Source organism: Theropithecus gelada, chromosome 11, assembly GCF_003255815.1.
Source record: "Theropithecus gelada isolate Dixy chromosome 11, Tgel_1.0, whole genome shotgun sequence".
In the NCBI taxonomy this organism is placed as follows: Eukaryota; Metazoa; Chordata; class Mammalia; order Primates; family Cercopithecidae; genus Theropithecus; species Theropithecus gelada.
This window is the reverse complement of record NC_037679.1, coordinates 47,780,251-47,924,429: the sequence shown is the minus strand read 5'-3', so window position 1 is coordinate 47,924,429 and position 144,179 is coordinate 47,780,251.

Below are 144,179 nucleotides of genomic sequence, written 5' to 3'. Positions count from 1 at the left end.
TCTTCTCTTTAGGGTGATGAAGCTCTGGGGGTTCTGGGGTGAGGGGTTTACACAGACTCTGGGTGTAGGCAGGGGGGGACCTGGTTCATGACTGCTTCTTTGCTAGTGCACATGCCTCAGGATACTTCACTCTTCCATTGGCTCAGGCAAGGCAGGAAATGACCTGCAACAGTTGAGTAGAATAGGTGTCAGGATAGGACAAATGAACACCCCTAAATTCCCCTGAGTTCCACATGAAGGGCAGGATATCTCTGTCCTCTGCAGTTTTACTAGCTTTTGACTTTCAGAAGGGCTAATGAGTAATTTTCAGAAACCCGGTGCATTGAACACTAATACCTGCATGTTGAAATTTTCTTTCTCTAACCCTCTGAACAGGTCCTGGTTTCCGCAGTAGCCTAGAACAAATCATGATGCCTGAGACGGAGTTAGGATGACCCTAAGACCCCCAGAGAATTCTTAGATCAAGAATGAGTCCTCAACAGCCCTTTAGTGTTTAGGATACAATAGAGAAATCTCATGGGATTCCAAGTCTGTATCCTGCATTCTACAAACATATCCACAATTTAGAAAGACGGACTCATATTTTTAATGCCAGATTATGTAACCATCATCTCAGAACTTGGAAAGAAAAGATTAAATAAGGAAAAAAATGTATCAATTTGTTGGTAGCTTCCAAAAATTCTTTTGATCAATTTAATCTAAAAAATCTTCTTTCAACCTTCACAGTATAACATTATGATGCTGGATCACTGCAGTGAGGAGAAGTTTTGGTAGCGAAAGATATATAAAAGATACTCAGGAATTTGCAATTTTTTAAATAAAAATTTTAGTGGGAAGAATTAAGGAATCATCCCTTGGCTAATTCACTTAGTTCAGTAATTAGAATAATTTATTTGGCATCTCAGCTACTCTACTACCATAGTAAATACAATTCAGATAATAATAACTGCACAGTTAATCTATTCACTTCAAATTTTTATGACACATAGGCTAGTAGGCAGTGTATGTAGCTGATTTAGTTATATCACATACACATGCACTTTACACAAAATCAAGAAACCATAAAAAGTTTCCAGAAACTTGGAAGTCATCCTAAAGTCCTCTTTTCCACTCAGCTCCTTCAGCTTATCATTTACCAAATATTGTCAGTTCTACTACCTTCATATCTTTGATTCTGGCAAATGTCTTTTATTCTGGCAATCAATGATTTAGTTTGACATTATGTTGTGATATTTACCACAATGACTTTATAAGTTATTCCCCTTCCTGCCTTCTACCTCCAATTTGATTTTCATATTTACCAATCTTTCTGATCTTATGTTTTAAGGATCCTTTTATAACTTCCTATTGCCTTCAGAATAAAAAAAGTCCAAACAACTTAAGATGCATCCTAGAAGCTCCATGGCCTCCTGCCTTCTTATTCCTTCTGCCTCACCTCTACCTACTATCTCCTCATTATTCTGCTGGCTACACTGGTGACTCCTAGAAATTGTCAAGCTTTCATCTCCAGACTTTGCACATGCTTTTTGTCCCTCTTTCTAGAATATTCTTTCTCTTTCTCCCTCCCTTCACCTAGCTAATTCTTCTTTATCCTTCAAGTTGCAGTTCAAGCAGCATTTCTTCTCAGAAGCCATCTTTCTCCAAGCCATCCCATGCCCTATCTGAATTAGGATACTCCTCTCTAATGGCTTCTCATAGGCCACTGTGGGTATCTCCTCTATTAAGCACCATACTGAATGGTTTCTCTTTAGGCAGTAAATCCCTATAGGATGGTGAATATATATGTGTTATCTTTGTAAACTCAGAATCTAGTACCATTTTCAATGACATAATAGCCATTCAAAAAGTGTTTTGTTTACTGAGTCATCCAATAAATACAGAGTGAGTTACTTGATGGGTATGCAATTGGGAGTGTGTTAGTTCATTTTGCATTGCTGTAAAGGAATACCTGAATCTGGGTAATTTATAAAGAAAAGAGGCTTATTTGGCTCACAGTTCTGTGGGTTGTACAAGAACCCTGAACCAGCATCTGCTTCTGGTGAGGGCTTCAGGTTGCTTCCTTGATGGCAGAAGGGGAAGGGGAGTCAGCACATCACATGACAAGATAGGGAGCAAGAGGGAGAGGAGGTAGTGCCAGGCTCTTTTTAACAACCAGATTTCCTATGAACTAATAGAGTGAGAACTCACTCCTTACCATGGGAGGGGCACCAGCCAGTCATGGGAGATCTGCTCCATGACTCAAATACCTCTCACTAGGTTCCACCTCCAACATTGGGAATACATTTCAACATGAGATTTTGAGGGAACAAATATCCAAACTACATTAGTGAGCAAATACACTTAACTGTCATTGTTTCTTCATCTATAACATTGGCATAATGTTATACTTAGCTCCTAAGGTTTGTAAAAGAATTAAATGACATCATCCAACACAGTTCTTTGCTCAAAAACGGTTGGATGATAGACTTGTGTTTATATCCCTATTCCTCCACTTTTATTGGCAGTGCCACCTACTTTCATTGTTGCCTAGAGCAAGTTTAATAATCTCCCAAGCTTCATATTTCTCATCTATTAAGAATTTAATGTTAGTATCTGCCAACAATTAAATGAGATAATGCATATAAAGGATGTAGCAGCAATTAGCACATAGTAAATAATAGTTTGTTGTGGTTATTATTAATAATTTTTGGTGCGAATAATACTTATTATTAATGATATAGGTTATAAGCAAACCTATGATTATGACCCTAGAAAGCAGTATTACAAAGAAGGTTCCAGATCTTCATTACACATGTAAAGGAATAACTTCTCCAAAACAAAAATTTACACTTTTGAGAACAATAAAATACATAAAAAAAATGAATTTATTGTTATTAACATGTGGAGTATATTTGAAGCTAATATCAATAAATTATTCTCAAGATTTATATCACTTCTTCCTAGAATTAAAAAAACTTTGATTCCAAGGCAATAATAGTTAGCAATGTACATATCTAGGACAATATAGTTTGACATTCCTCAACTACTTTGGAACATTAAGCATCAAGGGAAGCAGAAATAGCTCAGACAAAAAGGAAAAGAAATTAAGAATGACTTTAGAGAAAGCAAAGGAAACATGATTTTCATTTGACCTACATTTATAAAGGAAAGTACTGTAAGATAGAAGTAATGAAAAAAGGTTGGGAAAACGGAATACCCAATACTTAAATCAAAATTTTGCTACAGTTTGGGGAGATTTTCAGCTTATTTTTAAAATTAGTAATTTGTTAGCTATATTTAAAGAACAAGAATGTGTATTATAAAACAGAAATTTTACAGATTTGGTTATTAAAAAAGAAATTTTGCCTTTAATTATTGCTTATAATCAGTCTTGACAGGGAACATGTCTTCTGGCTGCCACAGATAACCTAAGGATTCATTATTTTCTATATATTTAACATGACTGATAAAGTTAGTACTGCATCAAACAGAGACAGCTTGGTGCCTGCCCTAAGGGTAGAAAAAAAGAAACTTCAAAATGGGAGGAGAACACAGCCTTAATAAGTACATTATATTTATCTTTCGACTTTGGCTATATTTGGCAGCTTCTCAGCACGAATGACTTTTTCTCTGTAGTATCAACTAATATACTGCAGAAAGGCTAACACTGTTACTTTCAAAAGAAATTAAACACTCTGTGCTGATAAAGCTGCTTTCATTGTTCTCCATTTACCTAAGTAGCTTAAAACCTTTTTTGGAAGAAGCCAGGGAATGAAGTATAAACATTTTCCTTAAGCAAAGCACATTCCTTTCAGAGCGAGTACTGGTTATATTGGGATATCCAACTTATCTAGGTACAATTTTGAGGTGCTTAGATTATGGTGAGAGGGGCAAGGCAGATATATTTTAAATATTTTTTTTGTGACAAAATTAGAAAACCAAAAAAGGCAAATCATTGAAAGAAAACTTGTTTGAATCAGAGCACACCTATTTAGTGAATGAGCCTCTAGTTCTATGATCAGAACTACAGAAGGACTGGATCACTCCATTAAACAAAATCAGAAGAAGTGTGTGTGTGTGTGTGTGTGTGTGTGTGTGTGTGTGTCTGTGTGTATATAGGGGAGGAGGGAAAATGGGGAAAAAAGGACCAAAAAAAAAAAAAAAAAAAGCAGCAGAACAAGGAATTCAGTACACATAGACATCCTAAACAGGAGAAATGTAAGAGCATTGAAGAAAATATTGTGAACAAAATGGCCAGTCCCCTGCTCCCAAATTGGTCTTCCCAGTTATATCACATAAATTCTCAGGAGCTAGGAATACAACATTTCTCTCTTACATTTGCATCTCACAATGACTTTCTCAGTTGCTTTTTACAAAAGCATGTCATTTAGTGACCTCTTGTAAGTTTCATCATTACTTTATATATTTTCATTTATATATTATATATTTATTATATATTTAAATGCATTTCTTTCTATTTTGAAAAATATATTACCATCTGCAAACTTTTGATTCTATAATATCTAAGTGTGAGACTCAGAAAGCAAGTTACTTTGATCATTAAGTATTTTTGCCTCGTGATAGTTCATCAAACTTTTGGTTTAAAATGATACTTACTTATATCACTTGTTAGCATCTAACTTTTTATCTGCTAGTCTTCTATCACCTTATATAGATACATATAGATGTAATGTAGTTATATCCCTAACTACATTGCAAAGCCTTGTGTCTGATGTTCCTTGTGTCCTCCCTAGGGCCAAGCCAGTGCCTTGGATATAGATTATAATTGGTGTTAATTTGATTTAATTAGAAACAATCTTAGGATAGAAATCAGTAATAAATAATGGCTTCACTTTAAAGTTAACATGAACCACCTGGGAAGAAAATAAGAAATTATAACAGGAATAGATAAGAAATTAATACTTCACCCACTCATTTATTTATTCAAAAATATTAGAATGACTTTCATGTACCAGGTAGTGTCGTAAATCTTTGGGGAAACATTGGTGAACAAGACAGACAAACATGCTTGCCCTTGATAATTAATATCTATGTCAGAGGGTAGTAAGTACTATGGACAAAGCGGAAAAGAGGTAAAGTGAGTGTTGGGAGAGAACTGCTCTGAGAATGGATTGAATTTTTAGTAGGGTGGTCAGGGAAGGCCTCACTCAGAAAGTGGTATTGGAGTAAGATCTGCTGGAGGTAGGCAGTGAGCCAGAAAAGTATCTGGGAGAAGATTTCCAGCAGGGGGAACAAGTATGAAGACCGTGAGGTAGAAACATGTTATGTGTGCTCACAAAACAGCAAGGTGGCCCCTGTGGGCCAAGCACTGCGGGAGAGACAGTGTTGTAGGAGATGAACTCAGAGAACCAATAGGTTTGGAGAGAGGTAAAAGTAGAGCCTTGGAGGCCACTAGAAGGACTATTTATTTTTATTGTGTAGGAGCAAGAGAGTGTCATGTAAACTTATTTGATCTTAACAAGAGAAGGGTCATGATGTGACTTATTCTTTAATTCTGCTTTTTCTGAAACTAGATATAAGGCCAATAAGGAGGAATGTCAACAATTTAGGCAAGAAATTATAGTTGTTTGGACCAGGGTAATAGCAGTAAAGGTAGTGAGAGTGATAAGATTCAGATTATATATTGAAGTGAGAGTCAGCAAGATTTGATAATGTAAAGTATGAAAATAAGACAGAATTCATGGATGACTAAAGGTGTTAGGAAATATCCACAGCTTGGAAATAAGACAAAATGATGACAGTGTGTCTTTTTGTATCAGATCATTGTCTCACAGGCACTGGCAAGGATGATTTAATTCTCTAAGACATGCACCCATGTTGACTTACTGTTTACTGTTGTGAAATAACTTCATTACTGTGAAGTTTTATGTGGAGTTGTATGTTTACTTGGAAACTTTTGCCCAGTAGAGATGAAAATATTTTTCATCCAGTAGAGAAGATAATCTATCTCAACAGTGTTATTTTCCTGAAGTTCATCAACCGCTTTGTTCTCTAACTTAGCAAACTTACTTTGCTTGCGTTCCTGGCTGATTCCATAAGGTCTGCTTCTCCTTTGAATCGGCTTTACCTCTTTTGAGTCCTTTGCTTTTTCAAATCAACTTTTCCACTCTGCTGGTTCCCCTACATGCGAACTGACCCATTTTTGACACATGCTCACTTTACATTTGTATAAGAGTCATAATCCTTTGTTTTTTAAAAATTATATTATGACAAAAGTTGTGGGTGTGAACAATTGGAATAATGAAGTTACCATTTACTAAACTGGGGAAAACTGTTAGAAGATCAAAGTTTAGGGGAGGGGTCAATAGCTCAGCTTTGGACAGGGTGATTTTGAGGTATCTACTAGGTATTAAGTGCCTATATCAAGTGGGAAGTTGGGATAAGGGATGGGGGCTGACTTCAAGAAGATGTAAAGTTGGGAGACATCAGTGTTACAGATGGTTTTAAAAGTCATGTGATGTTTAAGGAAAATCACCATAGAAATCTGGCTACAAATTTTTTCTCATTTTGGGAGGCCAAGGCGGGCAGATCATGAGGTCAGGAGACTGAGACCATCCTGGCTAACACGGTGAAACCCTGCCTCTACTAAAAAAATACAAAACATTAGTTGGGCCTGGTGGCGGGCACCTGTAGTCCCAGCTAGTTGGGAGGCTGAGGCAGGAGAATGGCGTGAATCCGGGAGATGGAGCTTGCAGTGAGAGGAGATCCCGCCACTGCACTCAAGCTGGGCGACCCAGCGAGACTCCGTCTCAAAAACAAACAAACAAACAAATAAAAAAAAAAAACCTTTTTTTCAACACTGAGCCCTGATGCATTCCAACATTTAAAGTTAAGGAATTGGAAGGAACAAGAAAAAGAGTGATTTGGAAAACCAGCGGCCTATATTATCCTGGAAACTAATTAAAGAAAGGTGTTTTGAGCAGGAGGTAGGAATCCACTCTGTCAAATGCGGTGGAGTACTCAGGTAAGATGAAGGTTGAGAATTGATCACTCAATTTAGAAACATACATGTCCTTGGTATCTTTAGCCAAAGCAGTTTTCGTGGAGTTATGGAGTGAGACCCCTAATTGGAAAGAGCTCAAAGAGAATGAGAATAAAACAACTGAAGAGAAAGAATATAGATAATTCATTGCAGGAGTTTTGCTACAGAGAAAAGGAAACTGACCTTGACAGGAATGAGAAGAACTTGGGGGATATTTTTTAAGATAGAGAAACTGTTATTCATTTGTATGATAACATGAATGATCAAGTTGATAGGAGTTCTTTGGTGACAAGGCAGAGGGCCTGATGCACTAGTTAGAGGTGACCTTATCTCTTAGTAGGAATTGTTTATCCACGGTAAGAAGAGAAAAGGCAGAGTATGTAGGCACAGGTTCAGACTCAGATTCATGGTCGTGTATTTAAATAAGAAGGTGGGCCTGATTGTATGCTTTTCTTCAGTCAAGCTCTGTCGTGAGGGTGCAGATACAGGGTATACCAAAAGTTTGATTGAACAGCAGTTGGTCTTTTTCAAGGTGATCTTGATTCAGGAAGAGAGTCTCAAAAGACTTGAGGGTATAGAAAGAAGTGATTATAATGATGGTCCAGAAAATTAAATGTAGAAGGAGAGCAGAAAGGATATGAGGGCCTGATGATAGTGAAAACGTGGATTGTGGATGGCAGCATCTAGTGAAATGAAAGAAATGCTGGAGTCAGGGACACAGAGTATGTCCAGGCAGGGAAGGAGTCTCTAGAGTTGGTTTTTCTACTATCCTCTATCTGCAAGATGGGGTTACAGATTTAAAATGTAAATGTTTGGTTACATAACCACTCTTCTCTTGTTATAAAGCAAAGTGTTCATTCAAGATCTTGACTCAATTTTTTTCTCAATAGAGCATTAAAAAGATAGTGATCTCAACTAGATTACTATCACTAAATTTTCTCACTGTGATAGCATAAGTGGAAGAAAAATCTAAGAAAAACAAATAAAACAGGAATGGCTTTGATTTATATTGCATCTGCCCATGAGATGTCAAGTGATTTCTTAACAACTTATTCACACCCTCATTATATAAAAGTGATCCTGTCACGTTTTCATTTTTTTAAAGAAAAAAATATACTGAGAACAAATGTTAATTACATAATATCAATTTTATAATAAAGACAAAAAGACTTGGGACTCAAATAGTGTTATTTAAACAATTCAATTAAGAAATTGTCTCAAGCTGTCCTTAGTACAGCAAACATGACTGAACATGTACACATTAGTTCTGTTCGTTTAACTGGCAAGAAACACTGTTCCTTAATTCCAGTTCATGCATTCCTTGTAATTTTTATAACAGCCCTGAGAAAAAACTAAACAGTACATTTCTAGGGGATTATGGTACTTCTCAGAGAGTCCTAATCATTTAAAGAGCAATATTAGCTGCAAGACTTAAGGTCAAAGTATGCTTATTATGCACAAAAGCACTATCTTTAAGGAGGACATCTGAACAAGGTGAAACAGTATCTCTGCATAGGCCCTATCCCATATGGATTTTAAGGATTTGTGGTTATCAAATAACTTGAAATTTTAGAAAGTGTTTTTGGTTGCTTGTAGAAGCAATGGTCAAATTACACTTTCATGACGATGGTACTAGATATCTTCAGAGTTCACACTACACTTTTACCTTGAAAAATATAGTCCCAATGTTTATTTTGATATATAAAACTGTTCATTTTAGATAGTGTAAGAAACTTAAGACTTAAGTTTCTAGTTTCTTAATTTCCTGCACCCTTACATACTTATACATTCCATTACCCATTGTCACACCTTACATAATATGTTCATGTCAGAGTTTGTCTGGATTACACCCTATCTCTAAATCTCTTGAATTTTGGTGAACAAGTGAGGATTTCTTTCTCATAGAGACAGTAGTCTCTGCAAGCTTATTCCAGGGGCACCCTGGAATGCTGCAGAAAAACTTTTCCCATTTTTCTCCCTGTTCCCTGCTTCAAACTTTTTTAAAAATAAAGAAACCACCTATTATTAGCCCTGAAGCCTACAATATCAAAGCTACAAATAGTACTCGTTGATAAAACAGTGTTCTCATAGTATCCTTCAAGTAATATATTTGCTTGGATAGTACTCAAAACTTAAGCTAAATTTCATCTTATGTTTTAGTAAGAAAGCAGGTCATATAATGATATAACATCTGTTAAGCACCATATATAGCATTTTCATCACCAAAGGGAATGGGCAATACAAGATTGAAGCATTTTATAGATCCCTGTATCCAAGAGTAGCTGATTACTTTTAATCCAAATTATAGGCAAGAACTGAAAAGTAACAAATACATAATTTCAGATTTTTGGTTGTTTGGCCTTTTCCTTCCAATAAGTAGCACTGATACTTCTTTCCTAGGAACTCAGACTCTTTTTAATTCAAAAGATGCAGGAAAAAATACTTCAAGTCTGGCCATTTAGGGTTAGAAAGAGAATCAGTAGAAGATCCTCTAGAATACAGCATGCTACTGTGTACTCCCTTAGCGGGACAAAGAGTGGAGCACCAAAGGAAACTGAGTGACAGGCAGCAGAATCAGGGATGGCTGCAGAATTTAAGACCTATTTAACATTTAGCTGTTTCATATTGAGTTCTACTCTGTAAAGTAGACATTAAGGTATGTTTGCATTTATTATCATTCTGAAAGTAGAAATTAATTCAGTAGCTAAAGAGCCAGAGCAGCAAGAACAACAAAATAATTAAAGATAAAGTATACAGGACAACATAAGAATATATGGGACCCTACACAAGTCCAACAATGGGAGAAGAGTAAGAGTGAGAAACAGACTCTATAAGGATTTGCAGAGAGGGCAGCAAAGCCCAAACAGAAATAATAGAAAACTGAGCACTTAGCAACTCCTAAGGGAGTAGAATTTAGGTCCCTAATAACACACATAGAAAGATGATTATTAGGCTGGAAGGAAAGAGAACTAATATAATTAAGCATGTATTACTGTCAAGCACAAAACTAGACATGATTTCATTTAGACCCCACTACAATTTGAAGAAGTAGATATTATTGTTTCTGTGTTACAGATGAAAAAACCTGAGCGAAGAGTAACTGAATAATTTCCTTAAGGAGACACAGTGGAAAACTGAGGAAAGCAGTATTATCTACCAGGCAGTCATAAATTCAACAAATATTTACTGAATACCTCCTTTGTGTCAGATATTTACACTTATTTAATTAGACAAGGTAATTACACTTAGACAAAGTCTTTGATAAACTATTAAATAAGAATTTTAAATATATTAAAGATATAAAGGAAGGAATTAGGCTGGGTGTAGTGGCTCATACCTATAATCCCAGCACTTTGGGAAGCCCTTGGCAGTAGGATTGCTTGAGCCCAGGAGTTTGAGAACAGCCTGGGCAACACAGGGAGACCACATCTCTACAGAAAACTTTAAAAAATAGAGACCAAGGTGAGTGGATTGCTTGAGCCCAGGAGTTTCAGACCAGCCTGGGCAACATGGCAAAATCCTGTCACTACAAAAAAATGCAAACATTAGCCAGGCATGGTGGTGTTTGCCTGTAGTCTCAGCTACTCAGAAAGCTGAGGTGGGAGGATTGCTTGAACCTGGGAAGTGGAAGTTGCAGTAAACCATGATTACACCACTGGACTCCAGCCTGGGCAACAGACTGAGACCCTGTTTCCAAAAATAAATAAATAAATAAATAAATAAATAAATAAAACAAAAAATAAATAAATAAAAACTGAGCAGGGTATGGTGATATACACTCATAGCTACTCCAGAGGCTAAGGCAGGAGGATTGCTTGAGCAGGAGGTGGAGGCTGCAGTGGGCAATGATCATGGAACTGCACTGCAGCCTGGGTGACAGAGCAAGACCCTACCGCTAAAAAAATAAAAATTTAAACATTTTAAAAATAAATTTAAAAACATTTAAAATAAGAAATTAAAATGTAAGAAAGGCAATGTGAGTAACAAGCTGATTTGGAAAATAAAAAAAAAAGAACTTCTAGAAATGACAAATGTGGTCATTGAGATTTTAAAAATGTACTCAATATGCTCATAAAATAACTGACACTTCCTGGGTATTTCTATATACTGCATACCAGCAAACCAGATAATGTTCTAAGCACAAACTAATTTGTTCTTACAACCCAACTTTGACGTTGGCTCTATCCTCATCCACATCATGCAGATGCTTGAAGGTGTGGAGGAGCTTGCCCACGGTCACATGGACATGAGTGGAGATGCTAGGATTTGAAGCTGGGGATTCTAACTCAAGAGTCTTCAGTCTTTTTAAAAAACAGATTAATAAAGATATAAAGACAGAGAGATAATTCACATGTCATACAATTCACCCATTTAAAGTATGTAATTCAACAGTTTTTAGTAAATTCACAGAGTTGTACAATTATCACCACAGTCTCATTTTAGAAAACTTTCAACATTCACACACAAAAAAATTCCATGCCCAACCTCTCCCTCCTCCCAGCCCTAGGCAACTACTAAACTACTTTCTGTAGTTTTGCCTATTCTGGACATTTCATATAAACAAGATCTTATAATAATACAGTATGTAGTCTTTTGAGACTAGCTGCTTTCACATAGCATATTATTTTCAAGATTCATTCAGGTTGTAGCATATATATCCATATTTCATTCTTTTGTCATCAAATAACATTCCACATGAATATAGCATATTTATTTGTCCATTAGTTAGCCAATAAATATTTAGATTGTTTCCACTTTTTCTCAAAACTGAATAATTCTGTATGAATAATGCCTCTAGAAACAGTCATGTACAAGGTTTTGTGTGGACATATGGTTTCATTTCTCTTAGGTATATACTTAGGAGGAGATCATTTGGCAACTTTACGTTAAACATCTTGAAGAACTGCTAAACAACTTTCCAAAGTGGCAACACCAGTTTACATTTGTTTTATATCCTAGCTAGTGTAAAATGCTATCCCATTGTGGTATTGATATGTTTCTCTAATGATTAATGATGTACAAACATCTTTTCATTAGCTTGTTGGTCATTGTATATTTTCTTTGGAGAAATGTTTATTTAGATCGTTTTCCAATGGACACATGTCATTTTCATTGCCTTCATCTTAGTTCTTGACAAGAAGTCTGTGTATGAGTGGCAAAATAAAACAGGAAGCAAAGCAGTTGTCATTTGATGGGAAATCATAAAGACTGATTTGAAGGTCTTTGCTGTAAGACTCACCAAACTAAAACTAAAAAGAAAAGGAAAAAAAAAAAAAAAAGAACTAATGGAAACGCCATCCCAGAGCAGACAAAACAGATAATTTTGCGAAAATATTTGTTTAAGATAAGCAAACGAAATTGAAGCTTCGCATTATGTGTACACACTCCCCTCCCCTTCCACAAATAAATATTCACCAAATAACTGGCCTCATTCAAGCATGAGTAGTAGTAAGAAAGGAATCCAGTAAAACCATATTTAGGCAGATAGTGCTTGAAAAAGAGAACAGGAACTAAGTAAAAGGAAGATACAGAAAATATATTACAGAATCCCCTACCCACACAATGAATTTGGTGAAGTGGCAGTCCCTCCACTCCACACCTGGACATAACTCCAGGTATTTGGCACACCTGCTTCCACAGATTAAGCTTTAGCTGCTCCTCCCTGAAGCTTTGCAACTTTAACTACAAAGACCTTATCATGGCAGCTGTTTCTGTGCTCCTTCCCCAGGCATATCACCTGGCTTGAGGCATACCTGTTCCCTCAGATTAGGAGCTTGAGCCACCCCTCCTGTCCCCTGCAAAGACCTTGTTGGAGCATTGGTTTCTGTACTCCTTGCTGGGGCATATTTCCAGGCATTGGGTACACCCACTTGCCCAGATCAGGAGCCTGATTCACCTCTCCCTTCAGGTGAAGAGATCCTGGTGCAGTGCCACTCTTTCTGCTTGATGCCCAGACAAATCTCCAGGCATTTGGAGCACCCACTCTTCTAGATTAGTAGTTTAAGCTCTCTCTGGTTTCCATGCAGAGAATGTAGGGCGACAGTTTTCCAACCTCATACCTAGGAAAACCTCTGAGTGCATGGCAACCACCCACTAGAAGCCCCTCAGAGTTGGTGCTTATGCCTACCATTGGGGGACTTGTAGGTCGGCCTGTCTAGTCTGGCCCCACCCATTTTGGTCCACCCACTTGGGCTGAGCAGGGACCTCATACCACTGTGCATTCCACAGATCAGTACATTGCCTGAGGGAACAGAGAGCTTCTTCCAGCAAACAAGGATTAAATGTATGCACATCTGCATTGTCCACAGCCGGCTCTTACCCATAAGTGCCACTTACTGGCCTGGAGATTAACTGGCACACCCAAAAGGAAATATCTAACACAAGTGCATAGCACCAGGAAATGAGATAAGCTTCCTGGCATCTCCATCACCCCAGCCCCACAGGAGGCAGTGAATCTGTTCAAATGCCAATACATCACTACTGTGACCAGGATTTAGAAAAGCCAGCATACAAAGACTATCTATAACCAAGGAACTTATACACACTATTTGCCACTGAAAGCACAAAAAACCAAAACCAAATAAACCAAATGACCCTACACAACATATATATCGACACCTCCTCAAGGAAGAAAAGTTCTGTCTAAATGAAAGCAAATTCAAAAAATAAGAAAGAGAAATAGCTTGCACAGATGAGAAAGAACCAGAGAAACAACTCTGAAATATATATATATATATAAAATTAAAAAAAAAAAAACAGTGTCACTCTCTAGCAATAGATCCTAACAGAAATGAAATCTTTGAAATGCCAGATAAAGAATTCAAAATATTGATTTTTAAAGAAGCTCAATGAGATCCAGGAGAACGCTAAAAACCAACACAAAGAAATCAGAAAAATAATTCAGGATATTAAAAAAGAGATAGATATCATTTAGAATAAAACATGAACTTCTGAAAATAAAATATTCATTAAAAGAATTAAAAATACAGTTGAAAGCTTTAACAATACGCTACACCAAGTGGAAGATGAAATTTCAGAGCTGGAATACAGGTCTTTCAAATTATCCCAGGCAGACAAAAATAAAGGGGAAAGAAAATTTTATGAAATAAACAAAGCCTTTGAGAACTATGGGATTATTTGAAATTTCAGCCCCTACAAGTTATAGGTATTTCAAAGGGAAAAGAAGAAAAAGTTAAAGGTATGGAAAACATATTTGGGAAATAACTCAGGAAAACTTCCTTGGATATGGGAGGATTTAGGCATCCAGATACAAGAAGCTCAGACAATCCTTGTAAGATATATTTCAAAAAGAATCTCACCAAGGCATATAGATTATGCAAAGTCAACATGAAAGAAAAAATCCTAAAAGCAGCAAGATAGAAGTGTTTAAGGATATTTTATCCTTAAAAAAAGTGTTTAAGGATATTTTCCTATAAAGGATATTTTATCAGACTAACAGTGAACTTCTCAGCAAAAACTATACAAGCCAGAAGAGATTGAAGGCCTATTCTTAGCTTACATAAAGAAAAAATTTTGAGCCAAGAATTCTATATTCTCCCAAACTAAATTTAATAAACAAAGGAGAAATCAAGTATTTCCCAAACAACACTAATGGAATTTGCCACCACTAGACTGGTTCTACAAGAAATGCATAAAGGAGTTCCAAACATGGAAAGAAAAGGACAAGACTCACTTTCATAAAAGGACACATAAGTACAAAGCTCACAGATCCTATAAAGCAATTACATAACTGAAAACTCAAGGCAACTAGGCAACAAAATTATGATAGAAACAAAACCTCACATATCAATATTAATATTGAATGTAAATAGCCTAAATGCTCCACTTAAAAGATACAGACAGACAAATTGGATTTAAAAACAAGACTCAATTATTTGCTGCATACAAGGGACCCACCTAATGGCTAAAGACAGCTGCAGACTCAAAGAGGTGGAAAAAAATATATGACACTAATGGAAAATGAAAGCAAGCAGGAGTACTCATCGTTCTATCAGATTTCAACAGATTTTAAACAAACACTAGAGAAAGAGGAGGAAGGGAATTATATAATGATAAAGATTCAATAGAAAAAGATTGAACTGTCTTAAATACATGTGCACCCAACATTGGAGCATAGAGATTCTTAAAACAAATCCTATTAGACCTAAGGACACACATCAGTAGCAATAAAATAATAGTGGAGGAATTCAACACCCTATTGACAACACTAGACAGATCATCAATGCAGAAAATCAACAAAGAATTTCTACTTAAAATGGACTATAGATCAAATAAATCTAACAGACATTTACAGAACACTCTTTCCAACAACAACAGAATACACATTATTCTCATCTGTGCATGGAGCATTCTCCAAAATCAAACATATGCTTGTCCATAAAGCAGGTCTCAACAAATGTGAAAAAAAATCAAAATCATATGAAGTGTCTTCTTGGACCACACTGGAATAAAACTTAGAAATCAATACCAAGCTCTCCAAACTACACAGGTACATAGAAACCAAACAACTTGTCCCTGGATGTTTTTGGGTAAACAATGATATTGAACACAGAAAAAAAAATCCAAAACATATGAAAATACACATGCAACATACTCAAAACTCTGGAATACAGCAAAAGCAGTGCTAAAAGAAAAGTTTATAACATTATAACATTAAATGCCTACATAAAAAAGATAGATCTCAAGTTAACAACCGAATGTCACACCTCAAGGAACAAACCAAATCCAAAGATAGCAGAAGAAAAGATATAACAGCAATCAGAGCAGAACTAAATAATATTGAAATAAAGAATAAAGATAACAAAGGATGAATGAAACAAAAAGTTTGTTCTTTGAAAGGAGAAACAAAATTGACAGACTGTTAGTTAGATTATTACCAAGGAAAAAAGAAAAGATTCAAATAAGTACAATCAGAAATGATAAGGGTGGCATTAAAACTAATACCACAGAAATGTAAAAGATAATGAGAGGCCATTATGAACACCTCTGTGTGCACAAACTATAAAACCTAGGGGAAATGGACAAATTATTGGAAACATACAACCTCCCAAGATTGAATCAGAAAGAAATAGAAATCCTGAATGGGGCAATAATGAGTAATGGTATTGAGTCAGCAATAACAAACCTTCCAACAACGATGACAAAAGGCCCAGGACCCGATGGATTCACAGCCACATTTTACCAGATGTACAAAGAAAAGCTGGAGCCAATCTTGTTGAAACTATTCCAAAAAAAAAAAAAAAAAAAAAATTGAGGAAGAGGCATTCTTAACTCATTCTATGAAACCAGTATCTCCCTGACACCAAAATCAGGCAAGGACACCTGCAAAAAGCAAACTACAGGTTAATGGTTCTGAAGAACATAGATGTAAAATTCCTCTAGAAAATATGAGCAAACCAAATCCAAAACACATCAAAAAGTTAATTTATCATGATCAAGTGGGTTATATTCCAGGGATGCAAGGATAGTTCAGCATCCACAAATCAATAAATGTGATACATCACATAAACAGAACTAAAAGCAAAAACATGATCATCTCAATAGATGCAGAAAAAGCATTCAATAAAAGTTAACATCCCTTTATAATAAAATCTCTCAACAAACTTCAACAAATTAAGTGTTAAAGTAACACACCTCATAAAAATAAGAGCCATCTATAACAAACTTACAGCCAGCATTATACTTAATGGGGAAAAGTTGAAAACATTCCCTATACAAACTGGAATAAGACAAAGCCTAGACTTGATAAGTTACTTCAAAAAATTTCAAGATACAAAATCAATGTACAAAAATCAGTAGCATTTCTATATACCAATAATGTTCAAGCTGACAACCAAATCAATAACTCAATCCCATTTACAATAGCCACAAAAAATGGAAATACCTAGGAATATATTTAACCAAGGAGGTGAAAGATCTCTACAAGGAGATCTGTAAAATATTGCTGAAAGAAATTATATTATATAAAATGGCTTAGTAGGAAAAAAAAATTAGCAAATAAAAAGAAATTGTAGATAACACAAATAAATGGAAAAACATTTCAAATTTCATGCTCATGAATTGGAAAAATCAATGTCAATAAAATGACCATACTGCACAGAGCAATCTATAGTTTTAATGCAATTCTTATCAAATTGCCAGTGTCATTTTTCACCGAACTAGATCCAAACCATGGGAAAATGACACCCCATTCCATAAATAGTGCTGCGAATATTGGCTAGCCATATGCAGAAGAATGAAATTAGACCCCTATCTCTTACCATATACAAAAATTAACTCAAGGTGAATTAAAGTCTTTATTATTATTATTATTATTATTTAGACAGAGTCTTATTCTGTCACCCAGGCTAGAGTGAAGTGGCATGATCTCTGGTTACCATAAACACTGCCTCCTGGATTCAAGTAATTCTCCTGCCTCAGCCTCCTGAGTGGCTGGGATTACAGGTGTCCATCACCATGCCTGGCTAATTTTTGTATTTTAGCGTACTAAAATAGGATTTCACCATGTTGGCCAGGTTGGTCTTAAACTCCTGACCTCAAGTACCCTGCACACCTCAGCCTCCAAAAGTGCTGGGATTACAGGCATGAGCCACTGTGCCTGGCCTGGAGTAAAGCCTTACACATAAGACCTGAAACTGTAAAAATCCTAGAAGAAAACCTAGGAAAAATATTTCTTACCAATGGGCCTTGGCAAAGAATGTATGATGAAGACCCAAAGCAAATGCAACAAAAACAAATATATACAAATGAGACTTAATTAAAGTAAAAAGCTTATGCCCAGCAAAAGAAATAATCGACAGAGAAACAGTCAACATACAGAATTGGAGAAAATATTTGCAAATTATGCCTTATACAAAAGACTAATATCCAGAAACTGTAAGAAACTCAAACAACTCAACAAGAAAAAAACAAACACTTCATTTAAAAGTGGACAAAAGACATGAACAGATATTTTAAAAGACGAAATACAAGTGGCCAACAAACATGAAAAAATCTTGAACATCAATAATCCTCAGAGAGATGCAAATTAAAACCACCCTAAAATATCATATTACACGAATCACAATGGCTATCATTAAAAATAAAAAATATCGGATATTGAAATGGATGCAGAGAAAAGGAAATTCTTATACATTGTTGACGGGAATGTAAATTAGTTCAATCTCTATGGAAAACAGTATGGGGATTTCTCAAAGAACTAAAAATAGAACCACTATTTGATCCTGCAATCCCACTCTTGGGTATCCACCCAAAGGAAAAGAAAATATTACATAAAAAAAGACACCTTCACTTGTATGTTCACTGTAGCAATATTCACCACAGTAAGGTTGTGGAAAAAAGTTAAGTGCCCATCAACTGTTTACTGGATTAAAAAAATATGGTATATATACATCATGAAATACTATGCAGCCATAAAAAGATAGAATCATGTCCTTTGCAGCAACATGGGCAAAGCTGAAGGCCATTATCCTAAGCCATCTAACTCAGAAATGGAAAGCCAAATACCAAATGTTCTCACTTATAAATGGGAGCTAAACAATGGGTACACATGGACATAAAGATGGAAATAGATCCTGGGGACTCCAAGAAAAGGGGTGGGTAGGAAGGGAGTGAGTGTTGAAAAATAACCATCAGGGACAATGTTTATTGTTTGGATAATGGGTACACTAGGAGCCCAGTTCTCACCAGTACACAATATATCCATGTAGCAAACATGCACATGTACCCTTCTGAATCAAAAACAAAATAAAACAGTTTAATAATTTTATATATATATATATATACACACACACACATACACACACATATATACACATTGTGGAATATTATATATATACATATATACACACACACACATTTATTTATTTATTGAGACAAGGTCTCACTTTGTTGCCTAGGCTGGAGTGCAGTTACATGATTTCAGCTCACTGCAACCTCTTCCTCTTGGGTTCAAGGGATGCGCCCAGCTCAACTTTTCAAGTAGCTGAGACTACAGGCATAAGCCACCATGCCCAGCTAATTTTGTTTATTTTTTAAAAAGATGAGGAATCACTATGTTGCCCACACTGGACTCAAACTCCTAGGTTCAAGCAACCTCCCGCCTCAGCCTCCCAAAGTGCTGGGATTACAGGCATGAGTCATTGTGCCCAGCTATGCTATATATTCTATGCACGCTCCTCCCATGCATTCCCTCACAAAAGTTAATACTTCAGCTACGTTCAAAGAAATCTCAAATAACATGTTATATCTTGAAAATTATTTAAGAAAAAGGATACAAATATTTTTAGAAAGTTATTAGATAGAAGGAAGTGAAAAGCAACCTGGAAATGAGGAGAGAAATTTATGAGAAATCCAAAATGTTATAAAGATAAAATTTACAGTAGAGTCAAGTGAAAAAGAGAATGAACATGGCTAAAATTAGAGGAAGAGACATTATGGGTAGGCTAAAAGTAATCACCAACATGAAACAAAATATATATATGAAATATTAGTTTATTAAAAAGATAAGATTGATGAAAAATATATAATTGACATTTCTATAAAAGAACAGAATTTATAGAGTACAAAATCATTTAACACTTAGAAGAAAAATGTATTTAATAAACAAAACATGCTTCTGACCCAGGAAATATTGACATAAGTAAATACGAATACAAAAGACACATCTTAGTAAAATTACTAAATGTAATGATAAAAGAGAAAAAGATAACCCTACAAAAAGGAAAAGATAATGTACAATGAGAAATGCTATATAAGGGATTTCCAGAGGAAAAAAATAGAAAAAAAATATATATATATTCCCAGTTATATGCACACTGTTAAAAAAACAATGACAAAAACATTAAGACATTAAGAACTATAAAATGCAGGCTGGGCACATCTATCTAGATAGACAGGCAGATAGATAGATTAGATAGATAGATAGATAGATAGATAGATAGATAGATAGATGTGCCCAGCCAGATAGATAGATAGACAGATGTGCCTCTTTCTCTCTCTCTCTCTCTCTCTATATATATATATCTATATATATGAGAAAGGTGATGTCCAGGTGTATGAATAGATAGATATCCCAGCTCAGGGACAGAAAGAGGTAATTCACCCTTTCACTGCAGAGAGAGAGACAGAGAGAGAGAGAGAGAAATGATTATGGGAATTAACTTGTGATTATGGAGTCAGGAAATCAAAGTCCTACCATCTGCTTTCTGCAAGCTAGAGAACCAAGAACCAGGAAAGGTGGTGGTGTAATTCAGTCCAATTTCAAAAAACAAGGAAGGCAGGTGCAGAATTCTGGTGTAAATCCAGGAGTCTGAAGGCTTGAGAACCAGGAGCTCTGATGTCCAGGTACATGAGTAGATAGATATCCCAGCTCGGGGACAGAAAGAGGTAATTCACCCTTTCTCTGCCTTTTTGTTCTATTCAGACCCTCAACAAATTGGATGGTGCCCATCCACACTAGTAAGGCAAGTATTGTTTAATAAGTCAACTAATTCAAATGCTAATCTTTTCTGAAAATACCCTTATAGACACATTCAAAAATAATGTTTTACCCCCAATCTAGACATTTTTTAGCTTAGTCAAGTGAATACATAAAACAAAAATCACAAATACTCAGACTGCCTTCAGACTTTCCTATAGTAACACTCCATGTCTGAAGACAGTGAAAAGCTGCCTATAAAGTGCTGAAGGAAAGTAAGCGATGCTACAATTTTATGCCCAGCAAAATGGCCTATTGTGTATAACATCCAGAGAGCACAGCACTCATAAGCCCTTCTTGTAAAATTGCTGGTAATGAAAACCAGCCAACTGATGGATGGTTCAAAATAATGTCCTCAGGGGAGAAGTCATAGTCACAGAACTGATCTAGAACACTGAATCTATTGCACTGTAGAACTCAACATAATAATTATGGTTTCAGGCAGAATTCAAATGTTATAAACTTAAACAATGTAGAATTAATAAAATAATACTTCAACAATTGGTGGACAGGAGAAGGGAAGGTGGTAATTTCCTTGTTTTCATAACAGGAAAAATCAATTAATTATAGCTGTAAGAGCAGTTGCATCTTAGAGTTTAAATAAGGAGACAGAATCTCTAAGTGCATTTTATATAGTTTTCCCTTAACCAGCAAATTTTAAGAGAAATTCATATTTATTAGAAAGAAATAGTCATCTGAATTTTAACAATTCATTCAGTTTGCTTCCATTTCAATTTCTTCTGTTAAATTCAAGGAGACTGATCATAATATTTTTGTTTATACTCTCATTATAGTATAATTTTATTTTTTAACCATACAATATATCTTTTGTCATCTATATATGAATAAAGATATGTCTAGAACTATGTGCATAAAATATTGATGAGGATGATTAATGGGATTTGGGGATTTTGGTTATTCCTTTTTCTTTTGCACTATATATATACACACGCACACATATATACACATATATACATATATACACATATATATACATATATATATATATATATTTTTTTTGAGATGCAGTCATGTTTTGTCTCCCAGGCTGGAGTGCAGTGGTGCGAGCTCGGCTCACTGCAACCTCTGCCTTCCAAGTTCCAGCAATTCTCCTGCCTCAGCCTCTGCAGTAGCTGGGATTACAGGCACCCGCCACCACACCTGGTTAATTTTTGTATTTTTAGCAGAGATGGGGTTTCACCATGTTAGCCAGGCTGGTCTCAAACTCCTGACCTCAGGCAATCTTCCCGCCTCGGCCTTCCAAAGTGCTGGGATTACAGGTGTGAGCCACCGTGCCTGGCCTGCATTTTATTTTTCTACATTTTTTTTGTCATTGTTTTTCAACAATGAACACATACCCAAGACGAAAAGGGAAAGAGAGAGATACTTCATTTTAATGGAAGTGTTAATAGAGTTTTATTTGGTGTGATGTGTTTTATTGGCTTTGAGTAAATATTATATTTCACTAGATTGTTTGCATTACCATATAATTGATTTTTAAAAATTAGAAATGATATCTCAAATTAGCATATGTGTTTTAAGCATGCAATGATGTAATAAATTATTTTCTATTTAATTTGTTAATATAATTAATTGTCTTAATAGATTTCTTGATATTGAGCTGTCTTCTCATTTGTTAAATAAATCCAACTTGGATCATAATGTATTCATTTTGATAGACTGTTCAATTCTATTGGTTAATAATTATTTAGAATTTTTATATTTATATTTTTAAATACATATGGTTTTTGTGGTATTATACTATCTTGTGAAGCAAATACCAGCCTCATAAACTTAACTAGAAATCTTTCTTTTCCCTAACATTAAAAATGGTTTGAATAACAGTGTAATTGTTTATTTTTTCAACAGTAGCCTTTTTATGGTATTAGTTATCTTCCAACTCCAAATATAATTACTGTCTGCTATGGCTTTCCATTTTTACTTAAGTTAGTTTGGATATTTTCCTAGAAAATCACCCAGTTCCTTTTAGCTAGAAACTCACATGGGTCCTTTTGAATTTCAAATTTATTGCTGCAGAATTGCAAGAAATATTATCTTACAGCTCTCCTAGTATCTTCAAAAACTTTTGTTATATTCCCTTTCCTCCATTCCATTCCGACACATCAAGATGAAATCTTTAGAATTTTTTTACTGCACCACTTCATAGCCAAGTGCAAGTTCTCTAAAATGCTTTTATGCCTAAATTCTTGGTTTTGCCAAACTATAGTTGATATGGTTTGGCTGTGTCCCCACCCAAATCTCATCTTGAATTGCAGTTCCCATAATTCCCATGTGTCATGGGATCGATCATGTGGAGATAATTGAATCATGAGGGCTGTTTCCATCATCTTGTTCTCATGATAGTGAGTTAGTTCTCACAAGTTCTAATGGTTTTATAGTGGGCTGCCCCCTTTGCTGGGCACTCAATTTCTCCACTACAGCCCTGTGAAGAGGTACCTTCTGCCATGATTTTGAGTTCCCTGAGGCCTCCCCAGTCATGCAGAACTGTGAGTCAATTAAACTTCTTTCCTATATAAAATACCCAGTCTCAGATACTTCTTCATAACAGAATGAGAAAGGACTAAATACAGTAAATTGGTACCACAGAGAGTGGGGTCCTGCTACAAAGATACTCAAAAATGTGGAAGTGACTTTGGAACTGGGTAACAGGCAGAGGTTGGAACAGTTTGGAGGGCTCAGAAGAAGACAGGAAAATGTGGGAAAGTTTGGAACTTCCTAGTGACTTGTTGAATGGCTTTTACAAAAATGTTGATGGTGATATGGACAATGAAGTCTAGGCTGAGATAGTCTCAGATGGAGATGAAGAGCTTGTTGAGAATTGGAGAAAAGGTCACTCTTGCCATGCAAAAATACTGGTGGCATTTTGCCCCTGCTTCAGGGATCTGTGGAGCTTTGAACTTGAGAGAAATAATTTAGTTTTCTTGCAAAAGAAATTTCTAAGCGACAAAGCATTCAGGAGGAAGCAGAGCATAAAAGTATAGAAAATCTATAGCCTGACCATGCAATAGAAAAGAAAACCCCATTTTCTGGGGAGAAATTCAAGCCTGCTTCAGAAATTTACGTAAGTAAAGAGGAGCTGAATGTTAATCACCAAGACAATGGGGAAAATGTCTCTAGGGCATGTCAGAGACCTTCAAGGCAATGTCTTCCATCATAGGCCCAGAAGCCTAGGAGAAAAAAAATGGTTTCCTGGGCCGGGTCCAGGGAACTCTGCTGTATGCAACCAGTCATGTCTAAAAAAGGTCAATGTATAGTTCAGGCTGTTGCTTCGGGGAATATGTGCCCCAAGCCTTGCTGCAGGGGATGAGACCCCATGGCAAACCTCCGCTAGAGCTGTGTGGAAGGGAAATGTGCGGTTGGAGCCCCCACACAGAGTTCCCACTCAGGCACTGCCTAGTGGAGCTGTGAGAAGAGGGCCACTGTCCTCCAGTCCCTAGAATGGTAGATCCATGGACAGCTTGCCCTGTGCTTATGGAAAAGTCACATACATTCAACACCAGCCCTGAAAGGAGCTGCTCAAGGCCATGGGAGCCCACCCCTTACATCAGCGTGCCCTGGATGTGAGGTCATTTGGAAACTTTAAGGTTTAGTGACTGCGCTATTGGATTTTGGACTTGCACAGGGCCTGTAGCCCCTTTGTTTTGGCCAATTTCTCTATTCTTTCCTTCCTTTTTTTTTTTTTTTTTTTTTTGACAGAGTCTTGCTCTGTTGCCCAGGCTGGAGTGCAGTGGTGCAATCTTTGCTCACTGCAACCTTTGCCTCCCAGGTTCAAGCAATTCTCATGTCTCAGCCTCCCAAGTTGCTGGGATTACAAGCGTGCACCAACATGCCTAGCTAATTTTTGTATTTTTAGTAGAGACGGGGTTTCACTGTGTTGGCCAGGCTGTTCTTGAACTCCTGGCCTCAAGTGATCCACCTGCCTCAGTCTCCCAAATTGCTGGTATTATAGGTGTGAGCCACCATGCCTGACCTAAGATTTCCTTTTTATTCTTGAAATTCTGAAAAGTCATCGAGATAGGCCTTGGTGTATGGCTTTAAAAATTAATTCTTCCTAGAACTCAGTAAGGTTTTCCAGTTGGCAGACTCAAGTCAATTTTCAGCCCAGATAATTATTCTTGAATTACTTACGTTATTACCACTCTGTTTCTTCATTTTTCTTCCCATGGAACTCCCATTATTTCTGCATGTTTTTAGAATATACTCCCTATGACTCATCTTTTGTTTAGCAATATTAAACACGTTGTATTTTTGCTCTGTTTTGTTAAATTTTCTACCACTTGATCTTCAGAAAAGAAACTAGTTTCTCTTCACTGATTCTCCACTTAAATGGTTCTGGAAATGTATTTTTGGTATGTGATCTTATGGTATCTACCAATTTGTCAAAATGACTTCTGACTCCTCCATTTAATTCAATCAGAGTGAAATTTGCTTATTCTTCCTCTCTCGGGTAATGGGATCTCCTTAACTAGGTTATTCTTTGTCTGCTTATGAATTTATGTCCCCATAGCACTTGTACAGTTTAAGCAGTCATAATATCTTTATCATCACTCTTTACCAGACTAGAGCACTGTCCTGAAAGTGTCAGGAAGCACAACATTTTCTATTTGATGGCTGTTTTTGAATGTATTGATAACTATTAACACTTTGATGAGGTGTAAAGGAGCTATTTGGCTTCTCATTTCCTCCCAGTGTAGGCAACAGTCCTGTCTGCATCCCAGAGTCAGAAGCAATTCAGCTTATGGTGCAGTTAACCTCCAAGGTCATCAGGATCCCCAGGTTTTTGTGGGTCCTTCCCAGAAAACACGCAGAAAGTGGAAGTTACCTGAGGAGGGGTAAGGGTCCTTTTAGTGACACTGTCAGAATCCAGGAAAGCCAGGCCTCATGTTTCTCCACTGTCTCAAGCTTTTCCACTGCTATTAATTCTCCAACGGGAGAAGTAATCCCTATATCTGCATAGGCATATTTGTTAAATGAGTTACTTAATATCACACAAGTTGATCTGAGAACTGGACAAATGACCTTGGTCTCCCTGCTCTTGGTCCAGTGGCCTTCCTACTACATGCTGTTTCTTCTTGATGCCCTGCTGTTGTCCTCATTGTCAAGGTGGTTAAATGAACAATAATTTCTGTGTATATGTGTTCATATAAGATTCATTTGTGACTGTTTAATTGATTTGGATAATCACTTCTAGAAATGGGCATCACCCCTATCGTGGGAAGTCAGGGACCCTGAATGCAGGGACCAGCTGAAGCCACAGCAGAGGAACATAAATTGTGAAGATTTCATGGACATTTATCAGTTCCCAAATAATACTTTTATAATTTCTTATGCCTGTCTTTACTTTAATCTCTTAATTCCATTATCTTTGTAAGCTGAGTATATACGTCACCTCAGGACCACTGTGATAATTGTGTTAACTGTACAAATTGATTGTAAAACATGTGTGTTTGAACAATATGAAATCAGTGCATCTTGAAAAAGGACAGAGTAACAGCGATTTTTAGGGAACAAGGGAAGACAACCATAAGGTCTGACTGCCTGTGGGGTCAGGCAAAAATAGCCATATTTTTCTTCTTGCAGACAGCCTATAAATGGACGTGCAAGTAGGGAAGATACCACTAAATTCTTTCCCTAGCAAAGAATATTAATATTAATACCCTGGGGAAGGAATGCATTCCTGGGAGGCGGTCTATAAATGGCTGCTCTGGGAATGTCTGCCCTATGCGGTTGAGATAAGGACTGAGATACTCCCTGGTCTCCTGCAGTACCCTCAGGTTTACTAGGGTGGGGAAAAACCTGGCCCTAGTAAATTTGTGGTGAGACCAGTTCTCTGCTCTTGAACCTGTTTTCTGTTGTTTAAGATGTTTATCAAGACAATACATGCACTGCTGAACATAGACCCTTATCAGGAGTTCTGCCTTTGCCCTTGTCCTGTTTTCTCAGAAGTATGTGATCTTTGTTCTGCTTTTTGCCTTTTTAAGCATGTGAGCTTTGTACCTACTCCCTGTTCATACACCCCTCCCCTTTTGAAATCCTTAATAAAAACTTGCTAGTTTTGAGACTTGGGAGGGCATCACGGTCCTACCGATATGTGATGTCACCCCCGGCGGCCCAGCTGTAAAATTCCTCTCTTTGTACTCTTTCTCGTTATTTCTCAGCTGGGTGACACTTATGGAAAATAGAAAGAACCTACCTTGAAATATTGGGGGCGAGTGCCTCCAATAACCCCCATTTCAGTTTCTGTATCAAACAACAACAAAATAAAACAAAAGAGTATAAAATGGTATTTTTGTATAAAAGCTTTTGATCTTATAATAGTGTAAAATGCCATTACTTTAATGTTAGGTTTTCCAATTGTGAAAAATATAATAACACTCTGTGATCATTTTGTGCCTTTCATCTGAGAATGTCAAAATTTTTCAAAAGCCTTTATTAACTGCTCAAGCCTCCCAGCACCATCATAATATAGGAACAGTATTATTGGCTCTATTTAATGGATTGAAAAACAAGAGGTCACGGGGTTATAGACTGAGGGACAGACTTCAGTCAGGGCAATGGCAGAGCAAATGCAAAAGCAGTCTTATCTAGGCTTTATCCTAAACGACACCTTACCCACTCAACGGGCCTCCCTTGAATGCCCAGTAGTAATGTACCATAAAAAACGTATGTTGTCCTCAGAAAGGACAGAAGAAAATATTGTGATTCCCACTCATTCTCTCCTTCTTCTGGGTACAAAGGGAGAGAAGTGGAGGAGCCTCCTCATCTCTTTGCATCTTAGAAATGCAGATCTTCTAGAGTCAGCTGGAAAAATAAAAGAGATGTCCATAGATTTTGAGCAGTGTTTTAGACATAGTTTACATGAAAGCTCTTTGTAAAGTAACATGTTATCTTAGTAATATGTTATTTTGTAATAATGAAAATGCTTTCTTGTGTTTATTAACTCAATACATATTTATTAAGCATCTACCATGTCAAGGCAATGAAGCTACATCAATGAATAAGATAAGGTCATTACTCTCATAAAGCTCATGTTTCAAAGGAAGTGAAAGTGGGAAGAGACAATAAACAAAGAACCACATATGTGGTAGGGAAAGCTTAGAAGAAAAATAAAACAGGGTAGGGAGACAGAGAGGGATAGAGAGGCCCTGCTATTTTATATAGATGCTAACAAAGGCTTAGAAGAAGGCAGCAGGCAGTCAATGGATATATAATGGGAGATTACTGCAGCAAAGAGAGAAGAAAGAACAAAGACTTTGAGGAAACAGTGTGTTTAGCATATTCCAAGATTAGCAATAAGGCTAGCATGGTTGAAGAAAAGCAAGCCAGGTGAAAAAAGAATTAAGATCAAAGAGGTGGGGACACAGGATGGAGTAACACCCAAATTACACAGAACCTCAATGGCTATGATTTGTATTTTAAATGGTCACTCTGGCTGCCATGTGGGAATAGACACAAGAGTAGAAGTAGAAAGCTATTGTAATATCCTAGACTTGATCTGAAGTGTAGCAATGAGACCCCAGAGGAAACATTAGGTAGGTAGTTGATTATATGAGTCTTGACTGCAAGTAGGGAGCCAGGCTAGGCACTGGAATGAGATTGCTAATCAAATAAGTGAAGAGGAGAAGAAAAGGGATGCAAGGCTGAGCACTGGGAACTTCAACGTATATAGGTGGGAAGTTGAGAAAGACCCAGCAAATGAAACTGTGGAGGAATGACCAGGGTGGTGGGAAATAAACCAAGAGAGCAGTGTCCTAGAGACCAAGTGGAAAAAGCATTTCCAAAAAGAGGACAGTGCCTTTCATCTGAGAATGTCAAAGTTTTTCAGAAGCCTTTACTAATTTCTATATCTGTGAAATAATACTGATTAGTATGATGCCTGATCGTGAATTAAATAATGTAACATGGGCCCCACTAAAAACCTTCAAAGGAATAGTTTCAAGAGAATGTTGAGAACAAAAGTCTGATTATACTATGATACTTTGCAGAAATCTGTTTCTCCATTACATAATTCTTTTTCTTTTTCATACTCAACATACTTTTTAAATTTAATTTTTGAACCACGAAGCTTGTACACATTTAATGTATACAATCTGATGAGTTCAGAGATAGTATACCTCTGTGAAACCATCACCACAATGTATGCCATAAACCTATCGATTATCTCCAAAAGTTTCCTCCTTCTTTGTTGTTTATTATTGTTGTCATTTGAGATAAGAACTTTTAACATAAGATGTACATCCTTAGCAAAGTTTTAAGTATACAATACAGAATTATTAACTATAGACACTATGCTGTACAGTAGATCTCTGACTTGTTTATCTTGTATAACTAAAACTATATACTTTTGACTAATACTTCTCTGTTTCCCTCTCTGCAACCTCTGCAAATCACCCTTCTACCCTCTGCTTCTCTAAGCTTGATTAGTTTAAATTTAACATATAAGTAATATCATGTATTTAATATCATATTGTATTTGTTTTTCTGTCTAATGTATTTTACTTAATGTCTTCAAGGTTCTTCTGAGGTGTAGCATATACCAGAATTTCCTTCCTTTTTAGGGCTAGATAATATTACATTGTATGACTATACCACATTTCCTTTGTCCATTCATGTGTCAGTGAACATTTAGGTTACTTCCATGTCTTGGCTATTATCAATAATGGTGCAATGAACATCAGATTGCAGATTTCTCCTTGAGATTCTGACTTTTTCCCAGATTCTTTTGGATATATACCCAGAAATTGAATTGCTAGATTATATGGCAGTACTATTTTTAGTTTTTCAAGACTTCCATGCTGTTTTGTATACTAGCGGTACCAATTTACATTCTCACCATAACGGTAGTAGAGTTCCCTTTTCTCCACAGCCTTGTTGGCTTTGTTATCTTTTGTTTTGCTCTCTTAAAATATATGTTTTCTTTGTTTTTAAAATAAAATTCATCTTAAAAAGTGTGAGGCTATATCACATTGGGGTTTTATTTGCATTTCCCTGGTGATTAATGATGTTGAACATTTTCTTTTCTATATCTGTTGGCTATTTGTATATCTTCTTTGGGGAAAGGTCTATTCAGTTCATTTTCCAATTATTAAATTGGTTTGTTTGTATTATTGCTATTGAGTTGTAATGGTCCCTTAATAAATTGGATATTTGCCCTTTATCTGATACATGGTTTGCAAATATTTTCTCTTATTCCATAGGTTGCCTTTTTATTTTATCAATTGTTTCCTTTGCTGTGCAGAAGGTTTTTAGTTTGATGCAATCTAACTTGTTTATTTTGGCTTTTCTTGTCTGTGCTTTTGGTATTATATCCAAAAAATAACTGCCAAGGTCAATATCCAGAAACTTTTCCTCCATGTTTTCTTCTAGAATTTTTACAGTTTCAAGTCTAATATTTAGGTCTTCCATCCATTTTGAGTTGATTTTTGTGTGTGATGTGAGATAAGGGTCTAATTTTACTCATTTCCAATACCATTTATCTCAATAAATTGGCTATAGAAGGAACTTACCTCAAACAATAAAACCCATGTATAAAAAGCTTACAGTCAACATCATACTTAACAGTAAAAACTGAGAGCTTTTCTGTAAAGATCTGGAAGAAGGTGAGAATGCCCACTCTCACTGTTTCTTTTCAATATAATACTGGAAGTTCAGGCCAGAGCAAGTAGGCAATAAGAAGAAATAAAAGGCATCTAAACTGGAAAGGAAGAAGTAAAATTATCTCTGCTTGCAGTTAATATAATCTTATATCAAGAAAACACTGAAGATTTCATTAATAATATTAGAACTAATAAATTTGACAAAGTTGCAAGACAAAAAATCAATGTACAAAAATCAGTTATATTTCTATACGCTAACTGAATTTTCCAAAACAGAAAATAAGAAAACACTTTCATTTACACTAGCATGAAAAATAATAAAATACTTAGCAACAAACTTAAACAAGGAGATAAAAACCATGTGCATTGAAAAGTATAAAACAATGATGAAAGTAATTAAAGCAAACAAATGGAAATACATACCATGTTTATGGATGAAAAGAATTAATATTGTTAAAATGTATATACTACACAAAGTGATATATAGATTTGATGCAATCTCTATAAAAATCTAAACTGAATTTTTTTCAGAAATAGAAAACAACAATCATAAAATTTATATGAAACCACAAAAGATATGAATAGCCAAAATAATTTTTAACAATAATAAAGCTGAAGGCATCATTGTTCCTGATTTCAAATTACATTACAAAGCTACAGTAATCAAACCAGTGTGGTACTGGCATAAAAACCAACAGATAAAATCAGATGACTGTACATGCATAGTTTATTTCTGAGCTGTCTGTTGTATTAAGTAAACTATGCATGTGTGTTCATCTGATTTGTGACAAGAGTGCCAAGAATACACGATGAGGAGAAGACAGTCTTTTCTCCATTACTGAATTCTATAATACTTGGGTCTCTTTCTTTCTTATAAGAGGAACTTTCTCCAACGTATTTGTGTAGCTCTGACTTTCCTTAAACTCCTTGTTTTTGTTTATTTATTTATTTGTTTTTTTGTCCATTGACCAATAAAATGTGATTTTACATTTTATTAATCATTCATTTAACAAATACTTATTCAATGCCTGAAAAATGTTTTCTTAAAAAATTTCAATACATTTTACAGATAACATTTGAAAAGTACTGGCAGATAGTAGTTTTTCAAGAAAAACTTATTCATAGTAATATAATACAAAATGGTACAAAAAATAACACAAATGTTTACCTTCAGTTATTATTATTTTGGTGGTATTATTGTCCTGATGCAGTATTTCCTCCTATTGCAGATCTAAACTGCTAAAAAATGTATTGCCACACAGTAGTTGCAGAAAACCCTTGGGTTAGGCACAATTTGGATAGCAAAAAATCCAGATAGTTCACAGAACTGTCTCCCTCTATATACAACTCAATGTAGACCTGCATATTATAAAATATGTGTTGGGTGACAGGAAACCATTTTCTAAACCCTTCTATAGTCACAAAACTGCCATGTAAAACAATCATGGAAGAATTTAGCTAGGGATCTCCTACTTAGAGGCAGTAGAGTTTCGTGAATCTGGAAGCCCCACTGCTGAGCGGCATCCTGGGTTAACCACTTACTAGCTTGACCACTCACTAGCTACATGACCCAGGGCTAGTTGTTTAAACTCTCTGTGTCCTAATGTCTTTATCTGTAAAACAACATATCTAGTAAGTGCTTGATAAAGATTATAACTGAGAAAATGATCTGGATAAAACAGCAGCAGAGATAAAGTGACCCATTTTCCACGTGGAAACTATAGAACTATAATAGATACCCAAACTAACCCTTCTGCTGAATAAAATATTTTTAAATCTTTCAAAAGTATTTTGTCAGCTGGCAAGAAATTAAAGAATCTCTAGAGGCCAAAAATGAAGCAAAAGCAAAAACTCAAAAGAGATAAGTGGAGCACAGAAGCTGATTTTCACCCTGTCTTACCTCAGGTTTCCTAGAAGCAGAACCTGAGATAGGAATTCATATGCATGGATATAGGCTCAGTTATTATAAATTCTATTCTTAGGCAGATGCAGGGAGCAGAAAGAAAAGGGAGCTAAAACATAAATTTCACTGCAGTGTTGTTTCCTCTTGAAACAAAAGTATCAGATTTTTGAACCCTATGTAAGTCAGTTATTGTCTATGGGCCAGTGGAGGCTACTTTCTGAGTCAACTCCCATCGGCCCTCCAAACTAGGGCAATTCTTTGGAAAAGAGAGGCAGCCAAACACATCAGCTGAGGGTGAAAGCACCAGCCAAGTAAAGTAGTCTGACAGGGTGACTCCCTGAGTCACCCTAGAGACTGTTATGATCCACCCCTTTCACCACTGAAATTCACCTGTTTTTCGCATTAAGTTCATTCCAACTAATTACAGCATCTCCAGGGGAACATGATTGCAATTCCTGGCAAAACCTATAAGGGGAATATTATTGGGATTAATAAGTGTCTCCATGACTGCAGTTGATTTAATGACATAATTAATACTCATCTTCTATCTTTCCATCACCCTAAAACAGCAATTCTATATTCTAATGGTTTGCTTAGTGAGGTGACCCAGATCCTCATCCCTGAGGGGGCTGAACCTCTGGTAATCATGGTCTCATCAAACCATGATTGCTTTACATGCCCTTATAGAACTAAAATAGTGCACAAAGGCATCAAAAAATGCCCCACGGGATCACCTTTGAATTAGGCACATTCTACCCAGCCTCCACACACAGCAGCAGTCATGCTACCTCATGAAGATAAGGATCAATTTCACCTGCCAGTTTGTGTCCTTTCTGTGCCTGCTCTTTTACAGGAACAAGGAACACAAAGTGACCAGATGGCAGGTGTGACTTTGAATTTATACCGACTTTTATTTTATCCCTTGGTGGAAGCACCTCACTCCCACTCCTAATCAAGATGTCAAGACACACAGAGCCTAAACTTCCGGGGACAGGAAACACAGCTTCCCCACGTAGTTCACTGGGAGAGAGGATAAAAGGGGGGCACAGTCCTATTTTCACCCCTTTATTTCTGAACTTACATTTTCTACCTACTTGGGACACATCAATAAACAGTGAGTGAATTTAAAGGTATGTAATACACCTAAAGGAAAGCCCTATAGTGCATGTCTTGGTGCCCCAGTCAGATCCTGACTGATAACAAACCACATCTACCTTTCACTAGAGAATAGCCTTCAGCTAACAGGAACCACTTAGCCCAGGAGGCTATGCACACCTGTGTTTCAGGGGCAGGGCAGTTGTCTTTAACCAATGATTGATCCATGCAATGCACAAAAGATAAGCACCCTTGCTCAACGTAGAACTATGTGATACAATTTGTGCTGCAGATGTTCCCTCTGAGATCAGATTGAAAATTAGTCTCCAGCTCAAACCAGAGTCTCACTTAGCTTCTTCCCACCCTACCCTGTCCCGCTTCAATCACTTCCCTTCTCCTGAGAACACTTCCCTAACAAATTGTTTGAGCTGGAGTCTTTGTTTCAGGTTTTACCTCTGGGGAACTGCATAGCATTTTAGTATTGCAGAGCATCATTTCTATGTATACCTCTATATGTCTTTAAAAGGTCAGACCACTACCTGAAGTGCACCACTCCAAGAAGAGCAAAGGAAATAGTAAATATGTTGGTAAATAGAAAACATTGTTTTATCTTTTTAAGAAATATGTGAAAGTCAGTTAATTATTTAAAGAAAAATTTAACATCAATGTATTATGGGGTTTATAACATACATAGAAATAAACATATGACATCGTTACAAAGGACAGCAGAAAAATAATTGGAATTATATTGTCGTGAGGTTCTTATATATGGTGGTGTAATGTTAATTCAAATAGACTTTGATAATTTAAATACATATATCATAATCTTTACAGCAACCACTAAAAGTGATATCAATAGGTATAGCAAAAAAACCTATCAGAAGAGCTAGAATAAAATCCTAGAAGGTAGTTGAGTGATTGTCAAAATATTTAAGGCTAGGCATGGTGGCTCACACCTGTAATCCCTGCACTTTAGGAGGCTGAGGCAAGCAGATTACATGAGGTCAGGAATCTGAGACCAGTCTGGCCAACATGGCGAAAGCCTGTCTCTACTAAAAATACAAAAATGAGCCAGGTGTGGTGGTGAACATCTGTAGTCCCGGCTATTCGGGAGGCTGAGGCACAAGAGTCACTTGAACCTGGGAGGTGGAGGTTGCAGTGAGCCGAGATTATGCCACTGCACTCCAGCCTGGGCAATAGAGCAAGAATCTGTCTAAAATAAACAAACAAACAAACAAAAAAACACACATAGACTCAATCAGATGCTATCTGAAAGAGATTTACTCTAAATATAAAGACAGAAACAAGTCAGATAAAAGGATAAAAACATAAACACATCATCCAATCACTAAGACTGAAAAACTTAATACAACTAGAATATTTCAATACAATAAGCATTATCAGAGATAGAAGGTTATTTTATAATGACAAAAGAATTGACTAGTCAGAAAGACATAATTCTAAATGTGTACTTATCTAATTACAGAGCTTAAAAATGTATGAGGCAAAATGAAAAGAACTAACGGGAGAAACAGGAAACTCCACAATCGTAGGTGGAGATTTTTAACCTGCCACTTCACAGTAATTGATAGAATAGCCAAAACAATTGCTCCCTCTTTTCAACGCATAATATAAGGCTACGTTTGTCAAGAGACTGTGGTAGCAAAGAGAAAAGTGGATAAATAGAGGAAGAGCAAGTTTAAAAACAGACACACACTTACATGGTCAACTGATCTTTCCTATAAAGTAGCAATGTAATTCAAAAGCAGAATAATTTCTTCAGCAAATTATGTTGGGGAAACTGACTGTACATAGAAAAATAAAACAAAACTCAATTTCTACTACAGCTAAAAATGTATTCAAGATATAACATTACATTAGTCAGTTCTCATGCTGCCAGTAAGAAATATCTGAGGCTGGTATAAAGAAAAGAGGTTTAATTGGCTCATGGTTTGGTTATGCAGGCTATACAGAAAGGATGACAGCTTCTGGGGAGGTCTCAGGAAACATTCAATCATGGTGGAAAGTGAAGGGGAAGCAGGCACAGCTTACATTGCCAGAGCAGGAAGAAGGGAGGGGTGCTGCAAACTACTCTTTCACGAGAACAGCATCAAAGGGGAAAATCTGCCCCATGATCCTATCACCCCGCACCAGGCCTCACCTTCAACATTGGTTATTAAAATTTAACATGAGATTTGGGTGGGGACACATATCTAAACTATATTATTCTGCTCTTGGCCCCTCCCTAATCTCATGTCCGTCTCATATTGCAAAATATAATCATGTCTTCCTAACAGTCCCTCAAAATTTTAACTCATTCCAGAATTAACTCAAAAGTCCACAGTCCAAAGTCTCATCTGAGACAAAGCTAGTCCCTTCTGTCTATGAGCCTGTAAAATCAAAAACAAGTTAGTTACTTTCAAGTTACAATGGAGGTACAAGCATTGGGTAAATACTCCTGTTGCAAAAGGGATAAATCAGCCAAAAGAAAGGGCCTATAGGCCCCATGCAAGTCTGAAACCCAGTAGGGCAGTCATTAAACCCTAAAGCTCCAGAATAATCTATTTTAACTGCATGTTTCACAGGCAGGGCACACTGATGTAACAAGTGGGCTCCCAAGGCCTTGGGCAGCACTGCCCTTATGGTTCTGCAGGGCTCAGACCCTGAGGCTACTCTCAAGTGCTGACATTGAGTGCCTGTAGCTTTTCCAGGCACATGGTGCAAGCTGCCGGTGGATCTATCATTCTGGAGTCTGGAGGACAGTGGCCCTCTACTCACAGCTCCGCTAGGCAGTGGCCCAGTAGTGACTCTGTGTGTGGGGCTCCCCAATCCCACATTTTCCTACCACAGTGCTCTAATAGATGTTCTCTGTGAAGGCTCCAGCCCTGTAGCAGGCTTCTGTCTGGACATCCAGGCTTTTCCATACATCCTCTGAAATCTAGGCAGAAGCTCCCAAACCTCAAGTCTTGCACTCTGCACACCCGCAGGCTTAGCCCAGGCTTATAGCTTGTACCCTCTGGGGCAGTGGCCCGAGCCGTACCTGGGTTGTCTCTTTGAGCCATGGCTGAAGCTGGTTGCGGGGACAAGTTTCCCAAGGCTGTGCAGTGTGGCAAGGCCCTGAGGCTGGCCCATGAAACCATTCTTCCTTCCTAGGTCACCAGGCCTCTGATGGGAGAGGCTGCCATGAAGATCTCTGAAATGCCTTCAAGGCATTTTCCCTATTGTCTTGGCTATCAGCATTTGCCTTCCTTTCAGCTATGTATATTTCTGCAGCCTTTTCAGATTCCTCCCCTAAAAACAGACTTTTCTACCACGTGGCTGGGCTGCTAATTCTTCAAATGTTTATGCTCTGCTCCCTTTTTAAATATAAGTTCCAGTCCTACATCCTTTATTTGCTCATGCATATAGGCATAGGATATTAGAAGCATCGAGGCCGTACCTTGAACACTTTGCTGCTTAGAAGTTTCTTCTGCCAGAAATCCTAAATCAGACCAGCCTGTCCAACATGGCAAAACCCCATCTCTATTAAAATCCTTTTTAAAAATTAGCTGGGCATGGTAGTGCACACCTGTTATCCCAGCTATTCAGGTGGCTGAAGCATGAGAATCACTTGAACCTGGGAGGCAGAGGTTGTAGTGAGTTGAGATCATGCCACTGCACTCTAGCCTGAGCAATAGAGTAAGATTCTGTCTCGAAAAAAAAAAAAAGAAAAAAAAAAAGAAGTCTTAAATCATCACTCACAAGTTCAAAGTTTCACAGATCCCTAGGGCAGGGGCACAATGCCTCCAAGTTCTTTGCTAAAGCATAACAAAAGTGACATTTGATTCAGTTCCCAATAAGTTCCTCATTTCCATCTGAGACCTCCTCAGCCTAGACTTTACTGTCCATATCACCACTTGCACTTTGGTCACAACCATTTAACAAATCTCTAGGCAGTTCCAAACTCTTCCTCATCTTCCTGTCTTCTTCTGAGCCCTTCACACTTCCAACCTCTGCTCATTACCCAGTTCCAAAGTGCTTCCACATTTTCAGGTATCTTTACAGCAACACCCCACTCCCAGTACCAATTTTCTGTATTAGTCAGTTCTACTGATATAAAGAAATACTTGAGACTAGGTTATTTATAAAGAAAAGAGGTTTAATTGGCTCATGGTTCTGCAGGCTGTACAGGAAGCAAGATGGCTTCTGGGGAGGCCTCAAGAAACTTTCAATTATGGCAAAAGGCAAAAGAGAAGTATGCACATCTTACACGGCCAGAACAAGGTGGGGTTGGGAGTTACTGTACACTTTTAAACAACCAGATCTCATGAGAACTGTATCATGAACAGTGCCAAAGGGGAAAGTCCACCCTCATGGTCCAACCACCTCTAACATTGGGGATTACAATACAACATGAGATTTGGATGGGGTCACAAATTCAAATTGTATCAATCATAGACCTAAATATAAAGCTAACACTAAAGTTTCTATAAGAAACAGAGGAGAATATCTTTACAATGTGGCAATAGGTAAAATTTCCTAGGACATAAAAAGCTCTAACCATAAAACAAAAAAACATATAAATTATATTCTATCAAAATTAAACTCTAAGGAGACATCATTGAGACAATGAAGACACCGTGTTAATAATTCACTTTATATATTCAGAGTACATTAATATCCCATGCAACTCTGTAATTGAAGTACAGAGTTGTGCAAGAGATTTGTAAAGAAATCTAAAAAATAAAATATAGGAGTTTCTAAAATATACATAACAAGGTACTCAACATTATTAGTTTTTAGGAAAATATAAATTAAAACCATATTAGATATCACATTGTTCTATTACAAGACTAAAATTAAAATAACAACACCAATTATTGAGGGTCTGGATTAAAGGTCTCTCATACATTACTGGTGGGAGTGTAAAATGGGGCTTTTTGGAAAATACTTTGCAGTTACTTATAAACTTAAACATACATATAACCTATATCCTAGCAATTCCCTTTCTAGGCATTTATACCAAATAAATGAAAACATATATTCACAAAAAGAGATATACAAGAGTGTTTCAGCAGTTTGATTCATAGTAAAAAAACACCTGAATAATCTATATAAAACCTCCATGTTCATCAGCATGTTATTGGATAAACTGTTGTATATTTAAAAAATAGAATATTTAGCAATATTCTGTTACAAAGGAACTACGATTTACACAATATCTTTACAGCAATGCCCCACTCCCAGTGCCAACAGAGTTAGTCTATTAATTTAGGCATTCTTAAGGCAGAGCCTGTTTTCTTATTTACCTGACTATTGAAGATGAATTTCAAAATTATCGTGGTGACTAAAAAAAGCCAGACACAAAAGAGTGTATCCTATATGATTCCATTTATATAAGGTTCTAAAATAGGCAAAAGTAAAGCTATGGTTTTAGAAATCAGACTGTTTCCTCGGGTGTGGGTGGGGTGTGTGAAAAATTGCAAAGTACATTAGGGAATTTTCTGGGATAATGGAATATATATTATATGGATATATATCTTACTTTAGAGATAAGATCTTGCTCTCTTCTCTCACCCAGGCTGTAGTGCAGCAGCACCATCATAGCTTACTGCAGGCTTCAACTCCTGGGCTCAAACAATCCTCCTACCTCAGCCTCCTGAGTAGCTGAACTCCTACATCATGTGAATCACCTTGCCTGGCTAATTTTTTTTTTTTTTTTTTTTTGTAAAGACAAGGTCTTGCTATGTTGCCCAGGCTGGTCTTGAACTCCTGGCCTGAAGCAATCCTCATCTTGGCCTCCCAAATCGCTAGGATTACAGGCATCATAAGCCATGTCTGGTGGAAATTATGTATTGATTGGAATGCTGGTTGTACAGCTGTACACATTCATCAATGAATTATACACTTAAAACTTGTACATTTTGTTATATACAAAGTATCCCTCAATATAGTTGATATTCAAAACATTTCCAAGTTAAGAATGATACATTTTCCACCTATTTCCTCTAACAATAGCAACAACAACAACAATTTTTTTAAAAGCTCACATTTATGGAGCCACTTGTTCTATGCCAGGCTACGACTATGGTAAGTGCTTTATACATGTTAACTAATTTGATCCTCTTAAGAATTTTATGATACTTCATACCATACGGACAATATCTCTTCTCTCCATTTTATACATAAGGAAGTTGAAACACACAATATTGCATTAAGGTGCTCAGTGGTTCACAGGTAGAAATGAGTAGAGCTAGTCTACTAATTTAGGCATTCTAAACCCAGAGCCTGTTTTCTTATTTACCTCACTATACTTCCTCTAATTTATTCACTACTGTTATAATTGATTGACTCAAAGATAGTTCATTTACCTTAGCAATATTAGATTTCATAGAGTTGAAAACTTCTGAAGACTTTGACACTAAAACCAGCTAACCAAGCATGTGTATATCCAAATTAACTTCTTTAGGGGTCTGTTTGTGTAACATGGAACTACAACAGGTATACTTTGTCATTTCTCAAGGTGTTGTAGATAGCCTGCCAATTCTTCAGCGCTGGCAACATTACCAGCAGCTGACCAATCAGGTTTGAGCAGCATCACTGTGCGGTCCACCGGAATACTTGAGATGTTTTCTATTCTCTTTCCCATTCTTGGGTTTCACTGAAGGGTCTCCAGGTGTGCCTGGTCTCCAGGCGCTGCCAGCAGGGGCCTACTATCATTTTTCCCTTCAACAGGCCATGAAGTGAACTCAAGTAGGGAAGGATGTAGGTCTGTGTTAGGTTTCTGAGTGGGGAGAGCATGCCAACATTTATAATAGAATGGTAGGCATTTTGCCATCTCTGCATGTAGTATAATGCTGACTTGACAGCCAACAAGTTGGAACACACAAAAGAATCTTATTAATCTACACTATAATCTGTAGGTTTATCTTTACCAAGACTCTTTGCAAGAATTGAATTTCATGACATATAATTAGGTTTCATGAAATCTCTGTAGTGCCTTGTAATCAATAAGTAAACTAATTTGCTTTTTTCATTTCATGTTTGTGCATAATATTCATAATACTCATTCGCAAGCCAAGTAGTGGCACATTCTCTTAAATCGTTTTTTTTCCTTTAAAAAATAATTTACTGCTTTATTTATGACTATTTGGAGTAAAAGAGGTTTCAATAGTCACACTTAGAAAATATCTTGCAAAGAAAACTGCTTAATACTTTCATGTTCACGTTTTTCTAGAACTAGTTTTGGCCAGTGTTTCTATAAATGATACCCCTGCATCAAACTCATCTGAGTGCTCACTTAAAACGTAAGTCCCTGGGGCCAGGCGCGGTGGCTCATGTCTGTAATCCCAGCACTTTGGGAGGCCAAGGCAGGCGGGTCACCTGAGGTTAGGAGTTCAAGACCAGCCTAGCCAACGTGGCGAAACCCTGTCTCTACTAAAAGTACAAAAATTAGCCGGGCATGGTGACAGGCGCCTGTAATTCCAGCTATTCGGAAGGCTGAGGAAGGATAATTGCTTGAACCTGGGAGGTGGAGGTTGAAGTGAGCCGAGATCGTGCCACTGAACTCCAGCCCGGGCGACAAGAGTGAGACTCCATCTCTCTCTCTCTCACACACACACACAGTCGGTTCCTGGGCCCCACTCCCCAGGATACTGGGTCAGTGTATTAGCTGAGGGACCCAGAAATAAACACTTTAGTAAATACGCCAGGTGATTCTTAGTTACCCCTACATTTGGCAACTCCTGCTTTAGGCCTGACAGAGAGGAAAAAAATGGCCATTAAACAGTATATTTGTAGAAAGCAATTCCTAAAATGAACGGAGAATTAAACCATAGCCAGAAAAAGAAACTTTTCACGTTGGCACGGCAGCTTCTCTCTGTAAAGGGCTGCTTGCTGGCTTAAAAAACAGGATCTTTTAAAACCTATAGCACACTAAGCCATTATCTTCAACTTCACAAAGGGGTTTTTAGATCTGCTACATGAAAGATGTTGTAATAAACCACACAAATGCTACATTGAACTAAAGAAAATGCAAAGGGAGAATGTAATACCTACAGATATAAAACCTCAGTTTGTTTTTTAAAGATCTTTTTCATCCCGAGAAGAAAGAGAGATTTAATCAGTCCTTTTGGAGAAGTTATTCCATGTCAGAGTCATGCTGCCTTACTTTAGTTCAAAGAGGGCAAAGGTAGTTTCTTCTTCTAAACCAAGTTGGGAAGGGGCAGGAACTGAAATAAATGAGTAGCTACCTTTATTTCCATGGATCAAATGATTTGTAATATAAGAAGCATTTCTATTTTAAGGAACACTAAGAACTTGGATCCTGTATAAGCCTAAATGTAGTTTTTTGTTATTTTTTTTTTTTACTTTTCCATGAAAATTAATGAATGAATGAAAAAATACTTTAAAATAATTTGATTGAGCACATTTTACATATTTTCTGTCTTTTGTCTGATTTTTCACCTGTGACCAGAGATTGCCTGAGCATTATAAATGGGCTTTCCCTGCCTCCTGAACCTTGGCTGGCCTCAGTGAACCTGACAGGCTAAAAAGCAAGGAAAAGATCTTTATAAACAGATGGCTTCAAGCAAGACTTTGTCCTTTCAGAGTAATTCAACTACTAATTATATTAAAAAGCTGGATATCAGTCTACCACTTTCTCATCCAGGCTGTTGTCATCATTGCTAGTGGACTTTATACCATCTTCTTGTCTTCCTCTTTGTTTTCCTGAACTCAGCTAAGAAAAGTAATACTCAAATCAGCTCTGCAGAACTATGATGCAAGACCAAAAGGAGGCAAATTAATTTCTATTTGATACAAAATAAAGTGCATTCACTGCAAAACTATTTTATAAAATGTCCTGATTTGGTACAGACTGCAAGTGCTATAAGTGAAGGAAAAGAGGTGTTGAGGCTTGAATTCCCAATGGGAGGGCCATATAATACAGTACTGAATGCTGTTAATGTTTTTCTTACAGAGTCTAAATAAAATTACTACCTAATTTATAGGTTGAGCACTTAATTAGATATCAGGCATTCAAGCATTGGTGGTTAAAATTAGTGTTGTAGGAAATAAATAAGCTTTTTGAAGGGATGCCAATAGGGATTGGCAAAGATTTTCAAACCTGCTTTGGTTGATATTATTTATTACCTCCTCTGTTAAACTGTGCACCATTTCTGGACTCTATCATCCTGAATTTTCTTATTTATTATATTGAACACACAGCAATCACCTGCATTTTCTATTATCTTAAAATAATTGGCCATCAAGTTCCCCTAAACTTGACATACAGGGTTTACATAGATAGGTACTTATCTAATCTAATTGCACTGGTTATAGGGAAAAATGGAAACAAATCCTTTGGTGCTAAGATGTTAAACAAAGCTCCAGGCTACCTGAAACCCTAGCATTGCTCAATAAAAGATATTTTATATCATAAGAATTAGAGAATTACAGAAAAATGTGAGTGCTCCAAGGCCAAGTTGAAGGTAAAGGTAACATTGGTGACCTGCTCCTCCCATCTTTCCTGTTAATGTCTGTTATGCTGCTGAAGGTGGAGACTTACTGAAACCTACTAGAGTCTATGGAATGTTACGATTAGAGAAAAAGTATGTAGTTTATAAAGTTCCATCAGATATCTTTCCCTGAGCTGATTTTAGAGATCCCCAAAGCCACAGTCCCACAATTCCAAAAGATATGGTGTTATTTACAAAACTTAAAATTCTGACACATGAAAATATTTATTCTCATTATCATCACTTAAAATGACATGAAGGGACTGAAATAGTAAAAGGACGGGGTAGGCAGTAGCTTAAAACAGTTAAAATTGCTAGTATCACATTAATGTCAATAATGGAAGAGCACAGAGCAAATGACCAGGTGTAAAATAAATTTAAGAGTACCTTCCAAGTTGATAAAGCAGAATATTTTTTCTGATCACTCATTCAATGAGTATTCAATAAGCACCTAATGCAATCAGTGCTGTGTTAAATGTTGTGGAGATGGTTACATAAGAAGCATAAAATATGATGCCTGCCTTCAAGGAATTTTGATCTAAGGAAGAAATTGTGATAATGTGTTATTTCTTATATCATTCCATGGATAATTATCTTTCTTCCTGGTGAGAACTTAACTTCAATGAATTGTTTAGGCACTCTGTAAGAATTTAGTCTCACGAATGCACTCAGAGACCTCATCTGAGCCCCTGTGGCTTGTCTGTTCTGAATTCACTTCACAAATAATCAAAAATCTATGCACTAGTAAAAATGCTAGGAAATAGAACAACTGAATTTTGGCTTATTCCAACACCTTTTTTTAGGAAATATAAAATTATAGTTAAAGATAGTCTCTGAAAAGCATATCACCAGATGTAGATTTGAGATTTAATTTATTATATCAGGAAAACTGGATAAACCATGCTGAATATTTTCTGGCCTCAGTTCATGTAATGTTCTGATAAAATTTGCCAGAGAAGTTTCACTAACTTTGCTATGTACACGCAAATTCAATAAAATCTTCCTGTTGCTGATCAACATTTTATTTTATTGTATAAATATGCAAGTCGCTTTTCATAAAACTCATAATTGACTAAATTTGTGTCACCTTTTAAAAACTGATAGCCAAGGTTTACTTTTATTAATCACTTTTATGGATTCAGTTTTATTTAAAAATTATACAAATATGAAATAATTATAATACCCAAAGTTCTATTACAATATTCTTTCTCTTCCAGTAGTACGAGGGTGTTTTGTGAATGACGGCTGCTCACTATGCTGTCCATTTAAAAGGTTAAAAATTTTCCTGCTGCTATACAAAGCTTCCCTCTATAATCTGTGAAATTAACTTTCATTAACTTATCTAAATTCTTCTTAAATAGATTTGTGTTTTTAATCTATGTAATTTCCTAAGAAAATAGCCTCTTTAATTTTCACCACACCAAATAATTTGCATTTTTTTTTTATTATTATACTTTAAGTTCTGGGATACATGTGCAGAATGTGCAGGTTTGTTACGTAGGTATATACGTGCCATGGGGGTTTGCTCCACCCATCAACTTTCCATTTACATTAGGTATTTCTCCTAATGCTATCCCTCCCCTAGTCCCCAGCACCCGACAGGCCCTGGTGCATGATGTTCCCCTCCCTGTGTCCATGTGATCTCATTGTTCAACTCCCACTTATGAGTGAGAACATATAGTGTTTGGTTTTCTGTTCCTGTATTAGTTTGATGAGAAGGATGGCTTCCAGCTTCATCCATGTCCCTGTAAAGGACATGAACTCATCCTTTTTATGGCTGCATAGTATTCCATGGTGGATATGTGCCACATTTTCTTTATCTAGTCTATTAATGATGGGCATTTGGGTTGGTTCCAAGTCTTTGCTATTGCGAATAGTGCTACAATAAACATATGTGTGCATGTCTCTTTATAGTAGAATAATTTATAATCCTTCGGGTATATACTCAGTAATGGGATTGCTGGGTCAAATGGTATTTCTGGTTCCAGATCCTTGAGGAATTGCCATTCTGTCTTACACAATGGTTGAACTGATTTACACTCCCATCAACAGTGCAAAAGCGTTCCTATTTCTCCACACCCTCTCCAGCATCTGTTGTTTCCTGACATTTTAATGATTGCCATTCTAACTGGCATGAGATGGTATCTCATTGTGGTTTTGATTTGTATTTCTCTAACAACCAGTGATAATGAGCTTTTTTCCTCATATGTTTATTGGCCACATAAATGTCTTCCTTTGAAAAGTATCTGTTCATATCCTTCACCCACTTTTTGATGGGGTTGTTTTTTACTTGTCAGTTTTTTAAGTTCCTTGTAGATTCTGAATATTAGCTCTTTGTCAGATGGATAGATTGCAAAAATTTTCTCCCATTCTATAGGTTGCCTGTTCACTCTGATGATAGGTTCTTTTGCTGTGCAGAAGTTCTTTAGTTTAATTTGATTTTCGTTTAGAAATTAGTTTAATTTGTTGATTTTGGCTTTTGCTGCCACTGCTTTTGGTGTTTTAGTCATGCCTATGTCCTGAATGGTACTGCCTAGGTTTTCTTCTTGGGTTTTTATGATTTTAGGTGTTACATTTAAGTCTTTAATCCATCTTGAGTTAATTTGTATATAAAGTGTAAGGAAGGAGTCCAGTTTCAGTTTTCTGCATATGGCTAGCCAGCTTTCCCAACACCATTAATTAAATAGAAAATCCTTTCCCCATTGCTTGTTTTTGTTGGGTTTTTCAAAGATCAGATGGTTGTAGATGTGTGGCATTATTTCTGAGCCCTCTGTTCTGTTCCATTGGTCTATATATCTGTTTTGGTAGCAGTACCATGCTATTTTGGTTACTGTAGCCTTGTAGTATAGTTTGAAGTCAGGTAGTGTGATGCCTCCAGCTTTGTTCTTTTTGCTTAGAATTGTCTTGTCTATACGGGCTCTTTTTTGGTTCCATATAAAATTTAAAGTATTTTTTTTTTTTCTAATTCTGTGAAAAAAGTCAATGGTAGCTTGATGGAGACAGCATTGAATCTATACTTTATTTTGGGCAGTATGGCCATTTTCAAGATACTCATTCTTCCTATCCATGAGCATAAAATGTTTTTCCATTTGTTTTTGTCCTGTCTTGTTTCTTGAGCAGTGGTTTGTAGTTCTCCTTGAAGTCCTTCACATCCCTTGTAAGTTGTTTTCCTAGGTATTTAATTCCCTTTTGTAGCAACTGTGAATGGGAGTTCACTCATGATTTGGCCCTCTGTTTGTCTATTATTGTTGTATAGGAATGCTTGTGATTTTTGCATATTGATTTTGTATCCTGAGACTTTGCTGAAGTTGCTTCTCAGCTTAAGGAGATTTGGGGCTGAGATGATGGGGTTTTCTAAGTATACAATCATGTCATCTGTAAACAGAGACAGTTTTACTTCTTCTCTTCCTTTATGAATACACTTCATTTCTTTTTCTTGCCTGATTGCCCTGGCTAGAGCTTCCAATACTATGTTGAATAAGAATGGTAAGAGAGGGCATCCCTGTCTAGTACAGGTTTTCAAAAGGGAATGCTTCCAGCTTTTGCCCATTATGATATTGGCTGTGGGTTTTTCATAAATAGCTGTTATTGCTTTGAGATATGTTCCATCGATACCTAGTTTATTGAGAGTTTTTAGCATGAACAGGTGTTGAATTTTATTGAAGGCCTTTTCTGCATCCATTGAGATAATCACGTGGTTTTTGTCATTGGTTCTGTTTATGTGATGGAATACGTTTATTGATTGTGTCAGTTGAACCAGCCTTACATCTTAGGGATGAAGCCAACTTGATCCTGGTGGATAAGCTTTTTGATGTGCTGCTGGATTCAGTTTGCCAGTATTTTATTGAGGATTTTCTCATTGATGTTCATCAGGGATATTGACCTGAAGTTTTCTTTTTTTGTTGTATCTCTGCCAGGTTTTGGTATCAGGGTGATGCTGGCCTCATAAAATGAATTACGGAGGAGTCCCTTTTTTTCTATTGTTTTGAATAGTTTCAGAAGGAATGGTCCCAGCTCCTCTTTGTAACTCTGGTAGAATTCCTCTGTGAATGAGTCTGGTCCTGGACTTTTTTTAGTTTGTAGGCTATTAATTACCAACTCAGTTTCAGAACTTGTTATTGATCTATTCAAGGATTCAGTTCTTCCTGGTTTAGTCTTGGGAGGGTATATGTGTCTAAAATTTATAGATTTCTTCTAGATTTTTTGTTTATTTGTATAGAGGTGTTCATAGTATTATCTGATGGTAGTTTGTATTTCTGTGGGTTCAGTGCTGATAATCCCTTTATCCTTTTTTTATTGTGTCTGTTTGATTCTTCTCTCTCTTTTCTTCTTTATTAGTCTGCCTAGAAGTCTATCTATTTTGTTAATTTGTTCAAACAACCAGCTCCTGGATTCATTGATTTTTTTGAAGTTTTTTTTTTGTGTGTGTGTTTCCATCTCCTTCAGTTCTGCTCTGATCTTAGTTATTTCTTGTCTTCTGCTAGCTTTTGAATTTGTTTGCTCTTGCTTCTCTAGTTCTTTTAGTTGTGATGTTAGAATGCCATTTTTAGATCTTTCCTGCTTTCTCCTGCGGGCATTTAGTGCTGTAAATTTCCCTCTGAACACTGCTTAACCATGTCCCAGACATTCTGGTACACTGTGTCTTTGTTCTCATTGGTTTCGAAGAACTTATTTATTTCTGCCTTAATTTTGTTATTTACCCATTTAGGAGCAGGTTGTTTAGTTTCCATGTAGTTGTGCGGTTTTGAATGAGTTTCTTAATCTTGAGTTCTAATTTGATTGCACTGTGGTCTGAGAGACTGTTTGTTATGATTTCCGTTCTTTTGCATTTGTTGAGGAGTGTTTTACATCCAATTATGTGGTCAATTTTAGAATAAGTGTGATGTGATGCTGAGAAGAATGTATATTCTGTTGATTGGGGTGGAGAGTTCTGTAGATGTCTATTAGGTCTGCTTGGTCCAGAGATGAGTTCAAGTCTTGAATATCCTTGTTAATTTTCTGTCTCGTTGATCTGTCTAATATTGACAGTGGGTGCTAAAGTCTTCCGCTATTATTGTGTGGGAGTCTAAGTCTCTTTGCAGGTCTCAAAGAACTTGCTGTATAAATCTGGGTGCTCCTGTATTTGGGTACATATATATTTAGGATAGTTAGCTCTTCTTGTTGCATTGAAAACTTTACCATTATGTAATGCCCTTCTTTGTCTTTTTTGATCTTTGTTGGTTTAAATTCTGTTTTATCACAGACTAGGTTTCCAACCCCTGCTTTATTTTTGCTTTCCATTTGCTTGGTAAATCTTCCTTCATCTCTTTATTTTGAGCCTGTATGTGTCTTTGCACATGAGATGTGTCTCCTGAATACAGCACACCAATGGGTCTTGACTCGATAATTTGCCAGTGTACGTCTTTTAATTGGGGCATTTAGTCCATTTACATTTAAGGTTAATATTGTGATATATGAATTTTATCCTGTCATTATGATGCTAGCTGGTTATTTTGCCTGTTAGTTGATGCAGTTTCTTCATAGTGTCAATGGTCTTTACAATTTGTTATGTTTTTGCAGTGGCTGGTACCAGTTTTTCCTTTCCATATTTAGTGCTTCCTTCAGGAGCTCTTGTAAGGCAGGCCTGGTGATGATAAAATCTCTCAGCAGTTGCTTGTCTGTGAAGGATTTTATTTCTCTTTCACTTACAAGTCTTAGTTTGGCTGGATATGAAATTCTGGGTTGAAAATTCTTTTCTTTAAGAAGGCTGAATATTGGCCCCACTCTCTTCTGGCTTGTAGGGTTTCTGCTGGGAAATTCGCTGTTAGTCTGAGTGGCTTCATTTTTGGGGTAACCTGACCTTTCTCTCTGGCTGCTCTTAACATTTTTTCTTTCATTTCAACCTTAGTGAATCTGACAATTATGTATCTTGGAGTAGCTCTTCTCGAGGAGTATCTTTCTGGTGTTCTCTCTATTTCCTGAACTTGAATGTTGACCGTTCTGCTAGGTTGGGGAAGTTCACCTGTATAATATCCTGAAGAGTGTTTTCCAACTTGGTTCCATTCTCCCTGTCTCTTTCAGGTACGCCAATCAAATGTAGGTTTGGTCTTTTCACACAGTCCTATATTTCTTGGAGGCTTTGTTCTTTTCTTTTCATTCTTTTTTCTCTAATCTTGTCTTCACACTTTATTTCATTAAGTTGATCTTCAATTTCTGATAGCCTTTCTTCTGCTTGATCGTTTTGGCTATTGATACTTGTGTTTGCTTCAAGAAGTTATTGTGCTGTGGTTTTCAGTTCCATCAGGTCATTTATTTTCTTCTCTAAACTGGTTATTCTAGTTAGCAATTCCTTTAACTTTTTTTCAAGGTTTTTAGCTTTCTTGCCTTGGGTTAGAACATGTTCCTTTAGCTAGAAGGAGTTTGTTATTACCCACCTTCTGAAGTCTACTTCTGTCAATTCGCCATTCTCCCTCCAGTTTTGTTCCCTTTCTGGCAAGTTATGATCCTTTGGAAAAGAAGAAGCATTCTGGTTTTTTGAATTTTCAGACTTTTTGTGCTGTATTTTGCTTATCTTCGTGGATTTATCTACCTTTGGTCTTTGACATTGATGACCTTCGGATGAGGTTTTTGTGTGGACATGCTTTTTGTTGATGCTATTGCTATTCCTTTCTGTTTGCTAGTTTTCCTTCTAACAGTCAGGCTCCTCTGCTGCAGGTCTGCTGGAGTTTGCTGGAGGTACACTGCAAACCCTTTTTGCCTGGGTATCACCAGCAGAGGCTACAGAACAGCAAGGATTGCTGCCTGTTCCTTCCTCTGGAAGCTTTGTCCCAGAGGGGCACCCACCAGATTCAGCCAGAGCTCTCCTGTATGAGGTGTCTCTTGATCCCTGCTGGAAGGTGTCTCCCAGTCAGGTGACATGGGAATCAGGGACCCACTTGAGGAGGCAGCGTATCCCTTAGCAGCACTCAAGCACTGTGCTGGGAGATTTGCTGCTCTCTTTAGAGCCTGCAGGCAGGAACATTTAAGTCTGCTGAAGCTGTGCCTACAGGCGCCCCTTCCCGCAGGTTCTCTGTTCCAGGGAGATGGAAGTTTTATCTATAAGCCCCTGCCTTTCTTTCAGAGATGCCCTGCCCAGTGAGGAGGAATCTAGAGAGGAAGTCTGGCTACAGCAGCTTTGTAGAGCTGCGGTGGGCTCTGCCTAGTTTGAACTTCCAGGCCACTTTGTTTACACTGTGAGGGGAAAACTGCCTACTCAAGCCTCAGTAATGGTGGACGCCCCTCCCCTCACCAAGCTTCAGTGTCCCAAGTTGACTTCAGACTGCTGTGCTGGCTGTGAGAATTTCAAGCCAGTGGATCTTGGCTTGCTGGGCTCCATGGGCGTGGGATCCACTGAGCTAGACCAGTTGGCTCCCTGACTTCAGCCCCCTTTCCAGGGGAGTGAATGGTTCTGTCTCGCTGGCATTCCAGGTACCACTGGAGTATGCAAAAAACTCCTGCAGCTAGCTCAGTGACTGCCCAAATGGCTGCCCAGTTTTGTTCTTGAAACCCAGGGCTCTTGTGGCATAGGCACTTGAGGGAATCTCCTGGTCTGCAGATTGTGAAGACTTTGGGTAAAGCATAGTATCCACGATGGAATGCACTATTCCTCTTGGTACAGTCCCTTACGGCTTCCCTTGACTAGGGGAGGGAGTTCCCCGATCCCTTGTGCTTCCTGGGTAAGGTGACACCCCACCCTGCTTCAGCTTGCCCTCTGTGGGCTGTACCCACTGTCTGACCAGTCCCAATGAGAGAAGCCAGGTACCTCAGTTGGAAATGGAGAAATCACTCACCTTCTGCGTGTTGATCTCACCGGGAGCTGCAGACCGGAGCCGTTCCTATTTGGCCATCTTGCCAGTCACCTCAACATGCACATTTATTTGCCCTAAGAATACAAACACATAGTTGCTACTTCTGTTTATCAGGTTTCATTTGAAAAAGTTTATATTGATTTTATTTGTGATTATTTGTTCCATTGGATAATTCAATTTTCCTTTCCTTGCAACATTTTGAAGTTACCTAGTATCTTGTTCTCAGTGTTTGTCACATTCTCTCAGGGTAGTCAATACAATTTAAAACATGCTCTTTTTAAGCATTGTGAGCAAGACATGATCCCTGCTCTAGATGAGTTTCCATCTATTCTGTCCTGGGATAATTATATTTACTCTCAGAAATTTTTGATGGCCCCCATACAAAGGTAAATCTGTTGATCTTTCCCCTCACCTCACATTTCCACATGCTTGTTCCACAGGCATTTTGTCTTCAACATGTTGAAAACCTTTAAAATTTCCTGTTAAACCTTTTTTTCCTATTATTTTCTTGTCTATATGACTAAACAGAAGTAGGAATACCCTTCTACAATGAATCCAGGCTACACATCCAAATTCCATTGTAAGTTACTTTTTCACTCACTTTATCTATTTGATTACCGAGTTTTTAACATTCTCTATCATTAATACCATAGATATATATTAAATTTGTATATATTTACATTTCAGCTAATCTCTCTCTCTCGCTCTCTTTCTTTTTCATCACTTCTACAAAATTAGGTTGACTATCCACCCTCTGAGAACTTTGTATATGCTGCTATCATGGCATTTATTATATTACTCTTTAATTATCTTCTCTCTCATTCTGCTTTTCCAAGTTCTGTAAAGACTCAGGCCTCAACTTGTTTGTCTTTGTATTTGTAAAGTTCAGCACATGGTTTGTCACAAGGTAGGTTTACAATAAATATTCACTGAATAATTAAATTATACCTTCCCCAAGAAGATCAAACTTTAGTTGAACTGACGGATATATATGTAACTATATGCAAAGTATGACAAAAGAGCCACTATTTATTAAAACTTGAGAGAGATATGTGTCCTATCATTTTATAGAAGCTAAAATTGGTTTTACAAATAAACTACAATCACTAAGTAAAATTTCTTTTGGCAGAGTTTCATATAGGTAATTGCATAGCACTTTTTAAAGTATCCTCTTCTTTTACTAATAGTTATTATTCTTTCCTTTAGAAAATAAACTACAAATTTGCATTTTTAAATATTGACTTTGCATTTTACAACAGAAACTTGCTTAATTATATTGAACTTAAAATGAAAAAGTTGTCTTTTATTTTTCCTCTGACTTTGGGTAACTCTAGGGAAACAAGTATAGTTGTCCATTGATATCCATGGAGATTGGTTCGAGGGCCCCCCACAGATACAAAAATCTATGGATGTTCATGTTCTCTATAATAAAATGACAGTATTTGCGTATAACCTCTGTATATCTTCCCATATACTTTAAATCATTTCTATGTTATTTTAAATACCAAATGCAATTTAAACCCTCAATAAGTAGTTATTATACTATATTGGTTTTCATTTGTATTATTTTTTATTGTTCTCACTTTTTACTGATTTAAAAAAAATACTTTTAATGTGTTGTTGGTTGGATTCTTGGCTGTGGAACCTGCTACAGATAGAGAGACCAAATAATATTTCTGTTTCTGTCACAGCAAAATTCCTATGATTACACAATCTTTTCTGATTAATTTTAACCAATGATGGATAAGAAAGCCAGGTTCTTTGCTATCCAACAAGTATTAGTTTAATCTGGAATTTGTTAGTATAATTTTGGCTCCATTTCTATGGAAAATAAAAACTTCCTCCTTTTTTAGCAAACCAAAAATAAGATTCTTCTGTAAATGATTTATTGTCCTATTACTTCAACCAATTGGACGTAAGCCTTAAATCTTGGGAGATGTAAGTTTGCTGGTGGTGGATGACTCATGTGACAACCAAGCCTCGAGTTTCATTTATTCTTTTGAAGGATTCTTTATAATGGTTACTATTGTCCATGGTCAAAATACAATTACTTTTTAAAGAAAATAAATGTCTTTATTTGCATTTATCATGAAACTTAGCAACATGAACCAGTATTAAGTACAAAACAGATGAAATATAAAATGATACACATATTAGAAGAATTGTAGGATAAATATAAACAAATACATCCTGAAATAGATGTACATACACACACACACACACACACATAAATTCATATTCCCTGAGGGGACCTAATTTGTTTAAAGAATTTGCAATTTGTGGGGACTTTCTGCTGAGTGACAAGAGTACTGGTTTCAAATCCTGGCTCTAATACTTACTAGCTATGAAACCTCAATTAGATGACTTACTACCTTTAAGCCTTAGTTTCTTCATGTATAAAATGGGAATATAATACAATCTCAAAGAGATACTGGGAGAATTACATAATATGTAAAAAATGATTTAAACTGGTTATTGGCACATAATTATATAACAAACATTCAATAAAATGGCACTACTTTTTAACTATCACTCTTAGTCTTTTCAATCAATACCTTTATATTTGAATAGTGTTTACCTTATATTAACATGTAAGTTCTAATTGTGAATACCTATGTCTTAGTTTGGGTCCCTTCAAAGCAGTCCCAGGAACAAGACTTGTAGTGTAAGTGTATTTAGAGTATGATTTTAAGAAGCATTATTAGGAGACTGAAAAACTGAGACAAAGTGGGGAAAAAGACAATGAAAGGTGCATTTTCTAGCTGATTATTACTATGGGAAACTGAGGTCTATTCTGCAGAACTTTGAGAAACCACGTGGAGTTATCCACCCAACAAGTGAGGACGCTGAAGTATTTATCCTCCAATTCCCCTCTGGTATTGGCTGAAGGGCACTCCAAAACCATGAACTTCCAAGCACTTCCAGCTCTCTCATGTTCCCACCTCTAGCCACAGCCCAGTTCTCCAAAGCAGGACTCCACTGGCATGCACAAAAATTAAGTATAATGGAATGGTGAGTACATAGGAAGTATGGGAAGGGTTGAGAGTTTTTGAGAGTTTTCTGCTATGAGTTAGCAGTTAGGGGATTTTGTTTCTAATATACATAACAATGAAACAAATGAGCAATATGAGGAGAGACATGAAAAGGAGGAATCTTGAAACTGTCAGCAAAAGCACATGTGAGTTTAAATAATCTGCAAACCCTGAGATATTCCTCAAATTAGCTTCAGTATATACAAGAAGTTGTTTTACTAATCCAGACTATGAATGGTGTACCTTAAAAAATAATAAAATGACTGAAAAAGTACATCTCTTCCTCAGAAATACTATCTTTAGGATAGGTCGCTGCTTAAAACCTCACTCAAGGAAGTAATACTACTGAAAATAATTTAACAATAGCATCTCCTAAGTGGGAATGTGTGACCTACCTTTCCTATTCTTGTTTAATCATTGTTTAGTATACTGGAAGCACTAGGATAACCTGACTGAAACGCTTATTGAATATGGAAGTTGGAAATCCTAAATAGCTACTTTTCACATCTTAAATCTTAAGAAATAAGTGCCACTCTTGTGCTCTTTTAATTCGTATGCAAAATGTAAGTTTTCCTATGATAATTATCACCTTCTCTTATTTATAGAGAACCTATAACTTTGTGAATAACAAACTATATCTGCTTTGCCAGTTTTCTATAAATATAATAATAATTGTGGTTAAAACCAGTGGTTAAATTTTGAAAATACTTAACAATAAATAGGGGTGCCATTCACATGATAAAAGTACAGAGGAAAAATCTACAATAAAAAAGCTGTAATCATGATCTCTTTGCCGAATTCAACCCATAATTTCCAATGTCATAAATTCTATATCCATATAGCTTATGATAATACTCATTTTGTTAAATTGCATACATTAAAAAAGTAAAACAGTGGTATGGCTGAATGAATAAGCAAAGGTCTACAATGACTGAGTTCAAATCATTTCCTGTATTTAAGGGAGTAGTGCTCAGGCTAAACTATGAGACAGTACTTTTGGAACACAGATAGCCTTCTCTTTAAAAGTATTTGAAGGAATTTAGTGACTCTAGAAACTTGTATTACATAATATCTTTCTATCTCAAATCTTGGATTTTATTGTCGTTCCACATTGGCTTAATGTAACTTAGACACATTTGTCCTCTTCTTTATTTCCTTGTCTGTCTTACCTATTTTACAGAGGTTTTCTTTTGTAAAGGCAAAATACAAGTGAACCCATTCATCAGTCCCTTTTTTAAATAAAATTAAGTACATCTTTGCATTAAAGTGTATTGAATAAATACATAAGTAATGTTCATTTGAAGATCAAATTCTCTTTCAGGCTTCTTAATCTCTGACTTTTAAAACTGACTGGCTCAAGCAGACTGTTACCTGGTATTAACTGTTTTCTATATAGGACCTTTCACTTAGCTATTATTCAACCAACATTTTAAGTTTCAGCTCCTACTTTTCATTTCCCCAATATATTTCAGCATATACTATTCATCAGCTCCTGGCTGCAGCCACTGAGAATGCTGTAGTGAATATAATTTATATAGTAAAAGGGAATAAAACAAAGTTTGTCATGGAGCTTACACATTTATTAAATGTTTCAAGATCCCCTGTAAGACCTAAGTTATACATCAAGTTCCTACAATTAAAAAATAGAATAATTTTACCAGAAAAACCGAATTCTTTGACTTGCAAATGACAGAGAATAAACTCGAACATTCTGAAAAGAAAGGTAATTTCGAAGGTAAAGAAACCACACAATTTCTTGGTTATGCTGCTAATATTCATGACCTAAAAATATTTGTTTAAGCACATATTCTTAAAATAACTCAAGAATAAATACGCATACAGGAATCATTCACTCTCTGTTTTGTAAAATCACCATTTCTCTATTCTTTTCTCTTGGCATACAAAAATGCTCAGATGTTTTCAATATTAAAAAAATAATGATCAGGTGCTGTGGCTCATGCCTGTATTCCAGCACTTTGGGAGTTTAAAGCAGAAGGATTGCTTGAGCCCAGGAGTTAGAGACAAGTCCTGGCAATATAGTGAGACCCTGTCTGATATGGTGTGGCTGTGTCCCCACCCAAATCTCATCTTGAATTACAGTTCCCCTAATCCCCACATATCTTGGGAGGGAGCTGGTGGGTGATAATTGAATCATGAAGGTGGTTTCCCCGTCCTGTTCTTGTGATAGTGAGTTAGCTCTTACGAGATGTGATGGTTTTATAAGGGGCTTACCCCATCACTCGGTTCTCATTATTCTCTCTCCTGCCACCATGTGAAGAAGGATGTGTCTGCTTCCCCTTCTGCCATGATTATAAGTTTCCTGAGGCCTCCCCAGCCATGTGGAACTCTGAGTAAATTAAACCTTTTTCCTTTATAAATTGCCCAGTCTTGGGCAGCTCTTTATAGCAGCGTGAGAACGAAAAAATACACCATCTCTACAAAAAATGAAAATAAATTAATCAGGCATGGTGGCGTGTTCCTGTAGTCCCAGTTACTCAGGGGGCCAAGGTGGGAGAATTGCTTGAACCCCAGAGGTCAAGGCTGCAGTAAGTCGTAGTTGCATCATTGTATTCCAGCCTGGGTGACAGAGTAAGATTTTGCCTTACCAAAAAAAAAAAAACAAAAAAACACAAAAACAAAACTCTCCATAGTCTGCCTCTCTCTCATTCCATACTTTCTCTATTTTTATGTATATTTTGGAAAAGGAACCCCTATTTATTTTTACTCCTTACTTTTAATCTGCTCTGCTCTTCCATCTGCTACAGCCCTCCCTAGTGCATGGCTCCTGATATAATAGCAAAGATAACTTTTTTTTTCTCCCATGGATAATTTAAAAATTCATTGAGAGCCATTTTCCTTTGCCCTTTAAGCAAAATCTTGGCCAATTCCTCAACTTTTCTGCTTACTGTTAAATAATAGGTAGTCATGCTTTTAGTTTAAGTCTCAACTTCAGTCTCCATTCAATAATTAGAATGCACTGTTTCAAGATACTGATCAAAACTTCAAATTTGATTTTAGAATTAATTGTTATTTCCCCTACATAGGGCCTGTTTCAGGGCTTCCTCTTCTCTACTTTGCACCTGGGTTTCCAAAAGAATAGGAGAAGGAAGGTGTTACTAGGAAAGAAGAGACCAAAGGACAATAAATGTCATAATTGAACCTGAAGCATCTTAAATTGATTCGCACTTTCTGAACAAGCCCATGTGGAAGCTGATTTTATGTGGGTCTTCAAAGACGCCTTTCACTGGGGACTTCTCTTCTGCAATTCCCACTATTCAGGCTGATATCTCTAAATTCCGAGTGGTTACTTGAATGATTACTGGATGAATACTCACTATTAGATCAAGCATCACGAAGACACAGGCAATATCTATTCTGCTAAAATTGTATTCCTAGTTTCCTGCATGGTGCTTGATAATAATCTCTCATTAAATATTAGTTGAATGAATAAGTGAAAGATGCCTCCATATTGTCAAATTCAATGTTCACTTTCTGATCTTAGCTAAATTAACCTGTGTAGCTCTCCTTTCTTATTACTATTACTATATACCATTTTCTTTACCCATTCACTTGGCTTTAAGTAAGAAGTCCAGACTTCCAGCCCAGAACTTGCTCCTAAACTCCACACCCACATATTCATCTGCCTACAGAATATCTGCCATTTTACGGAAACCTCAAACTCTTCATGTCCCGATTTGAATCATTACATGCATCATGTTTTCTCTAAGATCTATCCTAGTCCTAGATTTCCATGATGTGAATGGCATCATTATATATTTACCCTATCTGGTCAGAAATCTGGAAAAATAATCTAAACTACAGCTTTCTCATTCAAAACACACATACAAGTGGTTCTCCAGATCCTTTATCTTTAATCTAAAACAGTTTTTAATCCATACCTTCTTCTACTTTCCAGAGTCTTATCTTAGGTCCCTATGACTTTGTAATTAAAGTATCTCTATAGCCTCCTTTTAACTTATAACCTCCACTTTTTCCAGTCTATTCCTTATCCTGCTGCTACAGTGATCATTCTGAAATAGAAATTTAACTATGGAGTGAAATCCTTTCATTGCCACTTACAAGCCACTGACCTAAGTTAGGCTAGTCACTTACTTTATTTTTCCTTAGTTTCATCTTCTGTAAATTAGGTATGGTAATATTTCGTACCCATAGAGCTAGTACAAGGATGAAAGAAGTTTATACAATTAAAGTGTTTACCACAATGCATGATTGATACATACGAATATCATAGCCTCCTACATAAGTGCTTGATAAAAATTAACTATCATTATTTTTCTTTCTATACCCATAAAGACTCTCAAATATTAATTAGTTGAATGAATGAAAGTCCTGATGATTCATTTTTAGGAAATTATAAATATTTAAAATACACCCAAACATTTCCTCAGAAAGCAACATGTTCCTGACTCCCTTCACAAATTAAAATAGAGTTTTGGCTGGGTGTGGTGGCTCACGCCTGTCATCTCAGCATTTTGGGAGGCCGAGGCAGGTGGATCACCTGAGGTCAAGAGTTCGAGATTAGCCTGGTCAACATCGTGAAACCCAGTATCTACTAAAAATATAAAAATTAACTGGGCATGGTGGCAGGTGTCTATAATCCCAGCTACTCGGGAGACTGAAGCAGGAGAATTACTTGAACCCAGGAGGCGGAGGTTGCAGTGAGCCAAGATCACACCATTGCACTCCAACCTGAGCGACAAGAACAAAACACCATCTCAAAAAAAAAAAAAAATGCTTTATAGAATCTAGTTATTCTTTTATGATATTTATAAAATAATATAATAGAATGCAGCTTTTCTTCTTAAAATTATTTATTGCATTTTATAATACTATATGTGTTTTGTCCATGTCTATATCTCTTACTCAAATTTACTTGATGTCAGGCCATTACCATTACAAAACTTTGGATTGTAGAACTTGATGTTCTATAGTCTCAGTCATAGTGTTTGTTACCCATCTTAATTCTTAGCATTTAGTAAGTATTCAATTTTCACTATTCAAGCTTCCTTTCATTTATGTTTTATTGATCATAATGTGCCTATTTTAGGGCAACATGCCTCAAAACTCTTTTTAGAAGGAGGTAGGAAATACAAAATGAGAAGGGAAAGGGGAATTGGTTAATGTTGGTTATAGTGAAAGTGTGAAACTTATAAATACCATTTATAAGGCTTAGGAATAGATCGCCAAGAAAGTTGCCATGAATATAAATGCTAGTTTTAATACTATTACTAATAAAAGACATTTGTCTCATGTTTTACGAACACAAAGTTGTTTCATATATATTCTCTCATCTAATGCTCACAACAACCCCCAGGTAATTAATGCATAAATTTTGATCCACATTTTACATATGAACCAATTTTAGCTCAGAAATGGCATGACTTTCTAAAGGTCTCACATTCACTGAATTGGTCAAGCTGTGACTCAGATATAGATCAGCTTTGCCAAGTCCATTGCTCTTTATAGGATACTATTGCAATTCCATCATAAATGAAACTCTGTGTTCAACTGAAAAAAGCACTTAATTAAATCAGGAATGGGTTTTTTAACTCCTGTTCTTAAGTGATCCTCCCACATTGGCCTTCCTAAGTGTTGAGATTACAGCCGTGAGCCACCACGCCCAGCAGAATGGATTTTCAATTATGATTTATTTTAGGGGAATAGGTAACAGGATCTGCTTAACACATTAAATACCAGAAAGAATGAGTTACATGTACCTTTGAGCTTATTCATGCTACATTGAGATGCTAAAACAAGCTGTGCCAGGTATTTCTGAAATTAATTGATAGTTTTTTTCTTTTTACTTCTGCATTTTATCAGATGCAGATATAGTATTTTATCTAGTGCTTGTCAAGTGATAATGTAGAAAGCAACTCATTGTTTAATTACAATGAAAGCTGAAGTAAACAGCATGAGTGATTTCTAAAAATCTAACCACTGATAACCACACCCTTTGGCAACTCTCCTAGGTCTCACAAGAAGACAATGGAGTAGATTGTGTTAAGCAAAATTTAAAAAAAAATAAGCCTTAAGCTATATGCTAAAACAGGGTAAAAGATGGAATCCAGATTAAAACTAATGAATAAAAGGGCTTAAACTTACATAAGGAATCCTTCTTTTGGTTATTTTTGTTTGTTTTGCTCACAATCAACATTTTACCATGTTTTGTGATTACCATATGAAAGGACCTATTCTAAACAGAAAAAAAAAAAAAAAAACCTTTCAATTAAGTCCAATTTAATATTTTTAAAAGTATAAACTTGGAATCATATAGATCTAAGTTTTAATCCCACCTGCCAATTGTTACTAGTACATATGAGAACAAGAACAAACTACTTAAACTTTTGATGGCTGGGCATAGTGGTTCACATCTGTAATCCCAGCACTTTGGGAGGCTGAGCTGGGTGGATTGCTTGAGCCTAGGAGTTCCAGACCAGCCTGGGCAATATAGTAAAACCTTGTCTCTACAAATATACAAAAATTAGCTACGTGTGGTGGCACATGTCTGTGGTCCCAGCTACTCAGACGGCTGATGTAAGAGGGTCACTTGAGCCCATTAGGTCAAGGCTGAAGTGAGCTGAGATCATGCCACTGCATTCCACCCTGGGCAATAGAGTGAGACCCTGTCTCAAACAAACAAAACACAAAAAAACCTTTTTAATAGCGTTACAAAAAAGCTACTATCAGGATTAAATAAGATACCATATTCATTTATCTATTCATTCATTGGAGCCTTCTTTGTATCGGACACTGTTCAAAGCACCTAATATACATTAGTATGCAAAACAAAATCCCTGTCTCCCTAGTTTCCATTCTAGTAGGTATGAAATAAGAAAGTGCTATCCTGTGTATCATTTTGTGCAAGTAAGAGATACACAAAAACACTGACTTTTCCAATAGGATGTGTGTGAACTAAGCCTACAATGATTAAGATTGATGTCAGTAGCTACCTCTGAAAGTGGAATAACGATGTCCTGAAAATAAGAGTAGTGGTTGAAAGTGTGTTTAAGATGAGTCCCATTCAGCCAAGTGACTGCTTATTTCTTTATATTTACTGAATGTCTGGGAAAACACAACAAAATAACAACAGATGACCCACAGAATGATTAAATAAATTGCTGAAGTTTGATCAGTTCTTCTGGTCTTCTACATGAGCTAAGGGACTCTATTTGAAGAGAATGAAAATTAGTCAGTCATTGCCATGAATTTAGTACATTTACTCCTTTATCTGAATGTGAATCAAGCTATTTCCAGAAATGTGTTGCCATGTTTCCATCTCTGAATGTACTCATCCACATACTACTGAGGAGTAGCTCTCTTTAGATGTTATAAAGAAACAAGAACCAGCATTTGGCAGCTACTTGAAGATATGAAGAAGACAAATATATAAAATATAAAATATATCATATAAATATATATAATAAAAATATATAAATATACAAAATATAAAAATCATATAACTATCAAGAATCTTGGGCTGTTTGTCTATGGCAGGTTTATTTTTATATTTCTAAGAGACAAGGATAAGAACCCTGTTAACCTCAGTATTGCATGTGTGGTTGTAGCTAACATCCCTGACAAAGGATAAGGAAAATTACAAGTTTAACCACAAAATAAACATATAAAATAGAAAAGAAAATGTCTGCCATTAACTTAGAACCCACAATCAAAGCATAAGAAACAAGAATCTGCGGTGTGTGGGTCCCTCACATAAACCAAATTAAGCCATAGTGGGTGTAGTAATCATCTTAAAAACTGATTTTAATTGTTGCAATTAACTTGACACACATGATTTGTATTATTAATAAACATTTTAAGCATGTCCAAATTTGAATCAATTTTATTTTGGCTGATTAGATTGTTCTGTATCTAGCTGTAAACCTAAAGAGTAAACCAAGTAAAAGGAATATGTGAGATCAAGACAACAGGGTATAGAAAAAAGAAAGAGGCAACTAGACTATCTAAGGTGATGGGGAAATATCCCGGGATGGCAGTTTGGTAGCTGACCTAGAGAGCAATACATCTGATATGAGCAGGGGGACAGAAGGTTCCAAAATTGATGTGTCTAAGAAAAATGCATTAATAAAATACCTACTCTGTTCATTAGTTTGAATGAGATAATTTATAGTTACAACAGAGAGCTTGGAAGTCACTGGGCAAGAGGTATAAGGGAAAGTAAACAATTAGAAATAAGAGACAATTACTAAATCAATGGGAAATACAAGTTGTACCAGAAATAAATGTAATCATAGTATACAATATGGCTTACCTGTGGAGTGTTTACTTAGCAATAGACCTTTGACTGGGACCTACACTGTTGATACTCCTGGTTTGCAAACCTTCAGACTCAGACTGGAATTAACACTACCCTTTCCTGCATCTACAGCTTGCACACAGCAGATTATGCAATTTCTCTACCTCCTGTGAGAATATACACACACGCACACACACACACACACACACATACACACACACACACATATATACATACACACACACATATACACACAGGATATATATATATAGGATATATATATCCTATATATACACAGAATATATATATCTCAGATATATATATACAGGATATATATATGATTTATATCTATCGGATATATATAGGAGATATATACATATATAGATCTATCTATAGATCTATATATAGATCCTAATATATAGATAGATCTAGCTATATACGTATATAGATATAGATAGATCTATCTATATATGTATATAGATATAGATAGATCTATCTATATCTATATATATGTATCTCCTATTGTTTCTGTTCCTCTGGAAAACCTTGACTAATACAAATGCTAAGAAAGGAAAGAAACAATATGAGAAGTTTAAAAAGCTTATTGTCTCATAACCAGCAAAAAGTTTAGACAACTCCATTTTATCCTTCCCTCAAGCCTTCCACAATCCGGAAATTATATGTGATCCCAACCTAAAATTAACTCTGTTCTCTCACCACCCCAAGTTCTAATAATCCACTAGACAAACTTACTTCCACCAGACATACATACACTTATACATAAACCTGTGCAATGGAAGACCTTAAAAGGAAGGTGTGTGAGAGTCTTCTCTAAGGTGTAGGTCATCAATGACCTTCCTGAAGGTGAGATCAAGGTAACCAGACAAGTCTTCAAAGGTATCTGCCATCCTCACATTCTATCCTTAACTGCTTAAAAATGTCTAAAAATCTTTGACATTCACAGGCACTATAAATATGATCAATAAAAGTCCTTCTGCACAACTATTACCGAAATGCCAGGAGTTCCGTCTAGGTCCTGCTGCTTGCCACACAGAAAGCCAGTCACTGAGACAACACGTATTGCCAAGGAAGAAGGCTTTACTTGGATGCTGCAGCTGAGGTGATGGGAGCTCAGTCTGAAATCCAGCTCCCTGACCAACCAAAACTATGGCTTTATATAGCACGGAAGAAATGTAATAATGTATAAGAAAACAAACTAGGGAGGGGCAAGGAAGCAATCATGATGAATGAGGGATCTGGTATCTCACATTCTGGATGTGGTGATCTGGTGAATTTCAGTTCTTTGAAATTGGGGGTCCTTTCCTAAGAAAGTAACTCAGATAAAACAAATTAGATTTCAAGCCTTAAGACCAGAAATATAAATTTCTCATTTATTTATTTATTTAGAGACAGAGTCTCACTCTGTCACCCAGGCTGAAGTGCAGTGGCACAACCTTGGCTCACTGCAACCGCCACCTGCTGGGTTCAAGTGGTTCTTGTGCCTCAGACTCCAGAGTAGCTGGTATTACAGGCATAAAAGGATGAATTTCTATGTTTATACATTAAAAAAACAACAACAACAACAACAAAAAAACTATCTATGGGGCTATTGGCTCAGTTTTACTTCTGCCTTTCTATGTAAAAATTCCTCAGACATGGGGAATCTGGTCATCCATCTTTCTGGCTGCTTCATGCTGAGGAGGGGGGTCCTGGGTAGCTCCATGCTATAGGTGATTTTGTGGCCACCCAGGAATCAAAGGTTAATCTAATACTATATTTTTCTTCTGAAACAGTATTTCTCTCCCTAGTCTCCCACTTCCACCAAAGACAAATCATACCAGGACCAATCTACCTGCAAAATAACCCTCAGTCCCATCTCCTTGGCTGCAGAAGCTGATTAAAGCCTTCTTCCCTGGCAATACTTGTTGTCTCAGTAATTGGCTTTTTATGTGGTAAGCAGCAAGACCTAGACTGAACCCCTGGTATTTTGGTAACACAACTACATGCAAAAAGAAGCATTAATACAATGAAACTCTGAAAAAACCCTTATCTTTATAGTTTATTCTAATAACCAATAATAGTAGTAATCCAGATGAATTTGCATAAGAGAAATTATAATTTGTATTCAAAGGATGGTAATAATACCCCTAAAACATTCCATTCCTCTTTTAAGTATTTTTATTTTCAATTGTCTTCACTTATTTTTATCCCATTTTACACAGTTCTTATAAAATTACAAAAGTATTTGTAGACCAAAGACAAAATTTAAACTTTGTAATTCCACACAGGCTTGATAGCAACTTGGGGCATTTAGAAGTCAATGCAGCAAATGTCTTATTTCTGGAATTTGTTTTTCAGTTTCTCACTTTTCAAAAAGCTGTAATATTTTCTATTCTTAGATGATATTTGATATTTGATTTTCATTGAAAGATGCAATTACATAATCTGAAAGGATTCAAAGGCCATTTCTCCAATTCCAAATTTATTAAGACATGGCATAAAATGTTTACATCTGAGCTAACATTTCTAAAGTACTTAAAAATATATCCATCAATCCCTCTTCTGAACCAAAAGAAAGTACTGATAAGAATGATTTTCCATAACTAGTATTAAAAGAAAAAAGGCTGATAATATTGTAAAGAAATTATCTAGGTATACCTCTCAAGCCTCATAAAGGTAGAAAATACTCATTTATTTGTTAACTTATAACCTCTTTATTGAAAATATTTATTGAATGCACTGTTCCCAGGGGGCAATAAATATTTTTATTTTATCTCTCTTCTTTTTCTCTTTTCTCTCTACCTCTCTTTGGTTATCTCTTTCTCTCTCTCTCTCTCTAATTAGCCAGTGTAGATTAGTAGCATTCTTATACTCCAACAACACTATTTTGAACTCTGCTGTTTTTATTTACATCATTTCAGAAATATTTTGCTGTTCAGTCTGATTATCTATTGAACATGACTTATAATGATGATTTTAGTAGACACAGGAAATTTTACTGTGCTGATGGAGCACAATTATTAAAATGTCCCCTGAATGTTGGCTTTTTATTGATTTGTTCGTTTCTGGTTTTTCTCATTTTACTACATCAAAGAAAGACATATCTTTAAAACATCTTTCTGTGGTGATGCTAAACAGGGCATAATCTTTCATCCTTAGAACTTCCATCTTCAGAGAGTCTACCTCTGGTGCTGGACGTGACTTTGAGCAACTTCCTTTTAGTTCCTAGATTTTGTACTTTTGTCCTGACTTTGAAATGTACTACTGCCCATGTATTTAATGTAGCTATTTCCATCAGAGTTAGCTTCCTAAGGAATGGTAAAGTGGAATGGGGCTTTGTTGCATGTGAAGAGGCATGGGGAGTAGAACAGGAATAAGCAAGTAAGAAGAAGGCAATAAGAACTTGCACATTTATTTTTTCTGGGGAGGAAAAACTACAGAATGAGAGAAAGTTGACATAAAAACAACTGCGAACAATGATAGGGATAAGGAATCTACTGACAGCCACATAAACAGACATGTATTCCAAATCGAATTTTGATCATATCAACTTGCAGAAAATGAATATGTCATAACATGGCCAACATTGATTTTTAGTATCTTAAGTATTAATTTATTTCTCTGAATGTCTGTTTAGCTGTGATAATTTAGATCACTCGGAGAGACAGTCAAAGTGAATATGTAAGCTATATTAGGGTTTAGTTCAGCCACCACATAAAAACATAATCTTCATCTCTTATTTTAACTCCCTTCATTTAAAGCGCTATATAATTTTCAGTAAATTTTCAAATACCAGTTTCTGAAGGAAATATGCCTTTGGAGATCAATCAATGACAAATATAATTTGTTTCAATAGATTCCCAATGCTCAAGCTGCTCCTATATTATCTGTGGATTAAAAAAAAAGTCACTTAAATTAAGCTACTTTAATTGTACTTTGGAAAATCAAGATTTTAAATAAAGCTCAAGGGTTTTTTGTATGTAATAAATATTTATTCATATAGTGTGGAAAGATACTTCTTTATAAATTAATTTGGTCTTAGTAATAAGAATCTTCATCCTCAGTGGAAAGAGGATCTACAGAGAAAGCATCAACGGGCTAATGAAAAATACCTAAGGCTACCTTCCTGTCATAGCTCAAAATCAGTCTTGCTGAGATAGCTTAGTGGTATACCAAGGCCCACATTGGTGACCAACTGCTCATTAAATGGCTGACTTCCTTCTCACAATCCCACAATTATTTTCATCTTTGCTTTCCAAGTGGCACGAATCTACCTTCTTGAACTGCACATAGTATGGCAAATAACATAATACAGTAAAACATGCATTTGAGACCTAGTTCCAAAACCTATCACTTACATCATCATGTAAACTGCTTAAACTCTCTGAACCTCAGTACCTTAATGTATGAAATGGAGTCTTAATGCTTATTTAATAGGGTTCTTGTAGGACTAGGTGAAATGACTTAGCAAACAGGTACTCCATAATGTTAGTTCTCTTCCTGTATATTCAAAGGAAATAACTTTTGTTCAAGCCAGAAAGGACAGACAACCACCTAAAATACGGATGACTAACTTTATGTGTAGCGTCCCAAACAGTAAGGTATTTTCAGTTTTGTGGACCCCATAGTCTCTGTTACAACTATACCCCTCTACTGTTGTAGTGGGAAAGTGGCCATAGACAATATGTAAACAAGTGAGTGTGGCTGGATTTGGTTCATGGGTCATAGTTTGCCAATCCCTATTCTAAAGAATCAACAACCTAATGAAAAGATTGTTCTGCATTGAAAAGATCCAGGGAAAACAAGAATGACGAGAATTTGTAGACAGTGGGGTGAATCAGAAATCAGCATTGCTTCACATAGCTCTTCTACTTTCCTAATTGGTGTTGCTCCATGCTCATCTCTTCCTTCTCAGATCCCTCATGGGACTCATGTTCTGTGCTGTCACACTAAGGTAATACTAGTCTATATTATAACAAAATCCAATACTCCAAAGTGTAAGCAAAGATTCCCAGCATAGAAAGACCTTGATTACGATGAGGCTGGTGGCTTCTTGCAAGAATATTTTCATGGTAAGCTCTTCTCTGGTCATATTTAAGAGGGCTTGGTGTTTAGTTTTAAAGAAAGAATGGAAAGCTTTTTGGACACTACCTATATCCTGGCTTTTGTTGTTCCACAGTTGTTTCACTTGATAAACCTCTTAGCTTCCCGTGAATATGGCAAAGATCTCAAAACCAGGAACTATGTCACATAATTGTTTAATTGTTTTAATTTTTTTTAACTGAGAAGTTGTATACAACAACATAGAGATGGGTTGGGACTGGATGTTATATAATCAATAAAAAAGCTTACTAATATTTAGGAAATTTTTTGATATATTTAAAAAAGCTTTTTATTTACCAAAACTTCCCAGTAAAGTAATCTTTGGGATGAGAAGACACTAAGCTTTTATGTGACCTCAAAAACACATATGTTTTATATTTTTATTTCCAAACTTGTAGGACTGAAAAGAGTATCCAAACTTCATTCTTATTTTATGACCAATAAAACATATTATTATTCAGCTGGCTACAACAGAGAGCTGTAGAATAGAGGATATTGTTTTATTTATAGTTTATCATTTTATTTTCCCTTATTTTATTTCTTTGTGAAACATGCTGGCTGTTAGAGGAATCAAATGCAATGATGTGGACTTGGTAGCAATGGGGTCTAAATCATTGGTCTTCCAAGGGGAGTGGCATCGTTGTATGTCAGACAATGCCAAGTTGACCTACTGATGTATAGAAAGTAATTACAATTTTTACTTGTATTCACTTTTAATGGAAATAGCTAAAAAGGAAGTGAAAGTTTACTGATATACACTTGAACTGGTGTTGTCGCTTGCTATGTATATGAGGCCCACAAGCAAGGGATCCTATTCTGAAACAATGCCCTTCATTCAATTGTTAATTTTCAGCCCTGTTGCAGTTTAAGTAAACTCAGTGATTGTATTTACCAATTAAATTACCTAGATTTAGCTGAAAGTAACTTTACAGAATAAACAAATGGTTTTAAAAGATTCTAGCAAGTACATTATAAATTGAGACTATTGCTACTAATGCAAGCCCAAGCAAACTACAAAAAGAATGGCAGAGCTGACTCTTTGCTACTCCTAGAACAAGCTGTTCACTAATAATATGAGACTAACGACAAGGACACCCTAATCTAATTTGACAAGAAGTTAGCCAACAAAATTCAAATTATCAAGAAGAGTATTTTAAACAATGGATTTATAACTACAGTTGTTAACAAAGAAACATTTCCATATGTATTTTATGCTTTAAGAAATAACATAAATTCATCACTATTGATAATACATTTAAAAATGTGGTTTACACACTTTACCTTGACCTTTTAAAATGTCAGTTTTTTAATGTCATTTACATAACACATTAGTAAAAGATTATGTATATATAATTTATAAATATGTTCCCCAAGATACACATATAAGGATTTGTGTTAAAAAAAAAACAGTTCAACTAGAGGTCGAGTGTGGGAGCTCACACCTGTAATCCCAGCACTTTGGGAGGCTGAGACAGGTGGCTTGCTGGAGCTCAGGAGTTCGAGACCGGCCTGGGCAACTAAAAACACAAAAACTAGCTGAGCTTAGTGATGTGCATCTGTAGTCCCAGCTACTTGGGAGACTGAGGTGGGAGGATCGCCTGAGCCTGGGAAGTTGATGCTGCAGTGAGCTGTGATTGCACCGCTGCTCTCTAGCCTGGGCAACAGTGTGAGACCTTGTCTGTTGTCCAGGGTGGAGTACTGTGGCATGATTATAGCTCAAAGCAGCAGGCTGCAGTGAGCTATAATCATGCCACAGTACTCCACCCTGGGCAAGAGAGTAAGACACTGTTTCTAAGAAAATAAATAAATAAATAAATAAATAAATAAATAAATAAATAAAATATTCTATTAGTAGGAGGGAGTATGCAGTCAGAAAAGTGTGTAGAAGAAACATTGAAATAAACAGCTCAAATCATGAGTAGAATAGCATGAAACAGATTAATTTTATTCTATGTATATGTTGTCAACAGTGGAAGTGTACCTAATTACTGCACTTTAGAGGTGCTATGCTTATTAGATGACCACAAAGCAGCTAGACTTGTATATGATATACAAATACGCCATGATACTGGAAACTTGCAAAACATATCGCTTCCGATAAACATTAAAATCACCTACTATCAACAAAGATTCAGAACATAATTTTTGTTAAGCAAAAGCAATGCCAATTACAATAGCTTTAAAAAACAAAATATATACATACAAGGTTTGTACATTTAAAACTATAAATATTGCTGAGGAAAATGAAAGAGATTTGTTATGTTCACAAATTCTAAAACTCAATATTATTAAAGTCAATACTTCACAAACTGATCTATAAATTAATGCAATCCCAATCAAAATCCCAGGCATCTAAAATTTATATAGACATGTAAAGGACTTAAAATAGCCAAAATAATATTTTATGAAAATAACAAAGGTGAAACACTTAACACTATCTGATTTCAATATTTCCTACAAAGCTACAGTGATCAACACAGTGTGGTATTGGTGTAAGAATAGACAAATAGATCAATGGGACAAAATAGGTCAGAAATGAACCTACTTATGTAGGATCCATTAATTTTCAACAAATATGTGAAGATAATTAAACAGGGGAAGGTATTTTCAATGAATGATGCTGGAACTGGATATCCATATAGAAAAAAAAAAAAACCTGAACTGGTATCCATATAGAAGAGAAAATGGTCCTTGGTCTTTATTTCATGCCACATAAAAATTTACTCAAAATGAATCATAGATCTAAACGCAAAAGCTAGAGCTGTGAAATTTCTTAAAGAAAAGATAGAAGAAAATCTTTGCAACCTTGTGCTAGGCAAATAGTTCTCAGATAGGACAGAAAAAAACATAAATCATTAAAAAAAATGGTGAATTGAACTTTATCAAAATTAAATTAAAAATGAAAATATAATTACAAACTGCGTGTTTGGGAGAATATGTGCAATGCATACATATGGCAAATGATTTATATCTAAATTGTATGAAGAACTTTTATAACTCAATAATATGGGAAAAAACAACTAACTAAAAGTAGCCAAAAAATGCGAGCATATATTTCACAAAATACATAAATATAGCAAACTAGCACAGAAAATATGCTTCATGTCATTTGTCATCAGAGAAATGCAAATTAAAATGTAATGAGTTCCTAAACATATATCAAGTTAACTGAAATGGAAAAGAAGGCCATTATCAATTGCTGACAAGGATGTGGAACAACTGTGTGGACTCACATATGGCTGGTGAGAGAGCAAAATGATATAGCTACTCTGGAAAGTAGTTTGCCTATTTCTTATAAAGTTAAACTTAACTTTACCATATGACTTAGCAACTTCACTCTTAGATATTTACCCATGAAAAAGGAAAAATAAGTGCCCACACAAAGATTTGTACACAAGTGGTCACAGCAGACCTGGAAATTAGAAGTAATTGAAATGTTCATTAACAGATGAATAGGTAATTATGGGACATACCTAAAATAGAATATTATTCAGGAATACAAAATAACAAATTCCTGATACTTATGACAACATGAAAAAAATTTTCAAAAATATGACATTGCATGAAAGAATCCAGGCACCAAAAAACAGTATTGTAGGTTTCCATTTATATGAAATTTTAAGGCAGGCCTAACTAATCTCTGCTCAAAGAAAGCAAGTCAGTTATTGCCTGGGGTTTTGGGATTGAGTAAGAGTATTTGTTGACTGTAAAAAATTCAAGAACACTTTATGGAATGATGAAAATGTTTTATATCTTGATGAGACTGGTGAGTACCAAAACTCATCAAACTATACACTTAAATGGGTGTAATTCATTGCATATTAATTACACTTCAATAAGGTCAATTTTTTTTTTTTTTTTTTTTACCTTTTTTGTTGTTGTTTTTTTAAGAGAGAGACTTGCTCTGTTCCCCAGGCTGAGTGCAGTGATGCGATCACTGCAGCCTAGACCTCCTGGGATCAAAGGCCTCTTATCTCAGCCTCCAGAGTAGGCAGGACTACAGGCATGTGCCACCATGCCCAGTTAATATTTAAAAAAAAATTTGATAGACAACAGTGTCTTACTATGTTCCCCAGGCTGGTCTCAAATTCCTGGACTCAAGTAATCCTCCAGTCTCAGCCTCCCAAAGTGCTGAGATAACAGGCATGAGCCACTGCATCCTTATGGCTTGCTAAGGTCAATTAAAAAAAAAAAACAACTTCTCATATTAGTTATTCATGAAAATTACAGACCACACATTTACTTGCTATTTTCTGATTTATTATGTGCTTCTCGCAGTAGACTGCAAGTTCCATGGGGAGTTAGACAACATCCCTTTTATTAACTGTCTCACCAAAACATTTTGTACTTTGCTTGACTCAAAGAAGTCATCTAATAAACACTTTTTGAATAGATAAATGAATAAATGAGTTGTTATTTACATTTCCATTGCCTCCCCATGACCACAGTTTTCTTAAGTAAACCGGTAGTCAATTTCCCTTATTTCTTGAACTCACTCCATTATAAAATAAATGACATCCAGATGTCATCTGGGAATTATTGAATCCTGGTATGTAAACATATTTTCCTTGAAAACAATTCCCAGGCAAAGTAATACACAATCCAAACCCATCCTGAGGTTTGTTATAGAAAATAACAATAATTAGGTAAGTAGATAATGGTTTCCACAGAGCTTTCTAACCCAGGAACTGCCCAATCCCATCTTCACCTTTAAGTGAGGAGCAAGCTGAATTTCAGCTCCAGAAACTCAAGCTGGTTGAATATTGAATATACAGTAACTCTATTACACACACAACTGACTCATGTAAGTGATATTTTTTTGGTGGAACTCAAGCATAGAAGGCTATGATTCATGTCTGGTATAAAAAGTGGTTGTATAACTAGAATAGCAGACAACCTATAAGCTAATCTCCATTGGAAGCAGGATTAAATGGCCTGTTGGTTAGTGTACAGGTTGTAACAGGTTATACGCCTGCTTCCAATGGAGGTTAGCTTATAGGTTATTTTGCTACTCTAGTTATGCAACCACTAACACTAGAGTAATGATAAGTATAGGGGGCTTCCATTGAAATGATGTGTGATTGATAAAATGTCACATGAGTCCCAAAAGTCATTGCTTCCTCAGGTTACACTGGGTAGTGGAATTGTAAAGAAGAAATCTACTCCTATAGATAAAACCAACTGGAAGGTAGGAAATTAAACCCGTGAGTCAGAGCAATGTGGATAAGCAGAAACAGGGAGGTCAGAAATTCTGCCTGAAACTTAAGGTTATGAAAGGGTGATTTTTTTTTTAAACTGTGAAGACTGGCAGGAGTGAAGTATTAAATGGTATTAAATGTTGAGCCAGTGTTGGATAAGGAAAGGGAGTTAAGAAAAGAATCTATGTATACACCCGCTGTGCAAAGGGGAAATAGTTAAATACATGGTGGGCTGATGTAGAAGAATACACAACAACAGTATTTACCACTCCTAGGAAGAGAGGAGCTTCTGAGAACGGGCGGTAGAACAAGTATGGGGGAAATGAGAGACAAAAAAAAAAGAGGGGAAATTATAATGCTCCATACTATGTTGGATACTAAATAGAATCTCAACATTTCAACAGAGAGGCTTGATAATGACGTGTGTTTTTCCTCTTCTAAATTCTTTCCTGTCACACATTTCAATTAAGTTTGAAAATGACTCTAGAATAGACAGTTTGAGGTGTGATTATCACATTTTAAGGAAGTCAGCTGTTACAGTCTTAAGAAGGGCAGTAGCTTTCTCAGCTGTTTTACTATGGTAGTTCTATTAAAAATGATTACCTTTCAGTAATAGGAAGAGTGACCTAAGTAGCCCTAATTCAAGCTCTTATTAGATTGTGTTGCTTTCAGAGAACTGACCAACTCTTTAGTCGATTCAAATCTCCTCTTTTAAGATGTGATGGCCTCATTCCACTAAGTATATAAATCAAACCTTTTATCAAAGCACCAGGCATTTGATTAAAGATTTGCTATTTCAAAAGTGAAAAAAATCAGTGGATTTATCAATAACAAGGGATTATGAAGTTAACATTTTTAAAATACATGACTCCAATAGAAGATTTGGGAAGAATGTTGAAAGCCAAGAGCAATGAATTTTGAAAGACTGAGACAAGTCTTCAGAAGTGAAGAAGAAATCGACAATGAAATAGGTAAAATTTTAGGAAAGAAAAGGAGATCACTCTTGACTTCAAAAGCTGTAATTGAGACAAAATGCAAACTACCAAATAAACAGAATATATATGTGTACGTATATGTAGATACATATATGAAACGTACACATCATAAGCACATGTATCTGTGCACAGTATTTTTCTTCTCCATAACTATGTAAGTAGACATTTGGACCTTAATTGTTTTATTGCTTGACCACACACTCTATATTACACAACAGTGTCACCAGCTGTGTTTGTAAAAGATACTTAGTTTTTGTTTGATTTACTTGATTTGGATTGGGTTGGTCTGGATTAAATTTGGAGATTTGGGCTCTAGAAACACATACATTTTGTCGACATGAGTCAACCCATCTCTCATCAGATGCTGAATTTCACAAGACTAGAGGCAAAATCTAAAATTTGCTCTACAAGTGCTATTAGAATTATCAATATTACCTTTCATGGTAGGTCTGACTCGAGGCCTACATACCTTCCAGGTATTCTGAATATATGTGGGTGAATACCTCCTTTTTATGTTACCACCTATAGGTTAATGGGTTAAGATAACTCAATTGCTTTCCATAGATAATGAGATACAGAATTCATCTTATCCATTCTCTGCCTTAAGCTACTGGATCATTTACTCTTAACCCCACTAGAAACAGCAGAAAGTACCTGCGCTTTGGAGACCTGGATTGAAATCCTAATTCCACAACCAGCTGTGTGCCCCCGGGCAAGATATGTGACTTCTCTGGGGTCCAAATTCTTCCTCTGTAAAATTGGAATGATATTACGTACTTTGCAGGGTTTTATGTGGGCTAAATAAACTAACATATATAAAATACTTAACAAAAGTTTTGGAAAATAACAGGTTCACACACACACAAAGAGAATTGTCTACCCATGCTGAATGCCAAACTTATGTGATTTCATTCCAACTAACTGTGGCCTTTACCTTTGTTTCTGCCAGTTTCCATTTCTTATGTATAAGGTAGTAGAAACAGATTTTAGTGACTGGGTTCACATTTTCCTGTAATAGAATTTTGGCATGAATCAGCATAAATTTTGGTATGTACCTTTCCTCTGACACTCACTGGTTCCCTGCATGTGGGATCTTCTTGGTTTCTTGGGGCTCCCTCATGCAAAAATTGCTTAAGTCATGCCTCATTTTGATTTTTGGCTTTAAGCTGTTGACTCTTCTCTAATTCTCAAATTCTGTGAGCTTCCATGATCTCCCCTCCCCATAAGCTCACTCTTCCCTTTGCTCTCAGCTGTGCTCCCACTGCAGAACTCCACATGCTCCTCTGCAGTCCTGCTTGGGGTTAATACAAGCCATAGCACACAGGGAATACTTACCAGATGGCAGCCTCCTCATATTAATTTTTTTCTGTTTCTTGATAGTACTTCAGAATATGAGATTCCTTAGATATTGGAAGCTTAATTATTTCTTAAAGTAATTTATTTGGCGTATCCATAGTTTTCCTCATATTAATACTGTTGTCATGAACATTTTAGTCTGTTTTACTTCTTTTTTTCTCTAATACATAACATTTTCAACACAATTATAGTCACATTATACATGGTATTTCATATGCTTCTTTTTCACTCAATATTATTTTAATTTTTGCAGTGATTGATTATACTTTAATGGCCAAATTGCTATCTAATGAGTAGATATAATACTATTTCTCTAATGTTTCTTTTTTGGATAGAGATTTATATTGTTTATAAGTTTTGAATATTACAAATTAAATCATAATGAACATTCAATATATAAAATTCATAATCCTTATATTTGACAATTTATTTTTTGGATTCCCAGAAGTGAAATTACTGGGGCAGAATGGGCACATTTTTATGGCTCGTGATATATTTGCCAAACTACTTTCCAAAAAGGATGTAAAAATTTATGCCAGAAGACTAATTCTACCTGTAGCTCAGCTTTAAGATGGATCAAGCTCCATATAGAAGTTGGAATTAAAGGATTTTTAAAGCGGCTTTTGCTATCTCCACTATCTTTGGCTTGGAAAGAAATTTGATGCATATCCTGCCCAGTTTTGTAAAGTCTGTTCTGAGTTATTATTACAAATACATTTAGTCATCTTGAAATACTTTCTAGAATAAGGTGGGATATAAATAAATACATGGTACAATTGTTAACCAAGCAAAAGGCAGGTTTCTAAACTTAAGTGTTTTGTCTTCGTGAGTTTGTTTTTGGTTTTGTTTTGCAAACATGGTCTTCTGGGCTAAATGCCAGTTGGTGCCTATCTTCAGACACATTCGATTCTTTCCTATAACTCCCTCTGTGAAAATTGCTACTTTACTTTCACATACAGATGATGCTCATTTGGTATTGTATTAGGTTGGTGCAAAGCTCATTGCAGTTTTTGCCATTACTTTCTATGGCATTCAATGGATGCCATTACTTTCAATGGCAAAAACCACGATTACTTTACAACTCTTTTAAAAAACATAAAAAATAGATTATCAGGAAAAAATCAAATATATTTGTGTCCAATAATTTTACTCCTAAAAATTAGTTATAGAAAAAAATGCTTATTAGAGTTAATTGTTCAACACAACTTAAAGATTCAGCGAAGAGGAATGGGTATGCAATTTACGGAGCATCAGCTGAAGAGTAGTAGAAGTGAACATTTATGATGTTTTCCTACCTAGCATCTACTGGACTTTTATGATATTTCCCTGCCTAGCATCTGGTAATAGTTCTCAAATTAGCCTCTACCATTTTTTGAGTGTATCAATTGAGTCTTTCTACAGGCTGTAAAGATAGCCTGTGTTACATGGAGTAAAGATGTTAAAATGGCACCATTCTTGACACAGCTAAGGGTAATTGTTATAAATGCATAGCTAGAAGGAAAGATTTCTGGCAAATGCATTTTGACAGGGGAAAAATGTAAGCAAGGATTAAACCAGTGAATAAAAGTAGCCTTTTGTCTTATTGGGTTCAGACCAATATCAAAAAGCATTTAAGGGTGAATACAAACTAATTTAGAATATAAACCTAAAAAATTACTTTGGTAGAGACTAATACTGTGTGCACTATTGAAAAATGTAACTTTATTTTCTAAAATACTATCTAAGTAAATTAAATATTCATTAAAGCCTCTAACATGTTTTTAAAATAAGTTAAAGTAACATATATATTTCATTCATTGAAACAGAAAAAAGATATACCATGATTATGAAAAATTGAAAAACATGATATATTTTCAAATATCTACATTAACTATGGTATGTTCTCAACTACTGATACTTGATTTAAAAGTTTTTACAATGATTTTCTTAAGGGCTTTATTCAGCAAAATTGCTTCACTTATTTATATAGAATATATACATTTACTCCTATGGGATACATTTAGCATCTATTATGTGTAGTATTACCCTAGGCTGCCTTCTCTGTGTCTGTTTCCCAGTGTGTATTCTTCAGGAAGGAAATGGAATTTAATGTTAGTCTAATAAAAATTATAATTGGGAAGGCATGCCCACAACAAAAATATTCCATAGACCACCACAAAATCTAAAGCCCAGAATTTAGATATTTATGTAAATTGTACAGATCAGCATGAATATGTATACATTCTATTTATTACAAATATCTGTACCATCTTCTGAAATTTAATTTTTATGAGTGATGCTCAAAGACAAATGAAAAAATATAGCATAAAGAAAACTAAAAATTCAACAAATTATAGCCTAGGACCACACAAATTGGGGAAAAAAATTATTTCAAAGAAAAGAAATGCAGCTATAACATGAAAGCAAGAATTAGATTTTATTTAAAATCATATACCACAGAGCAAGCTACTATCCTAAAAGCCATCATTTTTTAAGAAAATATTTGCAGAAAAGACAATGGTGTGACTATGCCAAATTCATCTAAGCAATCATTTCTAATATATACAATATTTGTGAAAATCATTGTCCTTGACTCTCTTAGGTCCTAAAATGTATGTTTACCTCAAAGCCACAAACACTTTTAATGAAATATTATTCTTTTGGGGAAAAAATTCTGTTTGGTTTTCTACAGGGACCATAAACAATTCATTAGAAAAGGATGAAACTCTGAGACCTATAATATGAAAGTGCAGCCTCTGCCAGCCCTCCAGAAGTCCTTAGCCATGCTTGTAACATAATCTCTTCATTTATCCTTCAAAACTACTCCTATCTTGGCAATGTCTCTCCCAGCAGCTGTGTGCTTTGCTCTCAGTGCTTGTAGTCTCTTCCATCTTCATTATGGACAGTAAATCTTTGACAAAGTGCCTGGAAAGTTTAGCAAAAAGCTCTGTATACATACTTAGGGGAAGGGGTCAATACACTTCTAGAAGCATAAGAGCTGACTATCTTGGTACACGTGCATGTGGCAACTAATTGGTGGTATACATAAACCAGAATGCACTGAAATAGGCAGTACCCTGTGGTTTAATCTGGTTCACTCTAGTAGAAAGGAAAGGAAAGACAAGAAACTACTTTATGTGATTAGGGGGAAGAAAAATCCATACTTTCCATATGGGAATTTCTCGTGTGTTTTCTTAATGAACACAGAGGGAAGTCGAGAAAGTCTTTTAAGCTGTTAAAACTACTAATAAGGTCTCTTTGGGGATGTGAGAGTATGAATTTCCTAATTTCATCAGAACCATTAATGACTTTAGTTCCTTCCTTCTACAGCAGAGGAAGTAAAGGGATTCTTCACTTCACAGTGATTGTGAAAAACAGAAGGCAGGAAGAATGATTTGTAATCATGTTGCGGAAAGAAAAAAATTTCTTCTCCTCCTAGAAATGAATCTCGTTGTTGAAATTCTAAAAGCTCTTTAAAGGCTAGATAATTTATTGTAATGGAATGTACTTATGAGTTAGCATTTCATAATAGCTGGGAGGTTTTATTTTTTTCTTCCAGAAGGTTTATTTCTTTAAAGGATGCCTTAGTTTCCAATGAAGATTGTACATTTTTATTTCAATCTTAACCTTAAGACAGAACTAAGAAAATTCCCAGAGGAGCACATCTCCTCTCATGTTCTTCTTTTTTCATAATTTTTTAAACAGAGTTGTTTCCTCATTCAAATAACTGAGGTCAAGAGAAGTAAGAGGTCACATAACAGGTAAACAAACCAGAACCAGGAGATAATTCCTGAAAGTAGAATAAAGGAAATTGTTCAGTGCCCGAGTAATTTGAACTTCAGAAAAAGAGGGAGGAAGAGACAAGCAGGGGAGGAAATACAAGGTTCCTGAAACCAGAAGGAACAGGGAGCTCCACTCCTGGACTCACAACGCAGGGATGCAAGCACTTTGTAGAGCTGAAGTGAATGAGCAAAAGAAAGCTGCAGCTATTGTACTAGTAAAGCCAGGCAAATAATCATTTAAACAGCTAAATTAAATGATATTGAATTCTGGATTTTTTTGAAGACTTCGGTCTAATTTGTTTGAGTGAATTAAGACAAATGATGTGTGTTGAATCCTGACCACTTTTATAATACATATTTATACATGTGACATAGATATATAGTTATGGCATTAGAAAGAAGACAAAAGACAAGCTCATTGAATAGTGAGCTGGCCACAATTTAATATAGGTAGTCTATAAGTAAAACTTTTTTATAGCAATATACTTAGCTTGCTAGAAGCCTAAAGAGAAAATTTAAATTATTTATCTCAGGGACTTCAATTCATTGAATCATAATTAATGATCTATGGTATAATATATACAATGAATTTTTCTAATTTTTTAGTACATTAAAGGTGGAATGAATACAAATGTGTATTTCTTACCCTACAATGAAAAATACATAACCTTTTAAAGATAATTTACTTACTGTGATTCAAATTTAATATATATCCAATAGGCTATTTAATAAAATCTAAATACTATAAGTCTGTACAATTACAGTCATGCATTATTTAATGACAGAGATACATTCTGAAAAATGAATCATTAGGTGATTTTGTCATCCTGCAAATATCATAGAGTGTACTTACACAATCCTAGATGGTATAACCTACTACATACCTAAACTGTGGTACAGCTTATTGCTCCTAGGCTCCAGGCCTGTACAGCATGTTACCATACTGAATACTGTCGGCAACTGTAATACAATGATAAGTATTTGGTTATCTAAACATAGAAAGTACAGTAAAAATTGGAATATTATAAGCTTATGGACCGTTGCCATATATGCCATTCATCATGGACCCAAACGTCCATACAAAATGCAAAATGCAGCACATGTCCAACATTCAAAAATTAAATTAATGGATCAAGGAAGAAGTTGTAATAAAACTTTAGAATATTTTGAACTAAATGTAAATAAAAATACAACTTATCAAAATTTGTTGGATCCAGCAAAACTAGTGCATAAAGGGAAATTCACAATGCTGAAAACATGTATTGAAAAATAAGAAATATCTGAAATTGATAACCCAAGCTTAGGAAAATACAGAAAGGAGAGCAATGCAAGCTGAAGGCAAGTAAAAGAAGAGAAAGAATGAAAATTAGAACTGAAATCAATGGCATTAAAAATAGGAATTCAATAGAGAAAACAAAAATATAAGTTGGTTCATTGAAAAGATCGATAGAATTAATAAATCTCTGGCTAGGCTAACCAAGAATACAATAGAAAAGGCACAAATAAAATATCAGAAATGAAAGAAAGGTCATCACTACTGAGTCCATGACCATGAAAATGATAATAAAAATATTATAAAAAGGTCAAAGTTTCTTTGATAACTTAGTTAAAATTCATCAATTCCTTGAAAGGAATAAACTACCAAAATAGAGTTTTGTATTAGAAACAGATAACTTGAATAGACCTACATTTATTAAAGGTGTTAAAATAATAATCAATAACACCGCAAAAAGAGAAAGCACGGCTGATTTCTCTAGTAAATTCTACCAAACATTTAAGGAAGAAAATATACAAATTCTCTACAATCTCTTCCAAACAAAACAGAAGCAGATGAAACGCTTTCTTACTTAATTCATAAGATCTATATTATCATATCAAAACTAGATAAGGGCATTACAACAAAGGAAAACAGCACTGAAATATCTTTCATGAACATGGATATAAATATCTTCAATAAAATATTAAGAAATTAAAACTGGCTGGGCATGGTGGCTCATGCCTGTAATCCCAGCACTTTGGGAGGCCGAGGCGGGTGGATCACGAGGTCAGGAGATGGAGACCATCCTGGCTAACACAGTGAAACCTCGTCTCTACTAAAAATACAAAAAATTAGCTGGGCATGGTGGCGGGCGCCTGTGGTCCCAGCTACTAGGGAGGCTGAGGCAGGAGAATGGTGTGAACCCTGGAGGTGGAGCTTGCAGTAAGCCGAGATTGCGCCACTGCACTCCAGCCTGGGTGACAGAGGGAGACTTCGTCTCAAAAAAAAAAAAAAAAAAAAAAAAAAAAATAAAAACAAAAAAAAATTTTATATTACACTTATTTATTGCCTTTAACTTTTACCAATCTAATTCATTTTCTTCCCCAAAACTAAAATTCAATACCAANAAAAAAAAAAAAAAAAAAAAAAAAAAAAGAAAGAAATTAAAACCAAAAATAATTTAACATTTTTAAAAATTATACACCATGACCAAGTAGGATTTGACATTTGAAAATCAATTAATATAACCCATCACATCAACAATCTAAAGAAGTAAAAACAATCACGTAATATTAATAAACAAAAAATGTGCTTGACAAAATCTAACATTCATTCATCATAAAAACTGTCAGCAAACTAGGAAGAGAGGAGAACTTTCTCAACTTGGTAAACAGCACCTAAAAAAACTTACAGCTAGCATTATACTTAATGGTGAAAAATTCTAAGTTTTTCCAAGATCAGGAACCATACAAGAATGTTCCCTTTCACCACTACTTTTCAAAATTATACTGGAAGTTCTTGCTAATGCAGTAAGACATGCAAGGAAATTGAAATGTATACAGATTGGGAAAGAAGAAATAAAACTGTTTTTGCATATAACAAGACTGTCTATGTATAAAATCCAAAAGAAGCAATAAAAAACTTCTGAAACTGTAGATTTAAAATAACCGTAATCAAAATCTCAGCAAGCTATTTTGTGGCTATTGACAAACTGCTTCTAAAATGTATACGGAGAGACAAAAGATCCAGAATAGCTAATATAAAACTGAAGGAAAAGAACAAAGTTGGAGGACTAACACTACCCAACTTCAAGACGTACTATAAAATTACAGTAACCAAGACAGTGTGGTACTCATAAAATAATAAACAAATAGATCAAGAGAATAGAAGACTCAGAAACAGACACATAAATATGGTCAACTGATCTTTGATAAATGAACAAAGGCAATACAAAAGGGAAAGACAGTTTTTTCAAGAAATGGTTCTGGAGCAACTGGACATCCAAATGAAAAAAAAAAAAAATATAGCTGCACCTATAGACCTATTAGGATGGTCAAAATCAGAACACTGACACTACCAAATGCTGATGAAATTGTGAAGCAACAGGAACTCTCATTCATTGCTGATGGGAATGCAAAATGATACATCCACTTTTTAAGACAGTTTGTTAGTTTCTTCCAAAATTAAAACATACTCTCAGCATACAATCCAACAATTATGTTCCTTGATACTTACCCAAAGGAATTGAAAAGTTGTGTTCACATAAAAACCTGCACATGGTTGTTTATAGCAGCTTTATTCATGATTGCCAAAACTTGTTCAGTGTATGAATGAATGAACTGGTACTTCCAGACAGTAGAATATAATATGGCACTAAAAAGAAATGTTATCAAGCCATGAAAAGACATGGAGGATGCATAAATTTATATTATTTAGTGAAAAAGCCAATCTGAACATATTACATACCATATAATTCCAAGTATGTGACATCCTGGAAAAGGCAAAGCTATGGAGTCCAAGGATCAGTGCTTGCCACGGTTTAGCAGGAAGGGAGGAATGAATAGGTGGAGCACAGGATTTTTAGGAAAGTGAACTACTCAGTCTAATACTATAATAGTGGATACATGTCATTATACATTTGTCCAGACATATAAAATATATCACACCAAAAGTGAACCCTAATGTAAACTATGGACTTTAGATGATAATGATGTGTCAGTGTAGGTTCATCTATTCTAACAAATGTACAATGCTAGTGGGGAATATTCATCACTGGAGAGGCTGTGCCTGTGTTGAGGCAGGTGCATATCGGTAATCTCTGTATCTTCCATTCAACTTTTCTGTGAAACTAAAACTGCTCTAAAAAATGAAGTCTATTAAAAATCACAAATTTAAAATTAAAATACCAAGATACATAGCTTAAAAAACTGTCACAAGAGCTGGAATGGAATACTAGAAAGTAGTTGATTGTCAAACTAGTTAAAAATCGAAGACTCAATTAGGTGCTGTTTGAAAGAGATACACTTTAAATACAAAAGCAGAAACAAGTTGAAAGTAAAAAGGTAAAATTAAACAAACCCCTGTGGGGGTTAGGGGCATGAATAAGTGAAGCACAGTGGAATTTTAGGGCAATGAAACTATTCTAAATGATATAGTCATGTGGATACCTGACATTGTGCATTTATCAAAACCCACAGGACTGTACAACACAAAGAGTGAACCTTAATATAAACTATAGACATTAGTTAATAGTAACATACTAATACTGGTTCATTAATTATAATAAATGTACCACATTAATGCACCACATTAATAATAGGAGAAAATACGTGAGTATATTTCAGGGGAGGTGACATATGGAAACTCTCGACTATGTCCAACTTTTCTGTACATCTAAAACTGTTCTGAAAAGTGAAGTCTTTAAATAATTTAAAAAGAAGGAATTAAAATTATTTACTCTGACTTTCGATAGGCAAAGAAACAAGTGCCTGCCCTGAGGGGCTTCTGGTTTTATTATCTTCCTTTACCATTCAAAATACTAACTTTAAAATTCTCAAGTTCCAAATATCCCACTAATGGAAACAGTACTTCATTATTTTCACTTTTCATCCTAAGTCATGGTTAATATATTATTTTATATGCACCTTTCCTGTGTTGTGCATCACTCTTTATGATTATTTATGTACATGTCTCTTCTCACTTCCTCAATCATATGGCCTCTGAGGTGAAAAAAAAGTATTTCTTTTTCATCATATCCAGTGCATAGGTAATTCTCAATAAATGTCTATACAATAAATGGACTCTGAGTCAACATTAATATGCAATTTTAAAGCTGGAAGGGGTATTGTTGATGCCCCTTAACCTTCTTAGTTCATCACATACTAGGGTGGCTATCTTGAATATTTATTTTCAGATTTCACATTTAATAATTTTGTTCTGTTTTCCAGGTAATTTTAGTAGCTTTTCCTTAAGACTGCCAGAGGGGAGCTGGTTCCAGCTGTGCTCCTTGGTGGTCAGATAACCTTATGATACAAACACATGGAAGCACTGGTACCTGCTGGAGCAATTATGGAGCAGATAGCATGGGCAAGGCTTGAAACTTACAGGTTGGCTATTATGTCTGTTCCTAGGGAGGGAAGCCATGTATGGTCCTGTAAGCCAGGCCTGAAGCCTGTGTCAGCCTCCTTATAGGACCAACGGGAAGAAATACAGTAGTAATGCTACAAGGAGTGGACACATCCATGAAGGGCCCTATTAAACACCTGTGTTTATGCCCATAGGCTGCTGTTCCTGCTTCCCATGGCAGCTGGTAATGTCTTCCTGTACTGGGCTGCAACTACACCTGCAGTCAGCAACCAGTCAGATTGTTGGGTATGTGAATACCTATCCCTGTCAGATGGTAATGGTATGCCTTGGAAAATTCTGCCTTTCTCACAATAAAACTAGAGTGACTGGTTCAACAGCACAGATAACGCAACCCAGACTCATTGGAGATTGCATCCACCTGGACCAATTGCCAACATGACAGAGACCCAACAACTTGTGTCCTAATAGGTGTTACTTGTTGCACCTATGTCCCTGATGAAGAAAGTAATGTCACAGATGCTTTAAATCATTTGTCAGTTCAAATCCATGATATAACTCAATTAGGTTTCTTTGACTCATTCTCAAAATTGCTTATACACCTTACCTACTCACTGCAGTTATGTTTTGCTAATAGGTATCATAATTGTCGTTAGCTTCTGCTTTTTATGCTGTTGTGTATACTGTAGACATTGCCTGTATGCACAAGCCATGGCTATACCTCATAGGGCTGTATACTTCTTCTCTTCACACCCAACTCAGGGACTCTTGTACAAGATTGATAGAAAGAATGGAAGAGCTAAGGTATAAGGTAGATTGCAGTGTTATGGGTCCCTCACCAGGTTACTTAAGGATGTGTATCTGCTGCTTGAACCTTGAATATTGGGAGGTGAGCAAGGCCATGATACTGGGAGGTGAGCCAAGGCCATGATGCCCAGCCAAAGAGCAGGTGTCCCTGAGAACCCAAACATCCCAGAGCATAGCTGGGAACATACCACGGAAAACAGTTTAATTGCACATATATACACAGTAGGCAAAGAACCAGAAAATTGCTTAAAAGCAGCTTAGAGATGAGAAATGGGGCAGGTCTCTAGAGCTGTCCTGCTATCACCCAGGAGTGCCCCACATATAAGTCCTAATAAATTCATCTACTTGCCAAGCTGGACTTGTCTGCACCATTCTTTGGTCTCTCAACTCCTTCCCAGTTTGGAGGGAATGTTACGATCTCATTTGCTCATAACAGGCGGAACCTTGATGCTCTGTGGGAAGACTGAACATCGTTTTATTGATCCAACTGCAAAACAGTAGAAAGACAGCATTCCCTGACACTTTGGTAGTTTACCACTACATGATACTAAAGTATTTGATAGAAGAGATGGTAAAGGCATCTTCTTCATCTTCTTTGCTTGATACAGAGGGTTGATACAGGTTGAAAAAAATCTTTAGATGGTACTAGGTAAATTTATTATACTAAATGTGAATTTTTAGAAATAGAACTTTTTCCTTCTGAAGGCAACCATGAGGTGGTAGGGAATCTTCTTTTCTGTCGATCAGATCTCAGGAAAGAATAGACAACTGAATAGATTGAAAATAACCCACATTCTATATATCTTCTGTTAATTTCTAAGAGAAGATGAGATATATGCCCTCTTGTGGTAGGGAGTAAAGAGAAAAAAGGGTAAAAGTTTTTTCAAATCTTAATCTATTCAGATTTAACCTAGCATTGAGTCATCTGTAGAATATTCAGATATTCTACGGGAAAAATTATTTTTTGTATTTGTAACACAAAAAATCATAAGTGAATAATGACTTAGAAGAACAGTATGGTCCAAAATATACTTATTTCAAAATGCTCCATAAAACATAAGTCTATGTATTCACTCAGCAAATCACTATCAACTTCCAGTTGCATACTATTTATGCTATCATCCCCTCCTTCCCCTGTTCCAATATCTTACCACAATAGAAAACAATCACAACTATATCTCATCTTGGATGTGCTCCTCTTAGAACACATTTACTTTCTAGAATCCATTTCCTACTTCAACTAATATTAGTGGCTCTGGTTTCTTTAATACTCCTTAGACGAATTTTATCTTAACTGGACACATACACCCACAGAAATAAGCTGTTCTGTATATAAAATATTTCTCAAGTAGCCACAGAGACCAAGATTAAAAAATCCTAACCACAGATAATGTAATAAGAGTAGTAATTATAGTCAAATTACCTTTCTCTGGAATTGGTCACATTAAACACTTACTAGATGCTCTAATTGTACATTTAAATATGATCCCAAAGAAGAATTTAAGTATATTTAGAACTTTGAATAATTTTGAAAAATTATTTGGAACCTTTTGGTTGATTTCCTCCTTTGAGTTTTCCTTTTTTTTTTTTTCCACCAGCTCTACTGTCTGAATGCATATCTTGGATCTTTACTGCTTCTCAAATTCAAAAGAGGGAGAAGTTAGAAGTGAAAATAACATTTACTGAGTGCTTCTGATACTTCAGGAAAGTGCTGGTCACTTTGCATACATTTTGTCATTTAATCCTTTCAACAAGTATACAAAGTAAATACAATTTCCCCTATTTTAAAACAAGAAAAGCAAAAATCCAAGAGGTTAAAGAGCTTGCCCAAGTTTCTCATAGCTGATAAGTAATAAAGCAGAGAACCAAGATTGAAACTGCATCCATGCCCTTCCCAATAAAATACTTCTTTTTCCAAAATCGACTACTTTTGCTTCTGCCAAAATTTATCTTTCTATCTTTCCTAGATTAGTTAGTAATACTGACTAACACTACTAGTATTAATGGCTATGTGGGGTGGCTCACACCTGTAATCCCAGAACTTTGGGAGGCCAAGGCAGAAGGATTGCTTGAGGCCAAGAATCGGAGGCCAGCCTGGGCAACATAGTAAAACCCCATATTTAATAATAATAACAATAAATTAAAATTATTATTATTTAATGTTGTTTTATGTAATTTAATATATGTAATATAGTTATATAGTTTCATATTAGTATTAATACTGTTAGTTAATAATGCTATTCATTGTATTTCCCAAAATAAAAAATGAATTATTTGCCACTCTTCCTTTTTCAATATGTCTCCTCCTTCCTTGCTTCCCCATTGGTCACTAGATCTTGTCAAGTCCACCGTCTTCAAACAGTTCTTGCATCCCACCTGTCTTGCCTGTCTCCATTGTACGTACCCCAGTCAAGGCTCTTATATTGCCTATTGACTACTAACTGATATTCCTGTCATTACTGTTTTCTGGAAAAGGTCCATTCCCTTTTATTGTTAACAAAGTGATCTTTGTAGTACATGCCCCTAGCCATTTCCTCTTCAGGTTAAGTGGTTCACGGGGCTCTTACCCATGTGGTCCAACCCTCATTCTGAATCTCATCTCCTGCCCCATGGGACTTCTTACCCTGCCTCACACTCACTATACACATGATGTTGCCTTTAATTAGAACATTCTTCTTCCCCTTATCCTCCCAGAGTCTTTGACAACTGTCCTCTCTCCTCTGTAGTCCTTCTTAGATATCCTATCCTTCCTAACTAGAATTTAGTTCTTCATAATTTGTGAGTCTCTGATATTTTGTGCATATTTCTTTTACAGTATCTAACCAATAATGCTATAATTCTTTGTCCACAAGTTTATTTTTCCTTAAGACCATGTGTTACTGGTACTAACCACATTATTGGTATATTGTAGGTATTTACATTTATTGTATTTTTAGATATACATTTTATTTGCCTAAAATAAAAAAAAATCGCACAATGAATTGGCAAAGAATTTATTAAAGAGAATACTTAATACTGGAAAGTGTTTGAAACAACAAAGATTTATGGTCATCTAAGTGTTATTTAAATAAGGGAGGCTAAATGTGCATAAATATTTTCAAATATATTTCTGCCAATAACTGTCCAAAAATAACCCTAATCTATGAAGACTCAGATAACATAGAGTTCTGATATTCTATTGGAATACAGTACTAGACATTTCAGGAAGTTCTATCCAGTAATGACAACAACTTTAAATATTTGAAACAAATTTCTTCCAAAATGACCCTTTGTATGGAGTGTGTTAATGAGTCTAAATTATGACTCTTGAAATAAATCAAATCTTACAGTTGCTGGCAGTAGAAATTCTATTTAAGAAAGCATTAAATCCTTTCCTAAGAGAGTAAATATGTATTAGATAGAGTACACAAAACACTCCATAAACGTTAGACAAATAAAGGAATTACTATCTCTGTATTTTTTATGGATTTAATTCAAAAGCCAAAGAAAAATTAATCCTTAAAATGCCTTAAATTGTTGTTTAAAATTAAAACTAATAAGGCATTGAAGGCATACAGTTGCTTCAGAATTTGAAAGAAAACTGGCACAGAATTTCTTGGCTTTAAATAAGCATCTTGAAGATATTGCTTAATAGGAACACTTAGCCACACTTATTCAAACAATAATTGTTTTCTAAACATTAGTTTAAGAAAGAATGTCTATCTATATTTTATTTTTAAATCTTAAGAGTATTTTACAGTTTTCAGATTTCTCTCTTTTCCCTCCCTAGTACTCTTTTTGGCCAAATTATGTTTATTTCAGAGAGAAACATCTTCTTTAAGTAATGCCCTATCTCCCCGCAACCTGCACACACGGAAATAGAATTAATTACTCCATAGGTTGCTGTTCCATTGCACTTTATGGACACTATTTATTATAGTTGCTGCTTAAAATTATTATTTTCTTATGCTAGACTAACAGCTCCATGCAGACAAGGACCAAACCTACTTTAAGCCAATGGGAACATGATTAAGGATAAACCTTAAAAGTTATCACGGTGGCATAGCAGCAAATTGGCAGAACACAAACAGTTTCCAGTAATATTTCTTTATTTGGGAAAAAAATAGGGCAGTACCTTTCCCTGGCACTGTAGCATACAACTACAAAAATCTAAGCATTAGCATAACAGAAGCACTAAATAAGTATTTATTGGAGATCACTGAAAACTCTAACATAGAACTTTAGTATCCCCAAATATATGTGGGTGAGGGGAGGAAGATACCTTAGAGGAAGTGGGAAAAATGTATGTTTTACTTATATGTGTGCTTAAGACAGACAAGGCATCACATAACTTGAAAAAATAGTAAATGTGTGTATTCCCCACTCTGAAAGCTTAGAGCCTATTGTTTCCTTGGGAAAACAAACTTATACTTAACCTTAAGCTGTTTTTCTCAACCTGAGATTGCTGAGAAGGCTTTGTATGGCCTTTTGAGGAAGAAATCTATATAAGCTTCCGAGTTAAGGGGGAGGAAAATTTGGGCTCAACATAGCATGATTTGGACTGAGTTAATGTCACTTCCCAAGGCAGAATAAGAATCAGAAAGCTTTAAAGAACCAGGAAACCTGTAAAATCTCTAAAACAAAGGACCTTCTGGGGGGTTCTGGGACATTGTAGATATTCAAATTTATTGTATTTTAGACATTTTGAAAATCTGGTGAAAAAAATAATATAATCTATTTACCAGAAAAGAACCCTTATTTTTCTTAAAGCATTATGAAATTATAGGGTTTCCGGAAGTCCATCCATCCATGCATGTGAGGGTAAAGACTCCCAAGGAAGTCAGAAGCAACTCTAGCAGAAGCTGCTAGACTGGTGGGCTTTGAAAATAAGAGCAAACACGCCTTTCAGAGGCTGGGTGTAATCTTCCAGAGGCTGAGTGAGTCCTCCAGCAGCAACATCATATCAGCAGTTGGGAACTGAGCAAGTGGCTGCCAGATGCTAAAAGCATTTTGGGATTCCAAGCCAGAGGCAAACAACATAGAGCTATGTGAAGTGAGCCAGAAGTAGGAGGGTCAGAGTAGTGTTTCCCTGCTATGATGGTCTGTTTAAATGGGGTTGCCTTGGGACAGAGTTTTGAGGCACATGAATGGGAATGGCTCTTAGAGTTCTCTCCTTGAAGAGAATTTGCAGTAAGGGAGCATAAATCTTTGAAACTGTTTTCTTTTTATAGTCCAAAATAGCTCCTGTTAACAATCTCATGAGAAGGCTAAATAGGTAACTGTATTAGTCATGATTCTCCAGAGAAACAGAATTGAATAGATATATAACGTGGGTGTATAACACGAATATACACAACATGCATTACACACACACACACACACACACACACACACACACGCACATAGATTTATTACAAGGAAGTGGCTCACAGCATTAAAGAGGCTGAGAGAATTCCCAAGATCTGCAGTCAGCAACCTAGAGACCCAGGGGAGGTGATGGTGTAGTTCTAGTTCAAGTCCAAAGCCAGGAGAAGACCATAGTTTCAGCTCAAGACCATCAGGTGGAGAGAGCAAAGTCTCCTTTCCTCAGCCTTTTTGTTCTGATTAGGCCCTCAATGGATTGGATGAGACCACCCATATTGGGGAGGGCAATTTGCATTACTCATTTTGCAGATTCGGAAGTTAATCTCATCCAGAATTATCTTACACACACACACCCAGAATAATGTTTAACCAAATATCTGGGCACCCTGTAACCCAGTCAAATTGACATATAACATTAACCATCACATTGACCTTGAGTACAAGAGCAACCAAACAAATTTTTAGGGAGACCCAACCATAGCCCAGAGTACAACATGAAAAGACTTCAGACACTATTGCTATCTATTATAAATGTGGTTTAAAAAGCAGTCAAGAAGGCTTTTTTTGATATCATTCTTCTCTACCAAGAACAAACTGAATCAATAAAAAAAACTATGAACTGTTTCTTAAATTTTATTCCAAAATACAAATAAAAATGTATTATTTTTATATTTCCTAAGCTATGCATTGAATGTCTATCAAGAATACACTGCAATGTTGGTCTTGCAATGAACACACTGCAATTTCTGCCTTGCAACTTTTTGCAAAGAGTTGGTTTTTAAAAATTTGTTGTAAGTTTACTTCTGAAGCCATTATGATAGCTTAGGGGGTTGCACAATATTTATCTTGGCACAAGTTGTCTAATTTTTGCAAAAATGTAAGTATAATACTATAACCCATCATATTATAAGTTGAAAAAACTGGAAGCTTTTGAAGGAATTGTTTTTTTCTTTTACTATTGCTCTGATTTTAAAATGCGATTAAGAGTGATTCTAGAAAAGTATCTAATGTTTGGCCACTTAAGAATATACCTATCGGCCGGGCGCGGTGGCTCAAGCCTGTAATCCCAGCACTTTGGGAGGCCGAGACGGGCGGATCACAAGGTCAGGAGATCGAGACCATCCTGGCTAACACGGTGAAACCCCGTCTCTACTAAAAATACAAAAAACTAGCCGGGCGAGGTGGCGGGCGTCTGTAGTCCCAGCTACTCGGGAGGCTGAGGCAGGAGAATGGCGTGAACCCGGGAGGGTGGAGCTTGCAGTGAGCTGAGATCCGGCCACTGCACTCCAGCCTGGGCGACAGAGCGAGACTCCGTCTCAAAAAAAAAAAAAAAAAAAAGAATATACCTATCAGTGATTTTACAGTATTTGATAGTCTTCTAATTTATCTGTGAGTCACAGACACCAGAATTTAGTTAACTGACGGTTGTCTACACATGAGAAGGAATAATTTTAGTGGCAGAAATAATATGTAACTATCAAGAACTTAAATCATGCTCTATTTGATTTTAGATATTCTGTATGTTTGAATTTTGTTTTTTCATGTCAAACTTTGCCATGTTCTGCTGATACTCATCAAACTTTCTTCGTGATTACATATCAACTGCATAATGGGATTAAAATTCAGACCTTAAAGCCCTACCTAATATTGGGATATTAAATTTCAGAGGACTTTTAGGTATTCCATAAAGTAAATACATCTGTGCAGTTAATTGAAAATTGAATATACACAGTAAATCCAACTTAACAAAAACACTGATGGTGACGTTAGTGAATTAAGGCCTGTAGGAACAGAGGGGAGCACAAATGTTTTCATCCTCTCTACTATAGGTTTCCTCGCTAATATCCGCCCAGTGTAACTCTAATGCCCTCGGTCCTTCGTCATGTAAGACTTTAATGGCAAAAGAGAAGATGACAAGATTTGATTTTTATTTTTTTCTTTATTCTTGCATATTCCAGTTTATTCTATTAGTTAACCAAAAATAAAAAGATAAAACTTCAAAACAACCATGATAATTTGGTAAGCTACAATAATTATTTTGAAGATGAATTAAACCCGTATCAAATGGTCATTAACTTGAACTTCCCAGATTTGAATTATAATTTCAAAAAGAGTTCATCTTTTTCTCTAAATCATCTTCAATTATCTTTTATACTCAATCTTCTCTAGGACTTTTAAATATTATTTAGCCAAGTAATTACTTGCTAGAAAAAGTGTAGGGCAGGAAAAAAAAATGTAAGGATCAAAGGATTTTTGTTTTGTTTTTTGTTTGTTTGTTTGAGACGGAGTCACGCTCTGTCATCCAAGCTGGATTTCAGAGGCACGATCTCGGCTCACTGCAAGCTTCACCTCCCAGGTTCATGCCATTCTCCTGCCTCAACCTCCTGAGTAGTTGAGACTATAGTATCACGCCACCGTGCCTGGCTAATTTTTTATATTTTTAGTAGAGACAGTGTTTCACTGTGTTAGCCAGGATGGTCTCGATCTCCTGACCTCGTGATTCACCCGCCTTGGCCTCCCAAAGTGCTGGGATTACAGGCATGAGCCTCTGCACTCGGCCCGTATTTGTTTTTTTAATAATGATTTAAGAAAAAAATTCTCTGTGTCTCTTTTCCATTAGGTCCTGAAACCTGGATGAGTAGGAGGGAAACGATTTTCATATCTAATAATAAAATTTATTCTGTGAACATTTATAGTATGTCTTTATAGATAATTTAATTATTATTGGAAACACCTCTACTTTGAAGGCTAGTTAAATTACAAAAAAAGTTCAGGTATGGGGAAAGCATTAGTATATACTCTGTGTTAGGGAGATCTTGAAATGGTTTCTAACAAAAGCTTCTCAAGCATACTCCTGCTTTCTTTCCCAACCTCTTGATTTCTCTGTTACCTGTTCCCAACCAGTTCTTCCTCCTTCTTTTCTTTCTCAGCCTGACTCCCATTGATTTTTCTGCTGTGATGTTTTCTTTCCCAGGTGACACCCATGCTGCCTCCCTTTGTCAGGATCATGATACTCTTTGAGGAAATCTTTTATGTCCCAAGTTTTCTTTCTCAATACCTCCTTCTTCCTAATTATTTCTTTCTAATTTCCACATATTTTGAGGTCCATGCTCCTTCAAGCTTCCTGCCAGTGGGAACTTCTTTCATTCTACCTCAGTTATGGGCCCAAAAGACAAATTAATGGCAAGTTTATTCAATACCAGCTGTGCATTTCATGGCAGGGGAGCTGGTAATAGGTCACAACATCCAGAAATCACTTTAACAGTGGAACATCTGTCATGACCGAGGGCCAGGCCCTGTCTGTGCTTGGCGCCAGGCCTGCAGCACCAATTTATAACTCCCTTTAAGACCCCTGGCTTCTGATATAATCACTGATAGAGGGTGCGCAGTGTCAACCACAATTAATTCCTAAGTTCACCTTCCATTCCCAGGAACCAGACTATTGACTAACAGAATGTTTTACCCAAAGGATTAAAAACAACTATGCTTAAGGAATATTATCTATAAAACCCTCACTGTTAGGGCTAGCAAAAGGCCAATATGAATTGGATTATTTTTAGCTTGATGACAACAATTTGAGACAAAAGATAATTTGAATCTTCCCAGAAGGAAGTGCCTCTATCTTTAAACTGAAAAGCTCAAGGAGTAGAAAAAAAAATTAAGAGCTGTAGAAAGACTACGGATTGTGAAATTTTTATTCATGAATCACTGTCACTGAGTGTGGTTTTGTATTTCTTAATCTGAAGAGAATTTTGGAGAATAAAGCAGTGACTAAGAAAAAACTGGGATTGCAAAGCAGGCATTGTATCAACAGCGGAATTCCAGGGTAATAGTGGAAAACAGCACACACTGCTTACAAAGTCAGATTGTTTTTCCATCGAAATTCCCTTTTAGGAGATCTGTCAATCAAGCAAACTCCATTCATTTTTTAAAAGATAGTTAGATGCCGTCTAAAAGTGCAGTCTTTCCAACTTTACCCATCTTTTTTATTGCAATCCAATAGTTGTCTTACATATCTGGATAAAATTTAACCCCCCCAAATATCACAGAGGGTATAATATTATGTAAAATAACTTCAAACAAAATAATCCTAAATTTAAGAAAAATTTAAAAACATTAACTTACAGGATGTATAGGTGCCATATTCATTCATATTTATAGAATGGATCCTCATAAATGTAATGCATTCCAAAGATAGAATATAACATGACTAACCTGAGGGTCCTCGAGTTTTCAGGACTTTGGAATTGGCCTTTTCTTTAATTTCCAAATAAAAATCATTCAGCTCTCCATCCTGCATGATTGCTGTCATGCATGCCTCCTTTCACACTCCACTTCCTTAATTTTACTAAGAACCCTGCAGAATGCTTTTATATTCCACTTGCCCGCCTTCGGTGTCACTACTCACTTCTTGCTCTTTCAAGTTACTTTCTTTGTTGCTGGCCAACTCATAGAATTCAAGTACTGGTGGCATCTCTTGAAAGCATGCTGCTATTACTTTCCTGTCAGCCTCAGAAGAGAAAACAGCTACACTCATCATGAGCTTAGTACAATTGTGGTTAAAAAACTGCCTTGAAATCTTCTTCAGCAAAGTTTAATGCAGGCTTCAATGATTAATAAGGCTTACTTATAAATTTAAGTATCAATAAAGGAATCACAACAAAGAAAAAAAATTAAGGTCAGATATTACTAGTACTAATAAAGGCCACATGCCATGCCTTTTTTTTTTCAGACGTTCCCTGGTTGTCATCTCCTTCCTTTCCCCTGGACCCTAAGGCTGAATCCCAGACCTTGGCAAATCAGGGTCTTTTACTCTGTCTCTTATCCTACCCCATTGAACTTGTCTTTTACCCCTGTCAGCCACCACCCAGGGCAAGCAAGGAGTTAGCAAGTCTAACAATCTCTCAGAACCGCCTGCTTAGTCAATGGATGCTGTCCTTTTTACTACCGAGCAGAGCAATTTTTTTTCTTCATGTACACCTCTTTCATCAGACATACTCTGAACTTTACCTTTTCATAAGCAATAACTGTGTTAAGGAATTTTTCACAAATAAAGTGTCTTCACTCTACTCAAAACTGAATTTTGCTTTACCCAACCTCCTCTCACCACAAAATTCACAAATAGTTAAAATGTTTTTTCCTACTGCATGTGCATGAAATCACTACAACCTATAGAAATATGTTCTTGGGGTTCAGCAGTATTAGACATGTCTAATTTTTGAAGGAGATGAAAATAAAGGGAGGTATGGACAGCGGAAGAAAGAGAGGGCAAAAGTTCTAGAGCTTGGAACACACCTGTTGTCCCAGCTACTCGGGAGGCTGAGGCAGGAGAATGGTGTGAACCCAGGAGGCGGAGCTTGCCGTGAGCCGAGATCATGTCACTGCACTCCAGCCTGGGTGACAGAGGGAGACTCCATCTCAAAAAAAAAAAAAAAAGTTCCAGAGCTTGAAAAGAAAAGAAAACATAGTTAAGAAGGAAAACAATGTCTTGCAAAATACAACTGGGACTTTGCTATCCTACATACCATTAGGAAATGTCCAGGTAGTATTCATATGTGTGTGTGTATGTGAGTATAATATACCAGGCTGTGCTGAATTCAGTATTATGCATAACAATAAAACCACACTTTTATGTCATTAACTGTAAGTTTAAATAAATGTAAAAATTCTCATGGGGTTCTACTTGTATCTGTCAAATTATTCACTTTTTGTAATGATAAGTTTACATGTTTGTCTCTGTCACTAGACTGGACTTTCTGGGACTATAATCATATCAACTGCAAAAAAAAAAAAAGAAAAAAGAAATTCTCATGAATTACTAGATAGTGAAATACCAAAAACACAGCAAATCCTCCTGTATTAGTCTATTCTCACATTGCTATAAAGACATGCCCAAGACTGGGAATTTTATAAAGAAGCTTAATTTCTTTATAATTGGCTCACAGTTCCACAGACCATACAGGAAGCATGACACCAGCTTCTGAGGAGGCCTCAGGAAGCCTTTATTCATGGCAGAAGGCAAGGTGGGAGCAGGCACATCAAATAGCCAAAGCAAGAGAAAGAGATAAAGAGCCGGAGTGCCTCACACTTTTAAACAACCAGATCTCATGAGAACTCACTCACTACAGTGAGGACAGTACCAAGGGGATGGTACTAAACCATTCATGAGAAACGCCCACCCCCACCAAGATCCAATCACTTCCTAACAGGCCCCATCCAACACTGGGGATTACATTTCAACACAAGATTTTGACAGGGACACATATTCAAACTACATCACCCCCTTCTTCCTTTTTTTTTTCTTTTCTAGGTTAGAGGCAGAGCAAAAGCCAGAAGAGGAGAGAATCTCTGTCCTGATATTTTCCAGCCACTTGCTCCAGCTTCCTCACATTAGGGTGTGACTCCAAGGTCATTTCACCAGGCTGACTCTTGATCACTGGGTTGCCAATGGATGGGGAATCTGGCCCAGAGTGCCAGAACAGAAGCAAGACAAGCCTCCACAACAAAAACAAAATATACAAATGGGACTTCATTAAACTAAGAAGCTTCTGCACAGCAAAATAAATAGTTAACAGAGTAAACAGAAAACCTACAGCATAGAAGAAAATACTTGCAAATTATACCTCCAACAAACGACTCATCCAGAATTTACAAGGAACTCACGCAACTCAATGAGAAACAAACGAATTCCATTAAAACCTGGGCAAAGGACATGAACAGACACTTCTCAAAAGAAAAAGCAACCAACTAATATATGAAAAAATAGAATTTATTTATGTTTACAGGTCTCTCCCTCTTCCCCATGTCTCCTCCACTATTCCCATCTCCTGCTTCTGCCATTTTACAGACACTGAACATCCAAATATTTACACAATAGGAAGAAACAGGAGACAGTTTTATACTTGCTGTGTTTTTGCCACCCTAGCAATGATTCTCCCCATGACCCACACCCATGACATTAGCACAGGAACTCCCTCAGTAATAAGTACCTGAGGGTTCGATTAGCTCAGACAAAGAACGTTTGAAACTTACGTGTACTTCAGTAAACACAACTTCATTGAAGCCTTCCTTTTACTTGGTAGGACCAGGCATAGATAAGAATAAGATAATGAGATTGATTTGGAGAAAAAGTTCTTCAGAGAATCCTCAAAGGGAATGATTCTGAGAGAATAAGCAATTTGTCCAAGGCCACATAAATGGTGAGCATCAGGACTAAAACTCAGGCCCCCAGATTCCCAAAGGAGTACACTTTAACACGTGCCAATGACCCTCAAATTCTGACATGCAAAAGAATTATCGACAGTGATAGCGAGACCCCGTCTCCACACAAAGAATTAAAATTTATTCAGGCATGGTGTTGTGCAACTGTAGTCCCAGCTGCTCAGGAGGCTGAGACAGGAGGATTGCTTGAGCTCAGGAGTTCAAGGCTAAAGTGGGCTATGATTGTGACACTGCACCTCAACCTGGGTGATAAAGCAAGACCTTATCTCAAAAAGAAAAAAAAATACCAATGGGGCTCTCTAAAACCTGCAAGCTTCTTTGACTCATCCTCAGAGAATCCTGTTTGTTTGGGAGAGTGGGACCTGGGAATCCGTACTGCTACTGAGCTCCCAGTGATTACAGCAACACTCTGGGGAAGTGAAAAGGGCATCTGGTTGCTGAAGAGGGCATCGATTTTGCTCCTGGTATTTATAGACATTTTCATTCTATCTTTGGTTATTCTCTCACATTTTCCCCTTCATCAACAGTCTCATGATTAACTTAGCAACAAGTAGAAATCATGTTTAAACCAGAGGCATGATAAACTCTATGTAGTATTTTGGGTGAGGGTAAGTACGGAAAAGACAATCTCCCTCCTAATAAGATGGCATGTCTTTCAAAGAATTACACAAGCATTGCCTAAATATATGCCCATTTAAAAATTTAGACATTAAACAGTGCAGAAGAAGATAAATTAAAAGTGAATTTCTCCCTTCACCCCTCCCGTAATCTCACCCTCTACCCAGAGTTACTCCTGCTAACCATTGGTTATGGACCCTTCAGTATTTTCTATACAACGACATACACAAGCGTCTGTGCCCTTTTTGCCCTTTTGCTTTTGAAAAGTTATGTTTATGAAAGGATCAAGGTATTTTTTTTATGATGTAGGTGACAGAAGATGATCTCACCACCATAGTATCAAACTTAAATTAAGGGCACTTCAAGATGCATGATTATTACTGGTAATTGCAGCATCAACTTTTGACATTTTTAGAAATGAAGACTTCCTGGACCTTACTCACTTCCTCAGATACATGTTGGTCAGTAAGTGATATTCATCAGTCATAAAAAAATACCTGTGAGGATGCTAAAGGAAGAGGAAAATGCTGGCAGTCACATCGTGTAAACTTGTGAACACTCTTATAGTCCTCACTTGAGCAAAAGGTGCTAAATTAATTCACCTCATTGCAAGTTCTGCAGGACTGAGAATGTTTCCATGGGAAGGGTTGGATGGGGTAGGGTCGAAGGTACAATGGTGGATGCTTCTATGAATTCATATAAATGTACAGCATTCACTCTGCTTTCTCACCCTCAGCATTCCACTGAAATGGCTCTTGCAAAGATTACCAAGAAATCCTAGTTACTAAACTTTATCTTCTTGACTTTGGTGGCATTCGCTGATTGACCATTTTTCCTTCTGCAAAGATTCCTCCTCCCTTCCTTCTCCTCTGGTTCTGATGAAACTGAGTATTCAATTTCTGTTTTATAGATTTCTCTTTAATATTCACATCTCTCAGGGTTCCATCCTGGAAACCTAGGATGATTTTATGCTTGTTTTGTATCCTCTATCTAACAGAGCTGATAAAATCTTATACTTCAGCAATGACACCCAAATCTGCATCAACAACCCCATTTTTGCATTGAGCTCAAGCCCCCCCCTTCTGCATAGCCACCAGCATCTCAAACATGGCATGTCTAACAGGAAATGGAAGCCTTCCTCCTCATTTTCTCACCAACCCTGCTCCCGCCACCCCATGTATTACTCATATCAGTTAAGGATAAACCAGTGTATCAGTTCTTCACATTAGAAATGGCATTGCCATTCCTCACTCCTCCTCTTACCTTTTTCTTTACATCAGTCAATCATCAACTCCTATGAAGTCTACCTCTAAAATATTTATTTACTCTTTCACCTCCTCTCTCCTCCCATTGCTATTACCCTGGTCCTTGTCATTGTCACTTGGAGCAAAGGATGCCCTAGAAGGCATCCCTATGTGGAATCTCTATCCACTTCCAATCCCAAACATTTTGCACCAAAACGCCAGAATCTTCCTCAAATGCCAGAATCTTCCTCATCTATGCTTTTGACCATTCATTTCCTTCAGCCAGAGTGTCCTTCTCTGCCAAAAAGAAAGTCCTTTAGAATGTAAACACTGTCTCTTCTATAAATCTATGCCTGGCATCCTCTCTCCACACCTCCTCATAAGCAGTGAGACCTTCCTCTGCTTCCACTGTGCATCTACCTCTATCAGGATGCATTCTAACCTCATCTGGCCAACATGTTAGTAAGTGCTCATAACAATATGTTGTGATAACACACATCATTTCAAAACTCTACTCACTCTAGCAAACCTACTAAACTGAGAACTCTGGTGCTACAAAGACACATTTTTGAACCCTAGTACCAGGTCTAAAACCTATCCTCCAAAATCTGTTTACTTGTTCTTTCATTTATTTATATATCCAGTAACTATCAAGTACCTACTGTGTGCTAGACATGGCTCTAGGTGTTAGGGATAGAGCAGTGAGCAAGGGAGATAAAAACCCTGACCTCCTACTGCTTACATTCTAGTGATAAAAACAAACAATAGACAAATATATAACTAGAATATATCATATTCCAGGCAACAATGGGTGTTAGGGAGGAATATCAAGCAGAAAAGGGAATTGTGTTGAGACATGGTTAAGGGGCGGGTTATTCTAAATAAAGCAGTCAAGAAAGAGCTTAAGATATCATAATTCTAGTTTGTACTCTAGGGACAGCTTCCTATAAAATCCAGGGAAAGTAGGACACTGAGCCTATGTTTCAGTCTCTTAGAAAAAACAGTGGGGTGAATAAATGGTATATAATGGTTTGGAATCCAAAGTGCCCTTCATCTTGCCACCATTTCCTGTGGATTCATGAGAAGTATGAATAGACAGAAATGTTTTCAACAGGAGAATACAATTATGGGTCATATGTCTCTTAGGAGAACTTTGGACTTTTTAATGAAGAGAAACCTTGCAGCCTTAGGGCCTTATGGGGAACCTCAGAGACGTTATGTAAGTGAGAGAGTGTGGTGTCCAGTAAGAGACCAAGGCACCAAGCTAATGTGAGTGGGATCACCAGAAGAACCAATCCTATATCCTGACTAATGTTAAGTGGTAGACTCTGACGAAAGCAACAGTAGTACCCAGTACAGCTGGCAAAGCCCAGCAGACACCACAGTTTCTACTAGAAAAAGCCTGGAACAATAGAGGGAAGAAATGGTAAATGCCCACAGGAAGCAATGAATAAAGTTGGCACATAAGCACATGTGAGATACCTCTTGGGTTTCCAGAGAATTTTTAGAAGGGTGCTTTAGAGAGATTTTGTGTCCTTTATCATTAGGAAGTGGAGGTGGGGTGGAACCAATCAAAGCATGTTATCAAAAACAAGCTTGGACTTGAACGCTCCAGTCAGGCTGAAGAAGGTTTGGTAGCCTGAAAAAGCAGAAGTAGCCCGGTTCTGGAACAAGAAAATAAATGGGTAATAGTCTTAGGGAGGGTGTCTCTTAAATTAATATTTTTATTTTTTATTTATTTATCTTTCTTCTCTACACAGGAGACATGGAGGCCACTTACAAACTAGATCCAATTCCATGAAATCCAATGTTTTTACATAATTAATTTTATGTATACTAGTTTTTCAAATGTGCCAACAATTTTTATGGCGTCAGGCTGACATGTAGCTTTAGAAAACATTATTTCTAGAATTATACACATAACATTGCATTACAACAAGCAAAAGTCATTTTCAAATAGGAATATTCTAATGAAGAAGTGTTTTGTTTCACTCTCTAACAAAATTTAGATACTTTAAATACCATATTCAACTATTTCATTGACATTCTGGTGGGCTTCCCTGGGTTTCTCTTACCTAATAATAAATTATCAGGGATTATTAAAACAAGTATCATTACTCAAGCTGTATCCAAAGGTCAGACTTACATAGAAATTGATTGGCATCCTAGGGACAGTTATTTTGAAGAGATTCATTTAGTAAGTGATGAAAGCTACAGTCATCATGTAATTTTGAAATTTTTTTTACCATTATTTAGAACTTAAATTTCTTTCTGGAAATAAAATGATATAAAGCAAGGGTTGTATGACAAATTCACAAATGTAAACACTGACACTTCCTATCCTATCATTCTAGACTGTGAACTAAATAATATCCTTGCAATAATATATTATAATTGTAACTGATGTCATGTGGAATGATAGATTGCTCCGAAGAAGGCAGAACATTTATTGGGGGCAGGGAAGGGGGAGTGGGGGAGAGAGAGAGAGAGAGATTGGAAGACTTTTTCTGTACAAATTATTTCATTCTTGAAGTTAGTTAGAAGCAGGCAACGTACTACCCTGCTGTACAACGTGCTTTCCTTCAGCAACTATCTTTACCTATTCTATATCTGTCTAGCTGCAGGTTTGAGAATGAAGCTTCAGATCAAAGAGAAGAACCAAGCCCCTGCCAATGATCCAGAAACCCAGCATATCACTCAGGAGAAAGAAAACAGGACTGCCCTATAGTGCCTCTTATGCCCCGGGTTTCCCACTCTGGCAGATACTCCAACTTGCCTCTACCTGCCTCTGATCCAGCTCCATATAGACTAGTTCTAACTTTAACAGAAAGAACAGAGAGGCCATGGCTCAGACAATTTTTAGTAACATAGCTTGCTTTTTCATGTGGAGGACACAAGAACATACCACTTGGATGCTTTGCTTGAATTCATACAACTTCTCATCCAGTCTCTTTGCCCAAATCCCTGATCCCTGATCCATTATTCCTGCCTGAGTTATGGATCTCAGTGGCTGTACTTGTAGCATGCTGGAGCTGATTCACAATGGCTCATAAGAATGGACTGTTAAAACTTCAAAAAATATGTGAGCCTGTTCATCTTGCTGTGGTAGCTTGAAACTGGTCACAGTAGGAGTATTTACACCAGAGAAATTGGCACGTGATTTAAATCAAGGTGTTCTTCCTCTTCCTACCCTTACCTACCATCCTCCCCAAACCATACTCCTGTTCTCCTGCCCAAGAGTAGTTCATTGTTAAACACATACCAGAAAACCACTGCTGACTTAACACGGAGAACTCGCATGCTGATGCTTTATCTAATTTCATGGGTATATTATCTAACACACTTGACTCCTTGTCTGGCAGGATCCTAGTCCTACCCCTTTTAACGGACTCTTCCCTGTTGATGTCCATGTCTTAGCATGGGAGTATATTCTGCCAAAAGCTGCTTCAGTGATGGTGATAAATGTCTATCTTGTCTCAAGTATCATCTGGTTTCAGAGTCTGAGTAAACCTGAACTTACAAGTGGATTGTACATTCACTAGCTCTTCAGCCACCCTATTCTATTTCTAATAAATAATTGCTCTTCTCAGCATCCCTAATAAACACAACATGTTATCTTCTTAATAAAGATTCTTTTGGCAATGTAGGTGCCCATTTCAAGGAGGAAAAACCATTTGGTGAAAAAAAAAATACGTATACTTTACTGATTTTAAAAACTTTCACAGTATTTATAGGGGTGGCAAGGGACCCAGGTTAATCCTGAGTTTTAACCCTGGTTCAGATTTAGTTTTGTACGCATATGTTTAATGAATCAGTGGGGTCACCTACTGTACAAGGTGCTTTCCTTCAGCGACTATCTGTACCTGTTCTATATCTGTCTAGCTGCAGGTTTGAGAATGAAGCTTCAGATCAAAGAGAAGAACCAAGCCCCTGCCAATGATCCAGAAACCCAGCATATCACTCAGGAGTCTCTGTACAAGAAATCCTTAGCCTCCTAGGATGCAACTGGCTCTAAGGAAAAAGATAGTGAGGAACTATGGGCTTTCCCAGTACCAAAACTGCCTTACTATAGAAGAAGGGTAATCATGAGATGAATTCAATTCAGAGGTCAGCTGGAGTCACCCTGTTTTGTAGAAACTAGATAAGAATACATTAGCCCAGTCGCTTCATAGATTTAAGCACTATGTCCCTTCTCAAGATTTCTGAAAAAAATTATGGTGTTTATGTTTCCGTGGTTCTAGCTCAGATTTTATGCTACTGCTTTCATAAAATTAGTTCAATGTGAAGGTCATTTTGCATCACAGGTGTATTGTTCCTATTCTATATCATGTTAATTCAATTACCAGATTATTCTGTTTCCCTAATCCCACACTTCAGGTGGGGAAATGGGAGCAGCAACAACAAGAGCCAAGAGTCTCGTGCAGAAGACTTTACTGGGGAGACTCTGGGATTTATAACATAGGAACATGCTATGGTTTGCACATTTGTTCCCTCCAAAAGTCATATGTTGAAAACCTAGTCACTAATACGGTGGACTAGGAGATGGTGCCTTGGTGCGTGATTAGATCATAAGGTTGGAGGCCTCATGAATGGGATTAGTGTCCTTATAAAAGATACTCCAGAAAGTTGTTTTACTCCTTCCAGTATGTGAGAACACAGCTAGAAGGCACCATTTGTGAAACAGAAGGTAGGCCCTCAACGGACACTAAATATATCAGCACCTTGATCTTGCACTTCCAAGCCTCCAGATCTGTGAAAAATTAATTTCTGTTTATAAGCAACCAGTCTATAGTATTTTGTTATAGCAGCCCAAACAGACTAACAGAGAACCCAAATCAAAATTTCTAAAAATACTTTCAGGTATTACCAAAGTAGTGCTTTCCTTTTATATCTGTTCTCTCTTGCACCACCTCTCTTTCTCTCTCTCTCTGTCTTTCTCTCTATCTCTGATACCAGCTCTAGAAAGGCTTAATCCAAAAGAGAAGTAGATTCCCTGCTTTGCAAAGGAATAACATTCCACTCCAGCACCCATGCAGTTGCAGGGCACGCTAGGTAGCAGAAGAGAGGGGAATTTAGTGGGAGAGTGTAGTGTTCAGAAAGAGACCAAGGCACCAAGCTAATATGAGTGGGATCATCAGAAGAACCAATCCTATATCCTGACTAATGTTGACTGGTAGAATCTGAGAAAAGCAACAGTAGTACCCAGTACAGCTGGCAAAGCCCAGTAGACACCATAGTTTCTAGTAGAAAAAGTCTTGAACAAAAGAGGGAAGAAATGGCAAATGCCCACAGGAAGCAATGAATAAAGTTGGCACACAAGCACATGTGAGATACCTCTTGGGTTTCCAGAGAATTTTTAGAAGGGTGCTTTAGAGAGATTTTGTGTCCTTTATCATTAGGAAGTGGAGGTAGGGGTGGAACCAATCAAATGTAAGTATAGGTGGAAAATGAACTTGATAAAATTTGATCATATTTTCAACATTCTAGAGTTAAGAGTACTAAACCAGATTTAAATAAACAGGTAAAATTTAACATCATTTATTATTTTAATCATTCACCAAGCATTTATTAATTTTTTAAATCCCATCACCAGTTAGGGCTCAGAATTTACGAGTATGGTATTGGGTTTTTTTTTTATAGATACTATTTCTGCTTATCAAATTTTGCAAGCAAAATTTCTGGGTCTATAGAGTAAAAAGTCTTTAAGAATAATAATCAAAGCATTTGCAACTGTCATTAAGACACAAAATTCATATTTACCTAATAGGCAAAAATAATGAAGTAAAATTAAAACTTTAGGTAAGATACTAGAATGAAAGGAGAAAAGGGGCCATATATAACAGAGGCTCTGTTATGGCCATGAGTGAAATACACACACTATGTTTAGAAATTATTATTATTATTCTTATTTTTCCGAGACGGAGTCTCACTCTGTCGCCCAGTCTGGAATTCAGTGGCATGATCTCGCTCACTGCAAGCTCCGCCTCCTAGGTTCAAGCCATTCTCCTGCCTCAGCCTCCTGAGTAGCTGGGACTTCAGGTGCCTGCAACCACGCCCGGCTAATTTTTTTTGTATTTTCAATAGAGATGGGGTTTCACCATGTTAGCCAGGAGGGTCTCTATCTCCTGACCTTGTGATCTGCCTGCCTCAGCCTCCTAAAGTGCTGGTATTACAGGCGTGAGCCACCGCACCCTGTCGTGGTTTTATTTTTATATTGGTCATAATTTTCAGTGACAGTCAGTGGTTACATACCACAGAATCCATATGAAACCCAATGGATTCCTTTATGATCATATGTGATGTAGTAGTTAATTTTATGCATCGATTTGGCTGGGCGATGGAGTGCTCAAGTTAAAAACTTTGGGATATGTTTGTGAGGGGGTTCCCAGGTGAGATTAGCATTGAGTCAGCAGACTCAGTAAAATAGACTGCCCTGTCCAATGTTGGTGGGTATATTAGTCCATTCTCACATTGCTATAAATAAATACCTGAGACTGGGTAATTTATGAAGAAAAGAGCTTTAATTGACTCATGGTTCTGTAGGCTGTACAGGAAGCATAGCAGATTCTGCTTTTGGAGACGCCTCAGGAAACTTACAATCACAGTGGAAGGCAAAGGAGAAGCTGGCATGTCACATGGCCAGAGAAAGCGCAAGAGAGAGAGGAGGGAGGTGCTACACACATTTAAATGACCAGATCTCATGAAAACTCTATCACTACACAATACCAAGGGGGGATGGTGCTAAATCATCCATGAGAACTCTTCTCCCACGATCCAATCACCGCCCACCAGGTCCCATCTCCAACACTAGGGATTTGAATTCTACATGAGACTTGGTGAGGACACAGATCCAAACCATGTCATTGGTCATCATCCAATCCATTGAGAGCCTGAATAGAACAAAAAGCAGAGAGAAGAATAATTCATCCCCCTCCTTTCTGCCTGCTTGAGCTGGGACACTTGTCTTGTGGTTTGCTTAGACTGGAATGTATACCAATGGCTTCCCTGGTTCTCAGGCCTTTGGGCTTGAACTGAAATTACATCACCAGCTTTTTTTGGGTCTCCAGCCTGTAGATCATGTGACTTCTTAGAGTCTACAATTGTGTACACCAATTCTTCATTCTCTCTTTCTCTCTCTCTCTCTCTCTCTCTCTCCTATTGTTTGTTTCTCTGGAGAAGCCTGATTAGTACATGAGTGTTCCCCAAATGAGCCACAGAAAAAAGTTAAATGAATTCTCATAAATCAATAATTTAGGTATGGTAATTCTATTTTTTGTTTTCGGAGAAAACTCCAAACTGCTTTGCACAGGGAATGAACTAATTTACATTCCCACCAAGAGTGTACAAGCATTCCCTTTTCTCCACAACCTCACCAACATCTATTATTTTTTGACTTTTTAATAATGGCCATTCTGACTGGTGTGAGATGGTATCTTAAATACAGTTTGGATGCTTGTCCCTTCCAAATCTCATATTGAAATATCATCCCAAGGCTGGGCTCAGTGGCTCACTCCTGTAATCCCAGCACTTTGGTAGGCAAATGTGGGTGGATCATGAGGTCAGGAGTTTGAGACCAGCCTGGCAAACATAGTAAAACCCCATCTCTACTGAAAATGCAAAAATTAGCTGGCATGGTGGCGCATGCCTGCAGTCCCAGCTACTTGGGAGGCTGAGGTAGGAGAATCACTTTAACCTGGGAGGTAGAGGTTGTGGTGAGTCAAGATCATGCCACTGTACTCTAGCCAGGGCAACAAAGCAAGACCCCATCTCAAAACAAACAAACAAACAAACAAACAAATATTATTCTCAGTATTGGTGGTGGGCCTTGTGGGAAGTGTTTAGGTCATGGGGGTGGATTCCTCATGAATGCTTTGGTGCCCTCCCTATGGCATGAATGAGTTTTCACTCTATTAGTTCACACAGGAACTGGTTGTTTAAAAAAGCCTGGAATCTTCTCCTTTCTCTCTTACTCCCTCTCTCACCATATGACATGCTTGTTCCCCCTTTGCTTCCTGCCATAAGTAAAATCTTTCTGAGGTCTCACCAAAAGCTGAGTAGGTGCTGTTACTAAGTGTGTACAGCCTGCAGAATTGTGAGCCAAATAAGCCTCTTTTCTCTACAAATTATCCAGCCTAGAATATTCCTTTACAGCCACTCAAAATGAACTGATATGAACATTATTGTCATTTTAATTAGCCTTTATCTAATAGTGTTGTTGAGAATGTTTTCATGTATTTGTTGGCTGCCTCTGCATTTTATTTTGAGAATATCTGTTCATGTCCTTTGCCTGCTTTTTAATCTGTTTATTTGTTTTATCTTATTGATTCAAGTTCCTGATAGATTCTGGATATTATTCTTTTGTCAAATGCATAGCTTCCAAATATTTTTGCCCATTTGATAGGTTTTCTGTTTACTCTGTTGATAGTTTTTTGTTTGTTTGTTTTTGTTTTTTCTGTACAGAAGCCCTTTAGTTAATTAGGTCTCAAATGTTAATTTAGGGTTTTTTTGTTTGTTTATTTGTTTGTTTGTTTTGCATTTGCTCTTGAGGTCTTAGTAACAAATTCTTTGACTGGGCCAACGTCCAGAAGAGATTTTCCTAGGTTTTCTTCCAGGAATTTTAGAGTTTGAAGCATTACATTTAAGTCCTTAATCCATCTTGAGGTAAGTTTTACATATGGTGAGAGGTAGGGGTTCAGTTTCATTCTTCCGCAAATGGCTAGCCAGTTTTCTCAGCACTATTTACTAAATAGGGTGTCCTTTCCCTTCTGCTTATTTTTGTTGACTTTGTCAAAGATCAGTTGCTTGTAGATGCATGGTTTTATTTCTGGGTTCTCTGTTTTGTTCCCTTGGTCTATGTGTCTGTTTTTGTACCATTATATTGCTATTTTGGTTTCTGTACCCTTGCAGTCTAGTTTGAAGTTGGGTAATGTGATGCCTCTGGCTTTGGTATTTTTGCTTAGCATTGCTTTGGCCATTCAGGTTTTTTTTGTTGTTGCTGTTGTCGTTGTTCCATATGAATTTTATGACTGCTTTCTTCTAATTCTGTGAAAAATTACATTGGTAGTTCCACAGAAATAGCATTAAATCTCTTGGCAATATGGTAATTATGATGATATCGTTTCTTCCAACCCATGAACATGGACTGCTTTTCCATTTTTTTGTGTCATCTGTGATTTCTTTCAGCAATGTTGTGTAGTTCTCCTTGAAGAGATTTTTCACCTCCTTGATTAAATCTATTCCTATTGTAGCTATTGTAAATGAGATTGAGTTTTTGATTTAGTTTTCAGTTTGAATATTCTTGGTGTATAGAAACGCTACGAATTTTTGTACATTGATTTTGTATCCTGAAACTTTACTGAAGTTGTTCATCAGCTCTAGGAATCATTTGGAGGAATCTTTAAAGTTTTCTAGGTGTACAATCATATCATCAGCAGTGATAACTTGACTTCCTCTTTTCTTATTTTATTGCCCTTTATTTCTTTCTCTTGCCTGATTGTTCTGGCTAGACCTTCTAGTACTATGTTAAATAAGAGGGGTGAAAGTGGATATCCTTGACTTGTTCCAGTTCTTAGAGAGAATGTTTTCAATTTTCCCCCATTAAGTACAATGTTGGCTGTGGGTTTGTAATAGGTGGCTTTTACTATTCTGAGATATGTTCCTTTGATGCCTAGTTTTTTGAAGTTTGTTTAGGGTGTTTGTTGTGAAGCAATGTTTGATTTTATCAAATGCCTTCTCTGCATCCATTGAGATGGTAACTTTTGTTTTTAGTTTTGTTTATGTGATGAATCACATTTATTGATTTGCAAATGTTAAATCATCTTTGTATCCCTGGAATAAAGTCCACTGATTATGATGAATTATCTTTCCGATGTGATGTTGAATTCGATTGACTAGTATTTTGTTGAGAATTTTTGCATCTATGCTGTATTGGTTCATTTTCATGCTGCCAAAAAAGACATATCTGAGACTGGGCAGAAGAAGAGGTTCAATTGGACTTAACAGTTCCAAATGGCTAGAGAGGCCTCAGAATTATGGTGGGAGGTAAAAGACACCTCTTACATGGTTGCAGCAAGATAAAATGAGAAAGAAGCAAAAGTGGAAATCCCTGATAAACCCATCAGATCTTGTGAGACTTAATGATTATTACAGGACTAGAAGGCGAAAGACTGGCTCTCATGATTCAATTACCTCCCCCTGGGTCCTTCCCACAACACATGGGAATTCTGGGAGATACAAATCAAGTTGAGATTTTGGTGGGAACACAGCCAAACCATATTATTCCACTCCTGGCCCCTCCAAATATCATGTCCTCACATTTAAAAACCAATCATGCCTTCCAAACAGTCCCCAAAGTCTTAACTCATTTCAGCATTAACCTAAAAGTCCACAGTCCAAAGTCCCATCTGAGACAAGGCAAGTCCCTTCCACCTATGAGCCTGTAAAATAAAAAACAAGAAAACAAGCTAGTTACTTCCTAGATATAATGAGTGTACAGGTATTTGGTAAATGCAGCCATTCCAAATGGGAGAAATTGGCCAAAACAAAGGGGTTACAGGGCCCATGCAAGTTTGAAATCCAGTGGGGCAGTCAAATTTTAAAGCTCCAAAATAATCTCCTTTGACTCCAGGTCTCATATCCAGGTCACGCTGATGCAAGACGCAGGTTCCCATGGTCTTGGGCAGCTCTGCCTTGTGGCTTTGCAGGGTATAACACCCCTCCTGGCTGCTTTCACGGGCTGGTGTTGGGTGTCTGTGGTTTTTCCAGGCACACAGCACAAGCTGTCAGTGGATCTACCGTTCTGAGGTCTGGAGGACAGTGGCTCTCTTCTCACAGCTCCACTAGGCTGTGCCCCAGTAGGGACTCTGTGTGGGGGCTCCAACCCCACATTTCCGTTCTGTACTGCCCTGGCAGAGATTCTCCATGACAGTCTGTGCCTGCAGCAAATTTTCACCTGGGCATCCAGGTGTTTCCATACACCTTCTGAAATCTAGGTGGAGGTTCCCAAACCTCAATTCTTGACTTCTGTGTACCCACAGGCTCAATACCATGTGGAAGCTACGGAGGCTTGGGTCTTCCACCCTATGAAGCCACAGTCCGAGTTGTACATTGACCCCTTTCAGCCATGGCTGGAGCAGCTAGGACACAGAGAACCAAGTTCCTAGGCTGCACACAGCATGGGAACTCTGGGCCTGGCCCATGAAAAGATTTTTTGCTCCTGGGCCTCCAGGTCTATGATGGGAGGGGCTGCCATGAAGGTCTCTGACATGGCCTGGAGACATTTCCCCAATGGTATTGGGGATTAACATTAGGTTCCTTGCTACTTATGCAAATTTCTGCAGCCGGCTTGATTTTTTTCCCCAGAAAATTGGTTTTTCTTTTCTATTGTATAGTTAGGCTGCAAATTTTCCAAACCTTTATGCTCTCCATACCTTATAAAACCGAATGTTATTAATAGCACCCAAGTCACCTCTTGAATGCTTTGCTGCTTACAAATTTCTTCTGCCAGATACCCAAAATCATCTCTCTCCAGTTCAAAGTTCCACAAGTATCTAGGGCAGGGGCAAAATGCCACCTGTCTCTTTGCTAAAACATAACAAGAGTCACCTTTACCCCAGTTCCCAACAAGTTCCTCATCTCCATCTGAGACCACCTCAACCTGGACCTTATTGTTTATATCACTACCATCATTTTGGGCAAAGCCATTCAACAAGTCTCTAGGAAGTTCCAAACTTTCCCATATTTTCCTGTCTTCTTCTGAGCCCTCCAAACTGTTCCAACCTCTGCCTGCTATGCAGTTCCAAAGTCACTTCCACATTTTCTGCTATGTTTTCAGCAATGCCCCACTCTACTGGAACCAATTTACTATATTAGTCTGTTTTCACACTGCTGATAAAGACATACCTGAGACTGGGAAGAAGAAGAGGTTTAACTGGACTTACAGTTCCACATGGCTGGGGAGGCCTTAGAATCATGGTGGGAGGCAAAACACACCTCTTACATGGTGGCAGCAAGAGAAATCGAGGAAGAAGCAAAAGAGGAAACCCCTGATAAACCCATCAGATCTCGTGAGACTTCATCATTATCACCAGAATAGCAGGGGAAAGACTGGCCCCCAAAATTCAAATACCTCCCCTTGGGTCCCTCCCACAACACATGGGAATTCTGGGAGATACAATTCAAGTTGAGATTTGGGGTGGGCACACAACCAAACAATGTCATACACTCATCAGGAAAATTAGCCACTGGTTTTCTTTTATTGCTGAGTCAATGCAATTCTTACCAACATCCAACTTAAACAAATTAACAAGAAAAAAAACAAACAACCCTAACAAAAAGTGGGCTAAAGGTATGAACAGACACTTCTCAAAAGAAGACATTTATGCAACCAACAAACATCAAAAAAAGCCCATCATCAGTGGTCATTAGAGAAATGCAAATTAAAATCACAATGAGATACCATATCACACCAGTTAGAATGACGATCATTAAAAAGTCAGAAAACAACAGGTACTGGAGAGGATGTGGAGAAATAGGAACACTTTTACATTGTTGGTGGGAGTGTAAATTAGTTCAACTATTGTGTCAACTAGTGTGACAATTCCTTAAGGATCTAGAACTAGAAATACCATTTGACCCAGTAATCTCATTGCTGGATATATACCCAAAGGATTATAAATTATTCTACTATGAAGACACATGCGCATGTATGTTTACTGCAGCATTGTTCACAACAGCAAAGACTTGGAACCAACCCAAATGCCCATCAATGACAGACTGCATAAAGAAAATGTGGCATATATACACAATGGAATACTATGCAGATATAAAAAAAGGATGAGTTTACCAAAAGCAATGGCAACAAAAACCAAAACAGACAAATGGGACCTAATTAAACTAAAATGCTTCTGCATAGCAGAAGAAACTACCATCAGAGTTAATAGGCAACCTGTAGGATGGGAGAAAATTTTTGCAATCTACCCATCTGAAAAAGGGCTAATATCCAGAATCTACAAAGAACTTAAACAAATTTATAGGAAAAAAAATCCCCATCAAAAAGTGGGCAAAGGACATGAACAGACACTTCTCAAAAGACATTTATGCAGCCAACAGACACATGAAAAAATGTTCGTCATCACTGGTCATCAGAGAAATGCAAATCAAAACCACAGTGAGATACCATCTCATGCTAGTTAGAATGGTGATCATTAAAAAGTTAGGAAACAATGGATACTGGAGAGGATGTGGAGAAATAGGAATGCTTTTACACTGTTGGTAGGAGTGTAAATTAGTTCGACCATTGTGGAAGAAAGTGTGGTGATTCCTCAAGGATCTAGAACTAGAAATACCGATTGAACCAGCCATCCCATTACTGGGTATATATCCAAAGGATTATAAATCATGCTACTATAAAGACACACGCACATGTATGTTTATTGCAGCACTATTCACAATAGCAAAGACTTGGAACCAACCTAAATGTCCATCAATGATAGACTGGATTAAGAAAATGTGTCACATATATACCATGGAATACTATGCATTCATAAAAAGGATGCCTATCACAAGGACAGAAAACCAAACACCACCCGTTCTCACTCACAGGTGGGAATTGAACAATGAGAACACTGGGACACAGGGAGGGAACATCACACACCAGGGCCTGTCATGGGGTGGAGGGCTGAGGGAGGGATAGCATTAGGAGAAATATGTAATGTAAATGACGAGTTGATGGGTGCAGCAAACCAACATAGCACATGTATACCTATGTAACAAACCTGCACGTTGTGCACATGTACCCTAGAACTTCAAGCATAAAAAAAATGGATGAGTTCATGTCCTTTGCAGGGACACAGATGAAGCTGGAAAACATCAGCAAACTAACACAAGAATAGAGAACCAAACGCCACATGTTCTCACTCATAAGTGGGAGTTAAACAATGAGAACACATGGACACAGAGAGGGGAAGATCACATACTGGGGCCTGTCGTGGGGGTGGAGGGCTAGGGGAGGGATAGCATTAGGAGAAATACTTAATGATGACGATGGGTTGACGGGTGCAGCAACCACCATTGCACATGCATACCTGTGTAACAAACCTGTACATTCTGCACATGTATCCTAGAACTTAAAGTATAAATAAAAAAACAAAAACCAAAAAACAAAAAGTTAACATGATATTGAATCCTTTCCCTTGAAAATCTCTATGATGAGATTGATGAGATAACTTTCATGTTAGGTGGAGTTGGGTATGGTCTTGCCCAGAGGCTAGGAGCTAAAGCAGAGACTCCTGTTGTGCACTCTGGTATGAATTACAGAGAGAGAGAGAAAAAAAAAGTTATCAGAGTAAACAGAAAATCTACAGAATAGGAGAAAATATTTTTAAATTATACCTCCAACAAAGAACTAATATCCAGAATCTACAAGGAACTCACACAACTCAATGAGAAAAAACAAACAACCTCATTACAAACTGAACAAGGGACATGAACAGTCACTTCACAAAAGAAATACAAGCAACTAATGAACATATGAAAAAATGTTCATATCACTAAACATCAAAGAAATGCAAATTGAAACAACAGTGATATATCATCTTACACCAGTCAGAATGACTATTACTAAAATGTAAAAAAAATAGAATAACCTATACTAGAGTGGATATGGAGAAAAGGAAACGCTTATACACTGTTGGTGGGAATGTAAATTAGTTCATTCTCTGTGTAACAGTACGGAAATATCTCAAATAACTAAAAATAAAACTACCATTTAAGCCAACAATCCCGCTACTGTATATCTATCTAAAGGAAAAGAAATAGTTAAGTCAAAAAGACACCTGCACTTGTATGTTTGTTGCAACACTATTAACAACAACAAAGTTGTAGAAGAAACCTAAGCATTCATTAACTGTTGACTGGACAAAGAAAATGTGGTATACATACACCACAGAATATTATGCAACCACGAAAAGAATGAAATCATGTTCTTTGCAGCAACATGGATGGAGCTTGAGGCCATTATCCTAAGTGAACTAACTCAGAAACAGAAAATCAAATACTACATGTTCTCGCTTATAGGTGGAAGCTAAACAATGCGTACACACAGATATAAAAATGGAACTAATATCCTGGGTGCTACAAAAGGGGAGGGTGGAAGAGGTGGTGAAGGTTGAAAATTACCTACTGGGTACAATGTTGAATATTTGCGTGATTAGTACATTAGAAGCCCAATCCCCATTATTATGTAATACACCCTAGAATCTAACATTTAAAAAAATGAGATAAAAAATTTGGAAACTCAGATATCTAGCATCACATTCAATAAAACCATAAACACTCTGCCTAGAATTTAATAAAAAGCCTCACAGATTACTACACCTTTTAAAAAAGTCTTAACATTTTCAATGCATAGCTCTTACACACTTTTTGGTGTTTTTAAAAGTGTTTATATTATTTTTTAAATTTTTGGGGGATATAATTGGATAAGTATCAATTTATATAATTAACCGATCAGTGTAACCAAGATAATGAATGTGTTTATTACATCAAAACGTTCCCATCTACTTTTGTATTTCTCCATTTTACTTACCATCTGTGTCCCCAAACCACGACTGATCTGGTTTTTATCACTATAGATTAGTTTGCATTTGTTAGAATTTTAAATAAATGGAATCAGATAACATGTACCCATTTTTGTATGGCTTTTTAAATTCCATAAAGTAAACAGTATTTTGAGATTTGTTTATGTTTCTGAGTATCACTAATTGGTTTCTGTTGGTTGCTGTGTAGTATTACATGGTACAGATGTATTGTATTAGTTCATCTTTGCATTGTTAGAGAGAAATACCTGAGACTAGGTAGTTTATAAAGAAAAGAGGCTTAATTGGCCTCTGTGGGCTATAAAGAAAGCATGGCAGCATCTGCTTCTAGGGAGGCCTCGAGAGCTTTTACTCATGCAGGAAGGCAAAGTGGGAACAAGCATGTTCCCACTTACATAGCATGAACAGGACCAAGAGACAGAGCGGGTGGGGATGTCACACATGTTTTTTTTCTTTTTTTAAATTTTTTATCCTAGGAATTTTTTATTATTATTATACTTTAAGTTCAGGGATACATGTGCAGAATGTGAAGGTTTGTTCCATAAGTATACACGTTCCATGGTGGTTTGCTGTAACCATCAACCCATCATCTACATTGGATACTTCTCCTAATGCTATCCCTCCTATAGCCCCCCAACACTTGGCAGGCCCTGGGTGTGATGTTCCCCTCCCTGTGTCCATATGTTCTCATTGCTCAACTCCCACTTATGAGTGAGAACATGCAGTGTTTGGTTTTCTGTTCCCGTATTAGTTTGCTGAGAATATGGTTTCCAGCTTCATCCATGTCCCAACAAAGGTCATAAACTCATCCTTTTTTATGACTGCATAGTATTCCATGGTGTATATGTACCACATTTTCTTTATGCAGTCTATCATGGATGGGCATTTGGGTTGGTTTCAAGTCTTTGCTATTGTGAACAGCGCTGCAATAAACATACATGCGCATGTGTCTTCATAGTAGAATAATTTATAATCCTTTGGGTATATATCCAGTAATGGGATTGCTGAATCAAATGGTATTTCTAGTTCTGGATCCTTGAGGAATCGCCACATTGTCTTTCACAATGGTTGAACTAATTTACACTCCCACCAACGGTGTAAAACCATTCCTATTTCCCCACATCCTGTCCAGCATCTGTTGTTTGCTGACTTTTTACTCATCACCATTCTAACTGGCCTGAGGTGGTATTTCACTGTGGTTTTGAATCCCATTTCTCTAATGACCAGTAATAATGAGCTTTTTTTTCATATGTTTGTTGGCCACATAAATGTCTCCTTTTGAGAAGTGTCTGTTCATATCCTTTGCCTATTTTTTGATGAGGTTGTTTGTTTTTTTCTTGTAAATTTGTTTAAGTTCCTTGTAGATTCTGGATATTAGTCCTTTGTCAGATTGATAGATTGAAAAATTTTTCTCCCATTTGGTAGGTTGCCTGTTGACTCTGATGACTACTTTTGCTGTGCAGAGGCTCTTTAGTTTAATTAGATTCTATTTGTCAATTTTGGCTTTCGTTGCCAGTGCTTTTGGTGTTTTAGTTGTGAAGTCTTTGTCCATGCCTGTGTCCTGAATGGTACTGCCTAGATTTTCTTCTAGGGTTTTTATGGTTTTAGGTATTACATTAAAGTCTTTAATTCATCGAGTTAATGTTTGTATAAGGTGTAAGGAAGAGGTCCAGTTTCAGTTTTCTGCATATGGCTAGCCAGTTTTCCCAATACCATTTATTAAATAGGGAACCCTTTCCCCATTGCTTGTTTTTGTCAGGTTTGTCAAAGATCAGATGATTGTAGATGTGTAGTGTGATTTCTGAGCCCTCTGCTCTGTTCCATTGGTCTATATATCTGTTTTGGTACCAGTATCATGTTGTTTTGGTTACTGTAGCCTTGTAGTATAGTTTGAAGTAAGGTAGCGTGATGCCTCCAGCTTTGTTTTTTTGCTTAGGATTGTCTTGGCTATATGGGCTCTTTTTTGGTTCCATATGAAATTTAAAGTTGTTTTTTCTAATTCTGTGAAGAAAGTCAACAATCGTTGATGGGGATAGCATTGAATCTATAAAGTACATTGGGCAGTATGGCCATTTTCATGATATTGATTCTTCCTATCCATGAGCATAAAATGTTTTTCCATTTGTTTGTGTCCTCTCTTATTTCCCTGAGCAGTAGTTTGTAGTTCTCCTTGAAGAGGTCCTTACATGCCTTGTAAATTGTATTCCTAGGTATTTTATTATTTTTGTAGCAGTTGTGAATGGGAGTTCGCTCATGATTTGGCTGTTTGTCTATGATTGGTATATAGGAATGCTTGTAATTTTTGCACATTGACTTTTTATCCTGAGACTTTGCTGAAGCTGCTTATCAGCTTAAGGACATTTTGGGCTGAGACAGTGGGTTTCCTAAATATACAATCATGTCATCTACAAACGGAGACAATTTGACTTCCTTTCTTCCTATTTGAATATCCTGTGTTTCTTTCTCTTGCCTGATTGCCCCAGCCAGAATTTCCAATACTATGTTGAATAGGAGAGGTATGAGAGGGCATCATTGTCTTGTGCTGGTTTTCAAAGGGAATGCTTCCAGCTTTTGCCCATTCAGTATAATATTGCCTGTGGGTTTGTCATAAATAGCTCTTATTATTTTGAGATACATTCCATCAATACCTAGTTTATCGAAAGTTTTTAGCATGAAGGCGTGTTGAATTTTGTTGAAAGCCTTTTCTGCATCTGTTGAGATAATCATGTGGTTTTTGTCATTGGTACTGTTTATGTGACAGATTACATTTATTGATTTGAGTATGTTGAACCAGCCTTGCATCTCAGGGATGAAGCCGACTTGGTTGTGCTGGATAAGCTTTGTGATATTCTACTGTGTTCGGTTGCCAACGTTTTATTGAAGGTTTTTGTATTGATATTCATCAGGGATATTGGCCTGGTATTTTCTTTTCTTGTTGTGTCTCTGCCAGGTTTTGGTATCAGGATGATGCTGGCCTCATAAAATGAGCTAGGGAGGAGTCCCTCCGTTTTATTGCTTGCAATAGTTTCAGAAGGAGTGGTACCAGCTCCTCTTTGTACCTCTGGTAGAATTTGGCTGTGAATCCGTCTGGTCCTGGGCTTATTTTGGTTGGTAGGCTATTAATCCTTTCCTCAATTTCAGAACCTGTTATTGGTCTATTCAAGGATTCAACTTCTTCCTGGTTTAGTCTTGGGAGGGTGTATGTGTCCAGGAATTTATCCATTTACTCTAGATTTTCTAGTTTATTTGCATGAGGTGTTTACAGTATTCTCTGATGGTAGACTGTATTTCTGTGGGATCAGTGGTGATATCCCCTTTATCATTTTTCACTGATTCTTCTCTCTTTTTTTCTTCATTAGTCTCACTAGCAGTTAATCTATTTTGTTAATCTTTTCGGGAAAAAACAGCTCTTAGATTCGTTAATTTTTTTGAAGGGATTTTCATGTCTCTATCTCCTTCAGTTCTGCTCTGAACTTAGTTATTTCTTGTCTTCTTCTAGTTTTTTAATTTGTTTGCTCCTGCTTCTCTAGTTCTTTTAATTGTGATGTCAGGGTATCAATTTTAGATATTTCCTGCCTTCTCCTGTGGGCATTTAGTGCTATAAATTTCCCTCTAAACATGGCTTTAGCTGTGTCCCAGAGATTTTGGTACATTGTGTCCTTGTTCTCATTGTTTTCAATTAACTTATTTATTTCTGCCTTAATTTCGTTATTTACCCAATAGTCATTCTGGAGCAGGTTGTTCAGTTTCCATGTAGTTGCGTGTTTTTCAGTGAGCTTCTTAATCCTGACTTGTAATTTGATTACACTGTGGTCTGAGAGACTGTTTGTTATGATTTCTGTTCTTTTACATTTGCTGAGGAGTGTTTTACATCCAATTATGTGGTCAATTTTAGAATAAGTGTGAATTGGTGCTGAGAAGAGTGTATATTCTGTTGATTTGGGGTGGAGGGTTCTGTAGATGTTTAAGTCAGCTTACTGCAGAGCTGAGTTCAAGCCCTGAATATCCTTGTTAATTTTCTGTCCAGTGATCTGTCTAATATCGACAGTGGGGTGTTAAAGTTTCCCACTATTATTGTGTGGGAGTCTAAGTCTCTTTGTAGGTCTCAAAGAACTTGCGTTATGAATCTGGGTGCTCCTGTATTGGGTGCATATATATTTAGGATATTTAGCTCTTCTTGTTGCATTGATTCCTTTACCATTATGTAAAGCCCTTCTTCGTCTTTTTTTATTTTTGATGGTTTAAAGTCTGTTTTATCAGAGACTAGGATTGCAACCCTGCTTTTTTTGTTTGTTTGTTTGTTTTTTGTGCTTTCCATTTGCTTGGTAAATATTCCTCCATCCCTTTATTTTGAGCCTATGTGTGTCTTTGCACGTGAGATGGGTCTCCTGAATACAGCACACTGATGAGTTTTGACTCTTTATCCAACTTGCCAGTCTGTGTCTTTTAATTGGGGCATTTAGTCCATTTACATTTAAGGTTAATATTGTTATGTGTGAATTTGATCCTGTCGTTATGATGCTAGCTGGTTATTTTGCCCGTTAGTTGATGCAGTTTCTTCATAGCATCGATAGTCTTTACAATTTGGTATGTTTTTGCAGTGGCTGGTATTGGTTGTTCCTTTCTATGTTTAGTGCTTCCTTCAGGAGGTCTTGTAAGGCAGGCCTGGTGGTGACAAAATTCTCTCAGCATTTGCTTATCTGTAAAGGATTTTATTTCTCCTTCACTTACGAAGCTTAGTTTGGCTGGATATGAAATTCTGGGTTGAAATTCTTTTTTTTTTTTTTAAGAATGTTGAATATTTGCACCAACTCTCTTCTGGCCTGTAGGGTTTCTGCAGATAAATCTGCGGTTAGCCTCACAGGCTTCCCTTTGGGGGTAACCAGACCTTTCTCTCTGGCTGCCCTTAACATTCTTCCCTTCATTTCAACCATGGTGAATTTGACAATTATGTGTCTTCAGGTTGCTCTTGTCAGAGAGTATCTTCGTGGCGTTCTCTGTATTTCCTGAATTTGAATGTTGGCCTGTCTTGCTAGGTTTGAGAAGTTCTCCTGGATAACATCCTGAAGAGTGTTTTCCAACTTGGTTCCATTCTTCCTGTCACTTTCAGGTACCCCAATCAAACATAGGTTTGGTCTTTTCATATAGTCCCATATTTCTTGGAGGCTTTGTTCTTTCCTCTTCACTCTTTTTTCTCTAATCTTGTTTTCACCCTTTATTTCATTAAGTTAATCTTCAATCTCTGATATACTTTCTTCTGCTTGATTGATTCAACTACTGATACTTGTTTATGCTTCAAGAAGTTCTCACGCTGTGTTTTTCAGCTCCATCAGGTCATTTATGTTCTTCTCTATAATGGTTATTCTAGTTAGCAATTCCTCTAACCTTTCTTCAAGGTTCTTCACTTCCTTGCATTGGGTTAGAACATGCTTCTTTAGCTCAGAGGAGTTTGTTATTATCCACCTTCTGATGCCTACTTCTGTCAATTCATCTAACTCATTCTCCCTCCAGTTTTGTTCCTGTGCTGGAGAGGACTCATGATCCTTTGGAGGAGAAGAAGCCTTCTGGTTTTTGAATTGTTCAGCCTTTTTGCACTGGTTTTTCCTCATCTTCGTGCATTTATATACCTTTGTTCTTTGCTGTTGGTGACCTATGGATGAGGATTTCGTGTGGACATCCTTGTTGTATGATGTTGATGCTATTCCTTTCTGTTTATTAGTTTTCCTTCTAGCAGTCAGGCACCTCTGCCTCTGGTCTGCTGGATTTTGCTGGAGGTCCACTCCAGACCCTGTTTGCCTGAATATCACCAATGGAAGCTGCAGATCAGTAAAAATTGCTGTCTGTTTCCTCCTCTGGAAACTTCATCCCACAGGGGCACCCACCAAATGCCAGCTGGAGCTCTCCTGTATGAGGTGTCTGTCGACCCCTGCTTAATTACAGCACCAAGGGTAATGGTATAACTGTATATAATTGATAAAGATTTTGCAATTAAATCTAATTATTATATCTGCATGAAAAATGATTATTTGTTTTCTAATTTGGAACATATGACTATAGACAAAATAAGGTAAAACCCATTTGGAATCCAAAAATATAACATCTGGGATTTATTCATTTTTTGAGTTAACATCCTGTTTTCATTATTGATGATGGTTCAGAATTAACTGTAACTCTTAGTCTGTAATCTTCTAGTTTTAAACAATTGCACAATAAATTACTCCAAAACTTGCTTAACTGTGGGAGTCCTATCAGATTCATTAAAAAAACAAAGATGAAAAAGACTCCTGAGCACTTCTACAAACCTACTGATTCAGGATCTCCACAAAGAGTGACTTAAAGCATTACAACATACTGTCTTAGGTAATTTCATGACCACTTAGTCTGGAAAATGTGACTTGGAATAACCTCTTCTTTTTGTTAAAAAAAAAATAAGGAAATTTATCTAGGAGTGAAATACAGGTGACTAAAACAGAGACTGTTAATAAACTATTCACTATGTTATGTTGGCTTCTGCTATAGTTCAAGAAAATAGAGCAGTTTAAGTTTTGTGAGATATCATCTTCATAACAATAACACATGGCTATTCTTTACAGAATGGCAAATAGATGTATTGCATGAGAATACCAAATACTTATTGCATGTATCATTTTCAGGAAGTAAAATTATAAACTACAGACAGCATAAAGATAAGATATGTTTGTAGAACATACCTAAAATTAGTCAACTAAGCAAAAGAACAATAACTATACAAATGTTTTCTACTCTATAAGTGCATGAAGTCATATAATATAATACTACAATAAGATTATAAAATAAAGTTATTTTATGTAATAAATATTTTTAACCTTGTATTATTATATTGGTCCTCACACGAACTACCAAGTGCTTCCATATCAGAAGATGTAGAAATATGTAGTATACAGCAACATCTTTGAAAATTTTCCTCAGTAAGTTTAACTCCTGGTGCAAATTATTCCTCTCAGATCAGCTATTATTCTCAGATTTTTTTTCATACTGACTCCATTGGCTCAGCTTTGTAACTGATTGTAATTCTCTGATTCTTTTCGCTCCTCATTTTCAAAGTAACTAAGTTCACTCCTACTCTAAAATACTTAGAAGAAAAAACAAACAAACAAACATACAACTTCTCCTGAATAGCTACTGGGTCTAAGAAGAAACAGTAAATAAAATAGCAGATTACTTAGAAGGATTCCTATTTAATAAATGGTGCATTCCCTATTTAATAAATGGTGCTGGGAAAACTAGCTAGCCATATGTAGAAAGCTGAAACTGGATCCCTTCCTTACACCTTATACAAAAATTAATTCAAGATGGATTAAAGACTTAAATGTTAGATCTAAAACCATAAAAACCCTAGAAGAAAACCTAGGCAATACCATTCAGGACACAGGCATGGGCAAGGACTTCATGTCTAAAACACTAAAAGCAATGGCAACAAAAGCCAAAATTGATAAATGGGATCTAATTAAACTAAAGAGCTTCTGCACAGCAAAAGAAACTACCACCAGAGTGAACAAGTTACCTACAGAATGGAAGAAAATTTTTGCAATCTACTCATCTGACAAAGGGCTAATATCCAGAATCTACAAAGAACTCAAACAAACTTACAGGAAAAAATCAAACAACCCCATCAAAAAGTGGGCAAAGGATATGAACAGACACTTTTCAAAAGAATACATTTATGCAGCCAACAGACACATGAAAAAATGCTCATCATCACTGGCCATCAGAGAAATGCAAATCAAAACCACAATGAGATACCATCTCACACCAGTTAGAATGGCAATCATTAAAAAGTCAGGAAACAACAGGTGCTGGAGAGGATGTGGAGAAATAGGAACACTTTTACATTGTTGGTGGGACTGTAAACTAGTTCAACCATTGTGAAAGATAGTGTGGCAATTCCTCAAGGATCTAGAGCTAGAAATACCATTTGACCCAGCCATCCCATTACTGGGGATATACCCAAAGGATTATAAATCATGCTGCTATAAAGACACATGCACACGTATGTTTATTGCGGCACTATTCACAAGAGCAAAGACTTGGAACCAACCCAAATGTCCATCAATGATAGACTGGATTAAGAAAATGTGTCACATATATACCATGGAATACTATGCAGCCATAAAAAAGGATGAGTTCATGTCCTTTGTAGGGACATGGATGACTCTGGAAACCATCATTCTGAGCAAACTATCTCAAGGACAGAAAACCAACCACCACATGTTCTCACTCATACGTGGGAATTGAACAATGAGAACACTTGGATACAGGGTGGGGAACATCACATACTGGAGCTGGTCACGAGATGGGGGAATGGGGGAGGGATAGCATTAGGAGATATACCTAATGTAAACGATGAGTTAATAGGTGTGCCACACCAACATGGCACATGTATACATATGTTAACAAACCTGCACGTTGTGCACATGTACCCTGGAACTTAAAGTATAATAATAAAAAGAAAAGGTGTGGAAACAACTCAAATGTCCATCCACTTGTAAATGAATAAAGAAATTGTTGTATATACGTATAATGAATATTATGGTCTTAATTTGGGCTCCTATAACAATTTATCACAGACTGAGTGGCTTATAAACAACAGAAATTTATTTATTTCAGTCTAGAAGCTAGAAGTTCAAAATCAGGGTGTCAGCATAGTCAGGTTCCAGTGAGGGCCTTCTTCTCAATGGCAGACTAGCATCTTCTTATTGTATTCTCAAGTGGTTGAAAGACAGCAACAGAGCTCTCTGGCATCCCTTTTAGAAGAGTGCTCGTCCCATTCATGAGGGTTCCAGCCTTAAATTAATTACCTTCCAACATTCTCACCTCATAATACCATCACATTGGGGGTTAGAATTTCAACATACAAATTTTGGAGAACATGAATATTCAGTCCATTGTAACTACTCTGCAATAAAAAGGAATAAAATTGATTCACGGAAAGGAAATGATAAATAAAAGGAAATAAATTGATTCATGAAACAAATTAAATGAATCTTGAAAACATAAGTGAAAGAAACCAACACAAACACTATATATAATCATAACAATCAATTTACATAAAATTCTAGAAAAAAGTAAAGTTATCGTGATAGAAAACTACAGTTAACAGGTCCTAAAGGTTAGGGGAGGAGACTGACTGCAAGGGGACATAATAAAACTTTCTCAGATAACGAAAATGTTTTGGTCAGGTTCAGAGGTTGCGGTTAAATTATACATTTTTTCAAAATCCACTGAAGCATGTACTTAAAACTGGTAAATTTTTATACATAAATTATGCTTCAATAAAGCTGATTGTATCGGTATATGTATGTACAATAAAAACTGTTAAAATAGAAGTGTGAAGAAACAGAATGTTGATGGGAGTTTTAACATGCTACCTTTATTCTCAATAGATTCATAGATATATTCATTTTATCCAAAAATACTTGTATGCCTTGGGGTTTTTTAAATGATAACATAAACTTGAATTTATTTGTGAAAGACAGAATACAGGTTAGGGTGAAAAAACTCCAAGGAAACAAAGTAAGTCACTGACAGTGGCAGGCCTTGAATTCCCTGATTATAGCTCTGTCCGGGCAGCCCCCACTCTCCATCCCAGCATCTTAGTCTAAGTACAAACAATATTGCACTTTTGTAAAGACAAAGACATTCTGCATTTACCATCACATGCCATTTATTCTTGTCCTAGTCATCCTACATACTCTTAATCCTTGTCTCTTCCCAAACAATGTCCATTGTTATTGTTTATCTATAAAGCAATACATTTCATGCTCTATCCACCATGTGCTCTGCACTCCTCTGGATGCTAGAGGTAGGGCCATGGACAAGCAGAAGTTTCTAAACTGTATATATCATCATCAGAAAAAGTAAATAAGTAAATAACTAATATAGTTAAATTACCAATAAAAAAGATCTTGAAAAAATTAAGAAGGTAAGGAAATAAAGAGTAACTGGGAAAGAGGAGTTTGTATTTCTCTAGAATAAACACGAAGATGTGGCATGGCTGGGTCAGGAAATGTTTGATCAGGAAACTGGGTACTATAGCCTAGTAATGCTGATACATAAAATTAGCCATCATGTTAATCCCTTACGAAATGTAACTAAAATCATATTGAGATGCCATTGGACGACTATTAGAATGGCTAAAAGAAAAATACAATGCCAAGTGTTAATGCTTCGTATGGCTAACACTGATGCAAAGCAACAGGAACTCCCAGATATTTCTGGTCAAAATGCACACTTCTTAATATCCCCTATGTTGAAAAGGAAGTCAAAAGGGAAGTTAGTAAATATTTTGAAGTAAATAAATATAAAAACATAGCATATCAAAATATGTAGGAGGCAGGGGAAGCACTACTTAGAAGATAAACTGTAGCATTGAATGTTCACACTAGACAAGAAGAAATATCTCAGATTGCTTATCTGTTTCCACCTTAAGAAACAGTAAAAATTAAAGAAAAAAACTAAACCCACAGAAAGCCAAAAAAGGAAGTAATAAAGACAAGAACAGAGATCAATGAAAAATAAAACAAACAATAGTAGAAAAAAAATCATTAACATCAAAATCTGGATTCTTTGAAAAGATCAGTAAAATTAACAAACCACCACCCAGAGTTACCAAGAGAAAAGAGAAGACACAAATTACTAGTATCAGGAATGAGAGTAATAACATCACTACAGATCTTGTAGATATCTAGAGACTAGTGAAGAAATATTGAGAAGAAGCTTATGCCTATAAATTCAATAATTTGAATGAATTAGACACATTCTTTAACAAACACAAACTGCCAATGCACATTTTAAAAGAAGGAGAGAACCTGAATTACCTGAATTATCTTGCATATATATAGATATTTGTATATGTCTATAGATACATAGATATAAAATTCAATTAAGGATTGAATTTAGAGCTTGAAACATTTCCAGAAAGAAAATACTAGGCACAGATGGTTTCACTGAGAAATGCTACCACACATTTAGGGAAAAAAGCAATCATTTATTATCTTTCATGGTTTCTATGGGTCAGGAGTTCAGGAGCAGCTCTACTGCATAGTTCTGGTTGAAAGTCTCTCATGTGCTTGCAGTTAGACGTTGACTAAGGCTGGAGTCATCATCAAGTCTTCTTTGTTTATATACCTGGTCCTTGGCCTAGGAAGACTCAAATAGCTGAAAGATGGAACAGCTGAGGTTCCTAGAGCATTTCTCTATATATCTTCATGGTATGTCCATGTGGTCCCTCCAGCATGGCGGCATCATGGCAGCCAGACTTCTTACATAGTTGCTCAGGGTTCCAGAATGAGAAATAGAGAAAAAGAAAGAGAGAGAGAGAGAGAGAGAGAGAGAGAGAGAGGGACTATATATTTTTTTATGACATGTTCTCCAAAGTCCCATAGTATCAATTCTGCTGCATTCTATTTGTTCAAGCATTCACAAAGGCCCATCAAGTTTTAAACACTGTGTCTAGAGGAGCGATAAACTACCTCTTAGCTGGAAAGTTACAAGGGTCTGTTGGACTGGGAACATTGTTATAGCCATTTTTGGAAAATACTATCCACAACAATGGGATCTCTTAATTAACGTACTTGAGATTACTTTGAACTCACAGTACAACTGCAAATAATTTATTTTAGTCTATTTAAATGTTTCCAAAAATGAAGTTGAATGTAGAAATAAAATTGTAGGTTAATCTGAAAGAGAAACTTAGTCAAGTGCATTTTTAAAAGGAAAGATTTCAGCATGATGAAAATGTACTATTTTGGTTATTCATTTGGCCACATCTAATTGGTCAATAAATAAAACCTATACTTTTGGTTGTAAATATGTGGGTGAATAACAGGTAGCTATAACCATACCTGCCTTGCTGTCTCTCCAACACTCTAATGTATATGTTTAGTGTATGTATGCATTTACATATACTCAAATATGTACACACATATGTGTATATTGTCCTTTTAAGCTAATTCAGGAATGTCATTTTTAATAAATAAATGCATTTTATTAGCAAATTAGATCATGGTTAATTTATACAGAGTGAAAATTTTGAAGAAGCTGCACTAGATTCTAGATTTAAAGAAACTACGCTCTTTGCAATTAAAGTCACTTCTATAGGATGAATTGTGTCCCCTCATCCAGATTCATGTCTTTAAACCCTGACACCCAGTAACTCAGAATGTGACTGTATCTGGAGACAGGGCATGAGGTAATGAGTTAAAATGAGGTCACTGAGGAAGACTTTATTCCATTCTGACTGGTTTTCTTAGAAGTGGAAATTTAGATACACGGAGAGCCACCAGCTGTGCACAGACACACTGTGATGAGGCAGCAAGAGGATGGCCATCTACAAACCAAGGAAGACAAAACCACTCTGCTGGCACTTTGATCTTGGACTACCATCCTCCAGAATGTGAGAAAATAAATTTCTGTTACTTAAGCCACCCAGTCTGCATTACTTTGTTACAGAAGCCTTAGCAAATTTAGAACACAGTCACTCACTTTACTATTTAAATGCATGAATGAGGCCTAGCATGGTGGCTTTCACCTGTAATCTCAGCACTTTGGGAGGCTAAGGCAGGTAGGTAATTTGAGTCCAGGAGCTTGAGACCAGCCTGGACAACATGGCAAAACCCTATCTCTACAAAGAAATAAAAAGTTAGCCAGACATGGTGGCACATGCCTGTAGTCCCAGCTACTTGGGAGGTTGAGGCATGAGAATAATTTGAGACCAGGATGTAGAGGTTGCAGTGAGCCATGATCAGGCCATTGGACTCCAGCCTGAGCGACAGAGCAAGACTCTGTTTCAAAAAATAAATAAATAAGTAAATAAATAAATAAATAAGGACGAAATTATGTATCTCTAATATGTTTCTAAATATTCTGTCACAAGTTTTCGCTCTCAAAAATTGAAATACAAGAGGGGAAAGTCTATTATTTTTCGAGTACTATGTCTTCACTAATTTCTCTCCTACCTTTGTGCCCTTCATACACTCTTGTCTAAGGTCTTCTGGCACTGTGTGTTTGTGATCCCTTTATAAAATACAGTTCTGAGTATATTTGAGGCATTTCTTATTACTATGGTTTCCTAGAAAAAAGCACAAGATAGAGTTAAGATGAGAAGTTTCATTATCTTTAACAAACTTTAGATTGATTTAAAGATCTTTAATGATCTTAAATCATTAAAAATAATTAAAGACCTTTAAGTCAACCTAAAATTTAACTATAATTTTGGTTATAATCTTTTTTTTAATAAAAATCAAGGCTATAGGGTCAAGATCAGAGCATTTGAGATTTGAGTTACTAGCCATGATGGATTTTTGCACCCCTCTATGATTACTAATGTATTGCCTTCTCTGCACAACGGTGATGCTACTATCACATAATCAATGTTGAAGCATAACCTGTAGGCAGAAACAATTACGATACCTTTGTTTCCACTGAAGAAGGAAAAGTATACTTACATCTACTTAGAGCTGCAAACAATTTTGTTTGCATTTTGTGTATATATGTTGATATGTGTCTCTATATTTGTGTTGGCATATCAATTAAGAATAGTGTATTCATCCGTTTTCATGCTGCTGATAAAGACATACCTGAGACTGGGAAGAAAAAGAGGTTTAATTGGACTTACAGTTTCACATGGCTGGGGAGGCCTCAGAATCATGGCAGGAGGCGAAATGCACTTCTTACATGGCAGCATGAGAAAACGAGGAAGCAAAAGCAGAAACCCCTGATAAGCCCATCAGATCTCATGAGACTTGCTCACTATCACAAGAATAGCATGGGAAAGACCAGCCCCCATGATTCAATTACCTCCACCTGGGTCCCTCTCAACAACCTGTGGGAATTCTGAGAGATACAATTCAAGCTAAGATTTGGGTGGAGACACAGTCAAACCATATCAGATAGATTAAACCACTTATGAGGTTAGTATCTCAGTATAAGTTCCTTATTCTAAGCCACTGTTCCCTCATCTATAAACTGGGCTAATAAAACACTGTTTCCAAAACCTTGGACAATGGGATTAAATCAGAAAACGTGTTCAAAACTCTTGGCAGAGCAGCTCATACATTGCAAGAGGTCAATGAATGATAGCAACTATGAGCTTTTATTGCCATAAAGCTCAGACATTGGATTCTTCAAAGGCAGAGACTGTAGTTATCTGGGAAAAGCATCATGCCTGGCATTGCAGACTCTTCATGATGGAAATTCAGCTGGACTGAACTAAAATAGACAACTATTATATTTACACAATGCTGTAAATTTCTGTTACTTTCTAAAAGTATTTTGATATTGCAAAGAAAAAGAATTATCAAATATTAAGGTATTTAACTGGGTAGGTGAAACAAACTATATTGAGGAATCAAAGTCAGTTCAGGCTTAATTCTATAATCCCAACACTTTTAAACAATATAGAGTCAGTAACCAATTACTCTATTCTAAATAGACATGTTTCACAGAAAATTTAATAATTTTTTTTATATTCCAATTTGTTTTGTTGATCAAAATATTTATCTTTCCGTACTTATTTAGAGTGGATAAATTTGATTTGTGATTTTTAAAAATTTCAGGTTTTTTTGAAAAATGCAAAGCATTTTGTTAATTTTCAACTTTCATGGGTCTGAAATTAGTTCAAAACTCAAAACTGATAGTGGCACGAGTTCACTCAATTTAGCACAAGTGTGTTCTCTCTGTTCCTCTCTGAATGTAACAGATAATTTATCTTTTTTCACATTCAAAAAACTGCAACAATAAACTCAGGATAAGAACGCATCATAAACTCAAAAGATTTTCAAAATATCATTTGATTGCATATTTCTCCTTCTTATAGTTTACTCTAACACAGGATTTCTGGAAAAGTATGCCAGACCTATAGAACAGCAAAACAAACAAACAAACAAACACAAGAAAAAGGTGTAATGGGAAGATCACTAGGATAGGATTCAGGTATTCAGATTCCAGCCTGACTTCCCTATTTAAAATTACATCATCTCTGGTTAACATCACTAAAGTTCTTTGGATCTCATCCTCCTTTTCTGGAAGGTGAGAATTATGATGTATGCATGCCCTTATCCATTAAAATGTGATTATGCTTTGAAAAATCACAAGCACAATTCAGATATGAGATGATATTCCTGTATGTTGTCTGCCGTGGCATATATTTTTCTCTACAAAAGTAAGTACTAAGTTAATGCCACCAATAGATCTTGCATGAATTTAATAATGTAGCTCTAATATTTACTGCATGCTTATTATGTAGCATTTATTGTCTGCTTAAGAATTAGGGACCTTAAATACATTAAGACTTAATCTTCGAAATGCCACTACTATAGGTGGTCATTGTTATCCTCATTTGAGAGAACAAAAACCACTAGGAACATTAGTTCTGTATGTTTTGTCCCCATGTGCAGAAAAATGTTCTAGAATGGAACAATGAAGCATTACTATTTCCATTTAAGAGACGAAGCCTCTGAGACATAGGGGTTAAGTTGGCCAAAGTCAAACAGAAGGTTACTGTCACACAGAGGCCCCAATACTACTGTGAGGTAAGTACTGGGAGTTAAGAAGCTGCCATGAATTTCCCAGGTAGAAAGTGGTAGAGCCAGGCCTTAAACTGAGGTCTGTGTATCACAAAGCTGATGTTATTTCTACTGTGGCACCGTGTAAAACGATCTATGTTAGACAAGCAAAGTGCTACCTCCTTTCATTTAATAAGCCATTGTAAAATAATCGTATTGTGTTTTACAACTTCCTTGTTCACTTTCTCCTCCCTCCTTGGCTAGAAAACTCTTTCTCTCTTCTTCTAACTGATTTAACTGGTCTCCAAAAGTCAAACTGGCTTTATTTATTTATTTTTTCCAGAGAGGAAGATTTATGTACCATTATCTATTTTTTTTTTTCCAGCCCTGCTTAGAGTTCAAGGATTTCTTCCTTAACAATGCTAGATCTTTGATGCATTAGATTTAAGAGGAAAGTTTCAGTGCAAGGATAAATTGACGAAAAACTTTTCATTGAAGTTCAAACAGAAAAACTTTGTACCATAGCAAATAATCCAGATTTTAGCCAACTCTCTTTGTTCACAATATCCTACGGTGTAGGCTATTTTTTAGTGAACCTTCTCTCCAGGAATCCTTCTTTCTTCAAATACCTTTTTTAGGTTCACTGTTAGTGCTTTAATACCTTGACTACCTATTTCTGCTCAGCGCAAACTTTTTAGTTTCTCTTTTTCTAGTTAACACCATTGGAAATCAGATGAAAGGCAGCTTCTCACTTTGCACTGATAGTTGATCAAGATAAGCCAACACAAAGGTTACAGAGACGATATTGTTCAAGTTATACTAAGGTCGGTAACCAGTAACCCAATAACGGGGATTAGGGGGAAAATCAGTACAGATAATCTTCAGCTTCCAATGTCTGCACCAAAAAGGTCCAGTGCTAGCCTATTTCCTTTACTCTACATAAAGGAACCTCGTTCTGCTTTTGGAGCCCTTCATTGTCATGAAATCAGTCATTGAATCAAAGTCCCTAAGGACATTTTCCACGCTGTAAGTACTTCTTTGAAAGGTGTCTAATTATCCTGTAGTCCGGGTAGCTATCCAGCATGCCCTAGGATGAGACAAGTTACTTTTTTACCTTTTGACTACATAAGGAAACTCTGCAATGTAAATACTATGCTGTATTATCAGAAATGTTTAACTGCCTTCCTAGCCCATAAATGTTCCCATTTAACAACAAAGTACTATTAAGGGATACACTAAAATATTATGGTTAAAAGAATGGATTTTTAGAGTCACTCAAATACTAACTGAATCCCAAATTGGCCACTTTCTAGCTCTGTGACCTAGAGTAGTCACTTAAGTACCCTTGTGACTTAGTTTCCTCATCTGCAAAACAGGGTAATTTTACCCATCTCATAGATGGATTTGATCATCTTATTTCCCTTTCTCTAAATAATGACAATGATAAGCACCACATTATTCACAGTGAGCTTACCAAAATCAAAACCAAAACAAACAACAACAGCATTCTTAGCAGTGTTGTGAGGACTACTGTAGAGCACACCTTTTCGGTGCAGACATTGGAAGCTGAAGATTCAATAATGTATGGAAAGTACTTAGTGCTTGGTAAATGCTCCCTAAACAATTATGAACTGATCTTAAGTCTATTTACTATGCATAATTCTTAGGTTATTTACAGTATATTATTTGGCTACCAGACCATAGAGAAAGCAAATCATAGATCAAATTCTCTCACAAATGTAGACATGACTAACCAATACATTGACAAGTGGACACAAGTCAGGTCATACAAAATATTATTTAAAGCTTGAGTAAGTCCCAGTTCTTGGTACAGTTAAGTGTTCCCTTTAACATCTGAAGTGAAAAATTCACTCAACACAAACATATCCTTAGAGTTTCTCTCAGTCAATGGCTAGAACCAGTTTGTTTAGGGCTCACGTCCTTAGCATCACTTTTATTGCTACAAGCTTCAGGCCTCCCTGGATTCTTATACCCTGGTCATGTTTATGTCTCCAAAAGAAGTTTAACCAATCCACATATTCTTAAGAACTTTAATCTTACCAATTAGAGCTCTCTTTTCACATTAATGATGCTGATCAGTCAGTCACTATTTTCACCTCTAAAAAACCATTTTCCCATATAGTATGCTATTCATGAATAATATCTATTGATATCATTCTTATTTTGAACATATTTCCAACATCTGAGGATAAGCTACATGTGGGTAATATAAGTGCTTGCATCAGTACCTGCTAAAGCGTTGTATTAATACGTTCTTATGCTGCTAATAAAGACATACCCAAGACTGGCAATTTATAAAGGAAAGAGGTTTAATTGACTCACAGTTCAGCGTGGCTGGGAGGCTTTAGGAAACTTACAATCATGGTGGAAGGGAAAGCAAACATGTCATTCTTCACACGATGGCAGAAAGGAAAAGTGCCCAGCAACAGGAAAAAGCCCCTAATAAAACCATCAGATCTCGTGAGAAGTCACTCACTATCACCATAATAGCAGCATGGGGGTAACTGACCCCATGGCTCTATTACCTCCCATTGGGTTCCTCCCACAACACGTGAGGATTATGGGGACTACAATTCAAGATGAGATTTTGGTGGGAACACAGTCAAACCATATCAGGCATGGAACTCTCATTAGAAAGCCTGCTTGTCAGCTGTGGACTGAAATTCTTGAATAGAATGCTCTTAGCATGTGGGATGTAGGCCTCACTCAAATAGCAAACACACAATACCACACTGCATAGTTTAAGGTAAATGAAAGCTATCATGACATTAATCAATCCAATTTAAGAATGCATTTTTGCTGTTTTTTTTTTTTTTTAGATGGAGTCTTGCTCTGTCACCAAGGCTATAGTGCAGTGGCACAGTCTCGACTCACTGCAACCTCCGCCTCCCAGGTTCAAGCAATTCTCCTGCCTCAGCCTCCCAAGAAGATGGGACTACAGGTGCATGCCACCATACCTGGTTGATTTTTTTTTTTTTTTTTTTTTGTATTTTTAGTAGAGATGGGGTTTCACCATGTTAGCCAGGATGGTCTCCATCTCCTGACCTCATGATCCACCTGCCTCGGCCTCCCAAAGTGCTGGGATTAGAGGCATGAGCCACTGTGCCTGGCGAAGAATGCATTTTTAAATAAACTATAAAGGAAACATATTTAAAAATTCAGAGGTTATGACAATGAACATCTTGTTTAACCTGTGTCTCACCTTGGGGATAGTTTTCAGAATAAGAAAGTTAGTGTCTGGCATTTGCCAACAAAAATAAAAAAAAAACAAACAAACAGGTAGGTGAGGGTGAGTAGTGTACGTGGCCAAGGATGACAATGCCTGGGGCTTACTAACCAGTCTAAGTTTGGATATCTAAATTCCAAAAGCCATCTCTACCCTCAAGGCCTCTGGAAAATAGGTTGAAAACTGATTAAGATCCCCATAACCTGTGAAGATGGGGGCCATTGCAAACAGTCAGTTTCTAGCTGAGAGAAAACTCAGACAACAATGTACATTGTTAACGAATGTATTTTATGCAAACTTGATAAGTGGTCTGATGACGTTGAAAGGAGACATGAAAAATCTACAACTTGTCTAAGTTGTACATCACACCCCCCCCCCAAAAAAAAAGAAAAGAAAAGAAATATTACAATGCCTGTTTCGGACTGTGGAACCCAAAATGGTAAAAGTTATCTGTTCCCTAGTTGCTTTAATGTCAAATTCATTCCTTATCCACCCCAACCCCCAAAAAGGCAGAAAGAAGAAAGAAAGTCTCTAATGTCTGATAGCTTCTCAGTATTCCCTGTTTATAGTTTTCATAGGAAAAGACACCATGGGAGTTGCATTGCATCTTGTGACAGAACTTTCCAAAACATTACTTTTGTCTATATACCTCACCCTTTATTAACTTTGTCGTTCCGAGAGTGATGCAAAACAAACTTGTAAATTAAGAAATAAGCCATACTCCAGGAACTTCTCGTTAAAATGATTCACTAGAGGACACATGTTTCAAAAGTAGAATATGAAAAACAACATTGCCACAGGTGAAGCCACAAATCTTTTTAAAAATCAAATAACCAAAAAGAATAACATTGCTACCAAAACCACCAACCCAAACTAATTTATCTAATACAAATAAAGGTTATTAGACATAGAAAAAGTCACAAACTAAAATGATGCCAAAATGTACAGTTATATGATAGATTTTTAAGTGTTTATGAAGAAGAGGGACCTATGGTAAAATTTATTAAAATTGTGGTATTACATTATATTTGAGCATCTAAAATGTATGCATTCAGCAGCCTCCTATATTCTGGGAATATAGAATATAAAAAAGTATATTCATAGAAATACACATCACTTAGAAAATCAATTCTACCTTTTCTTTTTCTCTAGAAATTCCTTTCTGAATAATCTTAAAATCATTACCTCCTTAACAATGAGTCACTCTACTATAAACAACACTAGAATATTTACTCTTTGATCTTGATTCCTTGGAAGTACTGCTTCCGGACTAACCAGAAGGTTTTGCATAAGTCAAGTCTGAAGATGTGGGTTCTACTCCCCATTCTATCATAAATTAGCCCCTCTGTAACCTCAATTTCATCACCTGCAGATTAACTGTGTAAATTACATTTTAGCAAAATTTTCTTTTAGTTTTATAACCTGTGTTCATGAAATAACTCACAAACTCATAGTTCCTAAAAATCTCTAAATTTTCTCTAGTTTCTAAATTTTGAGTCACAAATATTTATATTAATAAAACTTTTAATTGCAAAAAAAGAATACACATATAGGACTTTTATCAAGACTTGATAAATGTTCTCTAGAATGTTCCCATCACATTTCTACAACTCGTTTTACTATTTCACTCAACACATTTTGAGCAACAGCCTCTCCTTCACTGAGTGGAGGCTCATGTACTACAAATTAATTTTCCTGTTAATAGTAAACCTAAGATTGTAAGGAATGAGCAACCATTCTGCTTCAAAGAGAAAGTGATATTTGAACCAGGCTTTGAATGATGAATAGGAGATTTCAGGCAAAAAATGGAGGAAAAGCTACTCCATGTTAAAGGAACAATGTGAGCAGAGGCACAAAGGTGTCAAAGAGAAAATGTTGTTTCCTGAATTTTTAATGATTGCCATTCTAACTGGTGTGAGATGGTAGCTCATTGTGGTTTTGATTTGCATTTATCTGCTGGCAAGGGATGATGAGCATTTTTTCACGTGTCTGTTGGCTGCATAAATGTCTTCTTTTGAGAAGTGTCTGTTCATATCCTTTGCCCACTTTTTGATGGGGTTGTTTTTTTTTCTGGTAAATTTGTTTGAGTTCTTTGTAGGTTCTAGATATAAGGCCTTTGTCAGATGAGTAGATCACAAAAATTTTCTCCCATTCTGTAGGTTGTCTGTTCACTCTGATGGTAGTTTATTTTGCTGTGCAGAAGCTCTTTAGTTTAATTAGATCCCATTTGTCAATTTTGGCTTTTGTTGCCATTGCTTTTGGTGTTTTAAACATGAAGTCCTTGCCCATGCCTATGTCCTGAAGGGTATTGCCTAGGTTTTCTTCTAGGATTTTTATGGTTTTAGGTTTAACATTTAAGTCTCTAATCCATTTCGAATTAATTTTTGTATAAGGTGTAAGGAAGGGATCCAGTTTCAGCTTTCTACATATAGCTAGCCAGTTTTCCCAGCACGATTTATTAAATAGGGAATCCTTTCCCCATTTCTTGTTTTTGTCAGGTTTGTCAAAGATCAGATGGTTGTAGATGTGTGGTATTATTTCTGAGGGCTCCATTGTGTTCCATTGGTCTATATATGTATATATGTTTTGGTACCAGTATCATGCTGTTTTGGTTACTGTTGCCTTGTAGTATAGTTTGAAGTCAGGTAGCATGATGTCTCCAGCTTTGTTCTTTTGGCTTAGGATTGTCTTGGCAATGTGGGCGCTTTTTTTGGTTCCATATGAACTTTAAAGTAGTTTTTTCCAATTCTGTGAAGAAAGTCATTGGTAGCTTAATGGGGATGGCATTGAATCTATAAATTACCTTAGGCAGAATGGCTATTTTCACAAAACTGATTCTTCCTATCCATGAACATGTTCTTCCACCTGTTTGTGTCCTCTTTTATTTCATTGAGCAGTGGTTTGTAGTTCTCCTTGAAGAGGTCCTTCACATCCCCTATAAGTTGGATTCCTAGGTATTTTATTCTCTTTGAAGCAATTGTGAATGGGAATTCACTCATGATTTGGCTCTCTGTTTGTCTATTATTGGTTTGTCTATTAAGAATGCTTGTGATTTTTGCACATTGATTTTGTATCCTGAGACTTTGCTGAAGTTGCTTATCAGCTTAAGGAGATTTTGGGCTGAGACGATGGAGGTGCTAGGGAGGATGTGGAGAAATAGGAACAGTTTTACACTGTTGGTGGGACTGTAAACTAGTTCAACCATTGTTGAAGACAGTGTGGTGAATCCTCAAGGATCTCGAACTAGAAACACCATTTGACCTAGCCATCCCATTTCTGGATATACACCCAAAGGATTATAAATCATGCTGCTATAAAGACACATGCACATGTATGTTTATTGTGGCACTATTCACAATACTAGTAAAGACTTGGAAGCAACCCATATGTCCTTCAATGACAGACTGGATTAAGAAAATGTGGCACATATACACTATGGAATACTATGCAGCCATAAAAAAGATGAGTTCATATCCTTTGTAGGCGCATGGATGCAGCTGGAAACCATCATTCTCAGCAAATTATCACAAGAACAGAAAACCAAACACCACATGTTCTCACTCATAGGTGGGAATTGAACAATGAGAACACTTGGACAGAGGAAGGAGAACATCATACACCGGGGCCTGTTGGGGGGTGGGGAGACTGGGGAGGGATAGCATTAGGAGATATACCTAATGTAAATGACAAGTTAATAGGTGCAGCACACAAACATGGCACATGTATACATATGTAACAAACCTGCACGTTGTGCACATGTACCCGAGAACATAAAATATACTAAAAAAATTAAATATAGATATAATATACAACCTAGACATCTCATTCTTACATATTTACCCAAAAGAAATGGATAACTATATGTCCAATGAAAGATTTGTACAAAAAAAAAAAGGAGAAAATGTTGAGAAGTTCAATATGGTTATTTGGAAGGAGGTGGATAACAGTTGAACATAGAGAACTATAAATATTGTGGCCAAATTGTAAGGAGCCCTGGATCTTATTCTCTAGGTACGAAGGGTAAATATACCATGACAGACAGAAAAGTGGCATGACCAGATTTTTACATGTGCAGCTGTAACTTTGACAGCAATGTTGAAATGGACTTTAGTAATAGAAGACCAAGGATAGGAAGACCACTGGTGAAGAGTTTACGTGAGATTCAGGAGGCTCTCAAGTAGGGCAGTGACAAAGGAAATGAATAATATGTTTTGGAGGAAATTATTAAACACTAAAATAGTAAGTTAGAGAAAGTCGGTTATTATTTAAATATTAATTATTAATCATGTGTTTTGAAGGAAATAGTGTCATCTGGAAGTATTAACAAATATTTACCGAGCAAGGGGATTAATGAATAAATAACTGAAGTTCTCTCTGCAAAGCTGAATTTGTACTTTTGAAATATGCCAGAAATCCTATCTCTAAGTTCCACTGGATTTATTTTCCCTTAAGTTGCTACTAGAATATGTAAATAAGTTTATCCCTTTAGATGTTCTTGGTAATCTCGTTTTCTCATTGGATCATGATAGCCAATATTGTAATGAGCATTTTAGCTTCAAAATACATTAAACATTTTCTTTTCTTTTCTAATTTCAAAAGTTTTAGGGGAATAAGGGTTTTTTGGTTATATGGGTAAGTTCTTTGGTGGTAATTTCTGAGATTTTGGTGCACCTACCCTGGAGCAGTGTACTCTGTACCCAATGTGTAGTCTTTTATTTCTCACCCCTCATCCACTCTTGTCTCCAAGTCCCTAAAGTTTATTACATCATTCTATGGCTTTGCAGTCTCATAGCTTAGACCCCACTTGTAAATGAGAACATACAATACTTGGTTTTCCATTCTTGAGTTATTTCACTTAGAATAACGGTCTCCAACTCTATCCAGGTTGCTGCAAATGCCATTATTTCATTTTTTAGGCCTGAGCAGTATTCCATGATGTACATATAACACATTTTATCTACTCATTGGTTGATGGGCATTTAGGCTGGTTCCATACTTTTGCAATTGCTAATTGTGCTGCTATAAACATGCATATGCAAATGTCCTGTGAGTAGATACCCACTAGTGAGATTGCTGGATCAGATGGTTATTTTGCTCTTCATTCTTTAAGGAAACTCCATAGTGTTTTCCATAGCAGTTGTACTACTTTACACTTCCACCGGCAGTGTAGTGTTCCATTTTCATGATATCCACACCAACATCTATTATGTTTTGATTTTTTAGCTATGGCCATTCTTGCAGGAGTAAGGTGGTATCTCATGGCTTTAATTTTCATTTTCATGTTAATTAGTGATATTGAACATTTTTCATATGTTTGTTGGCAAGTTGTATCTCTTCTTTTGAGAATTGTCTTTTTCTTCTTTCCTTTTTCTCCTTTCCCCCTAGGCTCCACATGTAACCTTGAAGCATACTGCAGAAACCTTCTTTTTTCCTCCTTAGTTTTAAAATATAGCCTTGAAGTCTTCTTTGGAACACTATGTCCCTCTCTCACCACACACTTCCTTGATACTATGAACATTTATCTAACTGTGTACTTGTTAAACTTACCCCATGCACACTTACAAGTTGTGCTTTCTTAGAAGTTCCAGAAGCTAATTTTGAGACAGACCAAGCATGAAAACCCAGACACAAAATTCCAGAGATTACCTCAAGGTAGTTAGTCAACAACCTTGTTGAGATGATGCCAGCCCACACTCTAGGCTAACCGTAACTCAAGATAGCCACTGGTACAAGACACACAGACCTTGTACCCAGTGCCACTCAAGCATGCCTCCCATTCAAAGTTCCCTTTTTAAGCCCCTCTCCCCAGCCTAAAGTTTGAAATGGTTTTAAGGCACTAGCCTTGGCCATTTCCTCACTGCAAGCCCTGGAATAAAGTAATTTTCCTTTCACTGCACTTCGTTCTTGTTACAAGCAGTGAGCAGCTGAGCTTGCTTCTTGATTATTTGATACATATGGAGTATAATTGCTTATCCATATAATAATTATCTCCAGGGACACTCATGCTTTTTTTATTTTTTGTCAAACAAATTCCATTTAATATGTAATCAATGTTTATTGATAAGACTAAACAGAACATTCTGAGTTAATATGAATATTTCTAGAGTTTCACAAGAGAGGTAAACAAAAATTTCTAAGATGTGTTATTATACAAGCTCAACTTTTTTCAGGAATGTAATTATTTACTGTTGATTTTTAAATTGATCATACAACTAATTTTTAGGCATAGTATTAAGGGGGAAAAAAGACAACCACCAACAATGTAAGTATTTGCTATCTGATATGGTTTGGATGTTTTGTCCCTTGTAAATCTCATTTTGAACTATGATTCCCAGTGTTGGAGGTGGGGTCTGGTAGGAGGTGATTGGATTATCTGATGGATCCCAAATGAATGGTTTAGCACCATCTCCTTGGTGATGAGTGAGTTCTTGCTCAATTAATTCATGCAAGATCTGGTTGTTAAAAAGTCTGGGAGCTCCTTCTACTTGCTTGGTTGGTCTCTCTTGCTATGTGATACATCTGTTTCCCTTAACCTTTCACCATTATTGCAAGCTTCCTGAGTCCTCACAAGAAGCAGATTTCAGTACCACATTTCCTGTACATTCTGCAGAACTCTGAGCCAATTAAACCTCTTTTTATTTATATAAGCTACCTAGTATCAGGTATTCCCTTATAGTAACACAGACTAACACAGAAAATTTCTACTAGGGAGTGGGATTTTGCTATCAAGATACTTGAAAATGTGGAAGTAGCTTTGGAACTGGTAACAGGAAGAGGTTGGAAGAATTTGGAGCACTCAGAAGATGGGAAGATAAGGGAAAATACGGAACTTCTTTGAGAGTGGCTAAATGGTAGTGACCAAAACACTGATAGAAATATGAATAGTGAAGGCCAGGCTGAGGAGTCTCAGGTGGAAATGAGGAAATTATTGGGAACTGGAGTGAAGGTCACCCATGTTATGCCCTATCAAAGAAATTGGCTGCTTTGCCTTCATGCCCTAGAGATTTGTAGAATTTTGAATCGAAGAGTCATGACTTAGGATATATGGTGGAAGAAATTTCCAAGCAGCAAGTGTTCAAGATGTAGCCTGACTGCTTCTAACAATCTATACTCAGATGCAGGAGCAAAGAAAGAACTTAAAGTTGGAACTTATATTTAAAAGGGAAGTAGAGCCAAAAAAGTTTGGAAATTTTGCAGCTTGTCCATGTGATAGAACAGGAAAAGTCATTTTCAGGAGATAACACAAGCAGGCTTTGGAGTGGCCATTTGCTAGAGAGATAAGCCTAACTAAAAAGGAACCAAGAGCTAATATCCAAGATAATGAGAAAAAAGCCTCAAAGTCATTTCAGAAGTTTCTGAGGAAGTCCCTCCCATCATAAGCCCAGAAGCCTAAGAAAAACAAATGGATTTGGAGGCCTAGTCATGGGCCCGACTGCCCTGTGCAACCTCAGGTCACTGCTTCCCACATTCTGGTTGCTCTGGCTCTGGACTTGGCTCAAAGGGCCCCAGACACTGCTTTGGAGACCATAAGCCACTGTAAGCCTTGGTCGCTTTCATGTGGTGTTAAGCCTTCAGGTGCATGGAATGCAAGAGTGAAGGAGGCTTGGCAGCTCCCTCCTAGATTTCAGAGAACATGCAAGAAAGCCTGTGTGACCAGGCAGAAGCCTGCTGCAAGGGTGGAGCCCTCACAGGAAGCCTTTACTAGAGCAGTGTAGAGGAAAAATGTAGGGTTGAAGACCCTAAACAGATCCCCCACTAGGTCACTGCCTAGTGGAGCTGTGGGAAAGAGGCCACCATCCTCCAGATCCAAGAATGGTAGATCAACAAGCAGCTTGCATCCTGAACCTGCAAAGCCTCAGGCACTCAACTCCAACTCACGAGAGCATGCACAGGGGCTGCACCCACAAAGCTACAGGGGCAGAACTATCCAAGACCTTGGGAGTCCTTGCACCAGTGTGCCATGGATGTGGATCATGGAGTCAAAGAAGATCATTTTGGAGCCTTCAGATTGAATTACTGCTCTGCTGGGCCTTGCATTGGACCTGTAGCTCCTTTCTTTCGGCCAATTTCTCCCTGTTGGAATGGTAACATATGCCCAATGCCTGTATTATTTATTGTTGCATCTTGGGAGTAAATTACTTATTTTTTATCTTATAGGCTGATAGGTGGAAGGAACTCATCTCCAGATGAGACTTTGGACTTGGGACTTAGAACTTAGGAGTTTACACTTTGGGGGACTATTGTGAAAGCATGCTTGTGTTTAGAAATGAGAGAAGAACATGAGATTTGGGTGGCTGAAAGCAGAACTGTATGATTTCTCATAATCCCCCCCCCCAAATCTCATGTTGAAATGTAATTCCCATTGTTGGAGGTGGGACCTGATAGGAGGTGATTAGATCATGGGGGTGGACCCCCCATGAATAGTTTAGCACCATGTGTTTGGTAATGAGTGAGTTCTTACTCAGTTAGTTCATGAAAGATCTGGTTGTTTAAGATCTGAGACTTCCTCCCCCACTCACTCTGTTGTGCTGTCTCCTGCCACCTGACACACCTGCTTCCGCTTTACCCTCCTCCAGGATTGTAAGCTTCCTAAGGCCTCACCAGAAGCAAATGTCAGCACCATCCTTCCTGTGCATCCTGCAGAACTGTGAACCAAATAAACCTCTTTTCTTTAAAAATTACCCAGTCTTAGGCATCTCTTTATATTAATGGAAATGAACTAATACACTATCCTTGGCAATACTGCTAATCCTTATTACATAATCAAGAACAACCCTGAACTAGACAAATGAGTCTGATGTTGTTTTCTGAATACTAGAAAAAAATATATTATTCAAAGAATACTCTGTAAACTTATTATGTATTTCATCATTATCAAGGCTGGTAAAATCACACATCTTCACATAGGCAAAGAGAACTTTACATTCTTATAGTTTGGAAACTCCATAGGAAGGAAATAACCTTCCCCATTAGCTCTAGCAGAAAAGTCCCACAGTGGATTCTGATTGGCCCACCTCATGTGATGTACCCATTCCTCAACCAATCAGGACTGGACAGATCAGGGAACTAAGCCTATCTCCTATAGTGGAGGGAGGTGGGAAAACAGAACCATGTGAATGACAGTCTCTCCTGAAAGATACGGAATAGTCTGAATTCTCTAAGGAAAATGAGTACTAATAATGGAAGAAGAATGACAGAAAAGTGTGCTAAGCAAATTAAAAAAAAAAAAAAAAAGTCCAAGCTAGGCACGGTGGCTCACGCATGTAATCCCAGCACTTTGGGAGGCCGAGGTGGGTGGATCACCTGAGGTCAGGAGTTCGAGACCAGTCTGACCAACATGGAGAAACCCCGTCTCTACTAAAAATACAAAAATTAGTTGGGCATGATGGCACATGCCTGTAATCCCAGCTACTCGGGAGGCTGAGGCAGGAGAATCACTTGAACCTGGGAGGTGGAGGTTGCATGAGCCAAGATCATGCCATTGCACTCCAGACTGGGCAACAAGAGTGAGACTCTGTCCTCCTCCACTCCCCCCCAAAAAAAATTTCTAACCATAGTCCATATGTCTAGGTTAGATAATGGTTTTCCCACTTATCAACTGAGGGATCTTGAGCAAATCACTGTACTTCCTTGATCCTGTTTCCTTATTTATCAAGTAGAAAAGTTTAAAATTACCTGTCTTACGTGATTGTCATAAGAAGTTATTGACAGAATATAAACTAAGGACTTAGACCAATTCCTGGCTTATATGTGGCAACAGCAACCTAATTGACCAATATTTAAGGGATTCACTCTGTTCTTTTCCCTGTGAAAGATATTGACAATAAAATAATGAGCAAGGGCAGTCATAATGACTTTAACCAAATAGTCAAACAAATATAAAACTACAGTTGTTTTGTAAAAAATAGGTAGTTCATGCTTGACTTTATAAGAGGAGAATTGACCAAAGCAAAGAGATCAGGGAAAGCCTCCCTGAGGAAGGAAACATAGGGAATACTGAGTTGAGACCTAAATGACAAGTGCGTACTTACTAGGCGCAATGATAGGGTGAAACAAAGTGGTCCAAATGGAGGCAGAAAGAAGGGTATTTGCAAATGGTCTGAGGTGAGAATTATGAGGACAGAAGAGCCTTGACCCTGGAAAAAGGGGATCACGTAATGAATTGACCTTGGAGAGGGAGGGAGAGGCAAGATCCTGGAGGCCCTGAGGCTTTGGTAAGGTGCTAACTTCTTTATTCCAAGAGCAATGGCAAGCCACCAAAGAGCTTTCAGCAGAGGAAATTTCATAATCAAAGAGAAAGCATTCTTCTCCTTTTCCCCCTCCTCCAGTCACCCAAAGACAGATACAGAGAGCCTGCCTCTGGTCTGGCTTGGTCAGGCAATAAGTTTCAGTTTGTGAGAGCCATTTTTTAAAAGAAAAATATTGACAACAATATGTGTGTCTAAAAGATGATATCCACAAAATAGTGAATGAACAAGAGATATTTCATATGCACAAAGCAAGATAAGACTTATTTGGTAAATTACACCTGCCTCTTAACAACAAAAATGATAAAGCTCAGGAAAAAAGCTTTTCAAAATTGGATTAATCAATAATAGCATGACTGACGAAGAGTATTGAAAGTATTCAAGCAATATTAGATAATTATGAAATACCTTTCTACCCAGTGCGTTAAATGTTGAACTCCCTGAGCTGTACAATGGTAGCCTGCTATTTCCATAAGAAAACATACCCCATGCCTCCTATCTACCTGGAACATAGCCCTGCCTCTTGTTCAGTTTAAAGTAACTCCCTGGTTTTTCTTCTGCCAATCAACTGAATGCTGGCCTGCATCCCCTATCAAAAGCCAGTCTTAAGGAGAGATCTCAGTCATTCTGACCCATTTGCGACTTCCATATAAGCCTACCCAAAATCTTTCATTTGCATATTAGCTCTTTCTAATCTCTTGGATATTTGCTTTGACATTCTCTTGATTTAATTTCAAGTAACATTACTACACAACAAAATTGTAATGCAGCAGTATGAGGGAAGCAGAAGATACAGGTATGGATGAGAAAGTCAGTGATATCAATGAAGCTAGAA